The sequence below is a fragment of the Pristiophorus japonicus genome, chromosome 20, assembly GCF_044704955.1.
Source record: "Pristiophorus japonicus isolate sPriJap1 chromosome 20, sPriJap1.hap1, whole genome shotgun sequence".
NCBI lineage: Eukaryota > Metazoa > Chordata > Chondrichthyes > Pristiophoridae > Pristiophorus > Pristiophorus japonicus.
Window position 1 is genome coordinate 29094830 of NC_091996.1, and position 144179 is coordinate 29239008.

The 144179-nt window shown below is 43.2% G+C and overlaps 1 protein-coding gene across 1 annotated transcript; it reads right to left on the reverse strand.

The window, feature by feature from the left end:
• Nucleotides 1–30741: 30741 nt before the first annotated feature.
• Nucleotides 30742–100199, reverse strand: LOC139232460 (olfactomedin-like protein 2A). The gene is made up of 8 exons (XM_070862676.1): nt 99922–100199; nt 79061–79324; nt 76962–77069; nt 72140–72319; nt 67470–67743; nt 36696–36914; nt 34721–34906; nt 30742–34264 (listed from the first exon to the last, which is right to left on the reverse strand). The coding sequence occupies exons 1-8, from the start codon at nt 100003–100005 to the stop codon at nt 33663–33665; spliced, it is 1917 nt and encodes a 638-aa protein (XP_070718777.1). The 5' UTR covers nt 100006–100199; the 3' UTR covers nt 30742–33662.
• Between the last annotated feature and the right edge of the window lie 43980 nt (nt 100200–144179).

Sequence of the window (144179 nt, forward strand, 5' to 3'; positions counted from 1 at the left end):
ACAAACTTCAAAAATTGTGCACTGAGCACAATTTGAAGAGCCTTCCAAATCTCGCAATTATGACCTGGGGATGTTGCCAGTTTTGTGGGCGGATTCAGGCGAATTGAATCTTGAACCAGTGTAAAAGATGGTGGAAAACATGAACATAAGTGGTTTTATGCATAACTCACGTTTAAAATTCTAAAATCTTTTGCACTGATTCGTCCGTTTGGATTGCGCTGATATAGTTAATGGAAACAAGCAGAAAGTCAACCCCAGATTGTTTAAGAACCAGCAATTATGGAAGCTTTTTCATTTTTAATGTGATTTTTACTGATGCCATAAAAATGTATTCAATGAAACAGAAAATACAGTGTAGGTTTCAGTGAGGATAATTTTTTTTTAAATGCTCAAAAAATCACCAGAATAATGATTTTGTTTCTTGTTGCACCTTAAATTTTGTGCTTACTTTTGCACCAATTTTTGAACCAGCATAATTGCAGCAAGTTCGCGTGTCCGGCTCTTTAGCTTGGGGGCAGGAACATTATAATGAGCCGAGATACGTTCGGGCGGAGGGGTCGATCATAAAAATATCGAGGGCATTTGTGCGTCTTATAATGATATACGTAATTCACTTACGCCCAATTTTCTACAATCTTTTAGGCCGTATATTTGCTTTGCACCTTGACTGCGCATGTCTCAAGGCGCAAATACGCAGGAAATTCCAGGTCTCTGTGATCAGCAGAAGATGAGAAAAGATAAACCGGAACAAACCAACCTAAATCACTCAGAGTCTGTACTGATCAAATTGTGCATAGCTTGACTGATCTGGAGCCATGGGGACTAAATACGTCTTTGTAAGTGGACTGATTTATTACAGACAGATGCAGTTGAATCCATGTTGTGATAGAACCTCTAATCCCAATGCTCATTAGTCCCTAGTATTATGATTTATAATAACTAAACAAACCAAGAAATTGCATCCCTGTACCATAAGGACCATCACAGGCAAAAGTTATGAATGGTTTACTTTTTGCAAGCATTTTTCCTAACATTTGCTTAATTGCCGTGTCATTTTGTTGGTTGGGAATGTTGTGCCAAGGACTGGGTAAAGCCAAGAACCACTTTACAGTTGCTGGAAAGAAACATTCTATGTTCGTCCAAAGCCCAATATTCTGACCTGAGATTGATCTGGATATATTCATCAGAATAGAAGCATTTCAGAAATCTCTGAATGAAGGCTGACTTTTCACATAGAAGGCTGTACGGCTGTGGAATGGAGTTAGTGATTGAGGCAGCGATCAATCCAACATTTAAGAATAGGCTAGATAAGTGGCTGTAAGAAAGGGAGATACTGGGAACAAGGCGGTCACATTGGATTAGGAAGGCTACTCATGTGGAGGATAAACACCAACATGGACTGATTAGACCACATGGCATCTTCTGTTGTAATTTCTATATAATTCTATGTAATATTTATAAACTTAAGTACCAGGTGATATCAAATATACCAACAATTATTACCAGGTCAGTTTAAAAAAAAATCTAAATATGAAATAAAATACTTATAAGGCCTGTGCTGAGTTAATTTGCTACAGGATAGTAATTGTAAAAGTTTAAACTTTGTCACACTGTTATTACAGTAATTATGAATAATTTCAGGGATACTCACTAATCCATTATTGCTTGTACTGGATACATATTTGTTTAAATCCCTTTGTGTCCTGAGCTAGTAAATTATCCCATAAAGAAAAATTACAGATCTTGAAGCTTTAAGAATTAATAGCTTTTTACTGTTGCATAATCCTGCAATGTAACATAAATATAAAACTACACGGTATTATTATTTACCAGGGATGAGGGACTTCAGTTACATGGATAGACTAGAGAAACTGGGCTTGTTCTCCTTGGAGCAGAGAAGGTTGAGAAGAGATTTAATAGAGGTGTTCAAAATCATGAGGGGTCTAGACAGAGTAGATAACGAGAAACTCTTCCCATTGGCAGAAGGGTTGAGAACCAGAGGACACAGATTTAAGGTGATTGGCAAAAGAACCAAAGGTGACATGAGGGGAAAAAAAATTATGCAGTGAGTGGTTAGGATCTGAAATGCACTGCCTGAAAGGGTAGTGGAGGCAGACTCAATCATGGCTTTCAAAAGGGAATTGGTAAGCACCCGAAGGAAAAAAATTTGCAGGACTACGAGGAAAGGGCGGGGGAGTGGGATTAGTTAAAGTGCTCTTGCAGAGAGCCGGCACGGGCTCGATGGGCTGAATGGCCTCCTTCTGTGCTGTAACCATTCTATGATTCTTTGATTGTTTCTTCAGTTGTGTGATCACAATCTTAGATTATATTCCACATGCACTCCTAGAATTATTGAAACAAACCACATTTCTACCTGAATAGATCAAGGGTTAGATTTTCCTATCATTTCTCGGCGATTTTCTTGGCGGTACAGCTGTTTTTCCACCCGGCGAAAGTTTCCCCTTAAGTTTTTTGATGGTATCGCCCACATCTGAACACGCCTGCCGGGACCAAACCGCCGACGTGCAACGCTGAGAAAAATCACCAGGGCGTAAATTTGGCCTCAACCGCCGATGTCCAGATCGCCGAGAGACCCGCCCTGTAAACGCTGCTTAAACCGGGCGGTAGGTGAGTACCTGCAAAGAAAGGTAAGTTAAAGGTTCTTTATTTACTTTCTTTTAATTTTAAAACGGCTATTTTAATTTTAAAATGCGATCTTGGGAATGTTTTTTACGTTTTTTTTTATTGAAAATGTTTTTTGGACATTTTCCCCCCTCCCTTGGCCCAACCGCAGCCTCGGACTAAATTTTAAATATTTACCGTCCATTCCGGTGACGACCGCCCATAGTACTAAGTTTCCACTTACCCGCTGAGAAAACCACCGACAATGAAGGTGCAATGCCCATTTTCTTGCCGGGTGATTAGTTTTAATTAGTTTAAATATAAAAATGGAAATTCTCACCAGCATTACTCACCGAACATTAGCGGTTCTTCTCAGTGGGCAATCGGGCGTTGGGGGGCTCATAGGAAAGTCTAGCCCCATAACTCTTCGGCTATGGAAACTGGAATTGCTTCCCTCAAGTCCTTCAGTCCCCACAGCTAAAGTTCCCCCACAGCCTTTTTAGACTGTAATTAATGTCAGTTTTCGGCGCAAATGCATGTTTCAGCAGTGAATCGTGAACCTGGTATTGGCTTGTTGTGCACAGAAGTCTCATTTATGTTGAGTAGGCAATAATATATTTTTAATTCAAACTGTTTAGCATTGAGCAACAGAGCTGATAAATTGCCAGGCATTTGGAGTTGAAATGCTCTGTGAATTTAGTGCTTGATTTCCATTTAGGAGATACGGTTTTAAAAATAAATTGTTATCTATGCTTATTGTCCTGATTAGAGTTTTAAATAAAGGCTCTTTTCAATTGGAAGCAGTTCTGTCGTGCAGTGGAACTGCTAGTAAACCAAGTTCATCCAGTTAACGTTTTGAATGCATTCAGATACTGGTGTCAACATCTGCAACATTGGCTGAGTCACGTTTACAAAGTTGCTGTCTGTGTACTTTCCCCAGTGTTAGAGCCAGGCCAGTAAGGTGCAAAGTGCATTGCTGGGTTAGATGGAGCGAGGTGGCGGGGTCGGAGCAGGGGAGCGGTGGTGAGGGCCAGGAGTGCAAATCCAAAGCTGACGCGGGGTCATCACATCCAATTTATGTGCTTCTGATTTTCCGGTGATTCTTTTATATCCTTGAATCTATTTTTTACATAATTTATTTTCTGAAAAACCTGGAAATAAGTGACAGTCAAATACACAGTTAATTTATGACAACATTGTTTTGTACAATTAATTTGTGTACTTCCTGGCGTATGGTGCACAAATTCTTGATCCCCATTGGCAAGTGTTAAATCCTGGTCATTTAAGCTTCAGAGCATTTGCACCACTATTTCTAAGTGTTTGTGTTCACTGATCCAAGAACACTAAGCAGCAGGAAAGGGCTCTATATTTAATTACACTTTATAATGTTCACCATTGTAAATGTGGATAATTCGTGCTTCAGATGTTGCATGAAAAACATGTTTGTTTTGAAAACGGTAAAGGATGTTTTTGTATTCAAGGTGATAATGTATTTTATAACGTTAAGCAGCTTTGATTTCTGGAGTGAATCGTTGTTGCAATCTTGTTCCGCCCTAGAGAATTGTAAAAGGGTAATATATCTTCCTGGAGATGACCCCCTGAAGGTGACAGTTCCCGTGCAAATAACAATACAGTGACAACCTATTGGAAACAACTCATTTAAAGAGGCCAATTGAGATAAAAGGGAAACACAGGCACCAGCAAATGAGGGTGGCTAGATGAAAGAGCTTTTGTGTGTGCTCTTTAGAAGGTAGTAATCAGCTTTCTTGGGAAATTCGCATCACAGTTAGAAGACAACTGGATTTCTTGAGCAAATTTATGTTACAGTTTTAAAATCTAATAGGGTTACTCCAATTAAGAGCAATTTCCTGCATCTATATGCACCTGTGGAGCAATTTTTAAGTCCGATGCAGGCAACAAAAAGAACTCGTCAATGCAATAGCCTTGGTACTGTATTCAGTTATGGACACCAAGACACAAAAGTGGCATTCAAGCTCTGAAGACTGATCCCTAGCATCAGAGGACTGAATTGTTAGAAACGATGGGGAAAACTTGGGCTATTCAGCCCCAAAAGGAGACAACTAAAACGGGATCTCATAAAGATATTTAAAATAACAAGCTGGATAGAAAAGATAAACCGAGAATATCACTTGCTGACAGGTTCAAACTCATAAATGGCAAACTTAGGACTGAAATCAGAATCTTTTTTCTTTATGCAAAGAGTAATCAACACATGGGACTGATTTTCAGGTCGGATATTGAAGGTAAACACCCTGAAATAATTGAACTGTAAAATCCTGTGTGGGGAGGACTTTCTGGATGAATGAGTTTAGATTTCCTACATTACAACAGTGACTAAACGGCAAAAGTTCTTCACTGGCTGTAAAGCACTTTGGGATGTCCTGAGGTCGTGAAAGGCATTATATAAGTGGAAGTTCTTTTCTTTTTAGATGTAATAAATGGCCTCTCTTGTCTTTAGCAATCTTGTGCACTTCAGTGAGAGAAAGGTTTGTTCGAAAGTTCCATTTGTTGAAACAGAAATGTACCAAATGACTACTTTTGCAAGTTTAAAGAACACAAATACAGACCATTACATAGACATTGAGACAAGGCTGAACCAGTGAAGACAAAATGATCTGGACGGGATCTCAATCAACTGACCATTTGTTATGTGAGCCTAGAGATTGAATGTTATCAGTTCCACCGGTATGCTCGTGGCCTTTAGCGAGAGGTGGGTGCCGGAGGGACTGGAGTGCATCATCACCCCTGGCAACCAAATTTTAATTTGATCATTTAAGTTTAAAGTTTAATTTGTTTAATTTTCTGGTTGTTGTGCCCCACTCTACCCCCCCCCCCCTTTTAGCCAGGGGGCACGTGTATAATTTCTGTTTTTAGTGCCCTAAAAAAAAAAGCCCCCAAAAAAAGGGAGGCACTGGAAAAAATGTATATTGGAGTGTGACCGCCCCACCCCCTTGCAGGGGGCATTTGTTTAAAGTGCACAACTAAAATAGTTGAATGTTATCAGCCTATTTAGCTATTGGAGGCACTACAGCTGCAACAGACACTGTCCTTGCCTGGCAGCAACGCACAAACACTTCTCAGCAGAGATTACTATGTAATGATCAGAAGCATGAACCTGGGCAAAATTTCTTACATTAGCCCAGGGATGTTGAACTCATTTGTAATCCACAAATGCAAGTTGGCAATGATTTATTCATTCAACTGCTTCTAGCTTTTAAACTCAATCTCTCAAAAAAGAAAGTACTATTTTAATTATGTTAAAACAGCAAATTAAGTCAAATAAAAGTAGAAGGATGGAGCTATTGCAACTAGAATTTAATAACATTTTCACTTCATAACTTTTCAACAAAACAAACTTCAAATGAAGAGCTTAGGACATTGAGATGGTGGCACTGAGTGAAAGGGTTGTGGGTTCAAGTCCCACTCCAGAAACTTGAGCACAAAATCTAAGTTGACACTTCAGTTAGGAGATGCCATCAAAGATACTTAGATTTTGAAGAAGTGTCCTGGACAATATTTATCCCTCACCCAACATCACTAAAACAAGTTATCTGGTCATTATCACATTGCTGTTTGTGGGTGCTTGCTGTGCATAAATTGGTTGCTGCATTTCCTACATTACAGCAGCAACTACAAAAATATTTAATTGGCTGTAAAGCAATTTGGGGACATCCTGAGATTGTGAAAGGCACTATATAAATGCAAGTCTTTTTCCACCAAAATGATTTGTGTTGTATTTTGGCATTATGTTATTAATTATGTATCTTGACCTTTTACCTTTGGATGCACTCACTTGTACCTGACAGACTGAGGAGGTACAGTGTAGTTCATGTTGGGGCCAGAATTGAAGTTGACATCTCGTCTAAGTGTAAAAATTGTGTTAGGTTTTCATCAAGAATCACCTACCAAATTGCTGATATTTGTGTGAAATCTCATTATCTAACAAGCCAGATAAATCTAAATCATGCGGTCAGAATTAAAAATGCAGTGGTTTGTATGGACTTATGTTGGCTTCGGGCCAATGGTGTACACAGGCCAGAGGTTCAGTGGTCCTGGCATGGGAAATGGGACAGGATCTGATTACACCAATTCTCCACGGAATATTGCGCTGAGCAAGTTTCTTGTGGGGGAATTTCCAATAGCTCCCCGAGCACTAGCAATGAAGAAGGAGGTAGGGTTAGTGAGATGGACTCATCCGTCAGAGGTCCCATTTTAGTCAGAAAATGACTGTCATTGTATTTATGCTTTCTGCATGTTGAAAATATTTTACCAGCTACAAAATCAGCACAAGTCTGAGCTTCAACTATGGATTAAATCTATATTTAAATTTTTTAAATCGTGCATAAGACTATAATTCCAGCCCATAAACCTTACTTCCTGTTGTCACAATTTTAATCATGCTCCTGTATCAAAATTTATCCTTATAAACTGCTATCAACATTTCCTATTCAATGTACTATGCCACGTGTCAGGACGTAGCAGCAGGTTCTGACCAGTAGATGGCTCTGTGGAATGAGTTTCTGACGAGACCCAATTCTGCCCACCTTGTATGAAAAAACCTGTAGTCATCAACTATTTGTTGGCAACACCAAAGACAATTTACAAGTAGATATTTTATTGCTCTATTTATCAATGCAAAAAGTACGAATATTATGGGAAGTAGTGTTTTAAAGATGAGGAAAGCTGACTGAGCCCAGCTGAATTATCCTTTCTATATGTGTTAAAGGCTGTATCAGTAACCATTCTGCACCAGTGCTTTCGGCATGATTATTGAAATGATACAGTTGAGTTATTTCTCCTGTTTCCATAAGACAGAGAATCATTTTGCTGCTAGAACACATACACTCAGAGCAACCTGTAACTCCAAACCAAAATATTAGCTAGGCTTTTTAATGTCAATTTGAATGCCTGCTTTTTAACATTGGTTTCTGTGGCTGTTCTGCCGAATTCACAGTGGATGAGTGGGAGAGCCTTGTCGTGAATTCACCTCCTATGAATCTATGACATATGGAAACACCTGAAGGTACCCTAGTATTGGCAGTGTTTGAATAAGTGGACTTGTATTATCTTATGTCACTGACAGCTATCAACATGCTCTTAGAAATGTCATTCCCATATTGTCTTAGGTTGACAGCAGTTCATCCTGATATCATGTGGTAATATGTAAGTATAGGTTGAGCGTCTGAAATCCGGAGTTCCAAAATTCAGAATGTTCTGGAATCCGGACACCGGGCCGATCTATGGCAGGGTTGCCCGGTATCTGGAAAATGTTCTGAAATCCGGACATTTTTTTTAACCGATTACTGCTGCGAGTTGGGCCTTGGGAGGGGGAAAAACATGCAAAAAATGTTCCAAAAAATAAAAATTCACAAAACCCTTACCTACTAAATCGCTGAAAAATAATTAAAAAATAAAAACATTAACTTTCCTTTTTTGCAGGTCTTCCATGCAGGTTTTTCCCGGCCCCTGACCCCTGACCCGGAACCCTCAACCCCTGACCCACAGCCAACGCTGCCGAACCCAGAACTGTCGACACCCCTGCTCCGCTGCCGGACTCCCCAGGCCCCGCCACCCGCCAGACCCCCCTGTTGCTCTGCCGCCGCGCCCCTCCTCATTACCTCGGCTCAGGCGTTTCTGAATTTGGGACGTCGGAAAGATGTTCCAAAATTTGAAAATATTCGAACCTCAGCCCGAGTGTTTCCAGATTCGGGATGTCGGAAAGACATTCCGAAATCCGGAAATACCCGACATCCGGAACAACCTCGGTCCCAAGATTTCCGGATTTCGGATGTTCCACCTGTACTTACAACATTCCCAACAAAGTTAATGGCCCGGATTTTGTGGTCAGTGGTGAGGGGACAGCTGACCTCGAAAAAAGCTGCCCACAAAGATTTTGTAGGCTCTGGAGCGTTGATTTCCCCTATTCTGCTGTGACTTGAATCTAGTGCCATCTATAGAGGATCTGTGATGTCCAGCTCAGTGAATGCATCAAATAGGCTGATGAGCCAATCAGATTGTAGAATTCTCACAGATAGCAAACCATGAAGTAAAAAGCACGGATTACAATTTACCTTTTAATCATTTTACAGAAATCAAAATAAAGGATGGGACATACATATAGGATTAAGGTAGAAGCTGAAATATCAAACAAACTATTAAAACAATTTTTTAATTATTTTAAAAATCACGCAATTTTTTAATGTTAATGAGAGAAAATGGCACTCCACATTTGTAAAATTCATTTTTCAGGGCCAGAGAGGTTGTTCAGTGGTAATTATGATTTAGTATGCAGTTTAAAAACTCAGTTACGGCTCATTCAACAAGGCTTAATATTTTCAATGGTTTTTACAGGGAGAATAGTGCCTAAAAAAGTGAAGTTCACATCTGATTGTATCTGCAAAGACTGCAACAGCGCACCCTGTGGAGGAGCAGGATATCACTGACAGCAACTTCTGGATTTCCACGTTTAACTGCGCATGTGCGGATGCCAGAAGTTGCTGTCACTTTTACACGGTAATGACAGTGAGCGCTAACAGTTTTGCTGTCATTACAACCGCAAATTCCAGGCCAATGTCTCACTATAGTATCAATAGTACCAACACTGTGTAAACAAAATGTACAATAAATATATGAAATATTCTGTAAATTAGTTTTAAAAAGGACTATCAAAACGCTTGCAGGATCACAATGTGTAAAAATATAGTAACTGAACTTATCAATTTTAAATTTATATTTAACATTAATATAAGAATCCTGTCTTTAGCATATAAAATAACATCCTGTTTAAGGCCGGAGATACATAAGTTCTTTGTTTCCACTTGTAAAACTAATTGAATAGTCGAATTGTTCAAAAGACTTCTTACTTAATGTATTCTTTGTCCTCATCATTTAATGCCAGGATTGTAATAGGGTGCACTTTGGATAGAAGAATCCACATTTAAGTTTTAAAAAATTCATTTCTAGTCTTTCCCTTCTGGTCCTTCTGCAACACATCCCATTTATCCACATAGAAAGTGAGAATGTGACCTCCAACTCGACCTCTGCAGATACTCATTAGACACTAATCTCCTTTAGAGAAGGAAATCTGCCATCCTTACCTGGTCTTGCCGATATGTGATCCAGACCCACAGCAATGTGGTTGACTCTTAACTGCCGTCTGAAATGGCCTAGCACGCCACTCATTTGTAACAAACTGCTACGAAAAACAATAAGAAAGATAAAACCAGACGGACCACTCAGCTTCGACCTTGGCACTGGCTACGGACACAACAACGGCACACCCAGCCCAATCGACCCTGCAAAGTCCTCCTCACTAACATCTGGGGACTGGCACCAAAATTGGGAGAGCTGTCCCACAAACTAGTCAAGCAATAGCTTGACATAGCCATACTACAGAACCATACCTTTCCCAGATTCCTCCATTGCCATCCCTGGATATGTCCTGATCCACTGGCAGGACAGACCCATCAGAGGTGGCAGTACAGTGGCATACAGTAGGGAGGGATTGGCCCTGGGAGTCCTCAACATTGACTCTGGATACATTGAAGTCAAATGGCTTCAGGTCAAACATGGACAAGGAAACCTCCTGCTGATTACCACCTACTGCCCTCCCTCAGCTGAAAAATCAGTACTACTCCATGTTGAACACCATTTGGAAGAAGCACTGAGAGTAGCAAGAGCACAGAATGTACCTTGGGTGGGGGATTTCAATGTTCATTTTCAACTTTCTGATTTCCGCATCTAACTGCCTGGTCTCCAGAAGTTGCTGCCTGATTTACACCTTAATAATGGTGAGCGCTGATAGCCCCACCATTATTTTGACCGTAAAGTCTAAGCCATAATATATATTTGTATTTTAAAATATAGCAGTATTTATTACATTCAGCGGTGTCTCTAAATGAGTTGTCAATAGTACTTTCCTGGATCAACTTTTCCTTAAAAGGCTAGCTATAAACACAATTCCTCTATGCTAAATTTGAACAGTGCCATATATTTGATCAGTATCATATAATCAAACCTTTATACAAGGCAAGGCAGCACTCAATACCATCCAAGAGAAAGCAGTCTGCTTGCTGGTCAGCACAACCACCACCTGAAGCATCCACGCCCTGTACCACCAGTACAGCGTGGCTGCAGTGTGTATTACCTAATGGATGCACTGCAGCAATTCGCTAAGGCTTCTTCGACAGTACCTCTCAAACCTATGACCTCTTATCACCTAGAAGGACAAGAGTAGCAGGTGCATGGGAACACCATCACCTCCTGATTTCCCTCCAACTCACACCCCATCCAGATTTGGAAATATATCACTCTTCCTTCATGGTCATTGGATCAAAATCCTAGAACTCCCCACCTAATCACCCAATCGTATTATGGGAGTAGCGACACCACATGGACTGCAGCGGTTCAAGAAGAAGGCTCACCATAACCTTCTCAAGGGCAACTGGGGATGGGCAATAAATGTTGGCCTTGCTTTTGACACCCACATCCCGATAATAAAAAAATTAAAGTAACAAAGTGTATTGGGCTCCACTTAATTCATGATCTTAGCTTTTTTTTGGAGACTTATCTGGCCTCCACTAAGCATCTGCCAATGGATGGTAATTCAGCAATTATTTCTTGTAACTAACTATTAAGACAGATGACTGTGAATTGCCTGAATTGTCATCCTTTCCTGAATTGTGTGTAATTATTTTAAATTTGTATTGGTATTGAGTACGTTAGCTTTGAATTATTTAGGTTTGCCTGTTGCCATCACCCTTCTTGCTTTCACTGTATGTTATTCTGCTTGATTCAGTACTAGTACAGGGTAGATAGAGGCAATGGCAGCAAGTGGTACTCTGTTGTGTTCTGTCCGGGAGCCTATAAATTCCAGATCGCATTTGCAAACAACATCCAGTGGAAGTGGGACACTTGCCAAAGGAAGGGAGGGAAAATCGAGGGCCAAGTCAAGCAGCATTGTTCTTGTATCCTAGCATTCAACTATTGACAGACACCAGGTCTGCCCTCTCATTCAGGCAATGGTGCCTGTAAATAGAGACATAGAAATTGAGTTAATAGAAAACAAGCACTTACTTGATTTTGAAAATTCCAACAATATGGGCTCAATTTTGCCCAAAGCCATTTTTTGGCATATTGCCAGAGTTACGCCTGTTTTTCTAGGCCACAACTGCTCCAAAAATAAATGTGCCAAGTTTCCCCCTCTATTTTTAAAAATTGGCGCCGCGCAGCCTGCCCTGTAGCCTCAGCGGGTGGGGCCTAATGTCTGCGCGAAAAAAAACTATGTTTTTGATGTGATTCCTACGGGCGCGCATGCGCAGTACAGATCCCAGTCTGCAATCGGCCATTTTTGAAGAGCCAGTTGTGTGTGTGAGACCGTTGAGTGCTGTGTGAGAACTTTAATTATCATTGGAAAAATAGGAGCCGCAATACAAGATGCAACGCGGTGCAAGAACCAAGAATTTCTTACAGGATGAAGTGGAGGCACTGGTTACTGTGATTGAGGGCAGATGGCAGGAACTGGACACCAGCAGAGGTCACATAAAAGTTCCATCAAAAGAAATGAAGAAATGCTGGAACCAAATTGACCACCCCGAGGTCTGGAGGCCAGTGCAAAAAAAAGTGGCAGGACCTTGGTCAAGTAGTTAGTGTAAGTAATATTTTAATTTATTCAATGGAATTGCAATTGTAAATATGACTAGCTGTATATGTCCCACCCAGCAGAAAGACGCCCTCTCTAAAAAATTATATTTTCATATTTGCAGAAGAAGGTGGCACACAACAAAAGGGAAAGAACTCGAACAGGAGGAGGCCCGGCAAATCTGCACCCACTGACACCCTTGGAAGAGAGGGTCGTTGTTTTGATGGGTCCTGCCTGGAGAAAAGCAACCACCACTGCACAAGCTGGGCCCACACGTGAAGGAGAGGGTAAGTCCTGCAAATTCCACAGTCTGGCTTTGCTAAATGTTAAATACTGTGTGGGCTAGCCATGCTTTGGTTCATGGGGATGTCTCCGCCAGCTACGCTTCGGTTGATGCAATGTGCTATCATTCATCGTGGTCCTTCAAATCAGCCTGCTGCCTACGCTGTGTGAGCCTACTCATACCACCCACCCTGCCCCTTCCTCTGCTGCTAACCATTTGTCTGTTCTGTTATATTTTGCAGAACCTGAGGCAAACCCTGACGCTGCAGAAGAATATTCAGATGAGGACAGGCCTGAAGAGGAGAACATCTTCCAATCCCACCTTCCAGATCAAGAGCAGGGAGGGGGGGTGGGGGTGTGAGGGGATGGATGAAGCCCTCACTGTTGTACTCACTTTTGAGGAGGTGCAGGTGCCACCCATTGAGGTGCTAGCCCCTTCCCTGAGTAGTGGTTTGAGTGTTGGGACATTCCATGGTTTCCTACTGTCCGAGGCTGGGGATTTCAGTGGTATGCAGCAAGGCACACCCAGGGCCCCACTGTCCGAGGCTGCGGGTCCCAGTGGGATGCAACGAGCCACACCCAGGGTGAGGAGGGGAAGGAGAGCTCGACAGCGCAGGATCTAACAGATGTGGTTCACATGATGGCAATGAGTACGGACAGCATTGACCTTATGCGATCACTCCTGGACACCATCAGTGGGGTGGGTGATGAGGTATTGGGACTGTCGGGAGAAGTAACAACACTCTCACGAGAAATGGGAACACTGTCCGGGAACATGAGGGAGGGAATGTTGCAGGTAGTTGACACACTTTTGCTTAACATGAGGGAGGGCATGTCACAGGTAGGTGAGACACTGTCGGCGAACATGAGGGAGGGAATGTTGGAGGTAGTTGAGACACTGTCAGGCACATGAGGGAGGGAATGTCAGAGTTAGCTGCTGCAATAAGGGAACATGCCTAGACCCCGCACCCATTGACAGAATCAACTGCCACGCCCACTCCAATCCCCAGACTAGCCTCTGAAGAGGCCCAAGCTGGGCTTTCCACAATACCGGCTACCTTCCCCCCGTCCTCCCGTCCCCCATCAAAAAGTGCGCATTACCCGAGATGTTTGAAAGAATAAGCTTGTTATCAACCTGAGAAATGCTGTGACACCGCTTGCGGGCAGGGGTGAAGTCACCAAGACCAATCGCAGCGGGCGGTCTTAAAATATGGTGGAGGAGAGATGGGTGCAGCCTGTCTTTGTTGCTGTTGTTGTTATTATTATTGTTGTTACTGTTGTAACTGTTCTCAAATTAAAAGTTTTTTGTAAGTTATGTAAATTTACAAGTTTAAAAGTTAGTAAGTGATCTTAAAGTCTTTACGTGATCTTAGAGTTTGTAAGTGATCTTAAATGAAAACTTTCAAGTTTGATACGAGAATATGTTTATTAAAGTTAAGTTAAGTACAAACAAATGTTTGTTAAACTTTTGAATAAAATATATTTTAAATTATAACTGAATCATTTACATTAATTGTTACATTATTAACACAACTTTTGGAACTCAAGAAGAATCATTTCCATTATTTTTTTGATTAATAACACAACTTTTTGAAGTAAAGAAGTATAAATCCCATCATTTGTTCCATTAACACAACACAACATTACGGAACAGGTCCAAACAGTAAACATGGACCATGTGGAATAGTTGCCGCTGAGCCTTCAGGCAGCAAAGCGTTCACGGATTAGCTGCTGGTGCAAGGCTTGAGCAATCGTTAAATGGGCATGACGGCCCGCCCTCCTCCGCCATTGTGCTCCAGGTTCAGGTAGTTGCATGGCAGCCTCATCCTCGTCCTCCTCCTCTTGCTCGTCATCTGCATCTTCCTCATCATTATTATCAGCCACTTTCACCTCAGGTGGGTCTTCTACTACCAGCTGCTGCTGCCTCACGATGGTTAAGTTGTGCAGTATGCAGCACACAACAGTGAATTGACCAACAATCCAGGGTAGTATTGCAAGTAGCATCTGGAATGGTCCAGGCATCGGAAACGCTGTTTCAAGATGCTAATGGTTCTCTCTATTATGCTGCGCATCGCAATGTGCGACATGTTGTCTTCCCGGCCAGTTTCCATCTGGGTTACGCATTGGGATGTCATGAGCCAGGTGGCGAGGCTGTACGCTTTGTCTCCCAGTAGCCAGCTCTGCCCTTTTGGCTGCTGCTGAAACATGGCAGATATAACGCTCTCATGTAGGATGAACGCACCATGAGTGCTCCCAGGGCATCTTGCATCAATTGACATAATGCAATGCAGATCATCACACACGAGCTGCACAATAATGGAATGGAAGCCTTTTCTGTTTCTGTACATTTCGGAATCCTCCAAAGGTGCTCGCGATGTGGGTACAATCAATGCAGCCCTGTACCTTTGGGAAGCCAGCAATCCTGGAGAAGCCCACAGCCCTGTCACGCATTGCCTGGGTGGTCATGGGGAACTTTATGTGCCATTCCTCCGGGCATATAGTGCAGCAGTCACCTGCCGAATGCAGACATGTGTTTCATGTTGAGAAGTGGTGCACACATCCCCAGTTGTAGCTTGGAACGATCCAGATGCATAGAATGAAAGTGCAGCTGTAACCTTCACTTCAACTGACAAAGCAGTCCTCCTGATGCTTTTAGGTTGCAGTCTGTGTCCGAGAGCGGGAGAGTCTGAGAGCGGGAGAGTCCAAGTTCGGGAGAGTTTGAGAGGTTGGCGAGTTGGTAGGCCCTGAGATTGGTGAGTCGGTAAACCCTGAGGTCAGTGAGATGGTAAGCCCTGAGGTCAGTGAGTCGGTAGACCCTGTGAGGTTGGCAAGTCGGGAGTTCGGAGGCCGTGAGCTCAGAGCTCAGTGAGGTGAGTTGGTAAGTAGCTCTCTTTTCTCTATTTCTTTTTAAGTAGATTTTAAACTAGATAAGGCTAACTAGAGGGATGGCAGTGCAGCTCAGTCCATGGAGTGCACATCCTGCAGCATGTGGGAAGTCCTGGCGCTTCGTGCAGCCTAGACAACCATGTGTGCAGGAGGTGTCTCCAGCTTTAATTCGAGCTCTGCTTTTCGGTGCTGGAGCAGCGGGTGGAGTCAATAAGGTGCATCCCGAGGCTGAGAGCTACAGGAATAGCACGTTTCAAGAGGTGGTCACCCTGCAGCTTAAAGGCGTGCAGGTAGAGGGGAAGTGGGTGACCACCAGACATAGTAAGTGTGCTCGGCAGGTAGCGCAAGAGTCCCCCCATGAGTCCATCTCGCTTTCAAACCAATATTCACTTCTGAGTATCGGTAAGGACGATGGTGCCTCTGGGGAGTGCTGCAGAGCCAATTCCAAGGCACCATGGTTGGCTCAGCTGCACAGGGGGGAGTGACAAAGAACAAAAGAGCCCTAGTGATAGGGGATTTTATAGTTAGGGGAACAGACAGGCGTTTATGCAGCCGTAGACGTGACTCCCAACTGGTTTTGTGTCTCCCTGGTGCCAGGGTCAAGGATGTCGCAGGGCATCCTTGGGGGGGGGGGCGGTAAACAGCTGGAGGTCATGGTCCATATCGGGACCAATGACATCGGTAAAATAAGTGATGAGGTCCTACAGGAAGAATTCAGAGAGCTAGGAAGAAAATTAAAGGGTAGGACCTCAAAGATAGTAATCTCCGGGTTACTACTGGTGCCACGTGCTAATGAGTATAAGAATAGAAGGATAGAGAGGATGAATACGTGGCTGGAAAGTTGGTGTAGGAGGGAGGGCTTTAAATTCTTGAGGCATTGGGGGAGATGGGACCTGTACAAACCGGACGGGTTGTACCTCAACAGCGCTGGGACCAACATCCTCGTGGGGAGTTTTGCTAGTGCTGTTGGGGAGAGTTTAAACTAGCTTGGCAGGGGGATGGGAACCTGAGAACGAATTCTAAAGGGAAGGAAGTAAAGCTGAAATTGGATAGCAAGAATCTAGAAAGCGAATCTGTAAGACAGAGGAAACAGGGTTTAGTATGTAGTAAGCAAGGAGGTCTTCCTGTGCTGAATGGTATATTCTTTAATGCAAGGAGTATAGCGAATAAGGTGGATGAGCTAAGAGCACAGGTAGATACTTGGGAGTGTGACATTATAGCCATTACAGAAACATGGCTGAACGAGGGGAAGGTTTGGCAGATCAATATTCCTGGCTACAGGATTTTTAGACAAGATAGAGAAGGTGTAAAAAATGGGGGGGGGGAGGGGGTTGCAGTACTGATTAAAGAAAATATTACAGTGGTGAGGAGGGATGATATGTTAGAGGGATCATCAAATGAGGCCATATGGGTCGAATTGAAAAATAAAAAAGGGGCGATCACACTGCTGGGCGTGTATTATAGACCCCCAAACAGTGGAAGGGAGCTAGAGGAGCAAATATGTAGGAAAATTGCTGTGAAGTCCAAAAACCATGGGGTAGTAATAGTAGGGGATTTTAACTATCAAAATATTGATTGGGACAAATTTAGTGTGAAGGGTATAGAGGGTGCGGAATTCCTGAAATGCATTCAAGAGAACTTTTTTAGTCAGTATGTAGCAAGCCCAACACGAGAGGGGGTGGTCTTGGATTTAGTTTGGGGGAATGAAGCTGGGCAGGTTGAAGGGGTATTAGTGGGAGAGCACTTGGGTGCCAGTGACCATAATTCAGTCAGATTCAAGTTGGTGATGGATAAGGTCAAGAATAGGCCTGGAATAAAAGTTCCAAATTGAGGAAAAGCTAATTTTGCTAAGTTAAGGAATGATTTGGCCATAGTGGACTGAAAACAGCTACTTGTGAGTAAATCAGTGTCGGACCAGTGGGAGGCATTTAAGGAGGAGATCCGGAAGGCTCAGGCCAAACATGTGCCCTTAAAGAAAAAGACTGGGAAAAATAATTCTAGTGCTCCTTGGATGTCTAGGGACTTGCAGAGGAGGATTAATAGTAATAGGGATGTTGGGGAGGGCATCAAACAGGAAATTAGGGGTGCATGCAATAAAGGTGTAGCAGTTATAATGGGTGACTTTAATATGCACATAGATTGGGCTAGCCAAACTGGAAGCAATACGGTGGAGGAGGATTTCCTGGAGTGCATAAGGGATGGTTTTCTAGACCAATATGTTGAGGAACCAACTAGGGGGGAGGCCATCTTAGACTGGGTGTTGTGTAATGAGAGAGGATTAATTAGCAATCTCATTGTGCGAGGCCCCTTGGGGAAGAGTGACCATAATATGGTGGAATTCTGCATTAGGATGGAGAATGAAACAATAATTTCAGAGACCATGGTCCAGAACTTAAAGAAGGGTAACTTTGAAGGTATGAGGCGTGAATTGGCTAGGATAGATTGGCGAATGATACTTAGGGGGTTGACTGTGGATGGGCAATGGCAGACATTTAGAGACCGCATGGATGAATTACAACAATTGTACATTCCTGTCTGGCGTAAAAATAAAAAAGGGAAGGTGGCTCAACCGTGGCTATCTAGGGAAATCAGGGATAGTATTAAAGCCAAGGAAGTGGCATACAAATTGGCCAGAAATAGCAGCGAACCTGGGGACTGGGAGAAATTTAGAACTCAGCAGAGGAGGACAAAGGGTTTGATTAGGGCAGGGAAAATGGAGTACGAGAAGAAGCTTGCAGGGAACATTAAGGCGGATTGCAAAAGTTTCTATAGGTATATAAAGAGAAAAAGGTTGGTGAAGACAAACGTCGGTCCCCTGCAGTCAGAATCAGGGGAAGTCATAACGGGGAACAAAGAAATGGCAGACCAATTGAACAAGTACTTTGGTTCGGTATTCACTAAGGAGGATACAAACAACCTTCCGGATATAAAAGGGGTCAGAGGGTCTAGTAAGGAGGGGGAACTGAGGGAAATCTTTATTAGTCGGGAAATTGTGTTGGGGAAATTGATGGGATTGAAGGCCGATAAATCCCCAGGGCCTGATGGACTGCATCCTAGAGTACTTAAGGAGGTGGCCTTGGAAATAGCGGATGCATTGACAGTCATTTTCCAACATTCCATTGACTCTGGATCAGTTCCTATGGAGTGGAGGGTAGCCAATGTAACCCCACTTTTTAAAAAAGGAGGGAGAGAGAAAACAGGGAATTATAGACCGGTCAGCCTGACCTCAGTAGTGGGTAAAATGATGTAATCAATTATTAAGGATGTCATAGCAGTGCATCTGGAAAATGGTGACATGATAGGTCCAAGCCAGCATGGATTTGTGAAAGGGAAATCATGCTTGACAAATCTTCTGGAATTTTTTGAGGATGTTTCCAGTAAAGTGGACAAAGGAGAACCAGTTGATGTGGTATATTTGGACTTTCAGAAGGCTTGCGACAAGGTCCCACACAAGAGATTAATGTGCAAAGTTAAAGCACATGGGATTGGGGGTAGTGTGCTGACGTGGATTGAGAACTGGCTGTCAGACAGGAAGCAAAGAGTAGGAGTAAATGGGTACTTTTCAGAATGGCAGGCAGTGACTAGTGGAGTGCCGCAAGGTTCTGTGCTGGGGCCCTAGCTGTTTACATTGTACATTAATGATTTAGACGAGGGGATTAAATGCAGTATCTCCAAATTTGCGGATGATACTAAGTTGGGTGGCAGTGTGAGCTGCGAGGAGGATGCTATTAGGCTGCAGAGTGACTTGGATAGGTTAGGTGAGTGGGCAAATGCATGGCAGATGAAGTATAATGTGAATAAATGTGAGGTTATCCACTTTGGTGGTAAAAACAGAGAGACAGACTATTATCTGAATGGTGACAGATTAGGAAAAGGGAAGGTGCAACGAGACCTGGGTGTCATGGTACATCAGTCATTGAAGGTTAGCATGCAGGTACAGCAGGCGGTTAAGAAAGCAAATGGCATGTTGGCCTTCATAGCGAGGGGATTTGAATACAGGGGCAGGGAGGTGTTGCTACAGTTGTACAGGGCCTTGGTGAGGCCACACCTGGAGTATTGTGTACAGTTTTGGTCTCCTAACTTGAGGAAGGACATTCTTGCTATTGAGGGAGTGCAGCGAAGGTTCACCAGACTGATTCCCGGGATGGCGGGACTGACCTATCAAGAAAGATTGGATCAACTGGGCTTGTATTCACTGGAGTTCAGAAGAATGAGAGGGGACCTCATAGAAACGTTTAAAATTCTGACGGGTTTAGACAGGTTAGGTGCAGAAAGAATGTTCCCAATGTTGGGGAAGTCCAGAACCAGGGGTCACAGTCTGAGGATAAGGGGTAAGCCATTTAGGACCGAGATGAGGAGAAACTTCTTCACCCAGAGAGTGGTGAACCTGTGGAATTCTCTACCACAGAAAGTAGTTGAGGCCAATTCACTAAATATATTCAAAAGGGAGTTAGATGAAGTCCTTACTACTCGGGGGATCAAGGGTTATGGCGAGAAAGCAGGAAGGGGGTACTGAAGTTTCATGTTCAGCCATGAACTCATTGAATGGCGGTGCAGGCTAGAAGGGCTGAATGGCCTGCTCCTGCACCTATTTTCTATGTTTCTATGTTTCTATTAAGAAAAAAAGGGACGCGAAAAAAATGGGGTACTGAAGTGCATGTTCAGCCATGAACTCATTGAATGGCGGTGCAGGCTAGAAGGGACGAATGGCCTACTCCTGCACCTATTTTCTATGTTTCTATGTTATGTCATATATCAACGGCTAAATACTATAGAATTTTTAGAGGAATATAGAAAGTTAGAGGCAAAATTAAAAAGTATATTAGGAATGCTAAGAGAGAGCACGAGAAATTCTTGGCCAGTAAAATTAAGGAAAACCCTAAGATTTTCTTTAAATATATTAAGAGTGAGAAGGTAACTAAAGAAAGGATAGGGCCTATTAGAGACCATGAGGGTAATCTTTGTGTGGAGGCGGAAGATGTTGGTAGTATTCTTAACGAATACTTTGCATCTGTTTTCACAAAGGAAAGGGGCAATGCAGACACTGTTATCGAGGAAGCATGTGATATTCTGGATGAAATAATTATAGTGAGAGAGGAAGTATTAAGGGGTTTAGCAGCTTTGAAAGTAGATAAGTCCCCCAGCCCGGATGAAATGTATCCCAAAATGTTGAGCGAAATAAAAGAGGAAATAGCAGAGGCCTTGACCATCATTTTCCAGTCCTCTTTGGATCTGGACATGGTGCCGGAGGATTGGAGGACTGTTAATGTAGTACCCTTGTTTAAGAAGGGAGAAATGGATAGGCCGAGTAATTACAGGCCTGTCAGCCTAACCTCAGTGGTGAGAAAATTATTGGAAAAAATTCTGAAAGACAAGATAAATCTGCATTTGGAAAGGCAAGGATTAATTCGGGACAATCAGCACGGATTTGTTAAGGAAAGATCGTGTTTGACTAACCTGATTGAATTTTTTGAAGAAATAACCGAGAGGGTCGATGAGGATAGTGCGTATGATGTAGTATATATGGTCTTTAGCAAGGCTTTTGATAAGGTCCCACATGGTAGACTGGTCATGAAGGTTAAAGCCCATGGGATACAGGGCAAAGTGGCAAGTTGGATCCAAAATTGGCGTGGAGGTAGGAAGCAAAGGGTAATGATTGATGGATGTTTTTGTGACTGGAAGGATGTTTTCAGTGGGATTCTGCAGGGCTCAATACTGGGTCCCTTGCTTTTTGTGGTATATATCAATGATTTAGATTTGAATATAGGGAGTATGATTAAGAAGTTTGCAGAAAACACTAAAATTGGCTGTGTGGTTGATAATGAAGAGAAAAGTCATGGGCTGCGGGAGGATATCAATCTACTGGTCAGGTGAGCAGAGCAGTGACAAATGGAATTTAATTCAGAGAAGTGTGAGGTGATGCACTTTGGGAGGGCTAATAAGGAAAGCGGTAGGCCACTTAATAGTGTAGATGAACAAAGTGACCTAGGAGTGCTTGTCCACAGATCCCTGAAATTAGCAGGCTAGGTGGATAAGGTGGTTAAGAAGGCATACAGAATGCTTGCCTTTATTGGCCGAGGCATAGAATATAAGAGCAGGGAGGTTATGCTTAAATTGTATAATACTTTGGTTAGGCCACAGCTGGAGTACTGCGTGCAGTTCAGGTCGCCGTATTATAGGAAGGACATGATTGCACTAGAGAGAGTGCAGAGAAGATTTACTAGGATGCTGCCTGGAATGGAGAATCTTAGTTATAAGGACAGATTGGATAGGCTGGGTTTGTTCTCATTGGAACAGAGGAGGTTGAGAGGAGACCTCATTGAGGTGTACAAAGTATTGAGGGGCCTGGACATAGTGGATAGTAAGGGTGTATTTCCATTGGTGGATGGGGTCTATTATGAGGGGGCATAGTTTTAAGGTGGTTGATGGAAGGTTTAGAGGGGATTTGAGGGGGGGCTTCTTTACGCAGAGGGTTGTGGGGATCTGAAACTCGCTGCCTGGAAGAGTGGTGGATGCAGAAACCCTCACCACTTTTAAGAGATGGTTGGATGGGCACTTGAAGTGCAGCAACCTGCAGGGTTACGGACCTAGAGCTGGTAATTGGGATTAGACTGGATGACCTTTTGTTGGATGGAGCAGATATAATGATAAGTACTGCAGAGAATAGAATACGGCCAGGGTGATCTCCTGGACTAGTTTCGATCGCCTGGATGGGTCAGAGAGGAATTTTCCCAAATTTTTTCTCCCTAAATTGGCCTGGGTTTTTATCTGTTTTTTGCCTCTCCCAGGAGATCACATGGCTCCAGTTGGGGTGGAATGTAGAATGTTTTAATATAAGGGGTGTCGCAGTTGTGGTGAGGCAGATTGGTTGGGCTGGGTGCTCTTTGCCTTTCCGTCATTGTTCATAGGTTTATATGTAACCTTTAGGGCTGCTGACCAAGAGCCGTGAGGCTCTTTGTTGGCTGGCGCGGACATGATGGGCCGGAATGGCCTCCTTCTGCGCTGTAAATTTCTATGTTTCTATGTCTGCTTTTACTAACTCACAGATCTCAGTTACAGCTTCTTTATGGAAACTCAGCCTTCTGACACAGTCAGCACCACTCAGGTGCAGGTACAAACGCCTGTCTTGATATACCCGATGTGGGTAAGGCCTTCTGCCCATCACCCTACGGGCTCTGAGATTCCTCATGTGATGACATCGACTCAATTGTCTGCAGCACCATCATGCAAAAGGCATGGCATTGTCAGTGTTGCCCCCATGCTTAAATGTTACCTTTGCAAGAAGCTCAAAATGGCAGGCAGGCAGGACAAGGTTCTTTGTTCTCTCTCCCCACAAGGTCTGTATGGACCACACCCAGGCCTGAGCAGGCGCAGTCATCGGGAACCCTCCCCCACCCCGCAACCCCCTGTGCTACATTTGATGCGTAATGCAGGCTTATGATGCCTTCCGTATGCCTTCCACAGCCCCCCACCCACGCGGGTTTGATTTGATGCGTTGTGCAGGCTTCTGATGCCTTCCGTATGCGTTCCACAGCACCTCCCACACACCCTCCGGGCTTCTTTTGCAGCCGAACCTCTGTGTCCGGGCGTGGGACAGATTCTGCCGGCCGACGCTCCGACCCTCGATGCCTGTTTGCAGACGTTCGGTGGCGGCGTGTCAGTTGAAAAAAAATGAAAACTTACAGAATTCCATCAAACTTCCGTTTACTACGTTGTAAGGTTAAAAAAAATTTAATCTTTATTATGTATATTTAAGTGTTCTTGATTCCCTCCAAAACTTTGATGAAAAATAATGGCATCTTTCTGGGCCGATTTTTCAATGTGTGATGCTTTCTCTTAACTCACCAGAAGGTTTTTTGGGAGTGGTTACATACGCCACCTAGGAGACACTTTTTGGGGACAAGCTTACATAATTGACAAAAACTGGTGCAGACATCAAGTTACGCAAAAAAAAAAACAAATCTAAAAAAATCATAGCTAACTAAGTTACACCGGCGCACATTTCTTGGGGAAACTTTAATTTTTTAACTTACGCCAAAAAAAGCGGTGTGTTCCAAAAATAGGCACAAATCACTGGGGAAAATTGAGCCCTATATCTGATTGAGGTACCATTGCAATAAATAGATAGTATTTTCACAACAGAAATGAGTTAGCAAAGCTGGCAGTGCTGAAATGTTTGAAAATTTGTAGTTGACCACAGTTACACAAAATAATTACTGAATAGTTGTTGCAAGAAGAGGGGGGAGGAGAGGAGGGGGCAGGAGGCCCTCTACCATACGGCTGTTCAGGAGCGGTGAATCGGTTGCCTCTCCTTGAGAAGAGAAGTAGTCACAGAGCTGTGTCACCTGTTGCAGCACCCACTGCCCACTGGAGCCCCACACCAGGGCATGGACAGCACTGCCTGTGGATGTCAAAATCACTGTGGTCCTGAATTGCTTTGCCACTGATTGTTACAGACTGGAACAGATAACATTAGTGACATCGCTCACTGTACTGCATCAGGGATGTGACCAAGACTGTCATCATCATAGGCAGTCCCTCGAAATGAGGATGACTTGCTTCCACACCAAAAAGAAACGAGTTCACAGGTGTTTCAATGAAGGACCTAATATTCCAGGTTCCGAACTACAGCCTGAAGGGTGGAAGATGCCTGTGCGTGGATTTTTTTAACGTGGGGTGTCCGTTGCACACCAGCCACCACACGGGCTTGACAGAACTAGTCCTTGGTCCAGTGGCAAGGATTAATCAAGACGACCTAGTGCGCACACATATCGCAGTGTGGGCTGGCCCGTGCTGCCCCTGGGCCCTCGCCTCTTCTGGGCCCCGAACTCATGCCTCCCCTGGGCCCCGATCACGTCCCTCTACGAACACTCGCCGCTCCTCCCCCCATGGAGCAAGCAAAGCAGGATGAAAAATGTAATGTATCTAGACATGTTACTGCCTGTACTATTACATATGATGTGCCACCAAAGGGCACTACTATGGGAAACTTGTACACCAGCTGTATGGTCACTAAGGTGTGCCACCAGAGGGCACTGCAGTGGAAGACTTGTAGGTTACCTGTACAGGTGTGCCAGCCCTAGTATAAAAGGCAGGCCACTATGTGTGATCCTCACTCTGGAATTATATTAAATGGATTAAGGTCACTACAGTTCAAGTGCAATACATTGCCTCATGGAGTCATTATCAGAGCATCCAAAGACATAACAATTGGCGACGAGACTACGGACTTTCACGCGAAAATGGCTAACCTTGATATGTTGCAGCAGTTCGCCAATGGTGATGATTGGGATGCCTTTGTGGAGAGGCTCAGCCATTTCTTCACAGCAAATGACTAGCAGGCGACAATCTGACCACACTGACTGATAAGTGTAGAGCTATCCTGCTATCAGTTGTGGGCCCACTGTCTGTGGCCTCGTCAGGGAATTGCTGGCACCAGCAAAGACAACGATCAAAACATATGGTGACACATGTAATGTAACTTGATGAACGTACCACAATGTATCCTGGATTGTATGAATTGTACCTTGAAATGTAAAGTAAAGAAATGTATTGAACGGAACTGCGGTCAGCATCCAAATGTAATGTATGGAATTGCTGACCGCATCCAAATGCACTGAACTACTTTCGAATGTATTGTGCAAATTTTTATATGAATAAATTATATTTTGAAACTAAAAAAAAAAGACCAAGACATATGAGGAGCTTGTAACACTGATCCAAGAACAACTCAAGCCCAAAGAGAGCATCCACACAGCCACCGAAGGCCAGGAAATCGCGAAGTATGCTGCAGACCTCAGGAGGCTGGCGGCACCGTGTGATTTCAGCGACCACCTCACCGAAATGCTGCGGGATATCTTTGTTCATTGGAATCGGCCACGAGGGCCTTCTCCACAGGCTACTATCTGTGGATACCACAGTCACACTGCAGAAGGCCATCACCATGAACCAAGCATTCATGACCTCGACCTGCAGCTCTAGACGGATGACTCATCCTCAGGACTCTAACCCGGCAAGTACTGTACACAGAATGGCGCCTTTTAAAGGCTGGACTGTAGAATGTGAATCTCCTCAGGGGAGAGAGAACAGGCCCCCGAATTCCTTAACTCAGAGTCTGCCGAGGGGGGTAATCGAGTAGCTCCATGCTGGCGTGTGGAGGGAATCACAGGATTCACCAGTGCCGTTTTAAGAACTATGTGTGTAAAGGCTGCAGCACAAAGGGCCACCTCCAGCGAATGTGTAAAAGAAATATGACTCACTGTGTTGATGAAGAGTCTGCTGATGGGCATGAATCCAGCGTGGATTATGAAGCGATTGTCAAAGAGCCAGCTCAGCCCCACGATGAGGTGTACGGAATGTTTACCTGCACCACAGAATGTTCCCTGTTGAGGATGGAGGTCGAGATAAACAGCGTTCCAGTCTTCATGGAAGTGGACATGGGGGCAAGCCAATCAGTAATGAATCAAGAAGCCTTTGAGAGGCTATGGGACAATCAAGCTGAACCACCCAAGTTGATCCCGGTTCAGGCAAAGCTACGCAGCTACACCAATGAACTTATCCCAGTTGTTGGTAGTGTGGATGTAAAGGTACTCCATGATGGCGTGGTGCACAAGTTACCACTGTGGATTGTTGCAGGTGATGGACCAATGCTACTCGGAAGAAGGTGGATGAAGAAGATCCATTGAAGCTGGGAAGATTTCACCCCTCCAGAGATCGACGTCCCCCACGCTCAGAGGCAAAGCAACCCCCCACCTGAGGTTAGATCCGGCGCCAGAGAGCAGACCAGCATGGCACCCGAGGCACAGAACACTCAGCATAGAGATGGTTCGGCTGAGACGATCCGAATGCACCTTCCAGGCTCCAGTGGCAGGACTCCGGAGGAAGAAAATCAGATCCAAAGGCGACTTCCCAGCTTCGGTGGCAGAACCCTGGGAGAAGAAGATCACAGCAGTCGACATCGTGGAGGGAAGAAAGATGGCATCCAAACCACAAAGTGAAGCGCTGAAGAAAAAGATGGCGGCAGCCAGACCACGAGGTGCAACACGTGGCATCAAGCAAAGAAGAGGATTGGGGTAAAGATAGCAAGGCCCTCTTAAAGGAGGCCAGCAACCTATCACACTTAAAGGGACAGTTCCACATTCTCAATCAATGTAATAGCAACTGTGAGTTAAATGTAAAGCTTGTAATTGATGATCAGCATTTTATACACGTAATAAGAAAAGTCATGCGATTGTGATTGGAGCTACAGTTTATCTACAATGTTGTGAGATATAGAATTTCAACTGTATCCTGATTATGTAGTGGGCAAACACCCATCGGGAGCACACAGGTCCAACGGGCTACCCAACGCTGTAGCCTGTGTCCCTGGGACCAGAGTGATGCACCACAGAGAGTGGTCACAAGCAGCCAATATAGACAAGCTGCAGAGCTAGCAATCTCAGGAGGGCAACCGCACTGATATCGATACCCTGCCCCTGATTGGCTCCATCTCTCAGGCATCCGATGGCACCAACCGCCGCGAGCCTGAAAGAGCAAACCGGGCTAAGGCGCAGCCACCAGATCCTATCGCCACTAAGGCTACACCCGGGAATGAAGGGTCACCTGCAACGGTCCTCCCAAATGGGACCGGGACCAACCAGGATCCCAACCCAAATAACGCCCAGGCAAGCGAGTCAGCAATTCCCTGTGCACTGCCAGACGACTGCCCCTCAGGAAGCAGCAGCGACCCGGGGCGCAAGGAAAGGACAGGGAGGTCACAGGCACCTGTGAACCTGCCCGACACTAGGAGCAACAGCAAAGGCCCCACCACCAGACTACCTGGACACCACCCAGCAGTTCTGGAACTAGTTAGTCCTCACGCACTAGTGGTGACACCAGCACTGAGTCCAAGTATGTAATCAAGAATGTACCTCACCAGTCAAATGTACTTGCCTCACAACTGTACCACAAATGTAATGATGTAAATGCAATTTTATTTTTCTGGACTTGAATGTATATGAATGTAACTAGCCATCAGCATAATCTATATGTGGGGGGGAGAGAATGGAGTGGTCATGGATTCACAAACAGAAACCACCAACACCTCTACTGCCAACGAAACACCACCTACTCACCCAAGATGGAAACGACCCTCCAAGGGTCAACCAGATAGAGCTAAGCCCAGAGCACAGTCAATGCATGAAGGCGATTTGCACTACGGACTTAGGGAGAGTGATGTCATGTATCTAGACATGTTACTGCCTGTACTATTACATATGATGTGCCACCAGAGGGCACTACTATGGGAAACTAGTACACCAGCTGTATGGTCACTAAGGTGTGACACCAGAGGGTACTAAAGTGGGAGACTTGTAGGTTACCTGTACAGGTGGCCAGGCCTAGTATAAAAGGCAGGCCACCATGTGTGATCCTCACTCTGGAGTTACATTAAATGGACCAAGGTCACTACAGTTCAAGTGCAATACATTGCCTCGTGGAGTCATTATCAGAGCATCCAAAGACATAACAAAAAACCTAGGGGTTCAGTCTGTCTTCCTTACTCTACCCCTGCACATCCTTACTCTCACCAACTTACCTTGCACCTCCACCCATCCCTCTTTCTCTCTGTCTATCTACATTATCAGTTCCCCATTTCACTTGCCACCCCTCACACTCACCCTCATCCTTGTGCAATGATACCAACTAATAACACACAAGGGTAGGCACTTGGGTCCTTTAGCCAATGTTCATGCATCATCAATGTTGATATGTTGTCAAACATTGAAATCTTTATTTTCAGGACTTTGCATTCTTGCACAGATTTGTGGGCACCTTTGGAAGTGGCTTAATGAGTTTTAGTGAATGGTGAGACATAAGGGTACCCCCACAATGGTCATGAGCATGAAAGGAATGGGTTGGACATTGCAGGAATGCTTTATGGAACTGGTGTCGTGTTTGCCACATGATGTGCCAGGTTGGCATGTCAGGGTGTACAGCATGAAGTAAATGTGGCCATGGTGAGTCCATCACTGGCCTCCCGGGCAGTAATGTGGAGCATCAGGTGATTGTGGAGAAGGTTGATGTTGTTGGTGGTGATGCTGGTATGTTTAGTGATGTTGGTGTTGGGGCTGATCGTGGTGGAATTCTAAGGGCCAAGGTGAAATTTTTTGAAGGGCATCGATGTTGCTGGAATAGATGGCAGGTGAGGTTGAGATGACAGAAGCGTCCTGTCAATGGTGAGAGAGGTTGCTCCAAGGAGGTGACAGTGGATAGAGAGTTCACTGCAAACACTTCCAAACTGCATACAGCTCAAAAGTCTCTTCCAAAAGCTGAAGGCTTCAGCTTCTGACATTGGAAAGTGAACAGCTGTGAAATGGTAGCTTTTATACCACTTCTACAGTCAAGTAACCGAAGCAATAGTCACTGTGAACCCGACACACTTACCTGGTGTGAAACCCAGGACACGGCAAACCCGTCAAAAGGTTGGTAAAATTGTAAGTGCCTGCTTTTAAGCCTCTTAACTAACATTTAAGTATCTTTTAATTATGTTAATTACCTGTCTCGCCACTTGCTGACAGGTCTGCTATCCGAACACACATCTGACAACTGAGAAACTCACACGGAGGTGGGTTCAGAGCAGGATCTCGACCTGCTGTCAATCAGGACTGGGAAGATTCCGGCCAGAGTCTCCACATTTGTCATCTTCTGCTGCATGCACCAAAACTTTGCCCTCTAACAGAGCCAACCCTTGGAACCACCTGGGGAGAAAGATGTGCATGAGCCTGAAGATGATCAGGAAAATGAAGATGACGAAGAAGAGCGGGGACAACCAATCATGCCAGTTGCCAGAGGCAGCAATTTATCAAGAAGAGGTTCAGCTAAAGAATCCCTCCTCTCCCAACACTCCCTCCTCCCATCTCACCAAGCTCCTTACACCCACCACATTAATGCCCTCAAAGTGTAAGCCTTCTTGGGTTTCACAGTATCGTGACTATGAAAGTAAAACCAGCAGCACAATTAATTAAAAATTAAAAACACCAAGGTGAATCATTCTTAATTTCATTATTCCACAAAAATTAACAATAAACAAGTTAAAATCACCCTGGAGGAAAGCCCTGATGCCTGAATTATGCGCTAATTTCTCAATGTTGCTGCTTCTATGAGGTGGCCCCCCAGCTTCTGGAGTTTGGGAGGTCGATGATTACTGAACTTTCACTGAGATGGCCATGAAGGGCAACCTCGAGGAGCTTTGGGCTCCGAGGATCCTGCTGCAGACTGCTGCATTTAGGCAGCGGCTGGGGCAGTCCGGCCCAGCTGGTTGCTTGGCACTAACAAGGGCACTTGTTGATAGTCAGGACTGTGGGTAGTGGGACTACAGTTGGTGCAGAGCTAAGGAGCGAGCAATGTGAGATTTGTTGGGAATCCTACCATAGCAACCCCGGTGAGGTCAGTAAACCTCTTGTGACATTGCAGCCAAATTCTGGGCACTGTGCTCCTCACATTGACCTCCTCTACTACCACAGAACAACTTTTACCCCTCGCCCCCACCCCCAGTGGGAGGGAACACCTTCTCATTCCTCCTGTAGACCACCTCCACCAGGACCTCCAGTACAGCATCTGAGAATCTGGGGGCCTTCACAGCAGCTGTTTCTGTCATGTGAAATCTCCAGGCAGATTACAGTGTACAGCAGCCAAAGTACACTTTCCCTTTAAGAGGCACAGGCTGCTTTTAAAGAGCATCAGGCACTCATCAGATTCATGTCTCTTATTAGGCAAGCTGCCAATGAACAGCATGAGAAGTGTTGGAAGCTTGCCAATTCAATGTTAATTAGACATGGAACCAATCTCGGAGCTTAACAGTGGACCAATTGCTCTCCTAATGTTCTGAATCCATAAGAGAGCTAAACTCATGGCAACATTATGTTGTTTTGTTTCAAACAGTTGTAAGTAACCAAAATCCACCTAATTACTGGCAGTGATTCAATAAAACTCCAACTCCACGGGAAACCTTTGCACCTGTAGTGAACATAAATGTGTAAAACTGTGCACAAACCATGATGGTGATATTTGGGATTTTTAGGAGAAGTAATTCGCTTCAGTATTTTAGTATTTGTAATGAAGAAAGCAGCTAACTCACAGGTCCCAATATCGCTTCAACAAATTGGACAGCAGTTATCAAGAGAATGTTCTCTTCAAAAGACGCCTCATGTTCCTTCCATTTTAAAAGATCACTTGATTGTAGTCAAAAGCTTCAAAGATTCTCACCACAAAAAGGCCACTAAAATAAACTAATGACAGATATATGGTGATGATAGTTGGCAAACATTACAATAGTTTATTTCATATGAGGTTCACGTGATTTGGTCCACTTTAAACGGTCAGACAATCACAATGCAAACTATGTACCCATCACTATTCCATGATACTCTGTTGCTGTCATTGACAGTCATCTAATTTATTGTGGCCTATTCACCTGTACTTGTGAAATCCTACATATTAAAAACAATTTGATCATTTAATGCTTGCGGTGGTTTGACACTGTGTTAAGGAAGTGTATATGTGAATTCATAGACAAACAATGCATGCAGAGGAGCTGTGAGATAAGATTTGTATATCACAGGTAGGCTGACTTATAAATGCAGAGCAAAGTCACAAGTATGGTCAGCACCACAGGTGGGATTAAATCATATCCCACGATTCATCGTGTATTGTGTTTACATCACACATTAAGTAAATAATTCCAATTCAAATACAAATTAAAATGAATTTTAAATCTTCTTTGATCAAAGGTACCGGTGTTCTCAATCTACAGGAGACAAAAACTCATGGCAACATGACCATGTTTCTTTTCAAATATTTGTAAATAACCAAATGTGCAGATTGAGCTCTGGTTCCAGTACCACCATTAATGAAATGTTTCTTTTTGTCAGTGCCATCTGTTTCCAAATGTGATATAATCTCCATACAACGTGAAAACATTTCACAGAGATTTAGGGCCCAAAATTCCACCGTTTTTGGCGCTATTTCAGATTAACGGCCATTTTTTTAGTCCGAAATAATGATCCCCAAAAAGTCCGCAGTTTCGCCAAAATTATTTTTCATTTTGGCGCAGTGCAGAAACATCTGGTTTTGAGGGTGGAGCTAATTTTTTTGCACTGAAAAAGTGAGGCCCATTCTACGCATGCCCAGGCATTTAGGTTTCCAGGGTAACGCGAGGCACAATGGAAGGGAAGGAGCTGTTTCTCTCCGGTTCCCGGGCATGGGAGGAAGGAAATGTAGACTGAGGGCTGCTTTTATATAATTGTGTAGAGGGAGCTTTATTCTGCAGCTAACCCGGGAGTGTTTTGATGCTGAAACGTGAACTCCCCATCCAAGCCGCCAGACTCTGCCAATGGCTCACAAATGGCCCACCCTGGCCGCCCCTATCCCTGGCCAAATGGCCCACCCGGCCGCCCCCATCTCTGGCCAAATGGCCCGCCCTGGTCGCCCCTATCCCTGGCCAAATGGCCTGCCCCTATCCCTGGCCAAATGGCCCGCCCCGGCTGCCCCTATCCCTGGTCAAATGGCCCGCCCTGGCCACTCCTATCCCTGGCCAAATGGCCCATCCTGGCCGCCCCTATCTCTGGCCAAATAGCCCATCCCGGCCGCCCCTATCCCTGGCCAAATGGCCCACCGCGTGTTTTATCACAGTAAATATTAAGTCCTAAAAATAAAATAACTTTCTTTTATAATGAAGTAATTCAAAGATAATATTGCATCGCTACATTCAATAGGAACATAATACATACAGTTCAACACAACAAATCAATCCTAAGCCCCCCTTAATGCTGATTTTGATCGGACTCTGACTTGGTAAGGTAAGGTTTTAAAAAGTGGTCCTTAGTGCTGTCCTTAAAAAAAAAAATTCTTATTGGTGAAACTCGCAAAAATGGCGTTATCTGTTAAGGCCGGCATTATACCATTGGCGAAACTTGCAAAATTAAGTTAGTTCTAAAAAATACTTAACTCAAAAAGAATTGAGCTAAATGGTGGCGAATTTTGGGCCCATTAATGTGTGGTATAAGCATAGGCATTACACAAATTACTCAATAAGGCTACAATAATTTGTTTAAGACACTGACTAAAACATAAAGCTTACAACTGAGTTGTAATTCTGATCGAAAGTGGCTGGTATCAACTAATGGATTGTGAGTGAAGTGGTTTGAGCGGTAGCTAAGGCAAAACGCCAGCGCTGTAGTCATTCATATCAATTGTATTATCTGATATTCTAGACTAAGCAATATTACTTTGTCCTGCAAAATGTCCTGCTTGTACTTATTCCGTTCCAGGCTGGCTGTTGCAATGCTCAGGCCTGACGGAATTCTAAAAATAATATTGTTAAAATTATTCTGAAATAACCTTACTAAAAGCTACATTTATGCATTTCTTGTATTACCTTAAAATCTGTACTTTCTACTGAAACAGCTTTGTGACCTGCATAAATCCTTTATCCAAAGTCTAGATGCATAACTTACACAGGTGGTTTACGCTGATACAGGATTTGTACATATTTCCTAATCAAAAGGCACTAGAGTACAGTACTTCAAGCATTTAGGTGTATCCAACACAAATTACATGACAAGATTATACAAACAGTGCACATTATGACACAGTATAATACTAACCTAGACTCATGAGGGGTAAATTCAACTGATTCTTAAACTGTTATAAACATTATTAGTGTTTTTAAGAAAGATGGTCACACTCTCTATAGATATAATCAAACTGTTGATCCTTAATGTGAACGTTACTGAGCCAATTTTGGATGCGCAGTCCCATGCTGGTGGTGTTTCAAGGAAGCAATATTTCCAGTCTGATAGATCTCAAGAAATGACATTCAGATGCCAGTTTGAAATGCAGCTCGTCCTTGTTGACATCTGGTATAGTCATGCAGAGGGAGGAGCTTTGCTGATTTGTCATTTGCCAGTAAATACTAGATGATGTTGGAATGAAATAAAAGGAATGGGAATATGCTTGTGTTTTACATAGCACTTGTCTAGAACGATCAGTAATAAATCGCCATGCATTTTATAAAGTTATTAGTTACTCATAAAGTCATATGACAAGAGTTGCCAAAGACATTCCATCTATTTAACTCTCTCTACTAGCCCAAGTGCAAATTCCCGTCCTTTGTAAATGATCAAAATAAGACAAATTAAAAGTGCTTTGTGATAGGTTGAGTTTTTGTATCAAATCAGAATGCAAAAATGATTTTGTAGGTGACTTGATGACCATTATCCCATGCATACAGAACTTTCTCTTTAGGATTGTAGTCAATCTGTGTGGTATAAGTGTATTCATTGATGAAGGGTAACTTTGGATTCATTTCAGTGTCTGTGTGAGTATCATATGCATAAGACACTTGGCCTTCTTTTTCATTGTAAGTATCTACTGCATATAAAACACCACAAATGATGAAGCAGTTGCCATAGGAATTGCGCTTGAGGCCTGTTTTCCAAGTCGTCTCTTTCTTCATTGAAAGATCAATAGGATCTAGTTTACTGATCACTATAATTTCATGCTGGGAGTATTCATAATAGAAGGCAGGATATATAACCCACAGGCCACTTTCATCAACAGCAAAATCAATGTCCGAATGTCCTCGCCATTTCCACGGTGTTGTGTCTTCGTATACCACGTCGTGAAGAAGGGTCCAGGCTGCCACATACCGCTGCTTAATGTTATACTTAATTATATTTCTGGTAAAAGCCCTATTGTAATAGAATGACCCATTGTAAACAACATGGCCTGTACCAATCCAGTTATAAGGAAGTTTGTACAGATTGCTCCAACGCCCTATTGGAAAAGAAGATGCAAATGTTAAAACAACTGGTTGGTGAAGTCACTCAGAACCAAATTACATCTACATTTTAAAAGTAGACTCTTCATATAGTGTGCTAGATGGAGCCAAATGGGGAGAGATCATTGTTCCATGGATATGTGGGAGCCATGCCACTTGAAGAATGCCTATCTGATCATTTGAACTTAGAAAGTTTAGCATACAGATGTATGAACAGACTTGATTTCAAATGTGGGAAAAGGTGGAAAAGATTTTGGTGTATGACTGAATCCTAATTCCATTGGAGATCTAAGGTTTACAACAAATCAGTTAAAATATCAATTTTCAGCTAATGTAACAAATACAGGAGCACTTTCTTAAAATGACATGTGACACAAAACATAAAGGTCGTCAGTAAGTAGAATGTTTCCGCTACTACTCTTTGGTGAATTATAAAGCATGTTATATCTCACCTTGTTTAAAGTTTTCAAGGTTCCTGAATTCTACCAGGTTGTTTCCATAGTAATAGTTTGTAACATAGATCCTGTCATCTTTTGCTGTGGGATCTTTCATCCAGGCACCTTCATTGCGGCCGTAACTGTGATGTTTGTCAGGAGGTTCGATCATTGACAAAGTCCCATAACATTCGCCCTCTCTGACTTTAGATAAAAAGAACAGTTGTATGAGTCCCGGGTGCTTAGTGATATTAAAGTAGTGTGGCTTTGTGCAGTATGTTGCTGTACCCTAAAATTTGGACTATGCTGCTTACTATACGTATAATTGTTTATTATTCGGTAAATGTGAGGGGGCAGGAATCTTTAGACACATAGAAAATAGGTGCAGGAGATGGCCATTCGGTCCTTCGAGCCTGCACCACCATTCAATATGATCAGGGCTGATCATGCAACTTTAGTACCCCATTCCTGCTTTCTCTCCATACCCCTTGATCCCTTTAGCCATAAGGGCCACATCTAACTCCCTTTGAATATATCTAACGAACTGGCCTCAACAACTTTCTGTGGTAGAGAATTCCACAGGTTCAAAACTCTCTGAGTGAACAAGTTTCTCCTCATCTTGGTCCTAAATGACTTACCCCTTATCCTTAGACTGTGACCCCTGGTTCTGGACTTCCCCAACATCAGGAACATTCTTCCTGCATCTAACCTGTCCAATCCCGTCAGAATTTTATATGTTTCTATGAGATCCCCTCTCATTCTTCTAAATTCCAGTGAATATAAGCCTAGTCGATCCAGTCTTTCTTCATATGTCAGTCCTGCCATCCCGGGAATCAGTCTGGTGAACCTTCGCTGCACTCCCTCAATAGCAAGAATGTCCTTTCTCAGATTAAGAGACCAAAACTGTACACAATATTCAAGGTGTGGCCTCATCAGGGCCCGGTACAACTGCAGGAAGACCTTCCTGCTCCTATACTCAAATCCTCTTGCTATGAAGGCCAATGTGCCATTTGCTGCCTTCACCTGCTGTACCTGAATGCCAACTTTCAATGACTGATGTACCATGACACCCAGGTCACGTTGCATCTCCCCTTTTCCTAATCTGTCACCTTTCAGATAATATTCTGCCACCCTGTTTTTGCCACCAAAGTGGATAACCTCGCATTTATCAACATTATACTGCATTTGCCATGCATTTGCCCACTCACCTAACATGTTCAAGTCACCCTGCAGCCTTCTTAGCATCCTCCTCACAGTTCACACTGCCACCCAGCTTTAAATCTCGAAATGGTGACAAAACAGTTGTGCACCACATTGGAGTGCCAAAATTCTGCATCATAGAGCAGTATAACATCGATTCTGCCCACAGTACTCTCCATATTGAGTTCCCAACCTCAGCCACACTGTCATCAGCAGGGGAGGGGTGGAGTTAGAGGGCAGGAAGAGGTGCTCAACAGAAGTCAGTTGCTCAACAGAAGTCAGTTGCTGCTAAATAGGGGTAGAGTCATCAACATTAATCTCACCACCTCTTAACAGATGGGTTACAGGGAACATTGACGAGTTGTATCTTCCTACCTTCTCAGCTGGGAATGGTGCATTGCACAGTAAGACCAAGAAAGGAAGAAAATAAAATTAAATTCCAGATATTGATTTAAATATAAATGGTCAAGCTAGTGGTTTTTAATATTAAACAAAAATGGGACCATTTGTAAAGTTAAATCTCAATATGTGAAAAACATATCGATTTGCATGGCTCAGAGTGTCATTTTTTATCTGATTACACTCCTGTGAAGCACCTTGGGGCGTTTTACTTTGTTAAAGGGACTGTATCAATGCAAGTTGCTGTTATTTATTGGAAGTGCATTATTGACTGAGATGGTACTTCAGCTGGGGCCTGGGAAACATTGCAAAGGATTTGTCACAACAACATTTGAGGCCAGATTTGACTGCATTCAGATTAGTAAAAAGTCAAAACTGTGCAATGTAAATATACCTTTATTTGGCCCAGCTGACTGAGTGGTTGGCTCCCTGTTGATGGTGATCATGGTAGTTGTGCTTGGAGTAGCTGTAGTGGTTGCTGTGGCGATAGGGGGTAGAGCAGCTGTTGTATTCTTCGTGCTCCTGGCAGCTTCAGATTCACGAGAAACCTGAGTCTTTTCTGCCACTCTTGATTCCTGATCCTCAGAACGTGATGTCCCTTTAGATGAATTGTCTGAAAGTGGTTTTTGAAAATATCAATGTGACTCCATTTCAAACTGTACAAAAGAAAATGTCATTAGCTGAAGTATACAAATTTAGAGAGGATTTACTTCTTACTCTTATTGTCACACTTCAGAGGTGCTGTTTATTTTTTTTAAGGCAGCAAATGATTTCTCCTTAATTTATAGTCCTCAAGATACTGGCCAGGGTTTCCTGTTTCCACACTCTTCACTGCGATTTTCTGTCTATTAAAGGGGTGGTAACTCAGAAAATAAAACCCTAGCTAGTGTGTTCAGTGTTATTGATTTACGCTGACTTCAATCGAATTCCATTTTTATTACTTGTGATTCCGAGAAGTTTTATCTTGTGTTTTGAGGATTGAATTTCATGATTCTGTCCATTTTTCCATGAAAGTCAAAAATCGGTGACCTTGATTATGCTCTTTTATTTCTGAAATATTTTTTTTATTCGTTCATGGGATGTGGGCATCGCTGGCAAGTTCAGCATTTATTGCCCATCCTTAATTGTCCTTAAGAAAGTGGTGGCGAACCATCTTCCTGAACCGCTGCAGTCCGTGTCACGGTATTCCCATAGTGCTATAAAACATCATCGTTTTTGAATCATCCCCTTGGCAAATTTCTGGCTCTATAGGGTTTATCATTTGTGTCAAGTCTCCAAGAAAGAAAACCAAAAGTTTTTTTTAAATGAAAAGGGCAGTCACACTTTTTTTCCTGCTTCAGTGACCTGGCTTTGAATCTATCTTGTATCAATGGGACAAAAGCCTCTCTTTCTCTCTGCGGAAAGCCTATGTGAAAATAGTTAGAGCAGTTTTAATCCAATCCCTAGTGGGCATAAATCCACAGTAATAAATTGAGCATAATTCAGCATTAAGTGGCTGGGCCATAGAAATGCGTGGACAATGACATTCCTGAACGTTCCACAGAATCCTGCGCGCTTTGGGATTCTACTGAAATTTACAGATCCTAATCTTTTAAATAAAATACATCCAGATCAAAAGCAGACTAAAGCATTATTGAAGGTTGTCAAATTTCATCTCCATTAGTTTTCACCCATAAAATTCAAAATGAGCTCTTTCCATTCTGGGGCAACAGTATTATGTAATGGCTAACATTATCATCGAAAACTGGAACAAAGGATACAGAGTGATAAAACAAATGTGTGGAACAGTGATAGATTCAGTTTAACGCAACATAAAATGGTGTACTTTGGATGTGAGATTGGGAAATAGAAATATAGTCTAAATTGGGAATTACTTTGTGGGAGGTAGATGAAGAGAAAATGTTGGTGTCTCAGTCCAAAAGTCATTAAAAGCTAGCTCGCTATTGCAAAAAGCAATCAACAAAGCTCATGGGTTGCTGGGCTTCATCACAAGGTGTCGAATATAAAAGCAAGGAATATCTATTGGAGTTATGCAGATGGCTGGTCAGATCTCATTGTTTTGAGTTTTTGCTCCGCCTTCAGGAAAGCTGATGTTGGCAAAAGTCCAGCAATGATTCAGCAGGATGATGTCTGGGGCAAAAGGACTTGGCTATGATGAGAGATCCGGGACAGACTAACCACGGGGCTGATTAACCGTGGGATGGACTAACCGTGGGGCAGACTAACCGCGGGGCAGACCAACCGCGAGGCGGATTAAACGCAGGACAGACTAACCACGGGGCTGATTAACCGTGGGATGGACTAACCGTGGGGCAGACCAACCGCGGGGCGGATTAACCACGAGACGGACTAACCGTGGGGCAGACCAACTGCGAGACGGATCAACCACGGGGGGGGATGGGACTGCAGCCCCAGGCCCACCAAAGAACACAGACCCACCAAATAAATGTAGGAAAAAAATATAAGGCCTCCCAAATCGGCTGAATAGAATAGACAATAAAGAGAGGAAAAACAAGACCGAGGAAAATATTGTTTATTGGCCTAATGAGTACATACCTATTTTTACAGAGACAAGCTCTTTATTATTTATCTGTGTTATTATTTAACTGTTTTATTATATAATATATAAAATATATGTTAATATATAAAATATGTTAATATATAAAATATATTGTTGAATATACTGTCCTATGTTTCCATAATCAGAATCAAAATCATATACGTAATGTAATGAACATGAACATACATAACTATAGGCCCATTTGGATCAGTTTGCCCCAGGCCCTTAATCTGGCCCTGTGAGAGATAGAATATTCCCTGTGTTAAGTGTGGAAGAACTCCACAAGACTGAGTACTGTGAGCTAAAACTGATGTGACCTTAGTCTCTTTAATATAACTCCAGAGTGCCTAAGCAGCATGGAAGACAACCTTTTATATTCCCTTGCATGAGGTGTGCAGGTGACCCTTGGGCCTCCAACAGTTGCACCATCTGGGGGCAAGTCTTACACAGTTACAATGTTTACATACATAACACCCTGGAGATGAACAGGTTAAAAAATAATGTTTGAAAATAATGTAGGGAACACAGGGTATGGCTCTTCCCTCTAGGAGAGGTATCTAGAATAAGGGCACATTATTTAAAAAAACAAATCCAGAAAAAGTTTTCTGCACTCAAAGGCCGGGATTTTCTGTTTTGGTGTAATTCTGCCGTATCTTCAGGGAGGTAAGGATTCCGCCCGTCTCACTGGCCTTCCCCCAATCCTGACTTGTTTGCTGGGGTCAGGGTTATTTACATTTGGTCAGTGTGCTTCCAACAGGATTCCCACCGTTGTTGTGGAGTCTACCTTGGGGAAGGAGGAAAATGGCTCAGCAGATCTCCGCTGCCTCTGGGGCAATTGAAAAGGATCTTTTCAAGTTAACAAAAAGATGTCTATTTCACAGAGCTGGTGATTGGAATAGATTTTCCTGCAGCTGATTCAACTCCCTGTAAGGGCCTTTTATTATTGAAAACTCCCCGTCCACTTGCTAGATCAATGCTGGACAGTTGCAAGAAACAGGTGTTCTTGGTACCCAGAGTGGTTAGGGTGCAAAAGATGGGAAATACATTCTGTATTCCTGTTGTTTCCATGCCCTCTTAATATGTCTGCCCATATTTAGACAGGTAAAGATTCTGCTTGGCTGGGGGGGCACATGGGAAGCCAGCAGAGCAGAACCCAAACCAATTTGCTGCCTATGTCCACTAGATTTACACAGGGCCTGGTGTAACTACAATGGAAAATCCTAGCCAAAGAGATGGGGAGTATACCAAATCAATTTGGGATGTTTCAGTGGTAGATACTTATTTGGACATAAGGTTATTAAGGACAGGGAATTGGAATTAAAAATTGCTGCTTTCAGGACTTGATGGGCTAAATGGACTATTTCTATTCCTTTTTTCCCCGCAGACATGTCCTCTCATTTTCCCTGCCACTTCCTATTGTTCTGATTGATTGACTAAGATTGGAGACCTGCACCTTGGAAACTGCAAGCGCAAATCTGTGCCCAGCCACTCAATAAAGCATCGCCATTGCGCTACACCCCACACTGTCCTAATAAACCTGCAATTTCTGACTTCTATTAAAAGGGATCACAAACATTTTCCTTATAAATATTTTCTTACATTAAACTTCAAAATTGTCAGTGAAATATTTTTGCATTTAGTGTAGGACTGACTGTGAGAGGTTAACAGCAGAAGTGCATGTTCCCTGGTTAGTTTGGAAATCATGGCAGAGGCACACTGTCTTTTGATGGGTGGGTCAGTTTGTTGTTTCTGTTTTGCAAACCCCAGGCATCCAACAATTTTTCAACACACAATAAGCAAAACAATTTTTTTCCATCTTTCAGTACATGCCCTTTATCAGCAAAGACTGTAATGCCGAGAAAAGATTTGACAATGGGGTTTTGCAACACGACAAAAATAGAAGTGGTTTCACAATGCATATTGGAAAAAGTGAAGACTATTTTTAGAAATCTAAAAGTCAACACATTTTGGCTGAACTTATAGTTAACACGTTTGAAAAGCTGTAAGTGATCAAGAAATGTTCTAAAAATGAACACAATGTGGGTGGTCCTAATTTGAAAATGGAAATCATCATTGCTGATTTCAATAGTTTTTTTGTTTATTTTTGTAGTTTTTTTTTTAAAAAGCGTCCCTTCACCATGCTCCATATATGACACATGTTTTCAGGAGGATCCTGGAATACCCAGATTGGCCTTTCAATCTAACCCTATTACTGCACCACTCCAGACAGAGCACTGGAGTAGGGATATAGAAACATGGAAAATAGGTGCAGGAGTAGGCCATTCGGCCCTTCGAGCCTGCACCACCATTCAATATGATCATGGCTGATCATGCAACTTCAGTACCCCATTCCTGCTTTCTCTCCAAACCCCTTGATTCCTTTAGCCGTAAGAGCCACATCTAACTCCCTTTTGAATATATCTAACGAACTGGCCTCAACAACTTTCTGTGGTAGAGAATTCCACATGCTCACAACTCTGAGTGAAGAAGTTTCTCCTCATCTCGGATCAGCGGATGATTCAGGATCCTCCCATGCACATCAGGTGATTGAAGCTTTACAAGTAAAATGCAAGCCTCTCCCTATCCCAAGTCTTCTGAGCAGGCGGCAAAGGCACCTGCCAGAAGTCAGCAGAGTTTATGCAGATTGGGGTCTGATGACTTCATCGGGCCCCAACTTCAATTTTAACTGGGATCTGAGCGGGGATGCCACAGTGGAAGCTGATAAGGATCGGGATGTGAAAGGTAAATTTTCTATTTTTCTTTATGCCAGGAAGAGCAGGAGTGTTCCTCCATTCGGCACAAGGGATGTTTAGGTCTCCCCTGTCCTACTCAACCTCCACTTCCTTCCAGCGAGACCCTTTCCCCACACCTACTCTTCCGCCTGCTGCCAATTTTCTGCAGGCGGGTGGGAAGTGAACAATGAGGCCTGTGGTTAAAGCTGGCGTGGCCTCATGGTGCTACTGGACGGGCAGGAAATTAACTCGCCACTGCAATTTCATACCGGAAACCCACAGGGAGTTCAAATTCACCCCTAAATGCTGAATTTGGATGCTTCAAACCCCTCATTAATTGTAACTTGATTGCCGACTAACATGGGACACTCAGAGCCTGGTCACTGCTTGAACTACCAAGGGTTCCTTTTGCATGCAGCCTCTTTTTTCCAGCTCTTTCTGGTTTGTATTTAGTTGCATGAACAGGCAAGTTGGTTACTTTAATTTCTCATTAACGTTACGTACTGATAGCAGAAAAATAAATAAATAATCAAAAGAGCATAGTGAAAATATCTTCTTAAAAGTGACAACAAAAGTCACTAACAAACCAATACTAAAAGATTTACTCTAATACTGGAAAATCAATTAAAAACTAAAGATCCTTTTAAAACTTCATTGCCTATTTAGCTTCCAAGTGGGGATGAGTCAGGGACCATCCATCCTAAGTGGACAGAAGAATTTGTTGGGCTTCATTTCAAATATTTTAATATTTAGATGAAGTTAGGGCTCAGTTTAGCACCATCACAGTAAGCCAGTCTGAAAAGCTCACCGGAGGATCAAGCTCAACAATAAATGGTATATCAATGTGAGACACATCTTCTGGTCTGCTCTGCTAATGCGCCCCTGGCTACAGTGATTGGAACATCCATCCGCTAAATTTTATTTCCTCCTGCTCTTCTAGGTCCCTTGATTTTTAATAGAGCACAGGAATTAAAAACGGAACCCATCTTATGATCCAAAACTCGGCTGCCGTGTCCTAACTCACACCAAGTCCCACTCACCCATCACCCCTGTGCTCGCTGACTTACATTGGCTCCCGGTTAAGCAACACCTCAATTTCAAAACTCTCATCCATATTTTCAAATCCCTCCATGACCTTGCCCCTCCCTATTTCTGTAACCTCCTCCAGCCCCACAACCTCCCGAGATGTCTGCACACCTCTAATTCTGCCCTCTAGAGTATCCCTGATTATAATTGCTCAACCATTGGTGGTCGTGTCTTCTGTTGCCTAGGCCTTAAGCTCTGGAAATCCCTGCCTAAACCTCTCTACCCTCCTTCAAGATGTTCCTTAAAACCTACCTTCAAGACGCTCCTTAAAATCTACCTCTTTGACCAAGTTTTTGGTCACCTGTCCTAATTTCTCCTTATGTGTCTCGGTGCCAAATTTTTTATCTCATAATACTCCTGTGAAGCGCCTTGGGACACTCCACTACGTTAAAAGGCGCTATATAAATACAAGTTATTGTTATGATTGTTGTGTTCACTTTCGAGGTGGTGATGGTGAAGAAATGCTCCTGCTTTTTCAATGGATTAAGTCAAAGTAAGAAAACATTGAGTTAAAAGTTGCAGTCTGATGACTTTTATAATTGGATTAGTCTTTTGTCATTAAGTAATAGCAGGAGGCGGAGCTGGGTTTAAGGTTCATCAGTTTTTGTAAAGAACTTGAGATTGACGTGTTCTAAGAGGCTATATTTTTGTATTGTACACAAAGCAGCTACAAGTGCCTCGACTTTGTCCATTAATGACATGGCAATATATTAAAAATTAATAGAGTTCAGAGGTGGGTTCGGGAGAAAGAATTCAATAAAGAAAACACACAGAAAAAAGGGGGAAAAGAAAGTGTGTGTTCCCTTTATCACCTATGAACATTTTCTAACCAGTTACAAGTTTAGAGACACCTACAAGAAGAGATAACTATGAGATAATAGATATACTGTTTATTGTTTGGGTACAGTTTTACTCTTTTTTTCCCTTTTTAGATTTTGCTGGGCAGGAGTCAAAGTGTACATCAATACCCAGCATACTCCATGTTGTTGATGACACATGAATAAATATGCATTTTATTGTGTTCCTAACACAGATGAGGCTGCACACAGAGAGTTTAAAGTAACAGTGACCTCAGTCTTTATGAAGACACTCCAGAGTGAGGAACAGGCCTTAGGGGCCGGCTTATATACAGTGCTCCCAAGGGATGCTGGGATCTCTTGGGACTTCAGGGGATGCGCTCCCTGGTGGCGGAACATGGGAGTGCGTGCTTTACAGATACACAACATCACTCCCCCTCCAAAGTCAAAGTGAAAACTATTTACAAGGTGAGGCGGTCGGGAGCCTTTTTCCCTGGTGGACCACCTCGGTACAAATGTCTGTTCTGGTGTGTTGGCTGTGCCCTCGCTGGGCTGGCGTGTTGTTGGCCCTGCAGGGCTGCTCGGTGAGCCTGGCCTTGCTGGGCTGTTGGGCGTGATGGGTTCGATTTCCTGGTCCAGCGTGGTGTCGTTGATCCTTTGGGTGTGTGTTGTGGGCTCGAAAAAGGTGGTGTCTGCTGTGGGTTGCTCAGGGCAGTCTGTGAACCGCATCCTCGTTTGGTCCAGGTGCTTTCTGCAAATTTGTCCATTGTCTAGTTTGACTACAAACACCCTATTCCCTTCTTTAGCTATCACCGTGCCCGCGATCCACTTGGGACCATGTCCATAGTTTAGCACACACACAGGGTCATTCAGATCAATTTCCCGTGACACAGTGGCGCGACCATCGTTTATATTTTGTTGCTGCCGCCGCCTGCTCTCTACCTGATCATGCAGGTTGGGGTGAACCAGCGAGGGTCTGGTTTTAAGTGCCCTTTTCATGAGTAGCTCAGCCGGGGGCACATTCTCAGTTTCGTGTGGATGGGGCTCAGGACTGTCTGAATGCCTTGTTGCACCACAGTCTCTCAAACATCTTTTTACTCATGATGGATTGGCTAGCGCCAGTGTCCAGTTCCATGGCTACGGGTAAGCCATTCAATTTTACTTTTAGCATTATAGGTGGACATTTTGTCAAAAATGTGTGTACCCCGTGTACTTCAGCATCTGCCTCCTCTCTGAGGCTTGAAATTGCTTTGATCCACCATGGACCGATCTTCCTCTGCCACGTGGTGGTTAGCAGGTTTTGCAGAGCTTGCAGCTCATTTGCAAGCTCGTTGGAGGTGCCCCATTGTTCCACAGCTCTTGCAAACATACCCTTTGAAGCGGCACACATGGGTTCGAATCCCATCCTCGTCGCCAGTTATTGTGTTCTGAACACAGATGAGGTTGCACACAGGGAGGTTAAAGTAAAAGTGACCTCAGTCGTTAATAAGACACTCCAGAGTGAGGAACAGACCTTAGGGGCCGGCTTATATACAGTGCTCCCAAGGGATGCTGGGATCCCTTGGGACTTCAGAGGATGAGCTCCCTGCTGGCGGAACATGGGAGTGCATGCTTTACAGATACACAACATATTTAATCTGGAATCATTGCTTAAAGAATGTTAACATTTTAGTATCATATTCAAACAGAATAATCATGCTATTTTAGAAAGTAATTGTTATCCCAATTTAACTGAGTACCTCCTAGTGTTCATTTACAGAATAATAGACATTGAAGGAAACATTCCATCATCCGTAAAATACTTTATTGGCAGCAGCTTAGAAAAATAAGATTATAAATTGATAAAGATCAAGAGTATTTTTAGATTGCCATCTCACACATTGCTACCTTAATATTATCTATGTCACTCTAAATAGATAATCCTTGTGAAATGACCCTTTAGTTCATACATAGTGAAAAGCATTAGAAACAATCTACAACATAGTTTAAGTGGAAGAAAGCGTCACTGAGCATATCACTAAAATTAATCTATGCCTGGAATATCAAGCCTGCTATAAGATTACCCCAGTTGTTCCATCTGGAGCAACTCATACCCCAGACTCATTCAGTGAAAAGGCTTGATACATCATTCTGGATGTATATTCCTTATTTTGGTGCTTGAAATTACTCTCACATTATCAGCTGTCCCATCTCAATGTTGCAGTGTACAACATCTTTTGATAAGTGCAAGTCTGTTTCTATAGGATAGCCTCAATCACTGTTGTTCCCCAACATCATCGTGGGCCGCCCCGATCTGTGTGAGAACACCACCGCAGGTCGGGGCTATATATAGAGCTGGAGCGCCGGGCCCTGGAACATCGTGGTGGAGGTGCGGCGAATGAAGGTACGGGGCCCAGGGGCAGCATGGGCCAGCCCACACTGCGATATGTGTGTGCACTAGGTCCGTGCAGCAGAGCAGGTCTCCAGTCGTCCTGATTCAACCCTTGCCTAGCTCTGTCGAGCCCATGTGGTGGCTGATGTGCAACGGTCACCACATGTTAAAAAAATCCACGCACAGGCATCTTCCACCCCCTCAATTGGAGTTCAGGACTGGAACATTGAAACATCTGTGAACTCTTGTGGAAGCAAGTCATCCTCGTTCGAGGGACCGCCAATGATATGATGATGTTCCCCAAGTTCCGCTGTGTACGTTTGTGCAGCTGCTTATAACAATATCCTCAATAAGCACAAAAGAAAGTCTGAACATTGCAACTTTTTTTCAATATCAAAGATATTATATTTGGTCTTCCCTAGGCCTTCCCTGTTCTAGTGTTATCTCATTCACACTGGAAGGACCTTATAAAATGGAAGGGAGAACACAAGGTGCAAGTGAGGGAATGTTATAGAGGAACTGAAGAAATACTGACAAAGCGAGAGATCACTGACGTTCTTGTCCTATATGAATCAACTTGTGCCTCCTGATGCCCCACCAAGAAATAGCACAGGCAGCCTCCATTGAAAGCTTCGGAGGATGAATGATTCTAACAGTACCATTGAGTATAGCGAATGTAAGGTGAGACAATAGGGAGGAGGCCGAATTACAAAAATACGTTTTTAAATGATGAGAGTAGTCCCTAAGGAATGTTTGCTACAAGTTTTAGTTGTGCTTGCTTAGAAATATCTCCCGAAGATTATAAAATACATGCATAAAATGTAATTTATTGTAATCACAGGGAATAAATTCCCCTGCGACTAATAATGTCACCACATCATTGTTACAGAAAGCACCCCACTCCTGTGGCGGGCCTATATCCCTCCAGCAGCGGGCCTTCATCCCTCCAGCGGTGATTGGGCCTCTCCTCATTGACGGCTGGACCTCTCCTTCCCCACTGGTGACTTGGCCTCTTCTACTGGTGAGCATCACGGCTATGACTCTTCCACCCTCCCACTCCTTGCTGACCTCCCACTCGGAACTCCAGCGAACAACTGACCTTCCTCATGCCTGCCCCCAACCAAGCCTCGGACCACCTACCATCAAGGGCGCTACTCGGCACCGAGCTTGCGGCCAACATCTAAGCCGTAGGCAATTAGGCTCTTACAGCAGTCCCTGGTCTCCAGTCGTCTTTGACCCCCTTGCTCAGCTTAGCCCATGTGCTGGCCGGTGTGCAGTGGCCACCCCACGTTAAAAGAACTCACGCACAGGCATCTTCCACTCCGTTAACATGAAGTTCTGGACCTGGAACATCAGGACCCTCATGGACAATTACAACAGCGACAGGCCGGAATGCCGCACTGCCATAGTTGCCCGGAAACTTAAGATGCTTTGACATCGACATCGCTGCCCTAAGCGAGACCTGGCGGGCAGGGGAAGGCCTGCTCAAGGAACAAGGTGGAGGTCACACCTTTTTCTGGAAAGGGAAACTAGAGGAGGAACGCCGCCTTCACGGAATCGGTTTCGCCATCAAAAATGAGCTGGTCGACCATCTCAAAGACTCCCCCTGCAGGGTTAATGAACGCCTCATGACTCTTTGACTCACCCTATCCCGGAACCAGTGCGCCACAGTTATCAGTGCGTATGCCCCGACACTCAATGCAACGGATGAGACCAAAGAGGGTTTTTATTCCAACCTTGAAACATCCTTGTCCCGCGTCCCGGCAGATGACAAACTGATCCTCTTAGGTAACTTCAATGCCAGGGTCGGCAAAGATACAGCCCTCTGGGGAGCCATGATTGGCAGAGAGGGGGTAGGGGAAGCGAACTCCAGCGGTACCCTACTCCTGACAAAATGTCTAGAACAGGAACTTCTCATCACCAACACCCTGTTCCGCCAGAGGGACAAATACAAGGCATCATGGCAACATCCTCGCTCCAAACACTGGCACCTGCTCGACTACGTTATCGTCCGAGCCAGGGATCGCAAGGATGTGCGCATAACCCGCGCCATGACAGGAGCTGACAACTGCTGGACGGACCACCGCCAAATCCGATCCATCATCGATTAACATAGCCCCAAAGTGGAGGGGACAGCATAAGCAGTGCTGCAAAAAAGTCAATGCCGGGCACTTAAAGACCCAGATAAGAGAGCCCTATACAGCCAGAACCTCACAGCTAACCTGGAGTGCCTTGATGACCCTGAGATGCAGAATGCCCACAGCGCTTGGTCTGCCCTCCAGACCTCCATAACCAGTGCCTGTGAAGAGACACTTGGTCACTCAACCAGAAAACACCAGGACTGGTTTGATGAGAATGATCAGGAGATCTAAGAACTAATAGATCATAAGCACAAAGCATTTCTGAGCCTCAAGCAACAACCCAACTCGGGAGCAGCAATGTAACATTACAGGCGGCTCAAGGCTGAGGTCCAACAAAAAACCTGGAGCCTAAAGAACAGGTGGTGGATGGAGAAAGCACAGGAAATACAACAACTAGCCGACAGCCATGATGTGCGAGGATTCTTCATCGCAGTCAAGGTCACCTACAGTCCAAACTCCCAAGACCCCACCCCTGGCCAAGAACGGGGAAACAGTCATCAAGGACACCGAGACAGTCAGGGCCCGCTGGAAGGAGCACTTTGAAGATCTCCTCAATCGAGACTCTGCCTTTGACTCGAGTGTTCTTGACTCCATCCCGCAGCATGCGACCCACCACCACCTCAGTGAAACCCCAACGTTGCACGAGGTAGGAAAAGCCATAAGACAGCTCAAGAATAACAAGGCTATGGGAGCGGGTGGAATCCCTGCTGAGGCACTAAAGTATGGCGGAGAGGCACTGTTGGCGTGGATACATGACCTCATCTCTCTCATCTGGAGGGAGGAGAGCATGCTGGGAGATCTCAGAGATGCAGTGATCGTGACCATCTTAAAAAAAGGGGACAAGTCCGACTGCGTCAACTACAGAGGAATCTCCCTGTTATCAGCCACTGGGAAAGTTGTCACTCGGATCCTCCTCAACCGTTTTCTCTCTGTGGCCAAAGAGCTCCTTCCGGAGTCACATTGCGGATTTCATCCCCTACGGGGCACAACGGACATGATCTTTGCAGCATGACAGCTGCAGGAAAAATGCAGGGAGCAGTGCCAGCCCTTATAAGAACATAAGAAATAGGAACAGGAGTAGGCCATATGGCCCCTTGAGCCTGCTCCGCCATTCAATAAGATCATGGCTGATCTGAACATGGACGCCCGCTCCCCATAATCCCTTATCCCCTTATCGTTTAAGAAACTGTCTATTTCTGTCTTAAATTAATTCAATGTCCCAGCTTCCACAGCTCTCTGAGGCAGCGAATTCCACAGATTTACAACCCTCAGAGAAGAAATTTCTCCTCATTACTGTTTTAAATGGGCGGCCCCTTATTCTAAGATCGTGCCCTCTAGTTCTAGTCTCCCCCATCAGTGGAAACATCCTCTCTGCATCCACCTTGTCAAGCCCCCTCATAATCTTATGTGTTTCGATAAGATCACCTCTCATTCTTCTGAATTCCAATGAGTAGAGGCCCAACCTACTCAACCTTTCCTCATAAGTCAACCCATTCATCCCCGGAATCAACCTAGTGAACCTTCTCTGAACTGCCTCCAAAGCAAGTATATCCTTTCATAAATATAGAAACCAAAACTGCACACAGTATTCCAGATGTGGCCTCACCAATATCTTGTATAGCTGTAGCAAGACTTCCCTGCTTTTATACTCCATCCCCTTCGCAATAAAGGCCAAGATACCATTGGCCTTCCTGATCACTTGCTGTACAAGTGCCCCCAGGTGCTGCTGCACTGCGGCACTTTGCAATCTTTCTCCATTTAAATAATAATTTGCTCTTTGATATTTTTCTGCCAAAGTGCATGACCTCACACTTTCCAACATTATACTCCATCTGCCAAATTCTTGCCCACTCACTTAGCCTGTCTATATTCTTTTGCAGATTTTTTTGTGTCCTCCTCACACATCCATTTTCCTCCCATCTTTGTATTGTCAGCAAACTTGGCTACATTATACTCAGTCCCTTCTTCCAATTTGTTAATATAGATTGTAAATAGTTGGGGTCCCAGCACTGATCTCTGCGGCATCCCACTAGTTACTGGTTGCCAACCAGAGAATGTACCATTTATCCCGACTCTCTGTTTTCTGTTAGTTAGCCAATCCTCTATCCATGCTAATATATTACCCCCAACCCTGTGAACTTTTATCTTGTGCAGTAACCTTTTATGTGGCACCTTGTCAAATGTCTTCTGGAAGTCCAAATACACCACATCCACTGGTTCCCCTTTATCCACCCTGTTCGTTTTATCCTCGAAAAACCCATGCAAATTTGTCAAACATGACTTCCCCTTCATAAATCCATGCTGACTCTGCCTGACCGAATTTTGCTTTTCCAAATGTCCTGCTACTGCTTCTTTAATAATGGACTTCAACATTTTCCCAATCACAGATGTTAGGTTAACTGGTCATTAATTTGCTGCTTTTTGTCTGCCTCCTTTTTTAAATAGGGACGTTACATTTGCAGTTTTCCAATCTGTTGGGACCTCCCCAGAATCCAGGGAATTTTTGTAAATTACAACCAATGCCTGCCGCTACTTCTCTTATAGATGGCCTTCTTCGACCTTACAAAGGCCTTTGACACTGTCAACCGCGAGAGTCTATGGAGCGTCCTCCTCCGTTCCAGATGCCCGCAAAAGTTTGTCAACATCCTTCACCTGCTACACGACGACATGCAGGCCATGATCCTTATCAATGGATCCATTACAGACCCAATCCACATCCGGACTGGGGTCAAACAGGACTGCGTCATCATTCCAACCTTCTTCTCAATCTTCCTCACTGCCATGCTCCACCTCACAGTAAACAAGCTCCCCGCTGGAATGGAACTAAACTACAGAACCAGTGGGAAGCTGTTTAACCTTTGCCGCCTCCAGGCCAGGTCCAAGACCACTCAAACCTCTGTCGTACAGTAGGTGGACGACGCCTGCGTCTGTGCACATTCAGAGGCTGAACTCAAGGATATAGTCGACGTATTTATTGAGGCATACGAAAGCATGGGCCTTACGCTAAACATCCAGAAGACAAATGTCCTCCACCAGACTGTCCTCGCCGCACAGCACAGCCCTGGACAACATGGACCATTTCCCATACCTCGGGAGCCTCTTATCAACAAAAGCAGACATAATGAGGAGATTCAACACCGCCTCCAGAGCGCCAGTGCAGCCTTCGGCCGCCTGAGGAAAAGAGTGTTTGAAGAAAAGGCCCTTAAATCTACCAACAAGCTCATGGTCTACAGAGCTGTAGTAATACCTCCTGTATGGCTCAGAGACATGGACCATGTACAGTAGGCGCCTCAAGTCGCTGGAGAAATACCATCAACGATGCCTCCGCAAGATCCTACAAATCCCCTGGGAGGACAGAAGCATCAACATTAGCATCCTCGACCAGGCCAACATCCCCAGCATTGAACCACTGACCACACTTGATCAGCTCCGCTGGGCAGGCCACGTTGTCTGCATGCCAGGCGAGACTCCCAAAGCAAACGCTCTACTCGGAACTCCTTCATGGCAAACAAGCCAAGGGTGGACAGCGGAAACGTTACCAGGACACCCTCAAAGCTTCCCTGATAAAGTGCAGCATCCCCACCGACACCTGGAAGTCCCTGGCCAAAGACCGCCCTAAGTGGAAGAAGTGCATCCGGGAGGGCGCTGAGCGCCTCGAGTCTCATTGCGAGTGCATGCAGAAAACAAGGAATGCGCGGCAAACCTGTCCCACCCTCCCTTACCCTCAACGACCATATGTCCCACCTGTGGCAGGGACTGTGGCTCTTGTATTGGACTGTTCAGCCTAAGGACTCGTTCTAAGAGTGGAAGCAAATCTTCCTCGATTCCGAGGGACTGCTTATGATGATGACAGAAAGCAATGCCTACAACTTTCTTTGACACAAAAGTTAATCAAATATTTGAGCTTTTTTTGCAAGGCTTATTTTGTTGTGATTGTCTTTTAATCCCATTTTAACGTCAACATATTGTAGCAACTAATCAAACACTCAGGTTTGCTTTGGAGTTGTGTAACAATGGGAAATCATGCTTTTCTGTTCTGGAAAAAATCTTTAGTTGAATGTTGCTGTATGTACACAAGTGCAAATAATCCATCCTCTCTCCTCAATGACTTCTCTGAGGGAAGACCAAGTCTGAGCTATTTAATTAGTTTCAGATTAAGAAAATCTTAAACACAATCCTAAAAATTTAACTCTGGTGGATATTGTCACTTACACAAACTAAAATCAAACAAAAATTTAGCATGATCGGAATTCTATTTAATTGTATCAGTTGTAAAAAGCGGCAAATATTGGATCATTGATAAGTCCAAAGATATAGTTTAATAATTTCTTGAAAGAACTTTTCAGTTGATATTAATGGTAGAATTTTTGTTACCTATTTACAGATCATGTTATCTTAACTGAAGTAGTACATGGCCCTCCATTGATTTATGTCACCCAATTACTAATAAGAAGGTTGCACAAGTTTTGGATTAAAGATTTTATTTTGTTACTGTTTAACATTCATTATATGTAATCAATGGTTATACAGCAACAAAAATATTTACAGAGCACTAAAACATTTAAACAGGGGCTCCATCTGTGTTGCTGGTGTTATATGATATCCCTGCAAAAATCCAGGACCTTTTCATACTGAATTGTGAACATAAACAAGTTGATAAGGTAGGAATAAACTGTTTGAAGGATTTACTATCAAATATTACAAAGTAGAAAAATAGTTTGTTTCATTCCCTTTTGGGGTCCCCATATTTTACAGGGGATGACTCCAAATATGGAGGACGTGAGAAAAATGGAATCTGCAGAAATCCAGTTCAGCTGCTTCTTTGTGCCTTCCCACCTGATCTACACCCTGTTCCTCCAACACAATTTGGAAGAATTTTCAAGATGACCCACCACCACCTCCTCAGAAAAATTAGGAATGGGTAATGAATGTATCAATTTCATCCTGAGAACAAGTAATACATATGGTGGAAGTTCATTCTACATATCTAATTCCATTTAATCTCCCTCCACCCACTTTCACAATGAGTACTCCGGAATTGGTGTTTGAGATGGCATTTATGTGACGCAAATGTTACCTGCCACTTATCAGCACAAGTTTGGATGTTGTCTGAGTCCTGTTGTAGGCTAGCATGGGCTATTTCAATATCAGAAGAGTTGTGAATGAAGCTAAACACTGTAGAATCATCAGGGAACAGACTTACTCTTGACTTTATGATGGAGAAAAGATCATTGATATAGCAATTGAAATTAGTTGGGCTAAGGAACTTCTCCAATAATGATTTGGAGCTGCAATGATTGACCTCTGGCAACCAAAGCCATCTTCCTTTGTAATATCTATTACTCCAGCTACTGGAAGATTTTCTCTTTGACTGCCACTGACTAGTTTTCCTCATGCTCCTTGGTTCTATAATTGGTCAAATCTGCATTGATGTTATAGCTCTCCAGTAGCGTTCAACTCTTGCGTTTGTGTGCAGATTACGGCTGTGATGCAGTCTGGAGCTGAGTGGTTCTGACAGAATGTAAAATTATTGATGAATAGATGTTACATGATTACACTATTGACTCTTTCCATGACTTTACTGATGATTGGGGGGAGATTGATGGGAAATAACTGGCTAGATTAAATGTATTGACCTGGATTTTTATGCCCCAATTCAGTGAAAAATGCAGGAAGTGAACAATCTAGTTGCAACACCACTGCAGTAGCTCTGCCTGCAGTGGTAGACTCCAGTTTGATGGTGGAGACCTTTTGAGAAAGAAAGACTTGCATTTATATAGCGCCTTTCATGACCATCGGACGTCTCAAAGCATCTTACAGCCAATGAAGCACTTTTGAAGTACAATCATTGTTGTAATGTGGGAAACAGAAATATGAACACGAAATGTGAGATGACCATGCTACATACTTAATGACCCCTGACTGGGGAAAATTGGTCAGGATCATAGCGGGGGCGCGGGCGGGGGTGGGGAAATCTTGTCCCCAAACCCACCTCCTGTGCAAACAGGAAACTTCTGTGAATGTGACATGCCTGAGCAAAATTCCACAATGCTGGGTAGATGGCAATGTCAGCAGAGAGAAAACAGAACAGCGGAAAGAATCAAAGAACAGAACAGGAAAAAGGCACAAACACAGCAGAAAAAGTCAAAAGGAAAACAATGTTTGGAATAGACAAGATGTAGTTAGTTATAATATTTTTGCACATTTTAAAAGGTTGCTGAAGGAACATGAGTCAGAACACGTGAAATATGGAGACACTTTCATTGTCACTGCGGAATATTTTCTGGAAACGTCACCACTGGCGGGGGGGGGGGGAATACAGGAAATATTCAAGAAAATATATTGGAAAAGGAACAAACTGAAATACAGGAAAAAACTGTTATGCACAGGAATAGTCTGATCAGGATATAAAAGCACCGCCGGTTGTAGTTTGAGTAGTACATGAAAGTTTGGTGTGGGAACAGGATGCACTGGAACAGCTTGAATCGGTTGAACTGTTTGAATTTAATTGTACCCCCTCTCCACCACCCTCGCTGTTTATGCTGTTCCCCACAAAGTTTGTTAGCTTGTTACTTCCTTAAGAACCCCTTCAGATGAGAGAGTGGGAATACTCCAGGTCATGCACTTTGCAGCTATTATCAGGAAGCACACCTCTTTGCTTCCTTTTTTTGTAATGAGTCTAACCTGGCCTCATTTAGTGTCAAAACATGGCGAGGCTATTATAGGCAGATTGGAGGAATCAGCACACATATGATTTAAACTTGCAAAATAGGCTTAGACAGTCACTGTAAGTACTGGGTGGAGACACAAGAGGCGGAGGTTTCATCCTCTATGAAGAGTCATATGCATCAAGGATGCTTAAGGTATTGCCTTACAGTAAACCTTAGCTTTTCAGTAAGATTTCATAGTGACTTGTAGAAATATTTTAGTTTCAAATACAGCTGCAAAGAAGATTTGTTCTGTAAAATCATAATTTTAATGGTGTTCAAAGAGAATTACTATAATGTAAACAAAGCAATCATGGTATGATGCAAAAAAGACTGCGGGAGCAAAATCTCCCCTTTTTATAACTCCATTAGTGCTTCCGGGGGGCGCTACTGGGGCGGAGGAGACTTTTCATCCGGGGGATGGGGGCGCTACCTCGGGGGAAATTGCCCTGCGGGCTGCAAAGCTGGACGACATCCACTCTCATGGCGCTCCTTAAAGGGGAGGGCGCCAGCATCCCGGGCCGCCATCTTATTTTACCTGCCGACTCTCAGGTCAGCTCTATGTTGGCGGCCCGTGCAGCCCACACTCTGTTTTGGTCGCACGCTGCCCCAATGGCCTCGTGGAGTGGCTACGGCCCTCCCCTTTAAGCGAGGGGCATTGAAGCACGTCAGCGCGACGCAGAGCATACACGTAGCACTTCCCTCAGCACCCCGGTTACTGCCCCCAAAGGAAGTGGAGCACGCAAGATTGTGTCCCGCTTCCTTTGAGGGACAGTATGGGAATTCCACGGCGGGGGCTGGGACTTCTGCACCGGGCGCAGAAAGTCCCGGCCCCAGATAGTTACCATCCTCAATCGAGGTGCAGGGCAATTTCGCCCCCTGGAAGACAAAACTACTTGACAATGGGGCAAAAAAAAATTAGCAGAGGATTATTCTAGATAAAGCTCGATGGGATCGAAATTTGGTTCCGCCGATTTTGAGGCGGTGTCACCGCCTGAGTGCTGATTTTACCGCCAGGCGCTAGGTGCAGGTTGAAGCTGCCAAATCGAGTTTTTACGCCCATGAGAGCTGCGCTAAAAATCGGCGTTACACACTCATCCTCAGCGTCAACGGGATGGGAGCTCAGGAGGCCTGCGGCTGCCAGCATGCTAGATGAAAAAACGGGAAGTGAAAAAGAAAACTAAAACTTCTCCGACCCGCAGACACACTTCCCCACTGTTCCAACTAATGAAAAAAAATGCAGAAATAAATAAATAAACTTACCTTGCCCTCTGGGCGATTCTGCCCGAAATCCGCTATGTAGTCACCACTTTTTACAGGCTGTCAGAACGGCAGCCAGTCAGGCCGCCATGGAAACCAAATATCGTGACAGGGGCGCTGGATGACGTCACCACGTGGGTGGCGTTAGAGGGCGCAGAGTTACCTCTTGGCGCCACTACCAAAGACTCAACTGAATTTCTCCAGAGGCGTGGATGCCGCTTACCACTGATGGTAGGACTTTGCTGCCCATTAGCCACCCCTCTCTGGCGGTAACCTAATTTAGAACCCCTATAACTTTAGTGTCAAATTTATTGTTAAAAATTTTAACCGTATCTCGCCAAACATTTCATGCACCATCCACCTAATAAATATGTGAACCTTTCTTGCATGATTGGAGCTGCAACTTTTACCCTATTGGAGAAGGTTGGGGAGTATACAGCTGACATTGTGACATTCAATGAGAAGCTTCCAGCCTTTGTGACACACCAGCCACAGAGAGATCTTGTAGCAACTGCACTAAGAGACTTTCCAACACTTGCACTTATAGAAGTGTACTGACTACTAAGGTACTTGCTACCCATCAACCATTGAGAGATGCATCAGCCGGTTGCAGAGATGCACAATCAGGGTAGTATTCACAACTGCTTGTATGTTATAGATTTAGTTAGATGTGGCTGAAAGTTGAGTTTGAATTTACCCATTTAATTTGTTGCAGGGAGAAACTATCTGCTCCCTCACAAATGAGTTTGCACTTATTAGGCTTTGTGTGATAGTGTAAAACAGATGATAGTGAATCGGCAGCCCATTTTACGTCTTTCCTGACAGATATAAAGTGGGCTGCCGGTTCGCTATCACCCATTTTCCACTATTGGACAAAGTCAAAATCTACCACTCTGTGGGAATGGGTAGCTTCAACAGAATGATCGGAGGGCAGAATCTTCCACACTTTCTGGCTATACCCAAAGACCCTGCCCTACTGGCAAAATATGCTGCATGGAATCCAAAAGACCACCAATAAGCCAGGTCCATTGTATTATCTTTTGGCCTTTTCCACAGCAATCCCTCTGGACATAGTCAAGGGCAAATTTCTGAGTATCCTTCTAACCACAAACCAGTGATGCATGCACTGAAGTGCTTAGATGAATCCCCCTCCCCCTAAATCTGATTGTGAGTCTAGAAAAATGAACTCGTTCTGGCTGCACTGGAGGAAATTCTCTTGAATCTGATTCCAATTTCTGGTTTCCTGACAGCACACCAACAGCCCAAGCATAGTCTGGCATCAATACACTTGACAATTAACCTTGACAAAGCTATAGCAACAGAGCCAAAAAGATCCAACGAACACTGACTGTCATCACTGCAACTGGAAGCCACAGTAATAAAAACTAACACCACTCACGGAACCAACTTCCTCTGTGAGGCATGATGAAAGGCACACTTCCAACACTCAATATTTCTGTCTCCTGTATATTGAACCATATATACTGTACACTACACCCATGTATGAACGTGGTACGCTTAAGAGTTGCAATAAAAATAGGTTGAAGTAGGAAAATAATTTTTAGTGATCCCAGAGACGAGGTTCGCAGTACATTCATTACATTAATTTATGGAGCCATTTGTTTATTTTTCAAGTTTTTTTTAGTAGTACAGATTATTTATTATCCAATTGGATCTGAATTAATAGCAAGTGAAGTAAAATTTTATGTCCAGTCAAAACAGATCCAAAGTCACTTCTGACGGGCTGCATCACTTAAATCACCCACAGAGTATCCTCTATTTATATTACTTTTAATTTAATTGCTCTAAATACTTTATATTCTCACTGTTTTCGGTCGGCGGGGTGACAACAGCATTTTTCTCCTTCCTAGAACCACCGGTGAATGAACAATATTTACTATTGTCAGTTGCATTGTTCTCTCTTAGGTATCCCACTGATGTAATAGGAACTGAATGTAACCCAAGAACAATATCATCAATTTGCACTATTTACTTCCCAATTGCTAGTAAGGAAAAAGATATGGTGATCTAAGTATCCTCACTAAATCAGCACATAATTCTAACCAAAAGAAATAAGACAGTGTTAAATACAATATTCACGATTATTAAATCGAGAGAAGAGCACTAATACTATAAAAAGAGAGACTTTGCCAATGGTGTTTTAGTTCTCTTTTAAATGTCGAATTTTAACTCCACTGTATCGTTCAGAAATGGTATGTAAAAATACTATTGGTATGTTAGAGTATGTACCGCCTTGTCAAATATACATTTTGTAAACTGAAAACCTTGCATTGTGTAACAACAATCCTTCGTGTGATGCCAAAATCCAAGAACTGCAATAACATGCTTGTATAATCCCAGCTTGCAATAATTGTGTAGCAACTTCACTAGTTATTGGTGACAATTATTTGGCCATTTCTACATTAGTGCTATTAATGTGTGGTCAGGGAAACAAGATACCATTCAACTGCTTCATGCGTTTAGCTGATTGTAAGAGTATATTGAGCATGTACCTGCATCTCTATCCAGCTGGCAACTTAGAAACATGACAGAAATATAAAGTAGACACGGGGGGACTGAGTCAGATTCCAGCAGAATCCACAGGAAGGTTCAAATGCCACAACTCATGAGAGTAGTTCATGAACAGCTCAACCTTCAAATGGAATTACTGCCTACAACTCCCTCCCTGGAATGTTTGATTTGGTATAATACCATTGTATGTGTTGATGACTCAATGGCTTCTAGTCTTACTTTAGGAACGGAAACCACCTGTCCACAGGGACGACCTGAAATCAAGTCCAAAGCTAGTTAAGTGTAGATGTATTGCTGTAATATTCAAGATCATTTTCTTGGAGCAAGAATAAAGTCACCACTGCAAGAAAGGATTTTCCTTTAAGTTTTTGATTTTCGGGAGTAAACACAAGCTCGTTTTGATAATGTTAAAAAATAGGCTTCCTATGGTGTTATAGTTAATTCTTGTTAAAAAGGCTGCACCTTTATTAGCACTTAACATCAGATCCATTTATTAAGAGGAGCAAAGACTAAAATAATTCTTACTCATATTCATGTTATATGGTTGAACTTTAATTTCTTGTTAAGTTCTTGTTAAATTGATTACATTACAATACATTGGCATGAAGGTCAACAATTGAACTACTTGAGTGATCAAAAGCTTTTGAAGCATAACATTTTTTTAAATCCATTCTCGGGATTTTTTTTGTCACTGGCAAGACCGGCATTTATTGCCCATCCCTAGTTGCCCTAAGAAGGTAGTACAGGTTGAGCGTCCAAAATCCAGAAATCTTGGGACTGAGGCCGTTCTGATTCCGGGTATTTCCAGATTTTGGAACGTCTTTGCCTGGGTCGGGGTAGGTGGGGTCGGACAACCAAGGTAAGGGGGCAAGGTCGGTCCACCGAGATAAGGGGGAGAGGGGGAAGCCGGGGCCAGAGTGAGGTCAGGCCGCCGAGGGCCGGGGCGGGTGAAGTAGCGGCGAAGTCGGGCCGGGTGAGGTCAGGCCGGGTCGAGATCGGGCCAGTGAGGGCCGCGGCGGGGTAGGGCCGCCAAGGGCCGGAGCGAGGTAGGGCTGGGGCGAGGTAGGGTTGCCGAGGGCCAGGGCGAAGTCGGGCTGCCGAGGGCCGGGCGAGGTCGGGCCACCAAGGGCCAGGGTGAGGTCGGGCTGCTGAGAGCTGGGGCGAGGTCGAGTCAGAGTGAGGTCGGGCTGCCGAGGGCCGGGCGAGGTCAGGCCACCGAGGGCCGGGGTGAGGTCAGGCAAGGGGCAAGGTAGGGCCGGGGCGCGGTCGAGTCTGAGGTTGGGCCGCTGAGGGCAGGGCGAGGTCGGGCCGCTGTGAGGTCGGACCGCCGAGGGTCAGAGTGAGGTCGGGCCGGAGCGAGGTCGGGCCGCCGAGGGTCGGAGTGAGGTCGGGCCGCCGAGGGCCGGGGTGAGGTCGGGCCAGAGTGAGGTCAGGCCGCCGAGGGCCGGAGTGAGGTCGGGCTGCTGAGGGTTAGGCCGGATTGAGGTCGGGCCGCCGAGGGCCGGGGTGAAGTTGGGTCGGCGAGGAGGGGAGAGTCTGGATTTTGGAACATTTTCCGGTTTCCGGACGACCCCGCCACGGATTCTGGAACATTCTGAATTTTGGAACTCCGGATTTCGGACGCTCAACCTATGTTGGGCCTGCCTATTGAACCGCTGCAGTCCATGTAGTAAAGGGACTCTTGCAATGCTATTGGGTAGGGAGATTCCAGGATTTTGACCTAGCGACAATGATGGAATGGCAATACATATCCAAGTCATGACGGAGGTGACTTGAAGGGGAACTTGGAGGTGATCCCATGCACCCTCTGCCCTTGACCTTCTAGGTGGAGAAGTTGTAGGTTTAGGTGGTGCTGCCGAAGAAGCTTTGGCAAGTTGCTACAGTGCATCTTGTATATAGTACACAGTGCAGCCATGGTACACTGATGGTGGAAATTTAGATTAATTCATGATGTGCCAATCAAAAAGACTTTGTCCTGAATGGTGTTGAACTTCATTAGTGTTGTTGTAATTGAGCCCATCCAGTCAAGCGGAGAACATTCCGTCACATTCCTGACTTATAGGTGGTGGAGAGGCTTTGGGGAGTCAGGAGGTGAGCCACTTGCTACAGAGTATCCAGCTTCCATCCTTCTCTAGTAGCCATGCAGGTATGTGGCTTGCCCAGTTGGTTTCTGGCCAAAGGTGACCCCCAGGATGCTGATGGTGAGGTCTCAGCAATGGTAATGCCACTGAATATCAAAAGGAGGTGGTTCTGCTCTCGCTTGTTGGAGATGGTCATTGCCTGGCACTTGTGTGACGCAAATGTTATTTACCATGCATCAGCTCAAGCCTGGATATTGTCCAGGTCTTACTGCATGCACGCATGGTGTGCTTCACTATCTGAGGAATTGCAACTGGAGCAGAACACTGCAAACATCAGCAAACAGTCCCGCTTCTGACTTTATGATGCAGGAAAGCTCATTGATGAAGCAGCTGAAAATAGTTGGGCCTCGGATACTGCACTGATGAACTGCAACAATGTCCTGGGGCTGAGATGATTGGCCTTCAACAACTGCAACCATTCTCCTTTGTGCCAAGTATGACTCCAGCCACTGGAGAATTTCCCCCTTAATCTCATTGACTTTTGTTTTATTAGGGCTCTTATTTTAATTTAGAAGAACCGTAACACATGCCAGAGTATTGATACCATAATAATATAATTCACATCATGCCCAAAAGCTGATTATGGACTTAGACCTGCTACTGAAATGTCAGTAACCCATTTACACCTGAAAATGGATTGTGACAGGGTGCATTACTCAACACTGTAGCATAAAACACTATTAAACCAATTCCCTAATCAATAGGATGAAGGATATTTTTTTTGGCTTTGCAGATCAATTTAGGCTCTTGCAAAAATGAAAAACAATTGCGGTGTTTCTGCCAATACAAAAGCTACCCTGGATCACTAGGGAATATGGATGCATCTTCCTTACAAAACATTAGAGAAAACAGATGTGCATTCAGCATTCGACCACCAGGAATCAGCAGCAAGACCTCTCTGTGATCACACTGTTAGACCGCGAGGAAGTGCTCACCACCACTGGAAGAATGAAAATTAGTAATACTTTGAAATACAATCACTGTAGTTATGTAGACAAATGTGGTGGCCATTCTGTGCGCAGCAAGCTCCTTCAAATATAAATGAGATGAATGGCCACTGAATCTGATGTTGGTGGTGTTAATTGAGGGAGGATTGGTGTCGACCCCAGGAGAACTCCCTGTTCTACATTGGACTAGTGCCATAGGATTTTTAAGATCCACTGAACCGGCTGATGGGCTCTTGCCTTAACATCTCATTTGAAAGATGATCCATCTACCAATACATCCACTCAGCACAGGACTGGAATTGCAGCTTTGATTATGTGCCCAAGTGCTGGTGAATAAGCATCTTGACCAGCCTTGTATCTTTCTGTACAAGTAATGGTCACCAATGGCAAGTTCAGGCAGGTAGGACATAGTGAATCGCCATGGCACCTACATATAATAGAAGATGGATCCCGTTTATAGAATCAAGCTTCGAGTGTATGTGCCTCTACTATCAGACCCAGCAGAATCCAAAAATTAATCATTCTCTGAGTAAGAATGTTCTTCCTACCATCTGTTTTAAAATTACTTGTCACTAATTTCATTTTATGTCTCTGGTCTTACTTTCCTGGGCTAATTTGAAGTAATATTCTGAGTTTATTTTATCTATATCAATTAATATTTATATGCCTTAGTGAGGTCCTCTCTTAACTGCCTCCTTTCCATATGGCAGAGCATTAGCTTCTCTAGGCCTGCTTGTCTTTACGATGGGGATCAGTTTCATTGCTCTTCTCTACACCATCCAATGCTTGTATACACTATTGCGATGTGGTGACCAAAACCAAACACGGTACTCCAAGTGGAATCTGACCAGTGCCTTGTAAAAGCCCAAGAGGTTTATACTGTACTGTGGAGATATCCAAGTCTTTGTATTTGTGGGCTGGATAGGTGAATATTATGGGCCATATATAAAGTTTTAATCCATTTTCCCATTAATGTACATATATCTCAAATTGCTAATAATAACAAATCTTAATGTTAAGGTTAAGGATTTGTCCACCAAAGTGGCGCCAAATTTAAAAACAGCCTTTTCCAAACATGTAGGCCCACTAAGTTCAAACAAGGCAATGGAAAAACATTTTTAAAGTGCAAACACGACAGTTACTTCAACTTCGAGGAGCAGGTTATGAGGGATCAGGGTGGACCCTCTACTCGAATAGTCTGGTTATATAGGACAGGAAGGCTTTGATTTATCCACCACACCTGACATACATCAAAACATCTAAGAAATATTTCACACAATGTGTAACTTTTTGAAGAGCAATAACTTGTGTAGGCAATGCTATATATCACAGCATTCTATCTGCTTTTTTAAAGTCTTTTCCTACATTGTCTAGACATTGAAAGTAATGATGTGAATATTCACAGTTCCCCTTCTAAGTCTCCCCATATCAATTTACTCTTTGAGCCATCAAAAGAACCCTTCTTAAATGTTTTGATTAGGACTAGATTATTCTATTCCTTTTTCTTTTCAAAATAAAAAAAGACTAATTATGTAGGCGTAGTTCACAACCGTCAAACTACCACAGAGCCTCCAGCTCCACATTTAAAGAGGTTTGCAATGTGTCTCATTCTCACCTCCTGGTCTCTCCAATACCGGTTTTCCTTCCAGCACTACTTTCTGACATCAAAACTAAAAGCTGACTGACTTCCTCCTTTCCACAAGGCACATGGGAACCAACTGGGCAGGTTGGAGCTAGCTGCTATACATTTGGACTATGGGACATCGAACGTGAAAATCAGGGCATTAGCTTCTCTAGGCCTGATTGTCTTTACGATTGGGATCATTGCTCTTCTCTACACCATCCAATGCTTGTATACACTATTGCGATGTGGTGACCAAAACCAAACACAGTACTCCAAGTGAAATCTGACCAGTGCCTTGTAAAAGCCCAAGAGGTTTGTACTGTACTGTGGAGTTATCCAAGTATTTGTATTTGTGGGCTGGATAGGTGTATATTATGGGCCATATATAACGTTTCAATCCATTTTCCCATTAATGTACATATATCTCAAATTGCTAATAACAACAAGTCTTAGTGTTAAGATTAAGGATTTGTCCACCAATATGGCACCAAATTGTTGTTTAGGAATGCAGGCGAGTTCATTAAGTGGCAGGACTGGCAACAGTCACGGAGCCAGAACTTGTACTAAACGTGACATCCTGCAGTGACTCCAGTCCATGACCATATTGAGCGAGGCAAAGGCTGTCTAAATAGCTGTGCTCACTGACTGCTTCATTCACGCTGGCCAGAGCTTTTTGCAGTCCCACACCCCAACTTCTACCTGCAGCGAGAGCTGGGCCTCTTGTTACCTGCAAGCTGCGAAGGAAAGTCCTGGATTGCCAAGTTTGATGCCTCCTTCTTGGGTTGTGTGTCTTGAACATGCACCCTATTACCTCTCTCCCCCTCCAACCACCCCTCACCCGCCACTATCACGGTAAGCGAAGTGGTGTCTTGTGGCATAAATGGAGCAACTTAAGTGATTGCGAAATCAGCTGTTGTTTCAACTACCACATGAATGAAGGTTGGAAATGCCAATGTTTACTCCAAAAGCGGACAGTTGGCAACTATGCCTATATAATTAGTCCTTATTTATTTTGAAAAGAAAAAGGAGTACAATAATCAAGTCCTAATCAAAACATTTAAGAGGGTTTTTTTTTGATGGGTAAATCACCAAGTGCTGTTTTACAAATCTTTAATCCACATTTAGATTGCACTAAAACTAATGCTAGTGGTGCCAGTTTTCAATATATGGATCGCAGGAGGACCCGTTGTTGATGTATCCTGGCGAGATTGCTTTTGTGATGTAGCCAATTGCACAAGACCTGCGTGTCAGGAACCATGGGGTTGGGGGTAATATATTAGCATGGATAGGGGATTAGCTAACTAACAGAACAGAGAGTCGGGATAAATAGTTCATTCTCTGGTTGGCAATCAGTAACTAATGGGGAGCCGCAGGGATCAGTGCTGGGAGCCCAACTATTTACAATCTACATTAACGACTTGGAAGAAGGGAATGAGTGTAACATAGCCAAGTTTGCTGATGATACAAAGATGGGAGGAAAAGCAATGTGTGAGAAGGACACCAAAAATCTGCAAAAGGACATAGACAGGCTAAATGAGTGGGCAAAAATTTGGCAGATGGAGTATAATGCTGGAAAGTGTGAGGTCATGCACTTTGGCAGAAAAAAAATCAAAGAGCAAGTTATTATTTAAACGGAGAAAGATTGTGAAGTGCCACAGTACAGCGGGACCTGAGGGTACTTGTGCATGAAACACAAAAGGATGGTATGCAGGTACAGCAAGTGATCAGAAAGGCCAATGGTATCTTGGCCTTTATTGCAAAGGGGATGGAGTATAAAAGCAGGGATGTCTTGTTACAGCTATATAAGGTATTGGTGAGGCCACTCCTGGAATACTGCGTGCCGTTTTGGTTTCCATATTTACGAAAGGATATATATGCTTTGGAGGCAGTTCAGAGAAGGTTCACTAGGTTGATTCCGGGGATGAGGGGGTTGGACTTATGAGGAAAGGTTGAGTAGGTTGGGCCTCTACTCATTGGAATTCAGAAGAATGAGAGGTGATCTTATCGAAACATATAAGATTATGAGGGGGCTTGACAAGGTGGATGCAGAGAGGATGTTTCCACTGATGGGGGAGACTAGAACTAGAGGGCACGATCTTAGAATAAGAGGCCGCCCATTTAAAACAGGGATGAGGAGGAATTTCTTCTCTCAGAGGGTTGTAAATCTGTGGAATTCGCTGCCTCAGAGAGCTGTGGAAGCTGGGACATTGAATACATGCAAGACAGAAATAGACAGTTTCTTAAAAGTTAGGGGGATAAGGGGTTATGGAGAGCGGGCGGGGAAGTGGAACTGAGTCCATGATTAGATCAGCCATGATCTTATTGAATGGCGGAGAAGGCTCGAGGGGCTGTATGGCCTACTCCTATTCCTATTTCTTATGTTCTAATACACAAGTATGAACGCAGCTGTACAGACTGGAAAGAATCTGGCTTAGTTTGTGCTGACTTCACTTGATCTCAGCCAGTGTAGTGGTGCGGGAACTACGATTGACCTAGTGGTTTTTGCATTACAGAAGTTTTTAGTTAGGACCAGACTCAGATGTGATGCTCCTATAGATAAATAGGCTGCTTTTCTCATCTGATGAACGGTCACTTGGGTGAGGTTCTGGAGGTCTGCCATTACTGGTGGACCCATGCCCAGTAAGAATTACTGCCTTCAAGAGAGGAGAATTCAAACTGGTGACAGTTATTTGAAGGATAACAAAGAGTGTTTTTTTTTTTTACTTAGACGGTGGTGTATAGTTAACTGAATTCTGCTGGAAACCCAGTTCTTTTTGTTACGGATTATAGGTGCATTGAGAGAAAGCAATAAGTTTACACTGCTACCATGTAAGAGCATCTGTTAACTATTTTCCATCCAGATATTGTTTCAATGAATACCACATTGTTGGGTTGGATAAATCCTCTTATCTGGTGCAAGCAAAATCTTGCTCAGCTTTAAAAATTTCTGCTTCAGAAAGTTAATGGAATCTACATTGAATGTGTTCTGCGGTTCAGATTGCTTAAAGTGATGTTCTAGTCAAAGCTTTATGAAGCTTGAACACATTTATTTCATTTGTATTATGAAACAGACCCTTATTCATGACAGCACATCTCCTTATGTGGGGAGGGGCGGATGCTCCACAATGGACCGTGTAATGTATTACACAGATCTTTACTAATCTTCAATTGTAGTCTGGAATGTAAAGAAATGAAAGTCAAAAATCCCACGGTAAGACAACGGCTTTGGTGGTTGTTTATCAGCAGACTCAAAGGACCATCAGGCACATTTGAAAGTGATAAAGAGACAAGTTTAAACAGGGCGATGAATCTTCCGTGACAAATTTTCAACATTAAAAAGTTGAATATGAAAACAGGAAGGTCATGCACTATAGCTGCTAGGTGCACAGATGCTTCAACAACAGCCAAATGAAAACCCCAGCTATTTGACCAGATTTCCTGATGATTTTTGAGGTTGTGTCGCAATTCTAATTTTACAGGAAGGACGTGAGGGTATAGGGTTGGGACCAGATGCAAGATAATGTATTAGAGAAAGTTATCTAGTCCTAATGAGATCTTCCATTCTAGTTTGCCATGTTAGACATGGAAAATGTTTGCACACGTACAATACAATAGACTCAAACACTCATACTTTCCTGTTGCTGTTTTTGTATTGTTTTCTTACCTAGTAATAAATGGTACATAGTATGTTTTGTTAATACACTTGTCAATGATATTGATGAATTGCTCTTGTGCCCATTGAATGATGTAACCTAGATATTATAGCTTACAATATTACCGTACAAATGCATAACATGTTTGTGCGACATTTGTTTGCAGTCTGAACAAAAACATTGGAGATTATTTTAACTTAACTCACCGGCAGAAAATCCACGGGATCAGGGGAACGCCGTCAATGACTTCAATAGAGACTAAAGTCGGACAAGTGTAAAACCAGCATTGTGCCCGATTCCGTCAGTTTCCTGACGGATGGGTGAGGTAATAATTTCTCCGTTAACTTGTTTACCTGTCCAAAGTACTATTTATATTTTATTCCCACAAAATACAATTCTCATTCCCTTAGATCGGTAGAGGAGACCTCATGTAATTTGACAGATATTTAACGGGTTTTACATCACCAAGCATGCAGTATCACTTATCTGTAGGTCTCGCTGAATCAATTTCTCTATTTAATTGAATTTTCATGCATTTCATTTGGAACAATCACATAATTTCTAGACGAACACGAGTAGTATAAAAATATAAAGAATTTAGCTTTGTTTAAACTTACTCTTGCCACCATTTCCTGTGTCTTCAAGTCTTCCTGCTTTGTAGTAGGTAACACTTTTTACAATACCTGGCTGATGGATACCAAGCTTGGTTCTGATGGTGGGTTGCGGTATTTTTGGTGATGCAACTTGTTTTACTTTTGCAGCCGGCTTCTTTGGTTTAATTCCTTTGTCCTTTGGTACTTTGAGAGGAGGTTTTCGGGCTGCTACTTTTTTCCTGTTTTCTGGTTTATTTGAATACTTCTTTACATCCTTGACTGTTGCTCCAGATGTGTCCTGAAAATAAATGGCGTACATTTGGTTATAACTTAAGAACTTCACAATCCTTTAGAGCCTTTGACTTAAGCCAGGGCTCTTTGCAGGTGCTTTCTTTCCTCACAGTGCTGCTCTGTGCTTCCAACACATTCAGGGCTCAGGGTCTCTGGCATTCGCCAATCTCGGATCAGCTCTCATCCCAGCATCCTGCGATCTGGCAGGCATTCTTCCCTAAGGTATCCCTGTTCCAGTTCTGACCCTCTGCTTCTCGGTCTCTCACACACTCTGGTGGTTCTCCCTACACTCCCTTTCTCATTACATTTCCCTTATTTCCTTACAGCCCTTGCTGTGTTCCTTTTATTGCCAGCCCTGATTTTCACGTTTGATATCCCATCGTCCAAATGTATACCAGCTAGCTCCAACCTGCCCAGTTGGTTCCTATGTGCCTTTTTCCCCCAGTCTTCACGGGTGCCTGCTTTTCCCACACTAAAAGTTCAAAGCAGCTTGGAACTAGTGTTAAAATGTAAGGACGAGAATGTGAGAGACCATTCTGGCTTTCTTTGACCCCTGTGCCAAGTGTTAATCGGGACTTTCGCAACTGTCCCAGGCAATGGATATACTTGGGAAATATCGCACTGATGCAGTAGAGGCTGGTGCTCTGAGAATTCCGCAATTTACAACAAATAATGAAGCCATTCATCCATCATGTCTTTGCCGATGCTAATTCTTCAACTTGAATTATCTCAAACTGAAGCCATCAATAACTGTCTTTGCTTTGTTTGGTGGGAGTCTCGTTGCTAGCCAGTTGGCCTACATGTTCACAGTTGCAGTTACATCAGCTGCTTCAAATTTTCCATGATCCTGGGGTTCCCAAATTAGTCACCATGGCTCCCTGAAGCGTTGGAAATCTAAATTTGCTGATTTAACTGCAAATTTGCACAGAGGCTGGCAAGTCCTGTCAGCAAGCCCATTCTGAAAGAGATAAAATCAATCTACCCCATTGCACCCCGCTATTAACTAAGGTTGACCTGGGAATGCTCAATGCTGAAACTGGGTCACAAATTGAAACAGTATTCCATTACTTACCATTGATAACCAATGTCATGCTATTGTTCAAAACATCCAGCACAGAATGATAAGAACATGTTTTCATTGTGCACTATATCATGTATCCTACATGGTTACTGTTTGTACTATCACAAAGTGTGCCACCAGAGGGCATAGCAGTGGGAGACTTGTAGGTTACCTGTACAGGTGTGCCTGGCCTAGTATAAAGGGCAGGCTACCAGGTGTGATCCTCACTCTGGAGTTATCAATAAAGGACTACGGTCACTACAGTTCAAGTACAACACATTGCCTCGTGGAGTCATTATCAGAGCATCCAGGGACATAACACACTATATATGTCAAATAATACCTGTCAGCTGGCAATTATCTTGTGGGCCTGTATTACCTGCGTGCCCCCGGCCTGTGAGCACCATCGGAGCAGGCCGGGGAGCAGAAGGAGCAGTGTGGCGGCACACCACTCCAGGGAGCAGCACATGCTGGAGCAGGAGAGCAACGGCAGCGAAGAGGGTGACTGGATTGGATATGACCAAGATCCAGGTCGCTGACTGGAGATGGGCAGGTACTGCAGGGAGCGGCGAGGTCTTGGAGAAGGAGTGGCGAGTGATCGTGGAGCGACGGGAATTCGGGGCCCAGAAGAGGCGTGGGCCCAGGGGCAGCACAGGCTGGCCCACACTGCAATATGTGTGCGTGCTAGGTCCGTGCAGCAAAGCAGGTCTCCAGTCGTCTTGGCACTGGATCAAGACCTAGCTCTGCCAAGCCCGTGTGGTGGCTGGTGTGCAACAGCCACCACACGTTAAAAAAATCCACGCACAGGCACCTTCCACCCTCCAAGATTTAGTTCGGGATCTGGAATTTTAGGTGCTTCATTCAAACACCTGTGAACTTTTTGGCGTGGAAGCAAGTCATCCTCGACTCGAGGGACTGCCTATGATGATGATGATGTGGGCCTGTAGGCATTCACAAAATGCTCAAACTTTGGGCTAGATTTTCAGCTTTTGTGATTGCAGGGCGGTAATGGCGATGGGATAGTCCTGATGCGGCCTGGAAAATGTTTGCGCCCTCGTCTGCAAATTTCGCCTAAAAATGAAGTTCCATGATCGGAGGCGCAAAATCAAGCGTTACACAAGGAACCTTTTGTGTCCCAGCCGAAAATCGCTGCGTTAAAAAAGTCTGAATAATATGCAGGATAAGATTGTGCAGATGCCCTGATTTTTGTTGATTACGCTAGTAAATAGTTTCTTTCATTTAATGCACTTCATTGTTGTTTAGTGCCCTGCAACATAACGTTGTCTATTGTATGGTTTTCTTTTGGTGGGGGGGGGCAGTTTTTGTTACAGTAAAATGTCTGTTTGATTCTTTGCCATTGGCGTCTTGTGCATCATTCCAACGTTCACCCGGCATGTGCCTTTATGGGGGCACATAGCGGGTCCAGTATTAGCTCCATTCCTCAATTTGCTTCATTTAGAGAGCCGGTCCATTATGAGCTGGCGGAGTGCCACTCTTGGTCCGGCAGCATCTCCACGCTGCCTCCCCCGTGGATGGGGTGGCTATCCAATGGGGACCTCGCCAGGCTCCTCTTCGTCATCCTCCTCCTCCTGAGGTGAGCCTGCAATCCTCACTGGCAATGCCTAGCCCCTCATGATAGCCAAGCTGTGTAACATGCGGCACACCACAATGAATTCAGAAACCTCTTGATGGGAGTATGGAAGGCTGCCTCCAGAGTGGTCCAGGCATTGGTCTGCCAAGAGGAGCTGGCATATCTCTGCCAGCACTTCCTTTCAGAAGCGCAGCCTTCTACAAACTGCTCCTCAGAGAGCTGGAGGAATGAGCATTGGTGCCTGTAAATCTGTGGGGGGGAGGGGGGGGGTAAACCCTCCTCCGCCAAAGTCTTCGGCTTCTCCTCATCCGTGAGCCGATATGGCCAGCAGCCCTTCTTCTAGCTTGGTGCTGCCTGGTAATAGCATGCAGCATGATATGCTGACGAACTAGTAATATCCCCATTAAATTCTCTCTCTGATGTAAGGACAATGTAATGACAGATAAAACTGCTGCTTTCAAGTCGGAGCTTCACACAGCATGATGTGCGCAAATGTTGCAGTCAACGTGAGCGGCGATGTACGATCTTCCGCCCTACATTTAAATACGACACCATCATCATCATAGGCAGTCCCTCGGAATCGAGGAAGATTTGCTTCCACTCTTAAAATGAGTCCTTAGGTGCCTGTCACAGGTGGGACAGATAGTCGTTGAGGGAAGGGGTGGGTGGAACAGGTTTGCTGCACGCTCTTTCCGCTGCCTGCACTTGATTTCTGCATGCTCTCGGCGATGAGACTCGAGGTGCTCAGCGCCCTCCCGGATGCACTTCCTCCACTTAGGGCAGCCTTTGGCCAGGGACTCCCAGGTGTCAGTGGGGATGTTGCACTTTATCAGGGAGGCTTTGAGGGTGTCCTTGTAACGTTTCCGCTGCCCACCTTTGGCTCGTTTGCCGTGAAGGAGTTCTGAGTAGAGCGCTTGCTTTGGGAGTCTCGTGTCTGGCATGCGAACAATGTGACCTGCCCAGCGGAGCTGATCAAGTGCGGACAGTGCTTCAATGCTGGGGATGTTGACCTGGTCAATGACGCTACTGTTGGTGCGTCTGTCCTCCCAGGGAATTTGTAGGATCTTGCGGAGACATCGTTGGTGGTATTTCTCCAGCGACCAATACCGTCTGCTGCACCCTGGGAATGCCTGGTGTTTCAGACGTCTTCTGGGGCGGGCGTTTAATGAGGCATTAGGGCCGAATTATGCATCCGGGGCACCAGCAGAGCGCTGCACGACGATTGACGTCGTGATCTCAGTGAAACTAGAGGGCGGGGCGGTAAGTTTTTGTACCGCAGCAAACCATGAGCCGAATTTGCCGGCCGGGCGGTAAAAGCTGGATACCCACCGTAACGCCTAGAAGCACCCTAACTGAGGTGCAAGTGAGCCAAAAATCCAGCCCTTTAGTCTTGTAGGCAATGATGTTAACAGAACAATTTAACTGGATTACTGCCTTGTAACTCACTGTAAACCATCTATTAACATAATTATGAAGCTTACATTAACAGAGACTTCCCCAGCTGCATATTCAAAATCATTGCTTTTCTATTGTATTGTATGGGAACATCAGATATTTTACTGTCACCTTTTTGCAAAGGAAGGATGTATATAATTCAACAGATGGCTTGATGTCCTTGTGATTGAAAATTACATCATTGCATGGTTATGTAATAAAGAAAGCTTTGTGAGTTAACCATAAATAGTAACAATGGTCTTTTGAAAGAATCCTTGTAAAATATTGTCTTGATTGTTTCAAGTTTAAAAACACTACCTGTTGCTTCTGTTCCACAGCTGCATCCTTCTGCAGCAGTTGAAGGCCCAGCTTTGAAATCTCCTTCTTTACACTCAGCATAATATCGGAGTAGTTTTCATACCGTTTCATTTGGTCAGAGAGGTTTTTCACACTTTCTTTCATGAAGTCATTCTCTCTGGTCAGATTTGATTTGATAGTCTGAAACACAAAGTAGCATTTAATCCGCCACTCACATCCAGTCCTCGCAAGCATGTTACTCCAGCTTTACAGCTGCAATCACATCAGCAGCTGTTTCAGAAGAGCAGCTTTCATTGCTTGTCACAAGCTGGCTGAGGAAGAATGATCTCAAATTAAACCGATTCTCATCATTACCATTTCTCACTCGTTATCATGTTCTTGGCTTGCAAATTGAAAATGACAACATAAGACATTATGATATTTTAAATGTGATTCTTCATAATTTGTACAAATAGAAAAGTTTGAATCTGATACATATGTTTACAGCAACCTGCAAAATGGAAATTTAATGGAAATATTGTTTATCGCGCTGACTATATTAATAAATGCAAAAATAACTTGCTTCTGCATCTTACTATCAGGGTATTCTGCATAAATAAAATCCTGAGCTGCGGGGCAGTTATTACCCACGTCAACAGATCTAGGGCTAGAAATTCACCTCCTTTGCGCCTTCCGTTAGCACCCCTGGGGGACAATAATGAGGCGCTATCAGCTTTGCAACTGGGCGCGGCGAGAATTCCGACACCCATAAAATTCCCTGTGCCTGGAGATCGTGACATCATCGTGCTGCGCATTGCCCCGGACCCGAACTTCAGTTCCACCCCCAACAGCATCGCCGGGCCGCAACACCGGCAGCTGGAGAAGGCATTGTCAGTGACGCCAGACGCTTGGAGAGCGATATTTAACGGTTGTGTCAATGAAAGGGTTTTTTTCCCCTTAGATTGTGTTTTCAACATCTTGATGTGCCGCGATTGATCAGCCCTGCTCTCTGTTAGACTGATCGTCACGGATCGCGGCTGCCGTCGGCGACAAGGGACATCGTTCAAATGCAGAGCCTGCAATGATTGCCCTTCCTTTTAATGGAGGGAAGGAGCCTCCATTCCCGGCAGTGCCGCCCTCGACATTGGCTTTAGCGCTCCAAGGGAAGTGGTAGTGCTTGATTTAGCGCTCCACTTCCTTCTTGGAGCGCTAAGCTGGAATTTCGCATCGTAGTCCCTCGCATAGCGCCCGGCGATACTTTTGCGTCACTGCAAAAGTTATCGCCTCAAATGGGTGCTACGCAATTTCCCACCCTAGCTAGGGTTTTTGAATTGGGATCTGACTGAATTCAATAGTGACAGTTTTGAAAATAAAATATCCAAAGATTATATTGAAATATATTCTAAAAATATACAACTTATTCCTTTTATTGTTCATTTTAATTAGTCACGAATAAGCAGCAGATAATCAAGATAAACTATTTAACAATAAAATCATTCATGGTAAGTCACTTTTTGTACCGATCGCCACAATAACACGGTAAAAATTGTGGTAAAAATTGTGATTTGACTTTCCTAAGAGAGAATCGCCCATTAGAAAAACTAAAGCAAAATATAGAAATGCCATTTTCTCAGAATTGCTTTGTGTTTTTTTATATATAAACTTTCTTATAAGTCTTACAGATCTGAATAGATCAAATAACAACTGATATGATCACTTATGGGGCCTAAGTTTCCACATGATTTGCGCCTGATTTTTTAGGAGCAACTGGTGGAGAACGGACTATCTTAGAAATCGCAATTCTCCACATTTTTTTTCTGCAGTTCGAGTCAGGTAGAACAGTTCTACTTTGGAACAGAATTTTTTCTTCAAAAGGGGGTGTGTCCGGCCACTGACGCCTGATTTGAAAGTTTCCACAGTGAAAACGTACTCCAAACTAAAGTAGAATGGAGCAAGTGAAGATTTTTGTAGAACTGAAAAAACCTGTTCTACACATTAAAAAATCAGGCGCAGATTACAAATTAGGCGTCCAGAACGAGGTGGGGGGGAGGGAAGTCATTAAATTCTACAATAAATCCTTATTTATACTTCTACAAATATTATACAAATAAATCCAACCTGAATAAACATTTATAAGCAAAGAAAAGATTAAATAAACCATCTTCCTACCTGTGTGAAAGTGCTTCAGGCACGGAGAATGCTGCAGGCGTTCGTTCCCGCGGGGGGGGGGGGGGAGGGAACAGTCGCTTCGTTCCCGCGGGGGGGGGGGGGGGGGGGGGGGGGAGGCGCCCGTTCTGCCCGCGGGGGGGGGGGGGGGAGAGGCAGTGAGAAGGCTGCAAGTGCTGATGTGCTGATGGCAATGTGCTTTTATTAAAAAAATGTTCAAAAATTAAACAGCTACAAAGAACTACAAAAATGGCCGAGTGCCAATGTTTTTTTCACACTGAGCATGCGTGAACGCTCCAACGCGCACGCGCAGCGTTGCCGGCAGGAAAAAACTAATTTAAATAGTACCCGCCCCCTCCCACTTACAAAATCGACGCGAGTGTAGGCTCCGCCCCCCTGGGCGCCGCGCCAGGCAGACAAGGAGCTGCAGAATGCTCCAGAATCGGGAGGTTTTTTTTAGGCGCCGTTTTAGGCGCAAAAAACGGGCGCCCAGCTCGGAGGGGCGCCTGTTTTTTATCGTGTGGAAACTTGGGCCCATGATGTTACATTTATAAATGTTTTATATTTCAGTGCTTGGGGGAGCAAAGCACATTAATGCAATATGCCCTGGATCACGAGAGCAGGTTTCCGTCCCAGCTCATACGTACGCTGGGAATTTCGCTTGCTGACTGTCGCTGAGTAACAGGGCACAAAACCTGGGAAAGGAGACAAAATAGTATCGTCACAGCACCTCCTGGTGGCTGCATTAATGGCACTTGAATACTGGTCAGACGTCCAGATCAGGTGCTTCATTGACTGGAGAACGGGGAAAATCAAGCGTATCCACTCTTGGATGGTTCCAAACCTCCTACACACTGGAAGTAATGCAATATTAGCAGAGATATGGCTGTGTTTGTGGTTACCTTCCCTCCATAGAGTCCAGGGTTCATCACCCAGGAGAGTAAAAAAGGAGAAAATCAACAGTAAAATAAGTTGTATCCACTCTCTGTAGCTCTGCATCTTCAACATTCTTTATTCTTAATTATAAATTACTTGCCCACGTTTTAGCTGCCTTGCTATTTAGGCAATACAGGATGAAAAATAAAAAGATAAGTTTACTGTCTCACAATGCTTTTGATGAATGGATTATTCAGATATGTTGAGTCCTCATTGGTCTGAAGCTAGGATGTGTTCACTGTTGTCCCATCGTGCACATACTGAGACTGCAAAAACATTTCTGAATCTACTGTGGAAGAAACTATTAATACAACGGGTTCTGTCATATGATGACATGCATTCATTGCTATTTCAGGGAATCACTCATCAGCTTTGTCCAATATCACAGGAACTATTCTCAGATGATATCTCAAAACCAACCCATCAAAGAAAGGGGCCACTCTGTGGCAAAAAAAAATAACATTCAGTTTCTGGTCCAGAACATAAGCAGTAACTAAATGAATTTAAGGCAACAAACCAATCTAGAGACTCAAATGACAAACATGCACCATCTGAGTTTCACTCTTGCACTTCACAATGTGTTTTGAACCCCATGATTAGATAGATGAACGTATTGTAATTCACTTATGACTATCCATCGCTGTTGATTATTCATTTTATTGTGTAGTATGCGTGTGACCGATTGACTTTTTCTTGATAGATATTACCTTTCAAATGGTGAGTTTGTTATACTATGAATTCTAAATTTGCAATGCTATGTTACTCATAAAGATATAAATATAATTTAGGACAATTTAAGTCTTAATGGCCCGGATTTTGCGGTGGGTAATGATGACGAACTATCAGCTTTCACTGTCATTAACCCTCTGAAACTGCCCATTAACTTCAGGATTTAGCACATGCGCAGCTAAATGCGGAAATCCTGACGTTGTGGTCAGTCATTCACAGTTCCGTAACAGGCTGCACTGTGGTCCTCCCAGCCATAGCCAGCAATCAGTGAAATCAGTGGAACTGACAAAAGCTTTTCCACGCTAATATCGCTGTTAAACACTCCATTAAATGTTAAGCCTTGTTGAAATGGGTGTAACTGGAGTTTTAACAACATATTGACCGCTAAACAACCGTTCTGGCCCTGAAAAACTAATTTTATATTTGTGGGATATCAAATTTCTCCATTATAATAAAAATTACTAGATTAAAAAAAATATATATATCTTTTTTTAAGTTTGTTCATGATATTTCAGCTTCTACCTTACCCCATGTGTATGTCCCAAAATATATTTCACTTTCCGTGCTTTTCATTTCCTGGTTTGCTGTCTGTGAGAATTCATCAATGTGACTGGCTGCTCAGACAGTTTAATGACATCACTACTACACTACGCTAGGAATCCCCTTTTCACAGTGCTACAATCAATTACATGTCAAGGAAGCTAAAGTTCTCACTACAGAAATCACAAGATCTCTGTGGGCAGCTTTCTTTCGCGGTGAGCGGCGATCACCATTGCATCACAGCTGATCGCAAATTACGCGCCAATGTTTACTAGGAAAACTTTATATTGTATGAAACAATCTTGGTTCTCCCATTTTTGTAAATATAAAATTCCATTTAGTGTGGGAGAAGCAATAAACATGAAGTTAAGCATTGTCAAATTGTTAAACGGGAATATCTCTTTTTCCCATGGTGTCACTAGTATTGATCTTTCCAAGTGACTAATACTATAGTGAATTTATATTACATTACCTCTTCAAGGTTGTTCATCTGTGTTGCCACTTTTCGTATATATGAGTGAACTTTCATCATATCGATGCTATACAAAGTTCCTTCCAGCAGGTCAACCAGTGACTGCAACTAGAGTAAGATCATAAAAAGCTAGGTTAGACAATGTGGAGCATTTAGTCTCACAAAGGATTCTTTTTTTTAATAAACTTTCTTCTGAAATGGATAAGTAACTTTCAGAACTTTTAATCCATAGTAATCTTGAGAGGATTTCAACTAAAATTTGTTTTGCCAACGTTCTCTCTTTTTCCCCCCGCCAGAAGTCATTAACTCTTTGTTCGGGTGCAGGCTCACAAGGCTGGACATCCAATATGGTGCCCAACAGGCCACTCTTCATGCATAGGGCTAGACAGTAGTGTCAGCAGGCTGTTCTACTGTAGGAGGTTTCATAGTCAAGCCAAATCCCATCCTCACCTAATGTCCACATACATAAACTTTCGAGAAGTGCTACATAATGATCAGAAATGGGAACCAGAAATAATAATTGCCCCTCCCTAAGCCAGGCTGCAGAGGCCAATTGAAGCTACTCCCAGATGATACCAGGTAGCTCAACAGAGGCTGGGAATCAAACAAGAGACTTTCAACTCTCTATAGCTCAGTTACGCACTACTTTAGCAACTGAGCCATCAAGGGAGCTGGAATATTACCTTTATTTAAATAAATGGATCTCTCCTGGAATTGCTCATGACATGTTGGAGGCTATGCTGTTTAATAATGACAGGAGCGTTATACTATGTAAGGCACAATATGTTATTCTGGTGTTAAGGTGGAACTGACACTTTAAGTCCACAAGTCCTAATTGTTGTAAATATGCAGAAGCCTGAAATCAATTAGAGTTTAACTGTTGTTGCTGACGAAAGGTTGCAGTTTGCCAGGAACTTCTAAATGTTCAACTCTCGGCTAATTTGCAAAGTTTCCAACCAACAGCAATTAACCTGTAACTTTTCAATTGTTCAGCTGTGGTGTTTTGCATTTGGTGTTACATTTGGAGTGTGACAGATGCTTTCAAAACTTTTACATTCATAGAAAAGTATTACACAATCATCTATTTGCTGCAGATGTTACTAGGAATTAACAGTGAAATGTCAGTGTTTCTTTTGTATAACTTCTTAGATAACTTTAATTGCAAGTGGATTTATATTGCTGTAAATTGTAACATGGTAAATGTCGGAAAGACCTACGAGGTGGAGATTCAGTCCGTTGCTGCCTCTGATCGCACCCCGGAGGGGCGGTAATGGTGGCGGAAATCATTTCCAGGCAGGCGGCCAGCTTCTAGCGCCCTGCCAGAACATTCGGTGCTGGGTGTGCGAGGACGCGGAGCAGTACCGCCCGGGAGAGGCGAGCCGGTGTGCAACACCCCTGGTTGCGATACCGTTCATAAATTTGTTTTTTGGGGGGACCCATAGCATCTCGCTGCGCACCCTACTGGGATTGTCCAGGAGAGCGGATGATCCGAGCTGTTCGGGTCACGGTGAGGGAAGGAATGTTTACCCGTTTGATTGTTTTTTATTTTTTTATATTTGGGATTTATGTTTATGTGGCATCAGTAAGGTATTGGGAATGTTTTTGATGTTTATGCTGATTTTCTTTCCATTAGGGAAGCCTCTCTTACTGCGCTCCAAAGCCGACCCTTTAACTCGGAATTTGCAGTTGCTCAGCTGGCCTAGCACCCTAAGAAGATGTGGAACACCTCTCTTAGTGCACTGCTCCACACTCAGGGCCCAGCTGATGAATTTTGTGCCTAAAGATGCAAACCATTTCCCGCCGTAAAATTTACCGTCTTATTGCCATTAGCGCCCTAATTAGCATCCAACCGAATTTCCACCCCCGTGACTTTTAAGGCTAGGTGGCCAAGCAGCATAACATCACTCAGACCAGATAATAAACTATGTGAAGCTGCATCTTATGTGGCAGGTTTATGGTACATAATCTAATAGTATTCATTTAACAGACTTATCAGGGACAATAAAATGTAATTGCAATAAATCTAACAGACATCAACAGAAACTGGTTTTGGATTTTCATATTTTTCAGGTATTCACCTGACTGTGTTACTGTGGTACCTTAAAGAATTCTGGAGCCTGCTTTCTGAGCTTTTCCATTCTCCACTCGTTTTCACAGGGGTTGAGAGATGATGGGGGAGCTATGCAGGAACACTTACAGTCTGTCCCAGAGCTGACAGTTTCAACTGTGTAGAAGTCTTCAAAACGTAAGCTCCCATTCCTGATACGACTGCAGGCATCCTTTGTCAGAGGTCTCATTATACACTTGCAGCGGCAGTCTGAGCCCTCGGAAATCATCTGAACTTGGTCATTTTCCCCAAACAACTGTTAAAGTAAAAATAATTGGTTTAGAGAGAACATATAGGCCAAAATCAATGGGCTTCGGTGCTTTCTGCTGAAGCCTATGTCTACAATCGCCTATATCTTACAATCGCCTATGTCGACTGTAAGAACAGTCTCCAGTATATTAAAGAAAGAACTTGCATTTACTTAGCGCCTCTCACATCTTCGGGATGTCCCAAAGTGCTTCACCGCCAATTAAGTATTTTTTAATGCAGGAACGCGGCATCCAATTTGCGCTCAGCAAGGTCCCATAAACAGCAATGAGATAAATGACCAGATAATCTGTTTTTGGTGATGTTGTTTGAGGGATAAATATTGGACAGAAAATCGGTAGAATTCCCCTGCTTTTCTACAAAATACTCCTCTGTCCACCTGAGAAGACATAGAGGGCCTCGGTTTAAAGTCTCATTCAAAAGACAATGCAGCACTCTGACAGTGCTGCACTGAGGTTTCAGCCTGGATTATGTGCTCAAATCTTTGAAGTGGGGCTTGAACACACAACCTTTTGACTCAGAAACAAGAGTGCTGCTGCTGGTCCACAGCAGACACGTTGAGCAAATCTCAACATAACAAAAATTGTGCAAATACAAAGTTTTATTTAAATTCACAGTCTTGGGCAATCCAGGAGTGTTGGCAACTCTACTGCCAATCATTTTAACATGAAAATTAATATAAAAGCATTTTAAAAATTGGCCTGCATTGTGACAAATATATTAAGTTTCATTTTTGACTTTCTGTCTAACTGTGTCATTTTCCGATTGTTTTCAAAACAAATCCAGAGCCCCTGCTGCCACGTTGCCTCGGGTGCTGAAGGAACAATGGAAGCAGGAAGAGCCTGTTTATTTTGTAGTAAATATGTTAAAGTAAACAAGGATAAGGCCTTACAAGCACATGGCTGAGGTCCTGGCCTATGGATTCACGGAAAGTCCTGCCATTGTACACAATCCTAGGCATCAAGTCACTCTAACTGGTGATGTGGTGTAGACGAACAGTAAGAATATAAAAAGCAAAAGGTTTCTGAGAGGATGAAATACCTCAAGCTTTCCATCAACTTCTTAAGATGTTTGTTTGGGCCACATTCTTATCAGACCAAATCTACAGATTACAAGGGAAGGTCAGAGATCTTCCATATGTTGCCATTATTAGCTCTTTAACACCAAATTAGCAGTAATTATGTTGCTTATGAAGTATAAAGAACATGCACCAATGAAAAGAGCAGAACTGGAAGCTTGAAATGTCCTGAGCATTGTAGTTAATGGTCATCACTGCCCTCAGCTGTTTGTCCTCTAACAACAACAACAATTTATAAAGGTCTTTAACAGACAAACAGTTTTGCATCTCAGTCCTTTGTGGATACAAAAGGTATCACAAATGGGGACTGTTAAAATTTGAAAGTTTTCTTAAGTTTAGATTTGACAATAGATTAAAAGAAATATTTAATAAAGACAAACTAGTCATCTACAAAAGTGATTATCCATTGGTTGTGATTTAAAAAATAAAATTTAAACAAAGCAAGACAAATAATGTACGATGGCGACTAAATTATCCAGTTTCAAAAGCACTAAGGAAATGCATTACTTGAGATATATATCATGACACATCTTTAATCTGGCATAAGAAGGAAATTTCAATTGCATTTAAAACTGATCACCTGCGATCTCTTGCAAAGAGTCCCACTTTACAGTGCATATGGAAATGAGATGCTTGAATTATGCCACAAAAAGGTGAGGAATTTATTTAAACTGGCTAAAATGTGGGTTTTAACAAGAGGCCAAAAGATTGGGGGAAAATCTTGATTTTGGCCCTGTAAAATGCAAACTTTAACATCAAAACACTATAAAATAACCTTGGGCTAAAATATCAACCTAACTTGTACAGTGGTTGTCTCCAAATTAGGGAAGACTTCATGTTTACTAGCCTCAACCAGGCCACAAAGTCTATGTAATGTCTGACAAAGAATCATACTTGAGGCACTTGAAACTGTTTTTGATCAACACGAACTAGTAATTGTTAGGTTCTCTAGTATTAAACCTGTTTTATTTAGTGCACAGAGTTCCTGCTGGTACCAGCAATGCTGCAAAAAGGATTTTAAATCCAAAATGACAAGCACCTGCAGGTGTGAGTTGTTTGGTGCATCGCAGGAAGTGTTTCTCCGAGAAACAGAATTCTTACTAATATGTATATGACTTCTGACCCTTTTCCACAAGTAGCTGCCCATAAATAATTTTTATCACATATTTCAGTCATGGTATTAGACATCTGATTTTTATTTAAAAGTATTAACGAAAATTGCCTTGTTCTGACGTTACCAAATTGCAGCATCGATTGCAACTTTAGAAGTAAGACGCAAAATACTGCAGAATCTGGAATCTGAAAGAAAAACAGAAAGTGCTGGAAACACACAACAGGTCAGTGTTCATTTGTAGATTAATGTTTCGAGTGCAGCCCCTACTTGTTTTGATCTGCACCGAAGACATAAACTTGTCAGCCATGGCTCAACGGTTGCAGTTGGGTTCTTATGGGGGCTCCAAGTAGATGTGAAACACTTCCTTTTTTTCCAAAAATATACTTTATTCATATAAAATTTTCACAATACATTGGAAAATAGCTCAGTACCTTGCGCTCAGCAATTCCATACAATCCGTTTGGGTGCTGACAGCAATTCCATACAATGCACTAGCGTGCATTTCATTTCAAGGTACAGTTTAATACAATCCCTAAATCACGTTACATGTAGTACTGTGCAAGTGAGGGTATTACATGGAGCAGATGAGATGAGAACAGGTTTACATTAGATTCCAGGATACATTTCAATACCGATCACGAATCACGTTACATGTAGCACTATGCAGATGAAAGCAGTACACGGACCGGATGGGGATACATTTAAATTTCTTTACAAGTTACTAAACAGTGCAGAGACTTTCATTACACATGGCACAACGCAGGAGTTTTTCAGTATATAGTGCTATATGTATAGAAGCAGATTAACAAGTACAGCCTGAGGGGGGTCTGATTCCATCCCCTGGGTTTACCGTGGCGGAAGGGCCTTAAACTGTGGCTCTTCCCCATCGTGGCTTTGCAGCGACTGCACCAACCTTTAGTGCGTCCCTCAGCACGTACTCCTGGACCTTGGATTGCGCCAGTCTGCAACACTCGGCCGTGGACATCTCCTTGCTCTGGAAGACCAGCAAGTATCGAGAAGATCAAAGTGCGTCTTTCACCGAGTTGATGGCCCTCCAGCAGCTGATGATGTCTGTCTCGGTGTGTATCCCTGGGAACAGTCTGCAGAGCACAGAGTCCTGTGTTACGGAGCTGCTTGGGATGAACCTCGCCAGCAACCACTGCATCTCCTTCCAGACCTGCCTTGCAAAGGGGCAATCCCAAAGGAGATGGCTGACAGTCTCGTCCGCACCACAGCCAACTCGGGGGCAGAGTGCCGTGTCTCTTGAAACCCCGGCTGTGAATGAAGGATCTGACGGGTAGGGCCCTTCTCACCACCAACCAAGCTACGTCTTGGTGCTTGTGTGAAAGCTTTGGCGATGAGACATTCTGCCAAACGAGTTTGACAGTCTGCTCGGGGAACCGTCCGACAGGATCCATCATCTGCTTCTTTTGTAGGGCGTCCAGGACCTTGCGTGCCGACCACTGCTTTATGTGAAACACTTCCTTACTTCCTGAAGGCAAGGCTGGAAACTGACAGGTGATTCTCTCACCTTGTTGTCATAAAACCCTGCACTTGGTCACACAGCAGCACCGTGATGATGTCTGCTGCCCCGTCAGCTGGGACTGATGGGTGGAAAGCGTAGAAGTGGCAAGAAAATCAACTTTAAAAATTGAAACAGGAGGCAAGAATGGAATTGAAGAGCAAATAAGTTGTCTCATTCTGGTAGATAGGCTCGCCAGCATATATCTGCCCAGTTCAACTCTCTCTGGTGCATTCACATATGTTGGTTAAAATACAAAGGCTGTCAAGTTTTGAAATTTGCAAAAGGCTGACTGAATTATACATAGGTTAAAGCCTGAATATTACATCAAAATAAACCAAGAAAGCAGGGCAGAGGACATATATTTAAATTAAAAGAAAATAGTTTCAAACATTTACGGAAGTATTAATTTACTCAAAGAAAGATAAATGTTTGGCACAGTCTGTCAGGCAGAGTATGTTAGACAGAAATGTTACGGGTATTAATAGGAGGTTGGGTTCTAGAATAGGTGAGTCATTTGTACTGAAGGGATGTTTCAATGGGCCAAATGGCCTTTTCTCAGCTTGACCATCTTCTTTCTGGTCCACAGAGCTCGAGTTTCTCTAATCTTTTCTGACAACTCATTCCCTTTACATTTGAGATCAGTCGCTTTTCTCCATACCCTTTCCAATGCCTGTAATCTTTTTGTGGGGTGGCCAGGATTGAACATAGTACTTTAAAGGCCCATTTTTATGGATGCCAGCATTGTAGTTAGGTCTTGTAAAACAGTGACAACCTCAAGAGTGCGTGGGTTTTTTAAATAAACTGCGGTTGCCACCAGCTGTGCCAGATCTCACTGGCACCAATATAAATGTGCGGTGTGACCAGGGCATTGTAAAGCCTTAGCATAACCGCTGTAAAGTACTTCACTGTTCTAGCTATATATTGCAGCATTCTAACAGGGTTTTTTTTTTTAATTGACTCTCACATTTAAACATCGAAAGTGATATAATGACCACTATTCCAAGGTTCCACTCTATTTCTGGGAATATGCATCTAAAGGTATCAATTTATTCCCTGTATAGAGTGCGTTCTTTACATCATGCAAATGACCAAATAAAGTAAACCTGTGCCCATGAATCCCCATTCATGATTGTACTGTATTACTCGTCCTATAACATGTTGCGCTTTATTTTCCCCTTATACTTGGGGTGAAAGTCATTAATCACTACAAGCAGAAAACTGCTTGGAGTTGTGTGAAGAATTTGGCAGCTAAAATCATGCTGGAGCAATGCTGCCAGCAGCCAAGAAGACATTTGCCTTCCTGTCAGCTACAGCAGGCAATGCACAAAACGATCTGCACAAAGAAGCGACACCAACTGCTTCAGTTGTTAAACAAGTACAAAAAAGGATGGTCAATGACAAATGGGGCAGAACCCCAACTTCAACAGGAGCATAAAGCAGGGGGTTGTGGATCATTTTGTTGCCATTTTTGGGACCTTGCAAAATTGGTTGCGCATTTCCTACGTTGCAACAATGACTACGCGTCAAAATACTTAATTGTCTGTAAAGTGCTTTGGAATGTCCTGAGGTCGTGAAAGGCACTATATAAATGCAAGTCTTTCTTTCTTTCCTTCCCAATTCTAAATCCTCTATGTTGTCAATACTGGAACAGTTAAGGCTGTTTCAAATCACAGCACAACTCTCTGACATTACACAATGGAAAGGCAAGTGTGCAAACATTGTAGGCAAAGTAGTGATGTCAATGCTGCATATCTGTCTGCTTTTAAACTTGTAATTAATTAGGTGGATGTAAAATATATGGAATTTCTTAGATTTGTAAATGAGCAAACTGCCTGAAGCAATTAGAATCGTACAGGACAGTAGAAGGTTATTCGTCCCATCATATCTATGCTGGTGGCTCTTTGAAAGAGCTATCCAATTAGTCATGATCTCCTGCTCTTTGCAAACCGCCCTGCAAAATTTCTCCTTTTCAACTATATATCCAATTGACTTTTTCAAATTACTACTGAATCTGCTTCCACCACCTTTTCAGGTGATGCATTCCAGATAAGACACATTGCTAAAATACATTTCTCATCTTCCCACCACCCCCCCTTGTTCTTTTGCCAATTATCTTAAATCTGTGTCCTCTGGTTACTGACCCTTCTGTCAATGGAAATAATTTCTCCCAATCTACTCTATCAAAACCCCTCATTACTTTGAACATCGCTATCAAATCTCCCCGTAACCTTCTCTGCTCTAAGGAGAACAACTGCAGTTTCTCTAGTCACTCCACAAGATCAAGAAAAAAAATGCAATTGTTAGAAATGTAAAATGAAAACAGAAAATGCTGGAAATACACAGCGGGTCTGTTAAGTTTTGATAAAAGGATAAGATAATGTTTCACCTGTAAACCCTTTGTCTACCTATCTTAGGGAATAAATTACAGGACTATGGGGAAAGGGTGGGGGAGTGGGATTAGCTGAAGTTGAATCATATAGCAATGATACTAAAACCAAAACTTTCATAAGAGAATTATTTATATTGGGAAACACTATTTAGAATCATAGAAATTTACAGCACAGAAGGAGGCCTTTCGGTCCATCGTGTCTGCGGTGGGAAATATTATGATATCATGATTTACACCGGTCGGAGACCTTAAGAAGAAGTGTTTCTCTGTTGCAAAGAGTCAGACTTTCTACATTAAGGCCTAGAAATTCAGCTCGGGCAGTGGCACAAAACAGCCTGTTATATGCTGCGCCTGATATTCAGTACCATTGACTGTAAAAGAACTGAATATCAGGTGCTGTGTATAATGGGCAACCAATCCGATACCACCTGTTTTGCGCCACTGCCCGAGATGAATTTTTAGGCCTCAGACTTTTTGATCATCTTAAAATCTAAATAATCCAAATCTATACACCAATTGTTTTAAGTTTAGGATGGCAACAACGTGACCAGGTAAGGGTTGGAAAATATCTTACAGAAGCCTAAGCATGTTTGCATTCATTTTAAAAAAAACATTAACTAACTTCTCATCTGTCACACAGAAACTTCCTTGAAGACTTCAATGTTACCTGTATAATGCCAGTTACCTTTTTTGTATTCCTGGTACTGAACTCTCAACCAACGCCTCCCTTTATTTTCTTAATGACTCCTTCTCATTTTATGGAATTTATATCTGATGAACTTACACTTTTTTCTCAAGGAGATTGCTCAAAAGTTATTGCTTTTGCAGCAACTTGACGACATTTATGGGGTACTACAGTAATCACGGCTAATCCAAGATGGCAAATCCAATTTCATAACTCAGAATGAAAATGATAGAAAGAATACATTGAAAATCAGGGACCATGGTCACAGAAGGTGACTGAGTTGTGCATCATATTAGATTCTAATTGCAAGAGCTGTGTTTATAACTGTTCCTGTTCCCATGGAGAAGCTCCATTGCTGATAAGTGACTTTGAAAGAGTACTGCATGTACATAATGACAGTCATTCGTAAGGTTGATTGGTGGAGGTAGCAGGTTAGAGGGTATTCTGGCTGTATGCCAAGATACCAATTTCTATGTGCCTACTAATTCAGTCGGCAGTGCATTTGAAGTAACACCAGCCCGAAAACCATATTTAAAGAAGTGTGTTTTTTTACAAAATAGGTGTTTGTAACATTTCTGATATAGTCACTGATTTGGTAATTTGTAGATATTTTGAGCTAATAGATGAACAAGAAGGCAGGTTTGTCTACATAACGTTGCATAATACGGCATAACCAAGGTCAGTCAGCATGGATTGGTTAAAGGAAGGTTGTGTCTAACTAACTTAATTGAATTTTTTGAGGAGGTAACAAGGAGGGTAGTACATTTGATGTAGTGTATATGGATTTTAGCAAGGCTTTTGATACGGTCCCACATGGCAGACTGGTCATGGGATCCAAGGCAAAGTGGAAGTTGGATCAAAATTGGCTCAGAGGCAGGAAGCAAAGGGTAATGGTTGATGGGTGTTTTTCTGATTGGAAGGCTGTTTCCAGTGGGATTCTACAGGACTCAGTACTAGATCTCTTGCCTTTTGTGGTATATATCAATGATTTAGACTTGAATGTAGGAGTTATGATTAAGAAGTTTGCAGATGATACAAAAATTGGCTGTGTGGTTGATAATGAAGAAGAAAGCTGTAGACTGCGGGAAGATATCAATGAACTGGTCAGGTGGGCAGAATAGTGGCAAATGGAATTCAATCTGGAGAAGTGGGAGGTAATGCATTTGGGGAGGGCGAACAAGGCAAGGGAATACACATTAAATGAATGGTAGGACACTGAAGTGTAGAGGAACAAAGGGGCCTTGGAGTGCATGTCCACAGATCCCTGAAGGTAGCAGGCCAGGTAGATAAAGTGGTTAAGAAGGCATATGGAATACTTGCCTTTATTAGCCGATGCATTGAATATAAGAGCAGGGAGGTTATGCTTGAACTGCATAAAACACTAGTTAGGCCACAGCTAGAGTACTGCATGCAGTTCTGGTCACCACATTACAGGAAAGATGTGATTGCACTACAGTGGGTACAGAGGAGATTTACGAGGATGTTGCCTGGACTGGAACATTTTAGCTATGAGGAAAGATTGGATAGGCTGGGGCTGTTCTCTTTGGACAGAGGAGGCTGAGGGGAGAACTTATTGAGGTGTATAAAATTATGATATGCTTATAGAGTGTATAGGAATGACCTATTCCCTTAGCAGAGGGGTCAACCACCGGGAGCATAGATTTAAAGTAATTGGTAGGAGGTTTAGAGGGAATTTCAGGGGAAATGTTTTCACCCAGAGGGTTGTGTGGGTCTGGAACTCACGGCCTGAAAGGGTGATAGAGGCAGAAACCCTCACCACATTTAAAAAGTACTTGGATGTGCACTTGAAGTGCCGTAACCTGCAGGGCTATGGACCCTAGAGCTGGAAAGTGTGATTAGGCTGGATAGCTCTTTGTCGGCCGGCACAGACACGATGGGCCGAATGGCCTCCTGTGTGCTGTAAATTTCTTCTAGTCTATGCCAACATTTCAAAAAGCAATCCATTGTCTGTAATGTGCTTTGGTACATCCAGAGGATGTGGTAAGAGGCTATATAAATGCAAGTTCTTTATTATGTGATAGTGAGGGAGAAGAAAATGAAGGCTGTCATTTCAGAACACTATCTTCTGATTACTTGTCTTTAAAACCTGAGTAAGTGAATGATATTCAGATAATGCTCTTTGTCCATAGGTGTTCTTTAAGTCATGATTTAATTTGTTTTCGAGTTACATGTCAGTACCTGATACAACCCTGCACAGATTGGTCTAATTGGGATTTATTCATGATTAGCCAATTTCAGTCCACTCAGGGTTAATTTGTGCTTGTCTCTTTTTAAAAAAACAAGTAATTCTGCTGCTACTCTGCATGTGTGCAGAGGAACTAATTGTCTGACTGTGAATGTGTGTCGTCATGAGTTTCCCAGCATCATGGTAGGGAATGTTCAGCAATGCTGGCTGGAACGGTAGCACCAAAACTGAATAACTGTTAATTAATTTTTGTTACATCTAGTGCTCTAATGGTGGCGTGTCAATTTCTAACAGCTTACTAGAGTGAAGGCGCCCAATTGCTGAAGGTCTTGATGGAAAGAATTTCTTTGTATTCCCTCTTGGTCCAGTAAAGGGTTCTTTGGCTTCGGTCTGTGTAAATTCCCAATTGCATGTCTTCTCAAACTAAAGACCAAATAAAGCCAAATGTTCGTCTCTGCATACCATCCAGTATTCTTACACAGTAGGCTTTCAATACATTAGGACACTTCACACTCGAGTCCAATCTATCAAAAATATTTGGGAGAAACTTCCCTAAAACATTTCAAATATAAAACACTCTAAACATTGTATTAGTCACAGTACTCAAGTATAGTTGATAATACAAATGCAATCTTTAGAAAGATATACACTAATTTTGGGCAACACAAATGTTTATTGTGCCAGCGAGTGTTAGTATAATGGAATCTCCATTAGCGGGAGGCACCAGTCGGGAGCTAGATATCTTCTTCACAATAGTGAAAAGAAACCGGGAGAGTGAATGTACCCATGCATATTTGATAAGTTGCATTAATTACCCTCTTTATCTAGGAATGATGTGCGGCAAGGGGATGTCTAAAACAAGAATAGGTAACAAAATAAATAAATGGGAGTACAAGGTGTCCTGGTGACACATTGTGATGATGATCCAACATGTGGCTACACCAGACAACATGTGGTCTGGTGTAGGACTGAACCCATGATTGACTTGATGGCAAGTTTCGGCAGTCACCTGGCAGCCAATCACAAAGCAACATGGGCATTTGCCTCCCCCTTAGCTGGGAACTGAAGTAAGCAGAGGGTGACCTGAAGAGAGATGGCAGGGCTTCATACCAGAGAACTTGTGAACATAGATTTTAAAGACATCTTACAGTATTTGTGTAATAGCCCATAAGTAATTCAGGAGCCAAAGATTATAACCAAATTCCTTTTTTTAGTATACACAAGATTAGCCTGTATCTCAAACATCATTTTATATTAGATAGACCTGGAGTAGAAACATGATAACAACTTTTGAGTAATCACAAGGAGCCAGTGAAGAAGTTAGCTGGAATTCAAAATGGCAGTGGTTAATCTTCGTAGGTCCATGTGATATGGATGAAGAATTCAATCTAGTGTTCAACAGTGGTCAGTCTATAACATACTTTCTGTGGCATGCTCGTTTCATGAAACTGAAAAAGTTAACGGCCATGCAGAAACTGGATACAATTAGTTTATAAAGCTGGCTTTTATTTGGGAACCGAATGTGTTTTTCTATACAATTAAATCAGAAACAAAGAGGAGAAAGTAAAACATTAATATTGTGGAGATAGGGAGTTATTATACTGGTGCTCCAATAGACTGGGCTGTGGAGTAGCAGGACACATGGGGTTGACCCATGTAATTCCCTATATTGTGAGTTTCTGATCTTAAACGTGGCATCAGGGAAAGGGCACAAAATAGGTTCTTCCCTACACAAATGAAAGGAATATTCAAATCGCGTTCCTTTCCGACCTAGTCTCTTTCTTCATAAATATGACCTATTTGTGCTTCACTGCATACTTATTTACAATTTGTCTCACTCTCTTTTTCCTGTATTAGTTTTGCAATCTGCCTCACTCTCTTTTTTCCTGCATACAGTCATATTGTTTTGGCTATTTGTGGGTTTGCTATTCGTCACATTCACTTTTTTCTTTTATATTGGCTTGCAGTCTGCATACAAGTTTGTAATCAGTCTCATTTACTGCATGCATGTTTGACATCTGTCTCATCCCCCTTTCCTACTCACTCATTACTTAAACATAATTTTGTTGTAAGGGTCTGATATAATGCGGACGGGCATGATTGATATTCATTATAATATGCTGATGGCCTGGCTAGTTGAAAGTAAATAGTGAAAATCTGATACTTTTTACATTCTTCTTAAAAATCACATGTTGATCTTGAAGTTAAGAATATGAAAGTTATATTTTTATTGAATAATTATAAGAACTAGTTGCTCTTCTGAATAAGGACTAAGAATTTTTGGATGAATACATTGTGTTGCTTTTTAAACAAGTTAAAATAAGGGGCTAGAAATTGCGTATCACCGCGTTTGGGGGCGATAACTTAAGTAACGGCGGCTGCTACACAAGTGAATCCGACGCAAACTTCCGGTTTAGCACTCCAGGAGGGAAGTGGAGCATTAATTGAAGCACTGCCACTTCCCTTGGAACACTGAAAAGAGCTAGAGGGGTGGTAGCGGCAGCGCGCTGCACAATGTCCCATGCAGCGTTGCCAGATTCACAGGCTCCTTCCCTCCCTTAAAGGGAAGGGCCGCTGCTGAGGTCATTTCAAGGTAAGGTAGCAAATGGTCGGTGACGGCACCTGCGATTTGCAAGGAGCAGCCCCAAGCACTCAGAGTGCAGGGCTGATCAATCGCGGCATGGGAAAAATGCAAAAAAACAGCAGTGGGTTGAAAATAAAATGTTGGCCTACCTGACCACCACTGCCTTTAATTACCGCTCCCCTAGCGGCCGGCCGAGCTCACAACGCCTCCTACAGCTGCAGTTGTTCACGCCCGGCGATGCTGCAGGGGGCGGAAGCGAATTTAAGATCTGGGTGATAGCAGGGTGCTGCGCACCGGATGATGTCACGAGCTCCGGAGTGCAGGAGACCGAAGCGGTAAGTTTTAGTGCCAGCGCTAAACCGCCATGCAAGTTCGTGGGCATTGGTAATTCCGCCGCGTCCGGTCGGTAAGCCATTAGCATCCTGTTATCGCCCACCCAGAGGCGCTAACAGGAGGTGCAAAGGAGCCCAATTTATCCTCCAAGGAGATTTGAGCAGGAACTGAACTGTGTCTTAAGTAGTTTTATTTTCCTAACTAATGAATGATCTGACCAAAGGTGACATGCTAATTTGGAAAAATTCTGATTTCATGTTTGATGAATGCTATAGGTTGTTGGGATGCAAAGCCACAAACGAAGGTTGCATGTTCTTCGAGCAGAACTGAACAAGCTGCAGCACTTTTCAAGTAGTAAAATCACCAAAATCTTCTGCAGACCTTCTGAAAATCTTCTCTTTTACAGAGTGTAAATAGAATCTAATATTGGGCATAACCGCTTATATTATTTTCTAAGTTGCTGTCTGCAACCTTGGGCATTTTCTAATACTTTGTTGCTGTACAGCAGGCTTAGGATGACTGTCAGAGGCAAGCGCCTGTAAACTTTGCTGCATATCCTGGAGACTGTTTCACACGGCTACCCCATGATACTGCGCTCTTCATAAATTTGACATTGGGCCAAGGGCTCTCTTGTGCACAGGTAGCTACTACTTTTTAATAACTACAGGTTTTCTCCTCATATGGAGGTGCTACACCAATATCACCAGGGGATGTGAATTCAATGTGGAAGTCAGTTTGGATATCTGCCACAACATATGTTGTAATAACGAAGGGATAAAATAAGTAAAACTCTGACTGTATTTATTTTCCTTGTCACTGATATTACTTACATGAGTATTTTTTTCTTCTACCCATTGCTGCAAGTGAAGTGTGACCATGCTTAACCTCAATTTCAGAAAAGAGCTCTGCTAATGCACCAGTCTAATAGTTCCAATCTCCACAACAGCAGCTCTCCTCTCTGAAGGAGATTAGAATTTTAGTGGTAAATTATGGAGAGTCGTTTAGCTGTGGATTTTCATTCACTGGGAATTTAGTTGAAACTCACTGGTAAACTCACGTTTTCATTATTTCTGCCTTGCCCCCTTCAGCTCTTTGCCCTGCCTGTACTTGTACTGTATAACCCCTGCTTCATAATAGGCTCTCCATGCAAACGGTGACTGAGATCATCCTCCAAACTCCTCCCAATAATAATTATATGCAAATTTGAAAAGCAATATTCATAGGGCTGAAATTGGACCAGGCGTAGAACAGGTGCAAAGGCATCCAATTTAGGGGGCCGCTGTGCCCAAACAGTGTCAGAAATACATCCGGTTCAGGCAGTGTAAAAAAACATGTGTGAAAAAAAACAGTTCTTTGATGGCATTCTGTGGCCCCTTTAAGGACCACTGGTTAGGCCGCTTTAGGCCCGTAAAAAATGATGGAGCCTGCTCCCATTTTTTGCTGAATTTAGTCTAATGCGTGCTTTAGGCAGGCACCCCAGCCACTCAGAAATCCATTTGGTAGCTGGCACCTTTCCAGGGAATATCAGGTGTGTGAGATCGCTCCCAGAAATTAGTGTGTCCCCCAGGTGAATTTTGCACCAAGAAACAGGCACAGATTCTTTCTTTGTACAACAGTTTCAAAAACAAAAATTTACAGATATATTTTCTTTATTTCTTTTGAAAATGATTAATGAACTATTAACTATTGCAGGGCTACGGGGAAAGGGCGGGGGAGTAGGATTAGTTGAAGTGCTCTTGCAGAGAGCCGGCACAGACTCGACGGCCGAATGGCCTCCTTCCGTGCTGTAACCATTTAATGATTCTCTGGGGGCGAAATCGCCCCACGCCCGGTTTTAGGTGCACAGTTCGAATCAAAAGAAAATTTAGCGCCCGGCGAGACAGGCCACTACATGTTCTGGAATTGGAGTCTTAGAGCCAAAAAATATTGTGTGCCGGTAATGGGCATTTGCGGGGAGGGCCACTGTGAACTCTGCAGCCGCAGCCACCAGTGGGGGTGCCGGGTTGTATCGGTCGCCATTGTCGGGCCAACTGATATGTCGGCCAACACAGAAAAGATGGCGACCCTTTAAGAGTGGCTAGGGCACCCCAGCCACCTCAGCTTCTCGCTCCATGCCACCCTCTCCCACAGGGCGCTATGTGATCGGTGTGGGGTGCTAATGGGTTGGCGCGCCGGTGCGCTAATCACGGGGGCATGGCGCAAAGCACTTTTCGCACACCGAGACCCGGGGGCAATTCTGGGGGTGAGCACTCTGGCCACCGCGCCCGAGCGAAATCCCTTCAGCGCCCCATTAGCGCCTCCCGAGGCTAACGAGACTTTGAGAGGGGCAACTTTGGCCCCAGGAGTCTAATAAGATTGTAGAACTGCCAATTGAACACAGGAATTAATATTTTAACCTGTGAAACATATTGCTTCCAGATTTCACATTAATGGGCAGCATACACTTCGAACTGTGGTTCATCATTGCAAAAGTGGTAATTGAGTTTGATCTGTGTAGAAAAAAAAAATTCTTCCTGTAGGAAATGTTGAACTACTACCCTGTTATACATTCTCCATAGCTAGGATCTGGAGCTCTTAATGGCTCCAGAGATACAATGTGGTTTTATTATAACTCCAATTGTAAGCTAATGAATAGCTGAAAATAGGTCTTACAACATTAGGTCGGTGGGGCGATTTTAATCCATCCTGCCCTGAAGGAACAAGGCCAATGATTCCCCACAAGGTCCGCGGTGAGGTCCTGCCCAGGCCGTTCACCAGCTGCTGTTGCTGGACGATACCGCACATGCACAGCTGTGCAGCAAATTTAAAGGAGTCCGCGCACAAAAAAATTAGAGGGAACATTGAACAAGGCATCCACACAGTTAAAATCACCTCAGAAAATGTATGGCCTTGTTCCCGCTCGATTCCCGCCCGCTGCGGCTTGAAGCCCACATTTTTATTTGAGGTGGCCAAAGTGCCCGCTGGAAGTAGGCGGGAAATCATGCAAATGAGGGTCCTACGATGTCAAAAGGCACCCAACACATTTTAACTCGAAAAATCGGAAGTCTTGCCCAACACTCAACCTGCGAAGTAAAAGCTGGCTTGTTTGGTTTTAGAGGGTGACAGGAAGCACCAGACAAAGGGGATCTGCGTGCTGCTGTGCTTTTTGGAGTTTTGAGCTTGAACATTGTTTATATCGGATTTTTTTTTCCTTACTCGTTCTGAATAAGCACTCACAGCTTCTCAAGGGTGCAATTCTTGCTTCATTGTTTTGGATGAAGGAGGAAGAGAAGCAGTAACAGCAGCCTCAATAACCTAGAGAAGCAGCAGGTTGGTTTGTTACAACAACAACACCAACTTTGTCAGGATAGTTTCTACTTGAAGGATCAGAATAATATATCAAATGAGAGCTTGAGGAAAGACATTTAACTGATATATTTACTGTTTTGGACTTCAGAGTTACAGTGAATTTCTAACAATGATTTGGTGGAAAAGACACGTGTAGCAGGCTGCTCTCGTCATATTGGCACACCTCCAATAAATCATTTATCTGAAGTGACATCTCATTGTGACAGTTCCCTATCTTACAATGTTGCTGATATATTCCCCTGCTTGCACTTGTAAATCAGTCAGGTATTATGGCAGTAGCTCTCCATTCCACTAATGCTTCACTGTCACAATTGTCACATTATTTCAGCTAGATCTTCAAAAGTGGAATAACATCTTCTTAATGACCCTATGTAATTTGTACAGAACTTTCATATTGCTCTGCATTTATACAGTTGTTTCTCTTTCTTCTAACCATTCTTTTATAAAACTATAAAAAAATTAACAGTCAAGTTATTTTAATGTAATGTTCAGGTTAAGCTCCAAACCCATATTCTGAACTTTTATCGACCTTACGATATTTGGATTTGTTTTTTGCATGTCACACATTTATTAATGTGTTAGGCCAACCATTTTTGATTGTTACCATATTGTAAGTTAACAAAGTATGTAACAAAGTAAGTATGATGATTCTGCACGATCATCTCAGAGCAATTTTGAATCAAGATGGTGGATCAAACTACCTCAAAGTGCGTGCATTTGCACACCACCAAAAATGAAGAAAAAAAAGTTATATAGCTCACATGCATATGTACACTTGGCATAATAGTCATTCAAATTATAAGTCTGTTCACTTTCTAAATTGCAAACATTTTAATTCCCATCATTTTTGTTTCTATTTTGTTCATTAGTGTTTTCCCTGCACACTCAACTCATATGCATTAGATAGTACATTAAATAGTACCCAGAGGCCTTTAAGTACTCTATAGCTCAGAACAAGCACTGCAATTATGCCAACAGTCATCCATCTATCTTGAATTATTCACCTCTTTAAACGTGCATTCTCCTAATTTGGATTAACCTACTTTGACTGTCTCTTTCTTTTAGCCTCCTTTTTTGTTAAATGTAATCTGAGTTAGGTTTTCATCCTGCAAATTACATTTTCTCAGAATGTCAACTTCCTTTCAAGACAATCTCACTGCTAATAATAAAAAAAACATTCCATAAAACTGTTATGCATTCCCTTGATACCACTTTAACCCTTCCCTGAGATCATTTCAGTGGAAATTGTTGTTTTAATTCATGCTGACTCTGCTTCTATGCCGTAGTGGTGTGGAAGAATTTGTAAAGTAAACTGTAGAGCCAGAAATAGCTTCAGTTCAAGTTTCATCAAGCAGATGATGAAATATGTAGAACAGATTACTGAATTAAAAATAAACAGAACACTAAGCAAAGTGATGTATTTGGTCAAAATCTGTACAGAACTTGTACAGCCATGAGTTTCCTACAGCAAGATAGTGTAATGGATACAGTATAATAGATTGTCTAGTTAAATATTTGAGGGGAGCCTGTGTCGAGCCACCAAAATATACTGGTGCATTTACTTGAAATTCAAGCTCTGAAGTCCAGTACAGCATAAATGCTGCAGGCACCAATGAAACCTGAAGTGAAACACAGTTCCTACATCATTCTAACTCGTTTTAATAATCTTATTTTCTGTTTGCTGTCCATAAATGAGAGATTTGCTAGTGACAAGAAGGACAATAAATAAAGAACTTGTATTTATATAATGCCTTTCACAACTGCAGGACATCCCAAAGCCAATTTGTGGCCAATTATTTTCTTTTATGGTGCAGTTACTGTCATAATGTAGGATATGCACAGCCACTTTGTGCTCAGTAAGGTCCCAAATAGAGCCAAATAATCTGTTTTAGTGACGTTGGTTTAGGGATTAAAGTTGGCCAGCACTCCGCTGCTCTTCCCTGAATAGTGCCACAGGATCTTTTACCTCCACTTAAAGGGGTAGACAGGGCCTCATCTAACATCTCAACTAAAATAAAAATATTAACTTCAGGACTAAACACAGTCCTTCTGGATCGTGCTGAGAAAGAGTGACATCCCCTTTGGTCTTTCTCCTGGTCTGCAGAACTTCTTCTGGATTAATGGAAAACACTACTTTTTAAATTCAGCTTCCCTACAACGCCATGATTATTAATTCTGCCAAGCCAGTTCCCCCATTACTGAGGGCTAATCTTTATTTAAAGAGTGTTGATGACGAAATTCTGGGCGACATTTTCGAAGACCGTTAAAAGAACCTTGTAGAAAGTAAATAACTTTTCAGAAAATGGTGGGTGAACAGTCTGTAATTTTCCACATAAATTGATAGATGGCAAATCATGGCCAGTGCACTTGGGATTTTTTGATTTTCCACCCACTGCATAGGAGGCCCTTCCTGTGGTGCAAGGTCTTGGAAAATGTCACACTCCATCTCTAAATTTTAATGATATAAATTAAGAAATACAAGATACTTAAACTGTGGTACTAACCCCTTTATAATTCTGATGATGGGTCACATTTAAAACAATTAATCTATATTTCTTCCCACCGACCTGCTGTGCTTTTCTAGCATTTTTTTGTATTTATTTTAGATTTCCAGCATTGACATTTTTTATTCCTTAAATACACTTCTATATATAAAATCAGTGTTTCTGTGAGGCTACTGACAAAATGAAAGCCAAATGAGATCCCACAAACCTCCAAACACCGTGAAGCATTGTTATTTTATTTTCACTAGTTCACAGTCAGCTGCATTTTGTACACAGAAAGTCAAATAAAATCTGCCTGTGGTGCTGATGGTTGTGAACTGCAATAATTTGGTTTTGCTACCGGAATGATTATCTGTTTGTACGACTGCCAATCTGTAGAACATATTTATTTAGAAAGCCTTACCAGATGCTTACAATCTATGAAGCAGGTTAAGAAGTTCAGCCAACAGCGATACCTTCTAAGGAACAGTCTGGGTTCCTATTAACTGTGTCAGTAATGTATTGGGAAATGTATTATGAAAGCTGCAAAAGGCTAATTGTGCAATAATGCAAAGCTTTGAAGATTAAATGAGTTAGTTGATGTTTTACTCCTGACAGAAAGATAAAAATATGAATTTTTGTTTTGCATTTAAAAGTAATCCACCAGCCTCCAATGCTTCAAACACTGCCAGTACTTTAATAATGACATTATTAAAACAGAATTTATATTTTATATCTGTACTGATCGTCACATTTTGTGCAGCTGAAATAATAAAAGGAGACCAGGTCTCTTTTTGATCACTGTTGATCACCTTTCTATGATTGACATGGCTAAAAGGGTGGGCAGGTAACCGGCTCCAAACCCTCTGTCAATGCTGCTGTACAACTAGCTGCTGGGAGACCAGCATGAAAAGCCACAGCGATCCACTTTTAGTTATTCCTGGTGGTCAATGCCTGGCCTCTGTTTTGCACCTCCTTCTTCAGAAATGCACTACATGTGAAATCAAAGGCACAAACTCTTTCCCACTGCTCCATTTTCTATCATGTTAGGAACATAGGAACAGGAGTAGGCCATTCAGACCCTCAAGCCTGTTCTGCCATTCAATTAGATCATTGCTGATCTGTATCTTAACTCCATTTACTCTCCTTGGTTCCATATTCTTTAATACATTTGCCTATTCAAAATATATCAATTTCTGTTTTGAAATTTCCAATTGTCCCCCAGTCTCAATAGCTTTTTAGAGAAGACAGTTCCAGATTTCCACTACCCTTTGTGTGAAGTGCTTTCTGATATATAACCCCTGTACAATCTACCTCTAATTTTAAGGTTATGCCCCCTTGTTCTGGACTCCCAACCAGAGGAAATAGTCTCTGTTTATCTGCCCTACCAAATCTTTTAATCATTTTAAACACCTCAATTGGATCAATCTTCTATACTCAAGGGAATACAAGCCTCATCTACTTATTGGAGTATAAACATTCTACATTTCCACATTATTTTTGATAACATTAAAAACAATCAGTCCTCTATTTATATGTTTCAATCATCTGACATGCAACACTGGAAGAACCAACCAGAAACCAAATAATTTAGAAAGTCTCCCCTAAAGAAAAATGATTGAAACTCTTTTAGGAGTCTACCTGCAAAACATAAACAACATTAAACTGTGCCACCCGACCTGGGTGACACAGCAGACATTTTCAAGCCCCTTTTTTTTTTTTTTTTTTTTTTTGGGCGCTAAAATCAAATTTTTCCAGTGCCCCCTATAAAAGGAGAGGGGGACACTAAAAACACCGGCAATTAAAACAAATTAAACTTTAAAACGTAAAATCAAATTAAAATTTGGTTGCCGGGCGTGATGAGAAAAATGATTGAAACCTAAATTAATACCAAGCAGGTGGCAGATCCCAGAGTAATTTAGTGCATTCATTAAATACAGGTATGTATTATTATGAATCATTACCAGAACTGCATTTGTTTCATCCTTTTTCATTGCACTATATCAACTACGCTGTAACTCCCAGGGCTATCACTGATCCTGCTTTAGGCAGATGAATGAAACCAACTTAAAGTAGTGTATTGATAAAAAGGTACTGTATTGATGAAAACATGTAATACAGCATTTTCTTCATTTGGGAAAAGCAAACAGTTACAAAAAATGTGTGCAATTTTTAGCCTGATAATTTAATGGGCAATAATGTACTGGCATGTAATACATAAAGTTCCTGACAATATGGAACTGTGGAAGCCGTCACATTCATTCAAATATTGGAGGTTTTGGAATTTGTGATCATAGCCCCCTGTTAATATGCTCAGTGCAACATAGATGTCCTGATCATATGGATAATAAACAGGTATGGCAGAAACGACACCAGACGCATGCTCTGTTCGCGCTGAAGAAATAAAATGCAACTACATTGATTATCACAGCAAATGCAGCTGGGACACTTGATACGTTAGCTATAAACACAAATCCTGAAAAAAGCCATGTGTCGAGAAACAGCGCTGCACAGTTATACTGACCCACCTACTGTGACTTTACCGTGCTGAATCCAATCCAGATGTTCAGGGGAACTCTCAAAACTTGTTTATAACAACACGAGGGTTCAGTGATTGATCAGCTCATACAAAGTCTGCAACGTAAACCTGACAATCAAGTGCCTCTCTGTTTGTATTGAAGCCCTGTGCTGTTGGACGTCAAGAAAACGGCCTGCTCCAAAATAGAAGTTTGGTAAACATTGCAATTATTTGAACGTTAAGAGAATTTATTTCATATGAAAGTTTAATTTTAAAGCGTTTAACCTAACAAGATAACCTGAAAAGATAACTTAAAAGCTTACCTTACTGATTGCACCAACTGCTCGTGACAGGATCAAAAGAGAAAGAATAATTTTTGGAAGTCTCCACATTTTTAATGAGTGCATAAATGCCTTTTATCTTCTCGATGTTTGGAGAAAAGAATCTGCGCAGAAATGCTGCAACTTCAGCGGGAATCCGGTGACAGCACGTACAAAGTCAGTGCATCAATCCTTTAACAAGAAGCGTCTTTGGTTCTCTGCACAGGCACTTTGCAGGATCTCCAAAGTCGTGCATCCAACTCCTCCTCTGAAACTGGGACAACTGCGGCTGTGCAGTGCAGAAAGAACTTTTAAAAATTCCCACTGTGTATTGAATGCGAGGGAGGGACAATAATATCTGCCAACTGCAGGTCGTACCAACCCAATGTCCATCTACTGGAACAGCTGAAATCATTGGTATCCAAGTTTGCAAAACTCAAATTTACCGGGACATATATGTTGCATAAAGAAGTGTCTCATTTGAATATAAAAGTGACTAATGTTATTGGCTTATCCCTTCGTTTCACAGTGTGTTACACTGAGCCACAGGGAGGGTTTTAATATGATCAAACAGCATGTGTGTGTGCCCACTTCCTATCCCATCAACGCCGACCAAACTGTCCGCTATTCCTGTATTTATTTTCTGATGTGACTGCGCCATCTGATGGTGAGCAACCCGCCTGGACATGGCTCGAAGCAGGAATACATTTACTCTCAGTAATTTTTCTTGCATTTTGCAACTGAATTATTACTAAGTTTCCTGTTTCAATTTCTAAATTTACATTTCGAGAATGTGTATTTAAAAATGCTTACATTATCAACCAGTGATAAAAATATACCTTTAGTGGGTTGTTGTGGTCTGATGAAACTGTGCATTAGCATCCCCAGCATTGAAGCATTGACCACACTTGATCAGGTCCGCTGGGCAGGCCACATTGTCCGCATGCCAGACAGGAGACTCCCAAAGCAAGTGCTTCTACTCGGAACTCCTTCATGGCAAATGAGCCAAGGGTGGACAGAGGAAACATTACAAGGACACCCTCAAAGCCTCCGTGATAAAGTGCGGCATCCCCACCGACACCTGGGAGTCCCTGGCCAAAGACTAAAGACTGCCCTGAGTGGAGGAATTGCATCCGGGAGGGCGCTGAGCACCTCGAGTCTCAACACCAAGTGCATGCAGAAAACAAGCACAGGCAGCGGAAGGAGCGTGCAGCAAACCTGTCCCACCCTCCCTTACCCTCCACGACTGTCTGTCCCACCTGTGGCTCTTGTTCAGCTACCTAAGGACTCATTCTAAGAGTGGAAGGAAGTTTTCCTCGATTCTGAGGGACTGCCTATGATGATTATGATGATGATTGGAAGTATTGATCCAGCTGTTCAAAGAAAGCGTTTGCATTTATATAGCTCCTCATATCATCGCAATGTGCCTCACATTGAGAGAATTAGTGACTGTTCTGTAGACAAACCCTACATCCAATTTTGCGCGGGGAATTAGAAGAGGTGACTTGGTCAAATAGATTGGTTTATTGAAGGTGAGAAGGCAAGAAATGCGGTAGAGGAGTTTAGAAAGGCAATTCCAGAAATTGAGGCCAAGATTAAGACTGAAAGATCTGCGACTGATGGTAAATCATAACGAAGGGTGGGGGGCTGCACAGGCTGCACAGAGTTAGTGTTATAAAGCAGAAATCAGAACAAATGTCTCCTCAATCAGAGGATGGCACCACTAATAAAAACACTCTTACAAATGGTCCAATCAAATTAAAAGAAGTGCAAAATAAAACGATATTACAATCTCATTGTCCTGATCGATAGTACAGTTAATGTCCAGCGGTGCCCACCGGTCGCGGAAGGCCTCAAGTGTACTGGTAGGCACCCTACGGTCTCTCTCCAGGACCCCCCGGGCATGCACAAGACTGCGAAAGAGAGGCAGGCAGTCAGAATAACTTCCACCATGACTTCCACCAGGCATCTTGGACCTGTAGTTGGCTGTTTTGGTGTGGCCCAGGAGCAGACCCACGAGGAGGTCTTCTGACCAGCCTGCACCCCAGCACAACGGATGAAGACCCAAACATAGAAACATAGAAAATAGGTGCAGGAGTAGGCCATTCGGCCCTTTGAGCCTGCACCACCATTCAATATGATCATGGCTGATAGAAACATCATGCAACTTCAGTACCCCATTCCTGCTTTCACTATACCCCTTGATCCCTTTAGCCGTAAGGGCCACATCTAACTCCTTTTTGAATATATCTAACAAACTGGCCTCAACAACTTTCTGTAGTAGAGGATTCCACAGGTTCACGATTCTCTGAGTGAAGAAGTTTCTCCTCATCTCAGTCCTAAATGGCTTACCCCTTATCTTTAGACTGCGAACCCTGGTTCTGGACTTCCCCAACATCGGGAACTTTCTTCCTGCATCTAACCTGTCCAATCCCGTCAGAATTTTATATGTTTCTATGAAATCCCCTCTCATTCTTCTAAATTCCAGTGACTATAAGCCTAATTGATCCAGTCTTTCTTCATATGTCAGTCCTGCCATCCCGGGAATCAGTCTGGTGAACCTTTGCTGCACTCCCTCAATAGCAAGAATGTCCTTCCTCAGATTTGGAGACCAAAACTGCACACAATATTCAAGGTGTGGCCTCACCAAGGTCCTGTACAATTGCAGTAAGACCTCCCTGCTCCTATACTCAAATCCTCTTGTTATGAAGGCCAACATGCCATTTGCCTTCTTCACCGCCTGCTGTACCTGCATGCCAGCTTTCAATGACTGATGTACCATGACACTCAGGTCTCGTTGCACCTCCCCTTTTCCTAATCTGTCACCACTCAGATAATATTCTGCCTTCCTGTTTTTGCCACCAAAGTGAATAACCTCACATTTATCTACATTATATTGCATCTGCCATGCATTTGCCCACTCACCTAACCTGTCCAAGTCACTCTGCAGCCTCTTAGCATTCTCCTCACAGCTCACACTGCCACCCAGCTTAGTGTCATCTTCAAACTTGGAGATATTACAGTCAATTCCTTCATCTAAATCATTAATGTATATTGTAAATAGCTGGGGTCCCAGCACTGAACCTTGCGGTACCCCACTAGTTACTGCCTGCCATTCTGAAAAGGACCCGTTTATTCCTACTCTTTGCTTCCTGTCTGCCAACCAGTTCTAAGGAAAGGGTCCAAGCCATCCAATTCAAATACCCATATCCAGTGGGTTTTGTTTGGACATATGTTTGATAGGCAATTTTATTTGAGCTCAAGAAATATATATTGGAATTTCCAGTGAAATTTTGGAAGCATTTCTCAGTCTGTCTTGTTTCAAATTAAGTCGTCTGTCTGAAACTGTCATAGTGATATAGGCCAGGTATGTCCTTAGAGTTGCTGCTGCACTGCCGCCATAACTTTGCCAGAAGTGTGGCGGAAACCCCATTGGATGTGTTAATACACAGTGATGGAACGGCACAACAAGCTCGATTACATAGTTGAGGTACCCAATTGACCACATAAGCACTGAGTCTACTGCATGAATGTGCCAAAACCTTTAGTTCACCCCGAGAAACAATGTGGATATGGCTGGGTATGGAGATTTCAAGCAGATATGCAAGTGGATGGATGACAAATCCAGCAATGATGAAATTTCAGATTTTCTTTTCAATTAATATTTTCCATTTGGGCAATCTTGATGTGTGCAATAACTGATGATCTTTTGTAACTTTGCGGCGAGGAAATAAAAAGAAAAGAATGTGAAAAGAAAAAACAAAAGGGAATCAGAGTGGAATGAAAAGAAAATGAAATAAAATCAAAACAGTAACAAGGAAAATAGTAAAAACACAGAGAACATCAGGGAGAGAGAGAAAGAAACATTAAGTAAGTAACTGTTTAAATGCAAATCAATATTCTTTCTACATGCACACAGATATGAGAACGCTCAAGAAAACTATGGAAACAGTGTGATTGTCTCCAACTTTTTCTAAATATTTTCACACACGGGTAAAACCAGGTGCAAAACACAGTAATATAAAACTGTGGTACACAGGTCTGACCACAATGAAGGGCACCGTAACCAATTGCTTGGGCCTTATAATGAGTTTAGTATTTATTGATGGTATAAACTGAGTAAACAGCGGGAAAGAATATAACACTAATTAAGTTTTTCCACTAATGAGCAAGACCTTCAGAACCCAGCACTGACTTTCCTACTCATCTATTATGAGGTCTTCCTTGCACCTGGAATAAGTTGCACTTTCTCTGTTTATGATAGGTATTGATGGGCATCCTCTACATAAACATTGGATTACTCTAAAGTGAGATATAATTAAAGGAAGAATTACTTTCAATAAATAAATTAAACAAGTCATTTTCATATCATAATTTTGATTAATTACTACTGTGAGGTAATTCATTGAAAGTTCTTGAATGCTGATGTTTAATAATGAATGACTTAACAATGAAGGATTTGAGGTTTCAACTCAGTTAGAAGATAATTGCAAACTTGTTATTTCAATTACTCAGTGGAGGTATTTAATTTTTTATGTGCTGAACTTAATTAGTTATGTGGGATCACTTGCCAAAGTAATTAAGTGGCAGAATTAAGTGGATATTCACACACAAATCCCAAAAGACCTTGAAATGATCTTGCCTGTCTGGTTCATGGGTTATCATGTGCATTATAAATTAATATTAACCACATTTTTAGTAACAGATGTATAGAAATCATTTGTATCAGCAAATGAGATCATTTATTTTACATTTTGAGTGAATGCTTTAAACATGAAAATGACTCTCTAACTTTGTGCATGGTGATATAATTCTTTAACATATTAGAAATATTGATATTGTATATCCTATTTACAGCAATTCCAAATTATTCTAATTCTGTGGCACAGTACATCCAACAGAATTGTAGGACATAACTTCTGAGGCACAAACCCACACGGGATAGGTTCCTGATCTCGGTTGTGTCACAAGGGGGAGCCACCAAGCAGAATAGAACACTTGGCTGTCAGAAGGGATTGGCAATCAGAGGTGGATCGTCCCAATGAACTCTAGTGCACCACCTGGTGGCCAGATGAAGTGCAGTTTGCTCGTTTACACTCGTAACCAGTTAATGGTGCATGACTTGGGAAGAATAACATACAGAAAAAAATCAAACTTGTACTGAGTTTTATTTTGTCTTTCATAATCAAAATCATACAACGAAATTATTTCAAACAGCACTAGCTCAACAAGTTCCATATTGTCTTTTATGTCTGAATTACTATCGGAAACACTATAAAGCGACTGGTCTTATTCTAAGTTAATGCTTTTTAAGTATGAATTTAGTATGTGGTTAATATAATATGATTTCAATACAAATAGCTATAAAGAAAAGCTTTGTCAGGTTTTTGAAATTATTTTAAGTTTATTTGTAAATTTGTTCTTGGAATGTGGGCTACATGAGCAAGGCTATCTTTATTGCCCATCCCTAGTTGCCTAGAGAAGTTAGTGATTAGCATTCTGCTTGAACCATCGAAGTCCTTGTATTGAAGGTGCTCCACAAAAGTGTTAAGTAAGGAATTCCAGGATTCTGTACCCAGCAATGATGAAGGATCAATCATCTCCGTCCAAGTCAGGACTTGGAGGAGAACTTGGAGGTTATGGTGTTCCTACAACATTGCTGCTATTCTTGGTGGTAAAAGCTGCAGGGAAGAACAGTACTGTTGAAGTAACCTTGGTGAATTGCTCCAGTGCATTCTGTAGATCGTACATACTGCAGCCATAGTGGTGGAGGTGGATATTGAGTCCATGGCAAGGACACCAATCAAGCAAACTATTCTATCTTGGATGGTATCGAGCTTCTTGAGTTGCACCCATCTAACTGAGTGGTGCGTATTCCATCACATTCCTAGCTTGAGCCTTTTAGATGGTGAAAAGGTTTGATGGGTCAGGAGATGAGCCACTCATCACAAAGTACCTAGCCTCTGCCCAATCTTGTAGCCACAGTGTCGATATGGCTGGTCTAATTCATCTTCTGGTCAATGGTCACCCCCAGGATGTTGATGGTGGGGGCCTTGATGATGGTGGGGGACTTGACGATTGTGGGGTTATTGAGGCTCAAGGGGCAATGACTGGTCTTTCTCTTATTATGAGATGGCCTCCACCTGGCAGTTATTTGGTGTAAATGCTACCTGCTACTTGTCAACCCAAGCCTGGACATTATCCAGGTCTAGTTGTAGGCTGGCAGAGGCTGCTTCATTATCAGAGTAGTTGTGAATGGAGTCGAACACTGTATAATCTTCAGCAAGCAGTCCCATTCCTGATCTTATGAGAGAAGGAATAAAGCAGCTGAAGAAGGTTGAGCTGACGATGATTTCCTGAGGAATTCCTGAATATAATGTCCTGGAGTTGCAATGCCCACTACCATTTTTCTTTATATTAAATGTGACTTCATCCACTGGATGGATTTTCCATTTGACCCCGAATGATCAGATTTGCTAGGGTTCCTTGGAGCTATGCTCGGTTGAATACTTGATGTTTAGGGCAACTGCTCTTTCCTCTTTTCTAGCATTCAGCTTTTGTGTCCGTGTCTGGACAAAGGCTGTGATGAGATCTGGAGCTAAGTGATTCTGGCGGAATTCAAACTGAACATTGGTGAGCAAGTTAGTGCTAGTTAGGTGTTGCTACATGGCACTATTGATGACTGCTTCCATCACTATACTGATGATTGGGGAGAGGCACATAGGAAAGTAATTGCCTGGGTTAGATTTATCCTGTTTCTTGTGGAAAGGACATACCTGGGCAAATTTCTACATTGTCGGGTAGATGCCAGTTTTAAAGCTATACAGGAACAGCTTGGCTGGGAAGTGGCTAGCTCTAGTGCACAGGTCCTATGCACTGTGGAATGTTGTCAGGCCCATAGCCTTTGCTTCTCTCAGTCCCTGGTCTGCTGTTTTGTTCTTTCAGGCTTCCAGTCTACTGCACCCCTCTGTTAGGCTTCCAGCCTGACACTCCTCTCTTTCAGTTTCCTGGTTGCCTGCTCTCCTCCCTTCTCTCGGGCTCTTGGTTTCCTGTTTTTCAATTGAATTTCTGCCCAGTGTATGGAACCATCAAAACAAATTAAAATCACACTTCCTGCTCTCTAGGAAATCAACCTATTAGTCCCTGTAGCTTCACAAAGCACTAGAACTGATTAGACGTAAGCCGCAATTTCATCCCCAAAACAATGCCCTAAATTTCTCATCCTATGTAAAGATAGTGCGTGTGTGAGTAAGAGAGAAAGACAATATGTGACAACACCTGTTCTGTGTCTCATTTCAATCTTTCCCATCTGTACATCTTTCCTCTTCCCTTTTGTATAATTTTTTCTTCTGTTTTGTTAGTCCTTTACCACTGTTTCTTTTCATCTCTAATCTCATTTTTTTTCTATTTTTTCTCACTTCCTCCATATCCCCTCCTTTACCTTTATTTATCCCTTCAAATCTTTATCTATTCTCCATTTCTTGGTATTTCAATCTTACAACACCTTTCAATGAATTTCCACTTTCCTCTGTCTTCAATATTATTTTCCCACATTCTTGTCTCCAACTGTTTCCTCCAAGGCTCTGCTTCGAATCTGTCTTTTCGAGGCCGATGCCTCCAATAGCATATCTTTAACACACCTGTCCCCCAGGGCTCTGCCTCTGTTTCTCTTACCCCTGGCCTCTGCCTCAGATCGCCACATCTAGACCTAAACCTTCACGCTCTCCCTGGCTGCTGAAAATTATCCTCTCTCTTCGAATTCTGCTGCTCATTCCCTCTTTCCAGAATGTGCACTTTCAATTAAGCTAAAGAGGATGGGAATGCTCGGCCTCCTTTGACAATTACCTAACACAGTTTCACCTGGAGAGGGAGCGGTTTCTCTATGAATGTATAGTCAGAGACTGTGGTATTTGTATCACAAAGTATCAGTGCTTAAAAAACATTCATGTGTCAGTAAATGGATGAATACTTTTGTTAAAGTTAAAATAAAACAGAAAAAGGCAGCTTATGATAAATATCAGGAGCAAGATTCAGTTAACCAGGAAGATTATGGAAAGTACAGGAGGGAATTAAAAAAGTTAATATGGGAGACAAAAAGAGGTTACGAGAAAAGATTAGCAGACAACATTAAATTGAACCCTAAAACATTTTCTAAACATATAAAGTGTAAGCGGTTAGTTAGGCAAAAAGTTGTGCCTATTCAGAACCCAGAGGATATGGCTGAAGTATTAAATAAATACTTTGCATTTACACTAAAAGAGGAGAGGGAAGTTATGTACAGGATAATAATAGATAGAGATGACATACTAAAATGATTAGCATTCACGGACTGCGGCAGCTCAAGAAGGCGGCTTGCCACCACATTCTCAAGGGCAATTAGGGATGAGCAATAAATGCTGGCCTTGCCAGCAATGCCCACATCCCGTGAATGAATTAAAAAAATTACTGTAAGTTGGTAAGACACCTGGTTCAGATGGAATGCATCCCAGGTTGCTAAAAGAAGCAAAGGTAGAAATAGCAGAGGCATTGGTCACAATCTTTCAATCCTCTTTGGATACAGTAGTGCCAGTGGATTGCACGATTGCTGATGTTATACCACTATTCAAGAAAGGGGAGAGGGATAAACCAGGAAACTACAGGCCAGTCAGCTTAACGTTGGTGATGGGGAAGTTATTGGAAATCATCAGGGGCAAAATAAGCTTTCATTTGGAAAAGCAAGGGTTAATCAAGGAGAGCCAGCATGAATTTGTTAAAGGCAAATCATATCTGACTAACTTGATTGAATTATTTGATGAGGTAACAGAGAAGGTTGATCAAGGTAGTGCAGTAGTTATTCACATATATGGACTTTTGTAAGGCATTCGACAAAATTCCACACAGGAGGCTTATTAAGAAAATGGAAGCCCATGGAATTAAGGGGAAAGTGGGGTATGGATACGAAGTTGGCTCAGTGACAGGAAGCAAAAGGTGGTGGTGGATGGAGGTTTTTCATACTGAGAGGTGGTTTGCAGTGGTATTCCCCAAGGGTCAGTTTTCAGTCCATTAATCTTTTCAATTTTTATAAATGACCTAGACACGGGTGTAGGGAGCAGCATTATAAAGTTTGCATATGATACGAAATTTGGCAAAGTAGTAGATAGTGATGAGGATAGTTATAGGCTTCAGGATGACATAGACAGAGTGGTGAAGTGAGCAGAAGCATGGAAGATGGAGTTCAATGCAGAGAAGTATGAAGTGATGCACTTTGGGAGGAATAATATGGAAAGATAGTATACTCTAAATGGCATGATTTTGAAAAGTGTAAATGAGCAGAGAAACCTTGGTGTCCATGTACACACATCCTTAAAGGTGGCACGGCAAGTTGATAAGGTGGTTAAAATAACATATTGGTTACTTGGGTTTATAAATAGAGGAATAGAATATAAAATCAAAGAGATCATGTTAGAACTTTATAAATCACTGTTTAAACCTCAGCTGGAGTATTGTGGACAATTTGGGACACTGCCCTTCAGGAAAGATGTAAAGGCCTTAGAAAGGGCACAGAGGTTTACCAGGATGTTACCAGGGATGAGGGACTTCAGTTATGGGGAGAGGTTAGAAAAGATAGGACTGTTCTCCTTGGAACAGAGAAGATTAAGAGGTGACCTAATACAGGTTTTCAAGATGATGAGAGGTTTTGATAGAGTAAATAGGGGAAAAGTATTCCCTCTGATGAGTGGGTCAATAGATTTAAAAGCATTGTCAAACATTCTAGAGAGGAGATGAGGAACATGTTTTTTACTCAGAGAGTTGCCAGGATCTGGAATGCTCTCCCTGAAAAGGTGGTGGAAGCTGATTTCATTAATAATGTTGAAAGGGATTTGGACAGGCACTTGTAAGAACTTACAGGGTTACAGACAAAAGCGGGGGTGTGGGACTAAGCAAAACTGCCCTTTCAAAGAGCCAGCTCAGACTCGACGGCCCGAATAGCCTCCTTCTGTGCTGTAAATTTCTAGGATTCTATGATTTTTAAATATAGTAAAGTATAATCCACTACAGAAATATTTTTTCCTATCCCACAGGAATAATGGTAGTTTAATAAAAGTCCTTCCATGGATGTGGAGTTAATTGGGCAGTCACAGGATGCTATCTCTTTCAGACTTGTAAAGGACAATCTTATGGTTGTATTTTGACATACTTGTGTTTTAGGAAACATGCACTTTTTTTGTTTTAAAAATCCTGACATGCTGCGCTATATAAATGTTTAAAGTACTTGAAACATTCTTTTCAGGTTCACGGGCAGAAGTAACGCTTTCTAAAAATCAGTTTAGCTTATACAATGAAATATAACCACATTCAAATTAGTTATTAACTAGTTTATTGAAGAATTCACATTTTATATAGGATTGTTTGGAAACTTTGGGCCCAAGTTTCGAGCTGCGCCTAGAACGGCGCAGTCCCAACCTGGACACCCGTTTTTTGCGCCACAAAGTGCGCCTAAAAAAAATCTCCAGATTCTCCATCTCCCTGCAGGTCCTCTGGCCCTTGGCGCAGCGCAGCACGAGCTGTAGGGGGCGGAGCCAGGCCCCTGCGCTGAAAACAGTGCCGGGACCTCTGCACATGCGCGCTACAGTGGCCGCGCATGTGCAGTAGTTCCAGGCGCCCGAAACTGTGTGGGAGGGGCCGAAGCACGCAGCCCCTAGCCCTGGCCGAATGGCCTCACTGGGGCTGTGTGGATAAGGCTCCTCCCACGGCCAACTCCTGCTTCCTCCTGACCCGACTCGACTCCCGCTTCCCGCCCCCCGCCCCCGGACCGGACCCGACACCAACCTGACTCCCGCTTCTCCCCCGCCCCGGACCGGACCCGACACCGACCCGACTCCCGCTTCCCCCCCCACCCCCCCCGACCCCAGACCGGACCCGACCCGACACGACCCTCCGGACTGGACCCGACCCGACTCCCGCTCCCCCCACCCCCCGCCCCCGGACTGGATCCGACCTGACCTCCCTCCCCCCGACCTGACCTCCCTCTCCCAGACCTGACCTCCCTCTCCCTCCCTCCCCCCGACCCGATCTCCCTCTCCCTCCCTCCCCCCGACCCGAACAGAACCGACCTCCCTCCCACCACCCCCTCCACCCGACCCAATGCCACCTACCTGTAAATCTGGTGCTGGGGACGGGCCCTGCCCGAAGTCTCGGGCCCGGCCCGTTCAGCCTCCCTCCCCCTTCTCCTTTCCCCCCCCCCCCAATCTCCTTCCCCTCCCCGCAATCTCCTTCCCCCCCCAATCTCCTTTCCCCCCAATCTCCTTCCCCCCCAATCTCCTTCCCCCCAATCTCGTTTCCCCCCCCAATCTCCTTCCCCCCCCAATCTCCTTCCCCCCATCTCCTTTCTCACCTTTATCCCCTTCTCCCCCCCTCCCCCTTCTCCTCCCCATCCCTCCCCATCCCTCCCCCTTCTCCCCATCCCTCCACCTTCCCTCCCTCTGCTCCCCCCCTCTCTCCCTCTACCCCCATCCTCCCCCTCCCCTCGCTATCAGGAACACAGACACTGACAGACAGAGAATGAGAGACACACACAGACAGTCAGAGAGATAGAGACACTGACAGAGACACACTGGGGGGGGGCATCCCAGCCCGCTGTTGGAGGGCTCCCGGTGCTGCAGTCGGTAAGTAGAAAATGTTTTATTTATTGATTTAAAAAAAAAATTATTTCTTATTAATTTTTTTTGATTGATTTATTGGTTGATTTATTGATGTATTTATCATTTATTATTGATGATGGCTCTTTATTTGTAAAACTGAAGTGTTTAATGTTTGTAAACTTCCCTTTAAACCCCCCCCCCCCCACCATTCCCTACGCCTGATTTGTAACCTACGCCTGATTTTCTAAAGTGTAGACAAGGTTTTTTCGAGTGTACAAAAATCTTCACTTACTCCATTCTAAGTTAGTTTGGAGTAAGTTTTCACTGACGAAACTTTGAAATCAGGCGTAAGTGGCCAGACACGCCCCCTTTTGAAAAAAAAATTCTGTTCCAAAGTGAAACTGTTTTAACTGACTAGAACTGGAGCAAACTAAATGACGAGAATTCCGATTTCTAAGATACTCTGTTCTACACCAGTTGCTCCTAAAAATCAGGAGCAAATCATGTGGAAACTTGGGGCCTTTGTTACATTCTTTATGACGATGTGTTGCCTTGTATTCGTGTCAATATTTGTATCAACAACAGACAATACAATTTGGCATGTGTAATAAAGGGGTGTTGTATAATAGGGCTGAATAATACTAGGCTTTTCATTTTTGCAAGTTTTTGCTGCAGTGCAAAAAGTCAAACAACAGCACTGCATGGTGGGCTGCAGAATGGATTATTGGCTTAGCAAAACATTTTTGTACATTCAGTGGAACCTCGATTATCTATTTTCCTGATAATCCAACAGAATTTTCACAGGACAGAGCCTTGCAAGTGACATTGAAACAATATGTTCTTTTGTTCTTTGTATTTCATCTCCTTTAGTTGGTGCATAAAACTGCTTTTGTATTTGTCTTCATTCTTCTGTCTTATTGATGTATTAACCAGAATACCAACATTTAGAGACTCTTGATTATCTGCCAATTTTAATTATCCATTCTTTTGAGGTGCAAATTGAGGTTCCACTCTATATTTGAACTCTGTAAGAACAGGCAACACACATTGCACAAATGTACCCAGTAACCTTCACAGGAGATTTATTCTAAGAGATAGGGTTTGTTATAAAAACATCAATAAACTCTGCAATGTATTGGAACCTTGGGCCTATCATCATCATAAAGTTTTGCAATTCATTAACTAAAGTGTGAGATGATGATTGTTTTCATTGGGATTACAATGGCATTCACCGTGTGTCAAATATTTATTTAGCTACCCTCCTCCTCCCTTTTGAATGAAGTGGGGTTTAACCATTATTTAAACTCATGGATAAGGCCTTTTCTGATTGTGCAGGTTATGAATTTTGTTACCTGGAATGTGCTTTAGCAAACTGCTGATGCCATCCCATCTCCACTAAATTCAATCAGCAATTCCTTTGCCTTTCTGGGTTACAGTGCAAAGATGAGTTGTGATGTCATGACATGTATGGTTTTATTCTGTTCACTATTTTTAAAGGTATTTTATTTTCCCCTCTGCGACACACCATTGCTTGGCTAAGCAGGCAAGAAGGATGCTACTCGCAGGTCTTTGCCAATCCTGCTTTTGACGCTGCTACTAAATTGTGCACGAGCCTTACTCAGGTGTCTTGACCCTTGGGATTATAGGTGAGATGGGACACTGTTCCAGTTCTTGTCTCACTATTTCTAGAACTGCCTCTTGACTTTCTCATGATATTTAAAAATTTGGCTCTTGGATTTTGTGAGATTAGAACAAGCTTTTGTGCCCCAACTTCAGTCCTGGTTCTTCACACTTACTGCTATGTACCCGGAGACCAATAATTGTCCATTACTATTGCAGATAGGTTTATCTTTTTAACATTTTATTGAGTTTCTCTCTGTGCTGGCTGAATATTCTCCCCTTTCTTTCAATGATCCCTCCATCTTCATGTCTCCAAACACCCTCCACCTAATTGCTGTTCCTGCCAGCTTTGTTGCTCTCCCACTCACATTTTTTGCTGCTCCTACCCTGTGTCAATGAACTTGCCACCAATATGGGGAAATGATGCCTCCTTCAAATCCATTCCCGAATAACTACCGGAAATTCAATTTAGAGTTAGAGTTGGACTTAGGGTTATGGTAGAGTTTAACCATAAAACACTGTTCCTTGACACCATGTCTACTGTCTCAGACTGAAGTAGATTGTTCTCAACCTTGGTGTACTGTTCTTCCTTGACCTGGGTTTCAGACCCCCATAGCCTTTCCATCACCAAGTGCCTACCTTTGCCCTACTTCAGCGCTTCTGCTGCTCAAACCCTCATTTATGCCTTTGTCAGCTCTAGACTGACCAATTCCAATGCTTGCCTTGCTGGTCTCCCACCCTCACTCTCCATAAATTCTAACTTATCAAAATCTCTGCAGGACACATCTCCTGCACGAGTCTCACTTGTCCATCATTTTTCTCTTTGGTCACCTATGTTGGTCAGATGGGTGTCTTGAGTAAAATCCCATGACCATATTTAAGAATCTCGATAACAAGGCACTGAGAAATTGTATTTGTGCAATAGGGAGTACACACATCTTTATAGGGATACATTCCACTTAACTAAGTCCAGAGATCTTAGGTTCAGGGTGGCAGAGACAAGGTTTAAGGACCCCCAGTTGTGTGTACAAGTACTACTGGAGATTAACCAGCTACAACCATGGCACTTAATGCCTCTACTTGTTCAGTTTGAACAATCTTGACTTGCAGGATTCTGGAACCAAGTGTGGAGATTACAGCCCTCATTGACAGATCTAACCCTCCAAGTTCCATAATTTGCCAGTTAATCTGGTTTACTAATCAACATTGTCCGCCTTTCGAATGAGACGTTAAGCAATTGCTCTTGATGCTTCACATCTCCAACTAATGGAACCATTATTCTGAGGGATATGGTGTATGACCAGAAGGATAGAGTCAATAAATGTACAGATTGTATGGCAAATTGTACTCTCAGATGGATGTAAAATCTCATGTCACTATTCGAAGAGCAGTGAAGTTCTCCCCGGTCTCCTGAACAGTATTTATCCCTCAATTAATGTCACTAAAACAGATTACCTGGTAATTATTTCATTGCTGTCTGTGCACCCTTGCTGTGCATAAATTGGCTGCGGTGTTTTTCTACATTACAATAGTAACTACACTTCAAAAGTACTTAATTGGTTGTAAAGTGCTTTGGGACTTCCTGAGGTTGTGAATTACGCTATATAACTGCAGGTTCTTTCTTTGGAGTACTGGGGATCTACAGAGGGTTGACTTTGTTCAGGAAATTGCATTGCAAGGCAGATCTTCTTGGAGCCACATTGTCCTCCAAGAGACGCTGCTTACCTGCCTCCCAAGGTGGATAGTCACTAGTTGGGTGTCTGACAATTGGCAACTGCAGGTTTGAGCCCCTACTAGGTGGGCAACTAGTATCAGGAGTCCCTAAAGAGTGGCATGATGAACAGCACAACCTGGTATACAATGTGTGCATGTATTGACTCCATCTTCCTGGCCACAGCATGGGCCCACCCCATATCCCACAGCATATTGGTTCCATTAATTGGAGATGTGAAATATAAGCAGCAGCTGCTTACTTTCAGAAGCAGCACTTGCTTTTTGGTGGCCCCATGCAAAGGTTCGGTTTGGGGCTCCTACATTTTATGAGACAATGATACTAAATACTATCTACTTAATCTGGTCTCAAATCTGCACATGTGTGTTTGTGAAAAGGCTTGTTTGCAATGGGTAATATAATAATAATTGAGAAAAATGATCAGGGATCAGCTATTCCCCTTGCAACAACAACAACTTGTATTTATATAGTGCCTTGAACGTAGTAAATCATCCCAAGGCAGTTCACGGGAGTATTATAAGACAAAAAATGTGACACCGAGCCACATAAGGAGAATTTAGGGCAGGTGACCAAAAGCTTGGTCAAAGAGGTAGGTTTTAAGGAGCGTCTTGAAGGAGGAAAGAGAGGTAGTGTGGTGGAGAGGTTTCGGCAGGGAATTCCAGAGCTTAGGGTCTAGGCAACAGAAGGCACGGCCACCAATGGTTGAGCGATTATAAACAGGGATGCTCAAGAGGGCAGAATTAGAGGACGCAGACATCTCGGGGGGGTTGTGGGGCTGGAGAAAATTATAGAGATGGGGAGGGGCGAGGTCATGGAGGGATTTAAAAACAAGGATTAGAATTTTGAAATCGAGGTGTTGCTTAACCAGGAGCCAATGTAGGTCAGCGAGCACAGGGGTGATGGGTGAGTGGGACTTGATGCAAATTAGGACATGGGCAGCCGAGCTTTGGTTCACCTCTAGTTTACGTGGGGTAGAATGTAGGAGACAAGCCAGGAGTGCATTGGAATAGTCAAGTCTAGAGGTAACAAAGGCATGGATGAGGGCTTCAGCAGCAGATGAGCTGAGGCAGGGGCGGAGACGGGCGACGTTATGGAGGTGGAAATAGTCATGCTGTGGATCAGTGGTCGAAAGCTCATTTCAGGGATCTGAGCCCATGCAGAAAATAGTAGTAACAGCCAAGTAGTTTGTATTTATTTTACAGCTGCAGATATGTGCAAATATGTATTCTATTCTATTCTATTCATGCTTAGTCTCAATGAATTGGAATTATTTTGTTTTCGCAAAGGTAATTGCTTACTTTTATTACACAAGCCAGTTCCTCAACTTTTGTGCCCACACTTAACTTTCTCTCCATTTATAATGTCTCTCCTATTTTCTGCACATAAACTCCAATTCCCACAATATTAATTTGGATCCAATGATTTAAATTTGGATTTCAAAAACAGCAGAGGTTGCTTCAAACTATTGGGTCAGGAAGACAGAGTGGTTTCGTTTGTGTGGTCAGATTATTTGGGGGTGGAGATCAGGGGCCATTTTACTATGTTTTATCAGCAGAATAAAGAGAATAGGGTTCATGATAGGGTCAAAAGCAGATAGTCCTTTATTTCCATTTCACAAGAAAATATCAACCAACGGTTTATAGTTCTTTCTTCCACCCCACAGCAATAGATTCTGACACCTCCACAGCAGCTTCGAAAGCACACGGGTGGGGGAAAAAAAGAGTTGCATTTATATAGCGCTTTTCATGACCACCGAACATCCCAAAGTACTTTACAGCCAATGAAGTACTTTTGTGAAGTGTAGCCACTGTTGTAATGTAGGAAATGCGCCAGCCAATTTGCGCACAGCAAGCTCCCACAAACAGCAATGTGATAATGACCAGATAATCTGCTTTTTAGCGATGTTGCTTGAGGGATAAATATTGGCAAATGGGACACCGGGGATAACTCCCCCTGCTCTTCTTCGAAATAGTGCCGTGGGATCTTTTACAGCCTCGGTTTAGCGTCTCATCCGAAAGAGCGCACCTCAGACAGTGCAGCACTCCCTCAGTACTGGGAGCGTCAGCCTAGATTTGTTTTTTGTACTCAAGTCTGCTGGTAGTAGGACTGCGGAACCCACAACCTTTTGACTCCGAGACATAGCAAAAATAGGTGCAGGAGTAGGCTATTCGGCCCTTCGAGCCTGCACCACCATTCAATATGATCATGCAACTTCAGTACCCCATTCCTGCTTTCTCTCCATACCCCTTGATCCCGTTAGCCGGTAAGGGCCACATCTAACTCCCTTTTGAATATATCTAACGAGACCAGAGGGGAGTGCTATTCACTGAGCCATCCTTGGCTGACAGGGGTTGAAGCTGGTGGTGAAGACGCGCAATCGGTCAGGTTAGGCTGCTGCGGAGGACCAATGAGGGGGAGAAAAAAGCGGCGACCATGCGCGGGGGCAGTTTGGCGGTTTGGGCTTCGCGCGCGGGAGCTGTTCGGCGGTTTTGGGTTTCGCGCGCTGCGCGGGTTCGGAACGGAGGCGGGGCGGGGCGGGGTGAGAAGGGGCGGGGCGAGAGGCTGAGAAAGGGGCGGGGCGAGGCAAAGCCGGGGCTGGGTTTGGGCTGTTGTGTATTTTTTTCTCTCTCCCTCTGTCCCGCTCCGGGGGGAGGGAGGGAAGGAAGTAGTGCGCCTGCGCGGGGCGCTGAGCGGCTTGCTTGCAGTCCAGCCGAGTGTGATCAATGTGCGCGAGAGCCGGGCTAACCGGCTGACAGGTAAACACCATGGGCGGCGCGTGCTGATGTTACCGAGAGGGGAAAAGAAGCACCAAGCGCAGCCTGGTATGGAGATCGAAAAAAGGACGAATGGCTACGAATACGAAGAACAAAACGGCTTAAAACCTATCAGTAAGTCGGGCGAGGTTTTTTTAACATGAAATTATTATGTGGTAGTATTCCTGAATGGTGAATGAATTGTACATAACGGTGGTCGGTGAGGGGATCATCAATTTTATTCGCACTCGACTGTTTACCATTCTTCACCAAGTAATCAGGGCAACTATTTGGTTGCATGGTATGTTTTTTTCCCCCACCCCATTCATCCTCCTGATTATTCTCGGCGTTTCTAAAATGCGCACTTTTGTTTCCGAGAGGTAGTGACCGGGAGAATTTCGAGGCTTTTTTTAAAAAAAAGCCATTTTAAGCTTATTTTGAGACAAAATGCAGCTGGGGACATTTATTTGAAATGTGTTTCTCTGCAGTGATGAGTCTTTGTAAGGTCGTAAAACGTGAACTTTTGAACTTGAGAGCGCCCTGAAGCAATTAGGAGAAGGCATAATAAGGACACCGCCGAATTACAAAGGGTGTATAAAAAGAATAGAAAACACCATCAATCAAAATAGCATCACATAATAAAAGATTGCTTCCATGTAAGCCGGTGTAGTGACTTACAAATACCAATGTTTAAGAGCATTTTTGATTGAAATTAATTTCGGAATCAAAGTGGAATTAAGGCAATTCTCAAGTTTTATTTTTGAAACGTGAAGTAACCTGACCTGTTTGAATTTTTAAATAGTTTTTTTCAGTATAAGTGCGATGCGGTTTGGTGTTAATAGGCTAACTTTAAAGGTTGTTTTTAAAAAAAAGCAAAACGTATTTTAGAGAAGGATTACATTGATGGATATGGTGAAACTTGAACATTTCATTTCAATCAGATATTCCTTAAAGTATGCGAGCAGTGTATCCCTTTGTTAATTTTGTCCTGTAGGATGAAATAGAACTAGCTAAATGTACTGGGTGACTAGGTCATAAACAGCAAAATAATGCATTTTTTGGTGTGAACACTTTGATAAATTCTAGTTGGCTATCAAATTGTAATGTATTGTCTTTTAGTGTTTCTAGTGTAATGCTACTTTTCCTTTGCCTTGTTTTACTCTTAATTTACAACTGGTCATTCTACTTTTAGAATGATGTGTTTTGCATATTCTTGCATTCATTATTGCAGCTTTTTTCCTGGTGGTTTAAAATGTATTTTCTTTATGTTTAAAAGAAATACCACTTGCATTTCTGAGGCTGTGTGGAAACAATGGAATATATATTTATTTTGAAGATATTGATCAGTGCATTGGTTACCAACTATTACTGTAGATTTCTCAAATTTGCAAACAGATGAGAAATTGCATTTGCATGTTTTATAGTTTCTCTCATTGTTTGTATTAAATACAAATATTTTGTTTTAAAAGTCTATTATGCTTACTGTATTTGGGTCTGAAAGTTTCACATTTTTCAAAGAAATTTTCCAGTTTTTGTTATGGTGGACATAACTTGTAATTTGTTTTTGATATTAATTCATATAGATAAAATTAGAGTTTTCTGAAAAGAAATAAAAACGATTTAGCTGATTATACCTTTCTTGGATAATATATAAGGAGTGCATTTAATGAATTGCATCCCATTGTCTCAGAACAGCTATTTGAAGAATATTAAGTAATAGGAAGACAACTGGCCAGTACTTTATCAAAGAACCGTTTTATTGTAATTACACCATGCATTGCAATGAAGTGGTTTCTGTCTCACTGATGTAAAAGTGGGGTTTCAATAGTCACTGTGTCAGTTTGAATCACTCTTCAGACCCAAAAGTGTAATGCCTGGCATTTGAGACAAACTGCAGTGTCACTGTGGTCTTCCACAGGACATAAAAGAACAGGGCATGGCTAAAAATTTGCTAGTAAGTGAAGGAAATATTGAAATTGAATGGACAATCTTTGGTTTGGTAATTTGTGCATTGACATAATAATGCCAATGTCATGGCGTGAGGACATTAACTGTCTTCAGGGCCATGCAAACTTAGAAAGTAGGATCGTGTTTTGGAGGTGGCGTTATCACTCACCCCTCCAAACCCAAGTTATGTTATTTGATTACTGTCCTTCGAATGCTCTTAAAATCTATCCACAGATTTTTTTTTTTATTGTGGCACTGTGATTGGGAGGAAGAATGTGTGTATTTAATGTGTGCATTTTGTGTAAATTTAATATTCATGCTCTGAATATAGTAACACATTAGTTTAAGATTGTACAATCTTTATTTGGACACGTTGATATCATTTTAAAACAACTGTTGTATTTTTTTAAATCCCATTAGGGAACACATTTGAATAGAAGATAAATATCTGTTCATTTTGAAACAATAAACAAGATTTTTCAATATTCCAGAAATGCAAATACATATTTAGAATTAAACATGATGTGATCATTTGATCTTGAGAAATTATGTAACTTTTTTAAGTAATTACCTATTAACTGTTTGTTCTCAGTAACACACTTGGGCTATTTTGTCATTGCCTGACCTTTAGCCTTTCTACATCTTGTTCAAAAGGGTGGGAGTAGAGAGGGGCAGCATGGCTTATCTGCTAATCTAATGTTAGCAAAACAGTAATGCTAAAGTGGAGATTAAGGCTATTGAAAATAATTCTGATTCATTGTTAGTAGCTTTGTCTTGACTATCTTTTGAAATGAGTGAAATTTCATACAATATATTTATCACTACTGCCTGAAGTATTTTGCATAAATTAATTAGCTCTTGCTTAGTATCTAGTAAGAATATTGCTGTTCTGTGTAGATTGAATATTCATTTATAAATCAAGAAAGAAATTGTGAAATACACACAGCCCTCAGTACACTGCTAAATGCTTAGGATTCTAGACCTAGGTGTGTGTTTTCAGTTTGAAGTGCTACATTTTAGAAGATGCTTTTGGCCTGTTGGAATGTTGCTATCTACATATAATCAAGAAAAATGTGTGCAGAACTAAATAGTTGGAAATGAGATGGGATGAGTGGATTCTTTCAACCATGTATGGGCATATTATATTTTGACTTGTTATTTGTATTTGTGCTATGTGTGGATCAGTGGGCTAATGTAACTTTTTGGTAAGATTCTACTACACAGAACAATTCAAGTTTAAAGAAATTATGAATGTAATGATTGTATCTCTAAATAGATGGAACGAAGTTAGAATACAGCAAAGGCATTTGTTTCATTGTGGAGCAGCCTTTTCACAGTCGCTTACTGAACAGTGCAAATTCTTGAAATATTTTTTTAAGTGCCTATAAGACAAGGAATCTTGTGCGCTTATATACAATTCTCAGCATAAACTACCATGTGGTAACATTTTATGGGCAGCCTTTACTGGTGGTCTGTTTCCATGTTTCTACTAGAATTGTTTGCAAGCAGGTAACACTTAACTCTCGAAGCAATTAATAAAGTGTTCTTTGCTAGAGTGATTGATTTATTTTATATTTAATATGAATGTGCTACAATAATTATAGATAGTTATTTGAATTAAAATTTCCGTTATGCCGCAGAGCATTCTCTTAAAATTCGTGGACATTAGAGGTCATCATTTTGTCTGCACAGCACAGCAGTACCCTGGAAGCAAATTGGCTTCTCTTGTTTTGGGAGTAACAAATCAACAACCAAAATTCTCTTAATTTATTTTGAAAGATAAAATATTTGAGATGTATAAGGACTCAGCATTAGCTCTTGCCTGCTTGTCCAAATGAGTGATTATTTTGTGGAATCGGATTGTCCACTAGGTCGCTTTGAAATCAAGCCATTTAGGCTAAAAAATGCTTTTGATATGTTCTATGTAACACTTTTGAACAGGCTATATGACAACAATGGTGTCAGTTCTCATGTTCTTCCAGTGCTTCAAAATCAATTCATCCAGAGGTGTGACATTGCTAAGTGGAATCTTGTGTACTCCTTTTGCTGTTGTTGAAATTCTGGTAATAATCCTCATGAAAATTAGTACCCATCATCATCATAGGCAGTCCCTCGGAATTGAAAAAGACTTACTTCCACTCTTAAAAGGAGTCCTTGGGTGGCTGAACAGTCCAATATGAGAGCCGCAGTCCCTGTCACAGGTGGGACCTAGTCGTTGAGGGAAAAAGTGAGTAGGACAGGTTTGCCGCACGCTCCTTCAACTGCCTGGGCTTGATTTCTGCATGCTCTCGGCGATTAGACTTGAGGTGCTCCTCGCCCTTCCGGATGCATTTTCTCCACTTAGAGCGGTCTTTGGCCAGGCACTCCCAGGTGTCAGTGGGGATGTTGCACTTTTTCAGGGAAGCTTTGAGAGTGTCCATGTAACGTTTCCTCTGCCTACCTTTGGCTCGTTTGCAGTAAAAGAGTTCCGAGTAGAGTGTTTGCTTTGGAAGTCTCATGTCTGGTATGCGAGCGATGTGGTCTGCTCAGCGGAGCTGATCAAGTGTGGTCAGTGCTTCAATGCTGGGGATGTTGACCTGGTTGAGGACGCTAATGTTGGTGCGTCTGTCCTCCTAGGGGATTTGTAAGATCTTGCGGAGGTATTGTTGGTGGTATTTCTCCAGCGATTTTTGAGGTGTCTATTGTACATGGTCCATGTCTCTGAGCCATACAGGAGGGCGGGTATTACTACAGCCCTGTAGACCATGAGTTTGGTGGCAGTTTTGAGGGCCTGGTCTTCAAACACTCTCTTCCTCAGGCAGCCAAAGGCTGCACTGGCGCACTGGAGGCGGTGTTGAATCTCGTCAATGTCTGTTCTTGTTGATAAGAGGCTCCCGAGGTATGTGAAATAGTCCATGGTGTCCAGGGCATCGCTGTGGATCTTGATGACTGGGGGGCAGTGCTGTGTGACAAGGACAGGCTGGTGGAGGACCTTTGTCTTATGGATGTGTAGTGTAAGGCCCATGACTTCGTACGTCTCAGTTAATACGTCGATTTATATCCTGGAGTTCAGCCTCTGTATGTGCGCAGTCGCAGGTGTCGTCCGTGTACTGTAGCTCGACGAGAGAGGTTGGGGTGATCTTGGACCTGGCCTGGAGACGGCGAAGGTTGAACAGGTTCCCACTGGTTCTGTAGTTTAGTTCCACTCCAGCGGGGAGCTTGTTGACTGTGAGGTGGAGCGAGGAAGATTGAGAAGAGGGTTGCGGCGATGATGCAGCCCTGTTTGACTCCAGTCCGGACGTGGATTGGTCTGTAGTGGATCCGTTGATAAGGATTGCGGCCTGCATGTCGTCGTGGAGCAGGCGGAGAATGGTGACGAACTTTTGGGGGCATCTGAAACGGATGCCAATCATCTGATCGTCCATTCGCCAATATTTTTTAGTGAGATGTGATGCTTTACTGGTTTCAAGGCATTATGTCACTTTCATGATTACCTCCACTAATTATTTGATTTATCCATACTTCACCATATGCATTCGGCCCGCACATTGGAATCTTGGTCCCAATATTTAGATTGTAAGCATTTTACCCCTCTCCATATTAAAAGTAACAAATTTAGTTAAGATTGCTTCTGGCATGTCCACTATATTATGTCTCATCAAGTACTTATTTTTTTATTAGAGCCCGTATTAAAATCATACTTCCCAAAGAGCAACACTGCTCAGAAATCAACACAAGTTGGCGCTAAGTCAGCAGTTTCAGTTAGACCATAAGAATGGCTGATGATGGATGTGGAAACATTTGTATTGTGATAAAGTATGTTGTTCTAAGGTTAGGCTCAAAGGAACTTTATTCCTCAGCAAGTAATTGATATACCTGACCATAGCCATGATGCATAAACAGGAAAATGTTCTGTTTTCGAGCTGTCCCTGTCCTAATCCATCAATTAATCATAATTACTGCAAAAATACCCTGATATTGCCAAACAGAAAGATAATGAATTATATGTCTGTGAATTTACTACCTGTCCCCTGACATTTCTAACATAGTTGGGAGTAACCAGCATTTGTGGAGACTTTTCTTTGCAGATTAATATAAAATATAAATAATTGTATTTATACTCGAGCAATGGCTCTAGATGTAAATGATGTACTTTAACATTATGACGACTCTGCTTAAGACAATTGTCTGTAAATGTTTGTACCACCAAGCTCATGGTCGACAGGGCTGTAGTAATACCCGGCTCCTGAATGGATCTGAGGCATGGACGATGTATAGTAGGCACCTCACGTAGCTGGAGATATATCACCAACGATGTCTCCAAGATCGTGCAAATTCCCTGGGAGGACAGATGCACCAACATCAGTGTCCTCGACCAGGCTAACATCCCCAGTATTGAAGCACTGACCACACTCGATCAGCTTCGCTGGGCAGGCCACATAGTTCGCATGCCAGATACGAGACTCCCTAAGCAAAATGCCTTGTGCGGAGCTCCTTCATGGTAAACGAGCCAAAGGAGGACAGTGGAAATGTTATAAGGACACCCTCAAAGCCTCCCTTGTAAAGTGCGACATCACCACTGCCACCTGGGAGACCCTGGCCACCGACCGCCTGAGGTGGGGAAAGTGCATCCGGGAGGGCAATGAGCTCTTCGAGTGTCATCGTGAAGAAGCCAAGCGGAAGAAGCGCGTGGCAAACCAGCCCCACCAACCCCTTCCCTTGACGAATGTCTGTCCCACCTGTAACAGGGTCTGTGGCTCTCTTATCGGATTGTTGAGCCATCAAAGAACTCACTTTGGGAGTGGAAGCAAGTCTTCCTAGACTCCGAAGGACTGCCTATGATGATGATACATATAGTGAAGGATGAATCAATATACACGCAGCAAGCAGTTCAAATATTAAATCTTGTGAAATTACCCTGTGCGTTAGACCCAGTTTACACTTATTGAATTCATTTATAAGGTGCTTGAGAGAAAACTTGATGAGCATGCCACTTGGGTGACTATATTAAGCAAGTATAATAAGGCTCTTGTAAAAAAATATTAAAACCCATCTAAAATAATGGAGGTAATAGTGAGATCAATAGCTAAATGGACAGAAAATATAATGAATCCTTAGCAAAGCTAGGAAATTGATGATCTGGAAGTGTTGAATCTCATTAATTGATTATCTGATACAGTAGTACAAGATTTCCAATTTATAACCACCTGACTCCAACCTGGATTAGGGAGGGCAAAAAAATCGGTCGGGTTCCAGATCACTTAATCTATGGATGGAGTAGAAAAGAAGGGAAGTCTTGCTACAGCTGTACAGGGTACCTGGAATACTGCGTGCAGTTTTGGCTTCCATATTTATGGAAGGATATACTTGCTTCGGAGGCAGTTCAGAGAAGGTTCACTAGGTTGATTCCGCGGGGGGGGGGGGTTGTAAGAAAGCGTCCGCGCACGTGCTCCAACCCCCCTCCCCCGCGCCCGTGCCGGGCTGGCTCCGCCACCACGCCCGCGCTCCCCGCCCCCCCTCACCTATGCTTTCCCCCCGAGCTCATCCATGCTCCCTCCTCCCACTTGATCCCACTCGCGGCTGCTTCCCCCTCCCGCTCACAGCTTCTGTCCACATGGAGCATACTGAAACAGTGTTTAAAATTATGAAGAAATGGGTGCGATGTTACTTTATTCTGTTTGGCATGAATCGTATGAACTAGTAATCTACAGCAATTAGCAGTTGGAGAATACACATTCATGTAGTTGTGTGTACACACTTGTTTGTTTTAGCTAGATACAACCTGCTACTCTGGATGTTACGTATTGGATATGATTCTCTGGTATAGATATGGGGTGGATAATGAATAGTGTGAAAGGAAAATGTTAAATTTATTTCTGAAAATGTTACCACTAAATCATGTTACAAATAGTTATTATTTTTATAAGTGGCTTACATACATCCAGAAAAATAGCAGCAGTAAATTAAATACATGAAATATAAATGCAGACTTGTTGCAAATTAAATACAAAAGTATAAATAAAGGCTTAATCTACGGGGGAAATATGAAACTTGCGCTAGTTGACTTTGCATAATCAATCAGCTACCATTCCTTAATTATGTAATAAAAATTAAAACATATTGGTCACTGGCAGAGAATGTATCATTCTTTCCCTTTCTCATTTGAAGGCAGCAATTCATACTGTGAATATGACCCTGTCAGTGCAGGCAGACCACTGGTACTACCTGTGTTATTTTGTGAGCAGAAATAGTGAGTATCAAGTTATTCAATCATGGGAAGGGACATGAAAGCTAGTAATCCTGTCCTTGCCCAATTTCAACACAAGTTTTCAGTATGGTCAATCGAAGCAAACAGGACCAGGTATCCTTGTTGTTTTTCCTTCCTTAGCCCAGGGATTTGGAGATTAATTGTAAAGCCCTCACCACTGCCTCTGGCAGAGATCAGCTAAATCATCATAAATAAGGGAACTAACCTGGGGTACTTCTGGTCCTTAAGGTACACAACTGTTACATATGGTGCCATGGGGTGTGCTTGATTTTCAGTTTATATTTACAAAATTCTTTAAAATATTTTTTTGATTGCACTTCTTTATATGTTTCATCTCCCTTCTATTAATATATCCACGAAGTTATTGAATTCGCAGTTATCATCGAAACTTTTATGGCTGTTGTAATTGAACAAGCTCATTAACAGAGCAAAATATCTTAAGTTGTTTAGTAAAGATTGATATAAGCAAACTCCAACAAATAATACGTAGCATAATTTGAGAAAAATATGAGTCAATTATAGTACTATTGTAAAATGTTACATGTGTTGTAAGGGATACATATGGCTTTCTGACACATTTGAAGTTTCTCTTTAATGTGAAAAGTGTTTAATTATTTCAATGACAAGGAACAGAACCCAATTTCTTATACCGTTCTTCTTGACTAAGAAGCTAAATGTTTATCCAGTCGATAAACAGGTTGCTCAAATGAGAAAGACTTTGCTTGTGTAATCCAGTCTAATTCACAGTAATTTACATAAGAACAGGATCAGAATCTTTTTCAGCTGGCCACTGTTTAGAGAATTCTGGTCTTCCTCAGGCTGTGTGGTATTGCTTTGATCCTTCTTCAGACCTCCAGGTCATTTTTTTTGTTATCTCAAATATTAATTGAAAGGAGTAGTAACCTTTGCTAACCATGTTAAAATATTAACCTTTCCTTTAACGCTTCGTGTGCTTGTCATAGAATATACATAGTAGATGTATGATAGTTCACATTTTCCTAAACATGGTTAAATGTTACTAAATACAAATAGTGGGCAAAGGTAACCCAATATATGATATCTATACTAAGTTTGTAACATAATGATATAGAATTTGCTGTGGAGCAGTCCTGGCAGTGCAATAGCCTTGTACTGTAACCTATCTTTCTGATCGAGGATTCTGTATGGTGGTATGATTAACGTTCTGTCTGTCACACATCAAGAGATCTAAATTTGGTGACTTGAAGTTAGTTCTGTACTGCCATTCCAGTATATCTTTGCAACTCAAATTGCAAGGTTTCTGGAGTAGTTGGATCACTTCAGATGGTGTATGCAGTAATAGTGTTACGGTAGAGCTGTGTATATAAACTGTTTAAATAATCATTGGTCTAATGTGTATGTCTCTACTTTAATGTGAGTAGGGAGTCTCTGTCTTTCCACCACATGCAAGTTGCTAACCACAAAGATCCTTTTCCTGACATTGTTATATTTATAATTTTAGTTCTACATTATGACTGACCTATTCTCCAGAATTTGTGATTTTTGAAACTCAGATTATTTGTTTTAATCCAGAACTCCACAACCTGAGTTTCCTGTGGCACGAAGTCTCCGTATACATTTAGCACATATCTTGCACTAGTTCTCTGTTCCTAACAACATTAACTTCAAGATCTTTGTCTTCTATTAGTCCAAAGTCAAATGCCACCTATCTGAGCAATCTCTTCCAGCCCAGCCCCTGCTCTTCAGATTATGGATTACTGTTCATTCTTTACTCCATCAGTTCCCACTTCTTCAATCATTTAAACCCTTGTTCTTTGGCACTCGCACTGTAAACCACTTGTCTTGCTACCCCTTTGCAAAGCTTTTTAAAAAATCCTATCTCTAACTGCTTTTTGCCTACTTTGCCCGCACCCCCCCCCCACCACTCGTTTTTTTCTCCTGTGTCTGTCATGTAAAATGGAATGAGTCTGTGATCTTCGCAACCAACCCAATGGTTGGAGATGGATATTTATTTTCCTGCATAGATGGGACATATTGGAGGGTTTGCATTAGTTTAAGTCTATTTAGTGATGCTTCATGGGTGACCATGGTCTCCCGGAGCTTGCTTTATTTCATTAGAAAGTTGATAAGCAATTACCCAGTTTATCCGGAAATTGGTTGGTAGTTTATTTAATATTTTCCCTTCCTTAGCAGTTGGTAAAGATGATGCACAACATTAACTTCAAGATCTTTGGCTTCATATCCCTCCATAGTCTCACACCACTATCTAGTTGTGCTGTCGAATGGAGAGGGTGAGCATGATGGTCTTTTCTTCCCTTTTGTTATTGAATGCTTGCAAATCACTCAGACACCTGAAAGGCACTATAAAAATCATTTTGTAGGGAGAAAGGGTACGCAAGAACCCTCCAAGAATTCACTCTTGGAAAAGAAATGTAATTTTTTGCTTCCTAAAAATGAGTTGTGAGCAATATTTAAGATTTAAAACTTCCACTTAGCATCTTTAAATATTTGAATATTTTGACTACTGGAAGCTGTGCTTTTTGCAGAAGTTTTAAAAACGATATAGTAGATTCAATATTAGAAAATAATTTGGATTAATAAAAGTAGGTAATTATTGATAGATGTTCAGATGTTTTAAAATTAAAATAGCATAACTTGCATCTATTCCTATTTCAAAATTTTGTCCATTTTATATCCATCCATCTTGAGCAGCAAGTGTACAAAATGATTGTCAGAATTCACCTGGTACTGACAGTACCTTTGCACACTTGAGGGTCAGCTCTGATAGTACGTGTGTGTTGTTCAGTTACATATCACATTCAGAAAAAGTACTGGATAAGAACCTAAAGGAAGAGAAAAAGACAAGATGTGCAATGCATCTTCCAAACAATGCTTCAAAGTCAGGCCAGCTCATAAGATATAGAGCTGTTAAGCAAATATAGACCCTCCTTCTGAGTATTTATACAGGGAGTGAGTGTATGAAGAATCTAACAAATAGAAGATACTTTTTGTGCTACGCTTCCAAACTTACACTTGCAAGTGCCCCTGGCAGATTCACGTTCGGAAAAATGAGCATAATTTGCTCAAAGTTAGACAGCTGCTTCAATATGGCTAGCCCACCATCTGTCCTGTTGGTTGTATGGTTGGTTGGTTGGCTGTCCTTGACATGTAAGCAAGCATACCAAACAAACACCATCCCTCCCTCCCTATGCCAGGCACTTTTGTACTAGTTTGCATGGCACTTTTTCCAGCTGCTTTGTGGTAGTATGTGAATTGTATTGTTCTTCACTGCAGTTGTCATGCATATAGAACCACATCTGTTGTATGAAGGAGAGTTAGTTGCAAAAAGAAAAGAGTGCTTTGCAGCTTACCTCCTTGAGCATACAGCAGTTGAATATAGACATTGAATGTATGCTGCACTTGGGCTTCACCATGGCACCTAGCAACAGTGTTGGGTAAGGGCTGGTGGTGTGCAGGGATTTGGACATGGCTGTGTGGGTAATTTGGGGACCATCAGATCATGCAAGCATATCCAGTTGCATAATTCATGGGGCATGGTCAGAAACACATGAACATCTGGTCTGTTGGAGGGGGCTGGATTTTAATGAGGTTTCAAGCAGTGTGGGGCAAGTGCTAAATGAACCTGATATCATCAATTTGAGGCCCGGGCTATTTTAACTCTCAGGCTATATTGATTCCAAAGGCTGACTCCAGGCTCTAATGCCTGCAGTGTCTTTTCACAGCAATATTGGCAATATATTATTCATAGTTGGTTGAATGGTTTCAGTGTTCTTTAATGCAGGATTAAAGGAGTAGTGAAGCAGGTAACAAGGACTGTTAATGTAGAACTGCTTTGTGTAACTTTTCAGGGAAGGAAATGAGCAGGTCACCAGAAGCACTGTGGCATCAAGTGATAGCTACCACTTCTGGCTGCAGGCATTGTGCTAGTCCGTCTTCTGCTTCTCCCTCGCCTACACCTAAGTCGTCTTTGTCATATGATAGTAGCTGTTACTCTGCTTTCTTCAAATGCAGTTCTCTCTATATTGCTATGTTGAGCAGCATGCAGCAGAGTACAATGATGCAGGAGACTTCGTGTGGGCATACTGTAGGGGCGTGCGCCCAAGATCTATCCAGGCACCAGAAGATTTGCTTCAAGAGCCCTACAGTGTGCTTAAATTATGTTCCTAATAGTCCAATGGCTGTTGTATGTGAGCTATTTAAGCGTGGCGGGGTTACATAGAAGTGTCATCAGTTGTGTGGAGTGGTAGCTCTTATTCCCAAGCAGCCATCCTCTAATGTTCCTTGAAGGGTGAAATAGTGGGGGGATGGTTGACTGTCGCAGGATAAAGGTGTCATGACAGCTGCCTGTGAAACTGGCAAAACTTGATCCTTTTGCGACAATCATAAACCAGCTGCTGCTCCCTAACAGTAGACAACAGACAACTTCGCTTTACAGGTGAGCAGTAGCCATTTACTAGCTACTGGCTCACAAAATGTTGTCTTCCAGCCGGCAGATCTAAGTCCCTGTTTTCCACGCAGTGAAAACCTGTTAATGGAGGGACTGGACTGGACTTGACTTGGAAATTCGATGAGCCGAATCCTGACTGCATCACAGTTGAGTATGGCCTCAATTTTGCTGGAATCCAAACATTGGGGTTATAATTCTTAAGTAATTATAATTATCTGTTTATCACAGCAGTTTACTCATGACAACACAATCCTTCTATATTTTCAAATAGTTTAATATATTTCACCATTAATTCTAAATATCCATGAAGCTGCTTTTTAGTTAAATCTATGTTGTAAATGGAATACTCAATGGGAAAATTCCAGGATGCACAACTTATCCGACTGAAGTATCAGATTTGATTTTAATTACAGTAGGTTATGAAGTCTTCCTCTATCATAAACATTTATGCTCAATGTAATAATTTTTGTCCATTTTCTTGAAGGAAAATTTAATTGAGCAACAAGTTGGTATACTTTGTACAAATTCATCAATGTTTAAGAAGGATACGTATAGTTCAAGAATATGGGCTGTGGGCGTGTTTCACATTGATATCGCTGTAACCATTGTGCACATTTGCATCATTTCAATTTGCAAGTTATGAAATTAAATGATCAAAAGCTGTAGTAAATATGTTTTGTTTTTAAAAATAATTGTTAGATTAGCACTAGATGAAGAATTGCTATTATAGTGGAAAATCACTGAAGAACCCCTACTCCTGCTATTGCTTTTTGGCATAGTCATTTATAATTAGTAATTGTGGGTACTCTTGGGCTTGTTCATTACTTAATGTTACAGTGGTTTCCTCTTTTTAAAAAAAATATTGTTCTTGGGATGTGGACAATGCTGACAAGGCCACATATATTCATGGCTCCAGGATGACCAAGGCTGGGCACTCAACATCCAGGGGTATTCAACATTCAGGAAGGATAGACAGAAAGGAAAAGGAGATGGGGTAGCATTGCTGGTTAAACAGAAAATTAACGCAATAGTAAGGAAGGACATTAGCTTGGATGATGTGGAATCTATGGGTGGAGCTGCGAAATACAAAAGGGCAGAAAACGCTAGTGGGAGTTGTGTACAGACCACCAAACAGCAGTAGTAATGAGGTTGGGGACAGCTTCAAACAAGAAATTAGGGATGCGTGCAATAAAGGTACAGCAGTTATCATGGGCGACTTTAATCTACATATAGATTGGGCTAACCAAACTGGTAGCAATACTGTGGAAGAGCATTTCCTGGAGTGTATTAGGGATGGTTTTCTGACCAATATGTCGAGGAACCAACTAGAGGGCTGGCCATCCTAGACTGGGTGATGTGTAATGAGAAAGGACTAATTAGCGATCTTGTTGTGCGAGGCCCTTGGGGAAGAGTGACCATAATATAGTTGAATTCTTTATTAAAATGGAGAGTGATACAGTGATAAAATTCCCCAGAACAAGAACAGGCACATAATCTAGTTAGAATCTTTCCAAATTCTGTATTAGAGACTAGGGTCCTGAACTTAAGGAAAGGTAACTTTGATGGTATGAGACGTGAATTGGCTAGAATAGACTGGCGAATGACACTTAAAGGGTTGACGGTGGATAGGCAATGGCAAACATTTAAAGATCACGTGGATGAACTTCAACAATTATACATCCCTGTCAGGAGTAAAAATAAAATCGGGAAGTTGGCTCAACTGTGGCTAACAAGGGAAATTAGGGATAGTGTTAAATCCAAGGAAGAGGCATATAAATTGGCCAGAAAAAGCAGCAAACCTGAGGACTGGGAGAAATTTAGAATTCAGCAGAGGACAAAGGGTTTAATTAGGAGGGGGAAAATAGAGTATGAGAGGAAGCTTGCTGGGAACATAAAAACTGATTGCAAAAGCTTCTATAGATATGTGAAGAGAAAAAGATTAGTGAAGACAAATGTAGGTCCCTTGCAGTCAGAATCAGGTGAATTTAGGAACAAAGAAATGGCAGACCAATTGAACAAATACTTTGGTTTTGTCTTCACGAAGGAAGACACAAATAACATTCCAGAAATACTAGGGGACCGAGGGTCAAGTGAGAAGGAAGAACTGAAGGAAATCCTTATTAGTCAGGAAATTGTGTTGGGGAAATTGATGGGATTGAAGGCCGATAAATCCCCAGGGCCTGATAGTCTGCATCCAGACTGCATCCCAGAGTACTTAAAGAAGTGGCCCGAGAAATAGTGGATGCATTAGTGATCATTTTCCAACAGTCTATCGACTCTGGATCAGTTCCTATGGACTGGAGGGTAGCTAATGTAACTTCATTTTTTTTAAAAAGGAGGGAGAGAGAAAACGGGGAATTATAGACCGGTTAGCCCGTTGTCAGTAGCGGGGAAAATGTTGGAATCAATTATTAAAGATGAAATAACAGCGCATTTGGAAAGCGGTGATAAGATCGATCCAAGTCAGCATGGATTTATGAAAGGGAAATCATGCTTGACAAATCTTCTAGAATTTTTTGAGGCTGTAATTAGTAAAGTGGACAAGGGAGAACCAGTGGATGTGGTGTATTTGGACTTTCAAAAGGCTTTTGACAAGGTCCCACACAAAAGATTGGTGTGCAAAATTAAAGCACATGGTATTGGGGGTAATGTATTGACATGGATAGAGAACTGGTTGGCAGACAGGAAGCAGAGAGTAGGGATAAACGGGTCCTTTTCAGAATGGCAGGTAGTGACTAGTGGGGTGTTGCAAGGCTCAGTGCTGGGACCCCAGCTATTTACAATATACATCAATGATTTAGATGAAGGAATTGAGTGTAATATTTCCAAGTTTGCAGATGACACTAAACTGGGTGGCGGTGTGAGCTGTGAGGAGGACACTAAGAGGCTGCAGGGTGACTTGTACAGGTTAGGTGAGTGGGAAAATGCATGGCAGATGCAATATAATGTGGATAAATGTGAGGTTATCCACTTTGGTGGCAAAAACGTGAAGACAGAATATTATCTGAATGACGGCAGATTAGGAAAAGGGTGTCATAGTACATCAGTCATTGAAAGTTGGCATGCAGGTACAGCAGGCGGTGAAGAAGGCAAATGGCATGTTGGCCTTCATAACTAGGGGATTTGAGAATAGGAGCAGTTGTACAGGGCCTTGGTGAGGCCTCACCTGGAATATTGTGTTAAGTTTTGGTCTCCTAATCTGAGGAAGAACATTCTTGCTATTGAGGGAGTGCAGCGAAGGTTCACCAGACTGATTCCTGGGATGGCAGGACTGACATATGAGGAGAGACTGGATCGACTGGGCCGGTATTCACTGGAGTTTAGAAGAATGAGAGGGGATCTCATAGATTATAAGATTCTGACGGCACTGGACAGGTTAGATGCAGGAAGAATGTTCCCGATGTTGGGGAAGTCCCGAACCAGGGGTCGCAGTCTAAGGATAAGGGGTAAGCCATTTAGGACCAAGATGAGGAGAAACTTCTTCACTCAGAGTTGTTAACCTGTGGAATTTTCTACTGCAGAGTGTTGTTGTTGCCAGTTCGTTAGATATATTCAAGAGGGAGTTAGATATGGCCCTTACGGCTAAAGGGATCAATAGGTATGGAGAGAAAGCAGGAAAGGGGTACTGAGGTGAATGATCAGCCATGATCTTATTGAATGGTGGTGTAGGCGCGAAGGGTTGAATGTTCTATTCCTGCACCTATTTTCTATGTTTCTATTACCCATCAAAAGGTGCCCTGAGAAGGTGGTGGTGGGCCGCCTTGAATCACTGCTGCCCAATTGTGTCCAATTGGGTCAAGATATTGACCCAGTGCCAATGAAGAGATAGTGATGTTCGTTCAGATTAGAATTGAGAGAGATTTGGAGGTGATGGTTTCCCCTTGACCTGCTGCTCTTTACCTTGGTGTTAGAGGTAACAGGAAAAGGAGATGTTGATTTAACTTTGGTGAGCTGCTGCAGTACATCCTAGAGATACTGCAGGTACAGTGTGGTGATGGTAGAGGGTGGGATATTCAGTCCAGTGCTAGGAGCACTGATCGAGCAAACTACTCTGTCCTGGATGGTGCCAATCTTCATGAGTGGGTGCTGCCAGAACAACATTCAGGTGAGCGGTGAGTATTTAAATTATACTCCTGATTTAAGCTTTGGAGCGGTTTGCTTGATCAGGAGGTGAGCTAGTCGTTGTAGAGTGCATGCCATTTGTCCTGTTCTGGTAGCCAGTGTTGATATGGCTGATTCAGTTCAGCTTCAGGTCATTGGTGACGTTCAAGATGTTGATGGTGATGGATTCGGTGATGCCTTTGAAGGTCAATGGGCGATGGCTATGCTTTCTCTTGTTTGAGATTGTCATTACCTGGCACTTACATGGCATGAATTTTACCTGCCTCATCAGCCCAAGCCTGGATGTTATCCAGGTCATGCAGTAGGTTGGCATAGGCTGCTTTAATATCAGGAGTTGTGAATGGAACTGAACACTGTAATCATCAATAAAGTGCCCAACTCCTGATCTTATGATGGAGAGAAGGTCGCTGAAGATGGTTGGGCTGAGGATTATTCCCTGAGTAGCTCCTACAGTGATCTCCTGGGGCTGTAATGACTGTCCTGCAGCAACCACAATCATCTTCCTTTGCATCGATTTTATGGCTCCAGCCACTGGAGGGGTTTCCCTTTGACCCCCCCCCCCCCCCCCCCCAGCCTTGATGTCAAGGGCAACTATTTTCATCTCCCCATCTGGCATTCAGCTCTCGTCTGGATCAAGGTTACAATTAGAAATGAAGACCAATGGTTCTGGAAGAAATTAAACTGAGCATTTGTCCGTACATGTACAACGTCTGAAATCCGGCAACCTTGGGACCGAATCCGTGCCGGTTTTTGGGTTTTGCCAGATTTCGGATCTCTATGTTAGCACCGCCTGCCGATTCACTCCACTCCTTGCCGATTCTCGCCACCTACAGCCTCCCGGCACTGCGGTTTTTTTTACCGGTTTAGTCATCCCTCGCCGCCCAATGTCGTCATCTTGCCCGCCTCAAAAGTGTCCGGTTTTCGGACAATTCTGGTTTTCAGAATTCCGGCTTCGGGAGATTATACCTGTAGATGTTACTATAGGTAATATTGATGACTTCTTCCATCACATGGTAATTGGCCGGGTTAGATTTATCCCCTCTTTTTATGGCTGGGTTTGTTACCTAGGCAATTTCGCACATTGTCAAATAGATATTCTTAGGGATGTGGTAACAGGGCACTTCGAAAATCATGATATGATTGGGCAGAGTCAGCATGGATTTGTGAAAAGGAAATCGTGTTTGACAATATGCTACAGTTTTTTGAGATTGTAACTAGCAGGGTAGAGAAGGGGGAACCAGTTGAGGTTGTAACTAGTAGGGTAGATAGGTGGAACCAGTGGATGTTGTATTTGTATTTTCAAAAAGCATTTGATAAGGTATCACACTGGAGGTTATTACTCAAAATTAGGACTCGTGATTGGGGGTAATATATTAGTATGGATTGAGGATTGGTTAACGGACAAAAAACAGAGTTGGAATAAACTGATCATTTTCGGGTTGACAGGCTGTGTAACTAGTGGGATACCACAAGGATCAGTGCTTGGGCCTTGGCTATTTACAATCTCTATCAATTACTTGGATGAGGAGACCAAGTGTAATGTCTCCAAATTTGCTGACAATACAAAGTTAGGTAGGAAAGTATGCTGTGAGGAGGATGCAAAGGAATATTGACCAGTTAAGTGAGTGGTCAAGAATGTGGCAGATGGAATAAAATGTAGAGAAATGTGAAGTTATCCACTTTCGTAGGAAAAATAAAGAAGCAGAATATTTTTTAAATGGTGAGAGACTGGGAAATGTTGGTATTCAGAGAGACCTGGATGTCCTTGGACACAAATCACAAAGTTAACATGCAGGTACAGAAAGCAAATGGTATGGTAGCCTTTATTATAAAGGAATTGGAGTATAAGAGTAAAGAAGTCTTGTTGCAATTATGGGCCCAAGTTTCCACATGATTTGCTCCTGATTTTTAGGAGCAACTGGTAGAGAACGGAGTATCTTAGAAATCGCAATTCTCCACATTTAAGTTTTCTGCAGTTCCAGTCATTTAGAACAGTTTCACATTTGAACAGAATTTTTTTTTCAAAAGGGGGCGTGTCCGGCCACTGACTCCTGATTTGAAAGTTTCCACAGTGAAAATGTACTCCAAACTAACTTAGAATGGAGCAAGTGAAGATTTTTGTAGGCCTGAAAAAACCTTGTGTACACATTAAAAAATCAGGCGCAGGTTACAAATTAGGCGTCCAGAACGAGGTTGGGGGGGGGGGGGGAGGGAAGTCATTAAATTCTACAATAAATCCTTAGTTATACTTATACAAATATTAAAGAAATAATTCCAACCTGAATAAAAATTTATAAGCAAAGAAAAGATTAAATAAACCATGTTCCTACCTGTGTGAAAGTGCTTCAGGCAGGGAGAATGCTGCAGGAAGCCTCACAAGTTGAGGCAGCCGTTCCCGACGGCAGGGGGTGGCAGTGAGGGCCCGACCGACGGCAGCAGCCGTTCCCGCGGGGGGGAAACGCAGTGAGGGCCCGACCGACCGACGGCAGCAGCCGTTCCCGCGGGGGGGGGGGGAGGAAGGCAGTGAGGGCCCGACCGACCGACGGCGGGGGGAAGGCTGCAGGAAGCCTCAGAAGTTGAGGCAGCCATTCCCGACGGCAGTGGGGGAGGCCCTCCCCCCCCCCCCCCCCCCCCGCCGTCTGTCGGGCCCGTCGGGAAACGGCTGTCTCAACTTCTGAGGCTTCCTGCAGCCTTCTCACTGCTGCAAGAAGCCTTAGTGCTGATCATGGAAGGGCAACGTGCTTTTATTAAAAAAATGATAAAAAATGAACAGCTGCAAAGAACTACAAAAATGGCCGAGTGCCAATGTCTCCTTCACACTGCGCGTGCGCGAACGCTCCAACGCGCACGCGTAGGGTTGCCGGCACGAAAAAAGCTCATTTAAATGGTACCCGCCCCCTCCTACTTACAAAATCGGCGCGAGTGGTAGGCTCCGCCCCCTGGGCGCCACGCCAAGCTGACATCGAGCTGCAAAGCGCTCGAGAATAGCGCGTTTTTTTTTCGGCGCGAAAAACAGGCGCCCAGCTCGGAGGGGCGTCTGTTTTGCCGCGTGTGGAAACTTGGGGCCTATATATGGCTTTGGTGAGACCATACCTGGAGTACTGTGTATAGTTTTGGTGGCCTTGCCTATGGAAGGATATACTTGCCTTAGAGGGAGTGCAACAAAGGTTCACTCGGCTGAGTCGTGGGATGAGGGGATTGTCCTATGAGGCGAGATTGAGTAGACTAGGCCGATCTCCCCTAGAGTTTAGAAGAATGAAAGGTGATCTCATTGAAACATATAACATTTTTAAGGGACTTGCTGAGAGAATGTTTCGCCTGGCTTGGGGAATCTCATATTCTGGGAAGAGGAGGGTGGGTATCTGATCGCGGGAGGCTAGCGAGGCAGGGATGCTGGCTCCAGCAGGTAAGTAGAAAGGCACATTTCCTGGATCCAGCAGTCCTCGTCTCCCTTTAGCTGGCGGATTCCCCAAGGCCCGTGAAACCTAATCAGCCAGAGTTAAATTTAAATGGTGGATCACCATGAGGCACACCACCCTCATTATAATATTTGAATGGATGACCCACATCTTGGAAGCAGGTTCGCTGCCTGTCCCCCGTCCCGCCTCCGTTAAAACCAGAAGGAGCTGGGTTGGGATTCAGCTTTTTTAACTCTTTAACCTCCCGCCTGACCCCAGCTTAGCTGTTCTTTGGGGTTAAAATTCCCCCCAATGTATCTGACTGAGAACCTAGAGAATACATAAATGGTTACATTGCAATACCAGAGGAGGAATGAAGCATGGAAAATCCGGCAAAGTGGAGAAGGCTCTAGCAGCTCGGGAGTATGGTGGAAGAAAAAGGCAACCCGATACCAGGGGTGCCGATCTCCCTGCCAGCCGTGTACCAATAGGGATCCCCATTCCGTGCACCAGCCCACAACCTCCCCCATTTCTGTCAATGCTGGTGCACCCATCCTACATAATCAGCACCTGCTGTCCGAGAGAAAATGGGTACCGTGTTTAAGGTCTGAAGTTGTTAAAATAGGTTTGTTGCTGTTCCTTGAGCTTGTGCAAAACTTTATTGGAACTAGGTCCGATACAAGTACAGGTTCGTCATGACTGAAGGAAATAGTAGAATGTACAAGTAATAACATTTTTTGTGAAGATCTTTTTTATCCATCCCTTTGCATTCTGTGTACTCAATTTACAGCCTAGGTTTCTAAGAAAAAAACCACACAAATCAACTTCATGGGCCCAAGTTTCCACACGCGCCTAGAATGGCGCAGTCCCGACCTGGACGCCCGTTTTTCGCGCCACAAAGTGCGCCTAAAAAAATCCTCCGTATTCTCCACCTCCCTGCAGGTCCTCTGGCACTCGGCGCAGCGCAGCACAAGCTGTGGGGGGGGCGGAGCCAGGTCCCTGCGCTGAAAAGAGTGCCGGGACCTCTGCACATGCGCGCTACAGTGGGCACGCAAGTTCAGTAGCTCCAGGCGCCTGAAACTGTGTAGGAGGGGCCCGAAGCACGCAGCCCTAGCCCTGGCCGAATGGCCTCACTGGGGCTGCGTGAATAAGGCTCCTCCCACGGCCAGCTCCCCCCCGCCTCCGGACCCGACACCCCCCCCCCGCCTCCGGACTGGACCTGACCCGACACCTCCTCCTCCCCCCCCCCCCCCCCGGGACTGGACCACTCCCGACTCCCGCTCCCCCCCCCCCCCGCCTCCGGACTGGATCCAACCTGACCTCCCCCTCCCCGACCTCCCCCTCACTGACCTGACCTCCCTCTCTCTCCCTCCCTCCCCCCCTCTCTCTCCCTCCCTCCCCCCCCCCCCCTCCCTCCCCCCCCTCCCTCCCCCCCCTCCCTCCCCCCCCTCTCTCCCTCCCTCTCCCCCTCCCCCCCTCTCTCCCCCCCCTCTCTCCCTCCCTACCCCCCCCTCTCTCTCCCTCCCTCCCCCCCCCTCTCTCTCCCTTTCCCCCCCCCCCCCCTCTCTCTCTCTCTCTCTCTCTCCCTCCCTCCTCCCCGACCCGACCCGACCCAACGCCACCTACCTGTAAATCTGGTGCTGGGGACGGGCCCTGCCCGAAGTCTCGGGCTGGCCCGTTCAGCCTTCGGTCCCGAAAGGCCTGCCTGAAGCACTTTCACACAGGTAGGAAGATGGTTTATTTAATCTTTTCTTTGCTTATAAATGTTTATTCAGGTTGGATTTATTTGTATAAGTATAAATAAGGATTTATTATAGAATTTAGTGACTTCCCTTCCCCCCCCCCCCCCCCACTCCACCTCGTTCTGGATGCCTAATTTGTAACCTGCGCCTGATTTTTTTAATGTGTAGAACAGCTTTTTTCAGTTCTACAAAAATCTTCACTTGCTCCATTCTAAGTTAGTTTGGAGTACGTTTTCACTGTGGAAACTTTGAAATCAGGTGTCAGTGGCTGGACACGCCCCCTTTTGAAGAAAAAATTCTGTTCCAAAGTGGAACTGTTCTACCTGACTAGAACTGCAGAAAAAAAAATGTGGAGAATTGCGATTTCTAAGATAGTCCGTTCACCACCAGTTGCTCCTAAAAAATCAGGCGCAAATCATGTGGAAACTTGGGCCCCATATGTCTGAATAATGTACTGCATTGAAAGTTTTTTCCATAAAGAATTATGATATGAGTAAGCTGCTGTGTCAGGTAATGCAGCATGCATACAGGTATCCATGTAAAGCAGTTCTTGCATTTCATTGACGCAAAACGCAGTATAATAATTCATTGTTTCTAGCAGATATGACAACGAACTCTTTGAGGTTGTTTGTGCTGTTTGAGCTGGGTATAGGACAAGGTGAATTGAAGCAAATCTTAAACTTTAACATAAATCTTTTTTAAAACAGAGATGGTTTACTGAAACTGCTTTTATGATTCTAATGATGGGAATTAATTCATAGAATTACATAGAACTTACAACAGGGAAACAGGCAGTTCAGCCCATCCAGTCTGTTCTTGGTATTTATCATCTACTTGAGCAGTAGTCTTAATCCCATGTACCCTCCCTGTTCCCATGTTCCCATGTCCCCACCTAACCTCTTCTTAAAAGTTGATATAGTCTCTGTCTCAATCTCTAGACGTGTATTCCACAGCGCCTCAACCCTCCATTTAAAAAAAAAATTCTGCTGCTGTCCCAAATCTAATGTATTTAATTTGATATCTACATCCCCTTGATCTCGACCACCTCAATCATTGGAATCAATCTGTTTCTATGTACTGTGTTCCATCCCTTAATGTTTAAACACCTCTACCAAATCGCTCTAATTTCCTATGTTCTAACAAAAACAGCTCTTATTTTTTTTTCTTCATATTTGTATTTCCTCACACTAGGTAGCATTCTGCGCTGTAACGTCTGTATTGCTTCAACATCCTTCCTACAGTGTGGAGCCCAAAACTGCAAGGCCGGAATTTTCCCAGTCGCAAGTGGTAGGTTTGGGGGTGGGTTAGCAGTAAAAATCACAGAAATAATCAGCGCATCGGGATCCTGCCCGACTTCCGCATTTAACTCGGGCACGTTTCCCAGCGTGCCACGAATCTGCCCGGGAGAGGTGGGTGACCTCACTCAAGTACTTAAAATGCTTGTTGAGAGACCCTTAAGTGGGTTTTTAAACAGCAGCTTTTGACTTTAACTTCTGGAGCATGGGATTCACACATCTCGCATGTGAAGGGGAGGTGGAAGCTCAGTGGCCATTGTGTGAGTGCATTAATTGAGCTGGGAAAAACACACATACTCCCACATTACACCTGATCACTTGACTAATGGAAAGGTTCTTGCTGACTCCATTTAATGCAGTGATTTAGTTGTCAGTAGTTTGCAGGTCATTTCTGCAACCTCCAACCCACTCTCCCCACATTGCTAGTAACTATTACAACATTGATGGAGTGGGCCTCTGATCTCCACTTTATCTGCCATCTATTACATCAGCATGGGTACTGCTTATGCTGTTTTACCTTGGACCTCAGAATCGGATCAAGGTGAGCCCCAGCACCAACAACACCAGCTGCCTTCTCAGTGACCTGATGCTCCACAGGAGAGAGGGGATCAGCACAGGGTTGCACTGCGCCAGAGGCGATAACCCCAGCACGGAATACAGGCAGAGGATGAGCTTCCTGGACATGACTTTAGGAGACTCAGGCTATTGCGCCAGGTCATTGCAGCCAGTGGCAGTCAAAGTCATCACAACCCTCAACTTCTTCACCTTGGACTCCTTCCAGGGAGCTGCAGCAGACATTTGCAGGATGTCACCCACAGGTGCATCCAGGTGACCGGTACCATGTTTGACAAGTCAGCCAATTATTTCAACTTTGCAATTGGTGAAGCTAACGTTACTTAGCGGGCGCTTGGCTTTGCGGCTCTGGCTGGCTTCCCACAGGTGCAGCCCATGACCATCAAGGCATCCGACATCACCCAGGAGTGTATGTGAACCACAAGGATTTCCACTCTGTGTAGCTCGTCCGCAAACATAAAAAGATGATCATGCATGTGTGTGCCAGATTCCCAAGTAGCTGTCATGACTGTTGTGCTGTGCCAACCCACCCACACTCAACTCTTCGCACCTCCAAATAGACTTAGTGGCTGGCTGCTTGGAGACCAGGGCTATCCATTGAAGACGTGGCTCGTGTCCAAGTGCCACATGTTCATCAGATGTGCCCGAGCAAGCAATAGGCATGCTGAAGATGCGCACAGCATCAGAGGAGGAGGAGGGGGAGGAGGAACCTGAGGTGGAGATGGCACCAGCAATGGTGCACATTGCAGCCAGGGATGGCCTCATAATGGCTAGATTATTTACCTTGCTCCAATGCATGCATATGGCTACCACATGTTGTACTAAGTTGCCCCCACCCCCACCCGACAACATCATAAAACAGCCCTACAATGACCAAGCCATTCCACTTCCCCCAAACCCCCATTGCTCAAGATTAAGTAATGTCTCACCATTCACTCCAAGTGCCAAGGCCGCTTCCCAGGTAACAGGGAAAAATGGATAATACTGGAAAGTGATGCTATGAAATATTTTTCTGTGTCATAAATATAACTGAAACTTACCACTAACATTTGTGTATACCCTTGTGCATCTGGGATTATGTTTTTTTTCTTTTCCGAGTGCTGCTACGAGGTCCAACCCCTATGGCTTCAGCAGAGGAAGAAGCAGGCTGCTCACTTCCCTGCTGCGACTGCTTAGACATTTTGACAGACGCCCTCTGGGTTTTGGAGCCCCACCAAAGGCGGCTCCTCTTGTGACTCTGCAGGGGCAGACTCCATCATCGGGATCTGAGGACGCATGCACCTCTGACTGAGGGGGGGGGCGACGGGGGAGAAGTGTGAGCGCTTTGAGAAGAGCCCCTTCTTCCATGTGCCCTCTCACCATCATCCCTCTCATGGGCCACCCGCACTTCCCTACTAGCAAGGAGCTGGAGAGCACCTTGCTGAACATCAGTGGGGCGATGAACACTCAAGACTACGTTTATATCCCTCCTCGAGATGAGGTCTATGAGCATCTGCCATCTTTTGTCCACGGCAAGCATGTTCTCATGTGACTGGCAGATTTGCTGCTCCATGTAGGTGGCAATCCTTTCCATGGAACAGCACATTGTCGCCATTGCCTGCGACATGGTGGTGCTCATGTTGGAGATGGACTCCTCCAATCTCTGCACATTTGCAGTTATTGCAGCTGTAAAAGCTGCCAGAGTCTCATGCAATTGTTGCTGCCCCCTCCAAGATGACCCTCTTTCTCAATGGCCCCCGAGGCTGAGCATCTGCATGCAGCTCAAACAAAACTTGGAGCGTCCTGCGCCCTCCAGCAAGGATTCTCCACTGCTGTCCCTGTCAACAGCGTTTGCTCTTTTTCACTTGCGATGTGAGAGACACTAGGTAACAACACCACTCTTATCTAGCACAGGTCCCACCGACGTATGCATATCTGCGCTGGTGCTGGGTGCGCTTGGGTCTGCTGGCGGTGCACCCTCAGAGGCTGGATCTTCCTCTGAGGAGTTGTCTTCCTCCTCTGGCTGGACAGTGGGGATGGGGGCATTTGATGGACCTGTGGGAGAGTATAGAGATGAATTAAAAGTGCTATTAAGAATGGGTAACATTACCATTATTCACATGATGACATTTCACTGGCTGCTGACATCAGTCACCATATGAGTGACTGCTCTATGACATGTGGCTGTATGAGATGTAATTCTGTCATCAGGTTTCTGGGATATCCTTCTCTCTCCGTCTCCCATCGCCAGCAGCTCTGCAACTGCAGAGATTTTCAGGGCCTCCTCCTCTGCTGGAGTCAATTGAGTGAAGGCTGGAGGGCCACCTCTGGCTCTCTCCCCCTCCCTGTTATTGTGGGCTCTCTTTTCCTGCAAGGAGGGAAAGAAGAGAACTTTGAGTGAGACTGATGCAATGGGTGTAAGGAAAGGATGGACTATATCTGTAGAGTGTGACTACGAGGGAGTGAAGTGACATTGCCAAATGGCCGCCTCCTGTGGTGCTACTTGCTATGATTGCATTAGGATGAGGTGAGTGTCAGTGGTGGTTAGTCAGATGGAGATGTGAGTATGTACATAGACAGGGATGCTGGACCTGCAAGGTAGGTTGTTGTGTGGAATGATGTGCAGGCGTCGGCTTGGGAAGGCAGAGTGATGGAGCTGTGGTGACAGCCACATCAGGATATCGGTGATTGTGGCATGAGATAATTCAATGTTTTGCAGCACTGGATCCACATCTTCCTGACCACATTCCTGCTGCTGCCCTACTCTGCGATCGCCAACCAGGCC

What these genes read in the sequence shown, in the direction of transcription:
- LOC139232460 (XM_070862676.1), bottom strand. Translation starts at nt 100,005, where the DNA reads ATGCACTCATTAAAAATGTGGAGACTTCCAAAAATTATTCTTTCTCTT. An exon ending in AGATGAACAACCTTGAAGAG is followed by an intron (nt 72,320 to 76,961) that starts GTAATGTAATAT and finishes TTTGTGTTTCAG; the next exon opens with ACTATCAAATCAAATCTGAC. An exon ending in CTGTGGAACAGAAGCAACAG is followed by an intron (nt 67,744 to 72,139) that starts GTAGTGTTTTTA and finishes ATTTATTTTCAG; the next exon opens with GACACATCTGGAGCAACAGT.